The sequence below is a fragment of the Grampus griseus genome (assembly GCF_964374135.1).
Source record: "Grampus griseus genome assembly, chromosome: 9".
NCBI classification, from domain to species: domain Eukaryota; kingdom Metazoa; phylum Chordata; class Mammalia; order Artiodactyla; family Delphinidae; genus Grampus; species Grampus griseus.
In genome coordinates, this window is record NC_139003.1 from 88,083,143 (window position 1) to 88,227,321 (window position 144,179).

The 144,179-nt window shown below is 45.3% G+C and overlaps 2 protein-coding genes across 2 annotated transcripts in view; one reads left to right on the top strand and one right to left on the bottom strand.

Moving 5' to 3' along the window:
- Window positions 1-21,429: 21,429 nt before the first annotated feature.
- On the top strand, window positions 21,430-90,088 carry CDHR3 (cadherin related family member 3; the record flags this gene model as incomplete). The annotated part of the gene is made up of 19 exons (XM_082661878.1): window positions 21,430-21,475; window positions 35,613-35,812; window positions 41,925-42,090; window positions 45,511-45,608; window positions 55,066-55,160; window positions 55,936-56,040; window positions 60,733-60,881; window positions 62,799-62,988; window positions 72,496-72,667; window positions 73,921-74,038; window positions 75,239-75,337; window positions 76,792-77,018; window positions 79,324-79,495; window positions 81,045-81,295; window positions 83,012-83,193; window positions 85,253-85,266; window positions 86,454-86,485; window positions 88,213-88,261; window positions 89,784-90,088. The coding sequence occupies 19 exons, from the start codon at window positions 21,430-21,432 to the stop codon at window positions 90,086-90,088; spliced, it is 2,670 nt and encodes an 889-aa protein (XP_082518004.1).
- A 48,882-nt stretch (window positions 90,089-138,970) lies between these two features.
- Window positions 138,971-144,179, bottom strand: part of SYPL1 (synaptophysin like 1) — a 25,715-nt gene continuing 20,506 nt past the window's right edge. The window contains exons 4-5 of the mRNA XM_082661811.1: window positions 142,136-142,324; window positions 138,971-140,559 (exon numbers count right to left, since the gene is read on the bottom strand). Of these exons, the coding sequence (XP_082517937.1) occupies window positions 140,425-140,559; window positions 142,136-142,324 (324 nt within the window). The 3' untranslated portion in view covers window positions 138,971-140,424. The remainder of the gene's footprint in view (window positions 140,560-142,135; window positions 142,325-144,179) is intronic.

Genomic DNA, 144,179 nt, shown 5'->3' on the forward strand with positions numbered 1-144,179 from the left:
TTTAGCGACTGTTACTGCAGAAAGAAAGAGGACATCCTTGAGAAAACAGACTAGTGGCTTTATGTGGGTGAGGGTGGGAAGGTTTATAGCTTGGTGCACCTGGAAGGGTCTGAGAGATTCAGAAGGGAGGGGACTCAAAGTGCAAGGGAAGGCCAGACCAATGACTCTCTTCACGTATTTCACTGTTCTATCTTGAACTCTCCTAATTTCTTTGCCCCATTCCTCACTGAGTTTAATATGCTATACATGGTAAATATTAACTCAATATTAATTTTAATTCTGTTGCTGTTCCTTTGCCTTTGCCTAGCTCTTACTCTGTACATTTTGTAAAGGGAAAAGGGATTTTTTAAAATTCTGGAGACATTTCCATGGTTCCTACTGTAGGTAAGGGAGCGATGCTCACCAGTACTAGGTTGTGGTCTACCTGACATTTTATCTGGGAGGGTGGGTGGAACTAAGCAGAGGGAGACTGGTTTATCGGCTTAAAGAGTTAAGACTCCCATGGGGCACTAGATGGCAACATTTCTCCAAATCTAAACTCAGCAAAGATGAGGACCTGAAGGTCAACCCTCACAGCTGCCAGTCCCAACACACTCTGTGAAACCTGAACTTGTGGAAGAGAAGACTAAAGCCATATGCAGTGGGAGTTCATGTCTTAGGGCCTGTGGTCCACAGGACCACAGGAGGTGTTAGCTATTACTGGTACTACCATGACCACCACCGTCACCACGATCACCACCACCACCACCACCGTCACCTCCATCACCACCACCACCACCACCTCCATCACGACCACCACCACCACCACCATCACCACCATGACCACCACCACTTCCATCACCGCCATCACCACAACCAGCACCTCCATCACCTCCATCACCACCACCTCCACCACCATCACCGCCACCACCACCACGACTATCATGACCACCACCACCATCACCTCCATCACCACCACCACCACCACCTCCATCACCGCCATCACCACCACCATCACCACCACCTCCATCACCACCACCTCCACCACCATCACTGCCACCACCACCACCACCATGACTATCACGACCACCACCACCATCACTTCCATCACCACCACCACCTCCATCACCACCAACACCACCACGACCACCACCACCACCACCTCCACCACCATCACCACCACCACCACCACGACTATCACGACCACAACCACCACCACCTCCATCACCACCACCACCACCACCTCCATCACCGCCATCACCACCACGACCACCACCACCACCATCACCACCATGACCACCACCACCTCCATCACCGCCATCACCACAACCAGCACCTCCATCACCTCCATCACCACCACCTCCACCACCATCACCGCCACCACCATCACCGCCACCACCACCACCACCACGACTATCATGACCACCACCACCTCCATCACCACCACCACCACCACCACCTCCATCACCGCCATCACCACCACGACCACCACCATCACCACGACCACCACCTCCACCACCATCACCACCACTATCACCACCACCTCCATCACCACCACCAGCACCTCCATCACCTCCATCACCACCACCTCCACCACCATCACTGCCATCACCACCACCATCACCACTATCATGACCACCACCACCATCACTACCATCACCACCACCACTACTAATTGAGTCACACATGTTATTTTTGTTGGTGCTGGAGATTCAAACTTTATTCAGACCAATTCTGGGAGGAGTGATCTAGTTAGAGATACCTATCTTTCCTTCTTCTTCTACTTTTTTCTTTTGCAAATATATGCTACAACCTGATTAGCAAACTGCTGCCTGCTGCCTGGTAAAGAAACTTAGGAGAATTGCTTTAATGAAGAATGATTTGTATTTGGCATATCAATTTTTGGCTAGGCAAATAGTTGCTTCTTATCTACTTAAGCAATATTTGAAAACAGAGTGTCCTTCCATGTGGACTGAAAGTGTCCTCCCAAGTTTTGTTTGCATTATCAATTTATTTAGCACATTCTTTCTGCCTAGCAACCACCTCCACCTCCAGGCCCTGTCCTTTTAATTAGCAACCGGTCACTGTATTTCAGTATTTCTGTTGAGGCATACGAGCTGACCCATGAAGAGTCAAAACATATCACCTGGCATAGAAACTTCATTTGCTGAGCTTCTTATACAGTTGGACTGGTCAGATGAACTATTTCTTAGGAACCAGAAGTTGAACCTAGGTGAGCTTATGTAAAAGACTGGGAATCCAGGTGTTCAAGAGGATGAGAATGGCAAGGGGAGTGGGTGGCAAGGCAGAGTTACATGACCAAAAGTTGACAGCCAGTCACTTGTTTTAAACTATCCCTTTTGTGCCTTAAAGCCCCAGTGCCCCATAGCTGCCACCTGACAACTGTAGACTTTTTTGCAAAGGTCCTTTAATGTGTTTAATCAACACTTAATGATTAACTTCTAACATATGCCCATGTGGTTCCAAGCTCCAGGGTTTCAGCAGTGAGCAAGTTATGGTGCTTACATACTGGAGGAGGAGAAAAACAAAAACAAATAAACACGTTGCTAAATATATTATAATTCAGGTTTGATAAGTGCCAATGAGAAGAATGAGACAGGATTTGTAGTGACAGATAGCATGTGTGAGAGAGTGTGTGTGTTTCCACTGGCTGATTGGGTTAGATTCATCAAGGAAGGCTGCTGGAAAGGGCTGACATTTAAACAGACAGACTTGAATGAAACAAGGGGTGAATCATGTGAGAGGCCCTGAGCTAAAAGGAAATCACATGTCTCCATTATTATCAACCGGCCTGAGTCAATTGGGTCAGGATGCACAGCTCTTAGGCCTTACTAGTTGATAATAGCTGTTAAAAGAAGACTGAGGTATATAAGGGTAAACTATTTACCCTACAACTTAGCTCCCAGTTTGGAATGGAAGCAAATCTTCTACCAAATTTGGTCATACATACAGAAATATATTAAGCATTTTTAAAAATCTTTATTGGAGTATAACTGCTTTACAATGTTGTGTTAGTTTCTGCTTTATAACAAAGTGAATCAGCTACACACATACATATATCCCCCATCTCCTCCCTCTTGTGTCTCCCTCCCACCCTCCCTATCCCACCCCTCTAGGTGGTCACAAAGCACCGAGCTGATCACCCTGTGCTGTGCAGCTGCTTCCCACTAGCTATCTATTTTACGTTTGGTAGTGTATATATGTCAATACTACTACTATTAACAGGTTCAAGTAGTTTATACAAACCATTTTGTAAGCTTGGGGGAGACCCAGCACTCTGTCCTTCTAGGATCTCTTACTGTGGCCTTGTGTGAGAGGGTCACTTGAGGCAGAGGCAAAAACTCACCAGAGGCAGGATTCTATTACACTGAGACTCAGCAGCAGGCGAGCAGAGCTCCTCCTCACCAAGGCTCAGAAGCTGGACCAACCAGGATCAAGCCTCAGGGGCTGTCCCTAAGGGTACACATTTGTAGTGGTTAATTTTATTTGTCATCTTGGCTGGGCTACGGTGCTCAGCTTCTTGGTCAAACACCAATATGGATGTCCCTGTGAAGGTTTTTTCTATCTTTTTTTTTTTTTTTTTTGCAGTACACAGGCCTCTCACTGTTGTGGCCTCTCCCGTTGCGGAGCACAGGCTCTGGACACGCAGGCTCAGCGGCCATGGCTCACGGGCCCAGCCGCTCTGCGACATGTGGGATCCTCCCGGACTGGGGCGCGAACCCGTGTCCCCTGCATCGGCAGGCGGACTCTCAACCACTGCACCACCAGGGAAGCCCTGAAGGTATTTTTTTGACGTGATTAACACTTAAATTAGTAAACTTTGAGTAAAGCAGATTACCCTCTCTGGTGGGGTGGGCCTCATCCAATCAGTTGAAGGCTGTAAGAGCAAAGACTGAGATCTGCATTGAGGGAGGAATTCTGACTCCAGACAACAACACAGATTCTGCCTCAGTTTCCAGCCCTTGGACTCATCAGTTATGAGTTGCAACAATAACTCTTACCTGAATTACCAGTCTGCCGGCATGTCCTCTGGACTTTGGACTTGCTACCCGCAGAATTATGAGTCAACTCCTTATAATAAATCTCAATCTCTTTCTTTCTCTGTCTATATGATCTATCTATCTAGATAGATAGATTAGATAGACAGATAGATAGATAGATCTCCTATTAATTCTGTTTCTCTGGAGAGCCCTGACTAATACGGATTTTGGTATTGGGAAGTGGGGTAACAAAGACCTAAAAATGTGGAAGCGACTTTGCAATTGGGTAAAGGTGGAGGCTGGACAAATTTGAAGTGCATGATACAAAAAGCCGAGATTGCCTTGAAGAGCTTGTTGGTAGAAATAAGGACGTTAAAGGAGATTCTGGTGAGAGCTCAGAAAGGAAAGAGAAGAGCTGTAGAGAAAGTTTCTATTGTCTTAGAAAATACATATGTTATCATGAATAGAATATTGCTAGAAATACGAATGCTAATGATGTTTCTGGTAAGGTCTTAGAATTTTGGACATGGACACAGATAAGCATTGAGGGAAGGCAGTGTGAAGAGACACAGGGAGAAGACAGCCTTCTAGAAGCCAAGGAGAGGTCTGGAACAGATCCTTCCTCACAGTCCTCAGAAGGAACCAACCCTGCCAACTTCTTGATTTTGGACTCCTAGCTTCCAGAACTGTGTGACAGTAAATATCTATCGTTGAAGCTGCCCAGACTGTGGTGCTTTGTTCTGGCAGCCGCTGCACGCTAATGCAGTGCTATCAGCCTCAGTGGTTTCCTCTTCCCTATTTGTCACCAGTCAGCTTCTCTGGAGTAGGTGCTGAGACAGCGTATAGGGTGCAAAATATTTATTAGGCATCAAACCCTATAAAAAGAAGGGGAAGAATCCATCATCAAAAATGAATGCAGGGACTTCCCTGGTGGTCCAGTGGTTAGGACTCTGCAGTTCCACTGCAGGGGCCGTGGGTTTGATCCTTGGTCAGGGAACTAAGATCTTACATGCTGCGTGGCACGGCCAAAAAAAGAAATGAATGCAAATGACATGAAACCAGTTAACATATATGGCCAGCTAGTTCTAGTTCTGCTTTAAAAAAAAGTTCAAAATAATTGAATATCACAGTATAGATGACCTTTAAGCTTCACTGATACTTGTTACACTTGTTTTCTCTTACTAGTTTATCAAAAGCATGATGTAATTAGGTGTTTATTTCCAAACTGATGGAGCTTTATAAGCTATAAATCAAAAGGAATTATTAATGCTAATAACTTAATATACTATGGATCTAATAAAATAATTATTATTATTTATTAATAATAACTGCTCTATTTGAATCTGCTTCAGTTAGAAGAATTTAAGCTGAGTAAAACTTAAGATAAAATTTTTAAGAAGGTGGGGAAGGAATCGAGATTGGGCAGAGTGAAAAGTTGAACAATAATGCACATCCCAGGAGGCCTCAACCAACCCAATGTTGAGCTCTGGACTGAATATTGCCCATCAGGGCCATCTTGCACTGGGTTAAAACAACTGGGGCTTTATCCCCACCTGGCACAGTCACTGGATCAGGGCTGCCCCAGGAAGGGTGGCCTTGGGGGAGGAGGCTCTCTACAAGTGAAGGTGTGGGTCTGCTGACCACATCGCTTGCAGCATGGCACCAAGCCCTCCCTGGGCCGCACATCTCTGTAGCTATGAGCCACACTGCTCAGGGAACAGGGAAGAATGGCACGTGGCTAAGTATTTCAGTCAATCCACACATCTGGAATACCTTTAATTTCACCAACGGGAGTCCATTTCTAACGTTCGTCTTACTTATTAACAACAAACTAATTTCAGCAATAAAAATCCATTTCTGACATTCACTATGCTAATGAACAAAGCCTGTGGTATTCAGTGAGATATGGATCATGGAAGCACTCGAGGTGGTGGCTTCTGGAATGTAGCTTTTCTGATAAATTCCTAGATGACTATCCTGGAGTGGGATTTTCCATTAGAGCAACTGATGGTCCTCGGAGTAAAAGCTTAAAGCTTAAACAGACCAGCACACACATAACATGAGCAACCCTACCTTGCTGAAGTATTTCAAAGTAAATCACACACATCCCGACAACTGTCTTTTCAATACGCTTGTCTTTGGGGTCTTAGACATCTACTCCCTCTTCTTGTCCAATCACACTGTCTTAGGGACTATTTAGTTGCAAGGAACAGAAACTACTCAAACTAGTTGAATTTAACGAGGGTTACTGTCAGGACACAAGGATTCAACACACAACCTCCAGACACTGAGGCTGGCAATGAAGACTCTCTGGGTCCCTCGGAGTGGAGCTGGGTGCTGGGATCTCAAGCTCTTCCTGCCTCTCTCCTGGGGCCTCAGGCTCTCCTCTGCTTTTCTCTGTGTGTCAGCTCCTATCTCCAGCTTCTCTCTGCCTTTCCACTTACTCACTGGCACACTTCCTCTGTCTTGATTCGACATAACCACCATCGTTGGACCATCTCCATGTCTCTTAGGTCAATGTCTTGAGAGAGAAAAAAAGAAAGAGAAAATATGACAGGCACAGCCCTGCCGATAGCCTAGCATCCCTTGAGTTGGTTGAACACCGTGGTCCAGTCCCCTGTGGCCAGGAGTGAGGTATGAGCAAGACCCAAGGCCAACGGGTTCCTCCTTCTAGGGGCCGTGGGAGGACAGATTCCCCAAGAAGAGGATGAGATGGGGGGGCTCTGACCAGCATCTCTGGCATGTCCACCCCAGTCCTACTTACACCTCTGTGTGTGTGTGTGTACATGCACAAACACACACAGGTACACACAGGCACACCACGTGTAATTGATTAAGCTAATCCAAGAGTTACTGCCAAAGGCCATGTGTTCAAATTACAGTATTCAGCTACACACATATATGTGTCTTCCTCGATCTGGTTCATAAAGGAATGTCTTCTGATTATCTTTCTCTGAAACCTCCTCTGCTACAAATGCCACCTTCCCAGCTGTAACCCAAGGAAGTCTGAATTGACTTTTCCTCAGTGACAGCCACTTCTACCTACTCTGGGTGATGCCATGGCTAGAATGGTGTAGTGTGTCCCTCACAGACACACGTCGTCAAAGGCTGTGAGCCCAGTAGCTCATGACCAACCCTATTCTATAGTAGACTCTCCAAGGAAACTCTGGCTTTGGCCCCAGCTCTAACTGGACCTCAGGACAAGCTACCAACCCTGGGAACTGATTCATGAAAGCAGAGCTGTCCTCTAGTCTGGGTACATAGAAGCCTCAACTTGTTCTCTGTTTCCTTTCATGCTTGTTTGCATCATTCGGAATTTCCCAGGGACACCCGTGTGTCATCTAATCATATCAACCAGGCATCCTTAAGCAGGCAAAGCAATGATGCAAAGAGAGCCCTGGGTCCAGCTTGGTGGAACCACTCACTTCTGCCAAAGGCAGAGACAGGGCAGACATCTCAGGCAGAAAGGACCCTGCCAAAGTGAAGACCTCGGAAACACTTAAAGAGGAAAGGCTGCTGTTCCTTTCCAGACCCCCTTGCTAGGGAATGAATAGGGAAGACCTGAGTAAAAACCTATATTTGCCTGGTCCCCCTTCCCTCTCCCCTCTCAAGTTCATATGGCTGGAGAACTCACTGGCTTCCAGGAATAATTAGGTAAGTGTTTGCTGGAATATTCTCTCCTGGAAGCCTGTTGGAGAAACTTCCAAAACTGAGGGCAACTGAATGAAAGCTTTCTTCTTTTCAGTTTTACCTGAGTCTAGCTGCCCTGGCAAGTGCCAAGGGGTCCAGACCTGTGTGATGGGGCCCCTTGCCATGAAGCCCGGGAGGGGGCAGGGCCTCTGGGCCCTCAGGCAGCTGCCCCAGGTGTCTGTCTAGGTTTGTGGGTGGTTCCATGTGCCAGCTTTGCCATAGAGCCTCTCACTGGGAAAGGGGCCCTACTGGTCTTTGATCAGCCATTGCCTTTTGGGGGCCTCTCGCTGCAGAGACACTAGTCCTGGCTGACTCAGTCATCTGCCTTCACAACCCCCCTTCCCAGGCCTTTGCCGAGGGATCCACGAGGGGTTAGGGCTCTTCTTCTCTCCCCAGACAAAGCCCCCAAGTGTTCATTCATCCTGTCCTTTTTTCCCACGGGCAGGCTGGCTGGTTCACTGGCAGGTGCTGATGCCCATTAGGGAGATCCCTGAGCTGAAAACACTGAAGAGCCTGTCCCCACCGAGAGCCAGCACCCAGATCCCAGAAACACTTTCCTTCCTGACAACAAAGCCTGCCCGCCCCGGTTCAGTTACTGACAGTGGGACTTCTTGCTACAGTAGCAAGAGCAAACAGCAAACAAACAAAAGAAAGAACCAAACCAAACCAGATTTGTAGGTTCTTCCTGTATATCCCTTCCACACAGTTCCTTTTCTTTCCCATGACTACAGGGGTAGGAATAAGACAGATGAGGTGATGGAGGTGGGGCACCATTCTATTTGAGGACACGTGCGCTGTTTGTGTATGTGGGTGTTCTCTATAGTCCAATAATAGGGGACAAACAGGCTACCAGGGCCATGATCTGGAACCCAGACTCTGAGCCCAGTTGCCTGGGTTTGAATCCTGGCTCCATCACTTCCTGGATTTGTAACATTGGGTTAGTTACTGAACTTCTCTGTGCCTTGGATTCCCCGTGGAGTAAAACGGGGGATAATATTAGTACAGCTGTCCCACGGTGGTGTTGTGGGTACTAAACAAGTTAATACATAGTAAGCATGTCCAGCAGTGTCTGGCAAAGAACACACTACATGAATGCTCGCTCTTGTCATAGAGATGACATGAGATTTGTCTTTCTATCACTATAAACTTGGTTATCACAGCTTATACCATAATTGGGGAGCAAGTCTCATTTATAATTTATTTATAATGAATACCTGGCTACTTCCAGAAAAGAGTTAAAGCGGCTGAACAATGACAGTAACTGGAAAATCTGTCAGTGAAGGTCTTGTTTGTAGTAACTTTGTAAAGGATAGGAATTTTTAACCTGAAGGAAAAACTTCTTCCTTCCTTCCTTCCTTCCTTCCTTTCTTTCCTTCATTTATGATAGTGTTGTAGTGGAAAGCATCCTAACCTGTAAATGGGGAGACCTTTGTAAAAATCATGGGAATGATGTAGTACTCAGTGACTCTCTGTGGGATGCAATAATACCATGTCTGAGCAGCTGCAATGTGCCAGGACTGGATGCTTCACAGATGCTCCCTTTGATTCTCATAATCAGCTCTTTGATGGAGAAGATACTATTATTTCTACCTTGCAGATGAGGAAGCAGAGTCAGGGGGTTTAAGTGACCTGCCCAGTCACAAAGCAGGTAAGTGGAGAAGCAGTGTTCCACCCCCGCTTCCAATCCTCACATACATCATTCACTTGTATCCTGAATAGTTTCTGTTATGGGTTGAGTTGTGTTCCTCCAAAAGATGTGCTGAAGTTCTAATCCCCAGTACCTCAGAAAGTGACTGTATTAATAATATTAGTCAAGGTTCCTTAGAGAAAGAAGACTATCTATCTATCTATCTATCTAGAGATTTATTGTAAGGAATTGGCTCATGTGACTGTGGAAGCTTGGCAATTCCAAAATCTGCAAAATACGCTGGTAAGATGGGTACCCAGAGAGAAGTTTCAGTCTGAGTCCAAAGGCAGTCTGTCTGCTACCAGAATCACTTCTTGTTAGCAGGAGGTCAGCCTTTATTCTACGTAGGCCTTCAACTGACTGGATGAGGCCCTCATGTTATGAAGGGTAATGTGCTTTACTAGAAGCTTATGGATTTAAATGTTAATCTCATTTAAAAAATACCTTCACAGAAACATCTGACTAATGTTTGACCAAATATCTGAGTGCCATAGCCTAGTCAAACTGACACATAAATTAACTATCAACAGTGACCTTATTTGCAGATGTAATTAGTTAAAATGCAGTCCTAGGATAGACTTCAATCCAATATGACTGGTGTTCTTATAAAAAGGAAAACTTGGACACAGAGACAGACAGGCACACAGAGAAAATGCCACGGGAAGATGAAAGCAGAGATTAGGGTGCCAACAAACCACCAGGAGCTAGGAAGAGGCATGGAACAGATTCTTCTTCAGAGCCTTCAAAAGGAACCAATTTGCTGACATCTTGATCTCAGACTTCTAGCCTCCAGGACTGGGAGACAAATTTCTGTTGTTTAAGCCACCCATCTTGTGATACTTCTTCATGGCAGCCCTAGCTTCCCATAATCCAAACAGTGCAGAAATAGAGAACAAAGATACCAACTCCTCAGCTTCAGAATCCATTATCCAACTATGGACAGAAGAAAAATCTGAAATAAGATATAAGCAGGCAGCACCCATTTCTCCTTGCTTTCTCTCCATCCACATCCTCTCCCACTTCCAAGCCAACAGATAAAGCCCTCAACCCGAATAGAGAGAGGACAGTTGAAGAGGAAATAAGAGAGTTAGACGCAGTGTGGAAGTTGTGCATCCTTTCAGTCCTCCCTACACGAGCCAGCTCACAGATGTGGGTGTGTCTGTTGAAGATACACAAGGGATTCCTTCTAAGTTCGGAGATCTGAGAATGGAAAGGACCTGTGCTCTGTATGATGGATGACGTGCAGGGCAACTGTAAGCTTGCTCCATTGTTGTGTATCAACCATGGGGTAGAAATGGCAGCATGTCATACAGGGCCAGAGGCTATCCTGAGTTCCCTGTATTCCTAAAGGGGTGTGGGTGGCCATCAGAAAATACCCAAGACTCCTGAGTGAGACACAAGAGAGAGCAGGCCCATGGGGCCTTGAGACCAGAACGAGGGGACACTACATCAGAAGGGTGCAGCCCATGGTCAGGACTGCGGGAGATCTGGGAGGAATGTTTAGGCAGGATGGGGTGCATCTGAAGCAGCAGGCCATCAGAGCACCAAAAAGTAGGTGTCTAGCCACCACCCCCTTCCCAAGCCCTCAACACCATGTTGGCAAATGTGAAAGCAGCCAGACATTAGTGTCAGCTTCAGGGATAAGGAGAAAGAGGGAGAAGAAAATCTTGATTGTGAATCAACCAGACTGGGGGCTTCCCTGGTGGCGCAGTGGTTAAGAATCCGCCTGCCGATGCAGGGGGCACGGGTTGGAGCCCTGGTCCGGGAAGATCCCACATGCCTCAGAGCAACTAAACCCGTGCGCCACAACTACTGAGCCTGTGCTCTAGAGCCCAAGAGCCACAACTACTGAAGTCCACCCACCTAGAGTCCGAGCTCCGCAACAAGAGAAGCCACCGCAATGAGAAGCCCGCGCACCGCAACCAAGAGTAGCCCCTGCTCGCCTCAACTAGATAAAGCCGCGTGCAGCAACAAAGACCCAATGCAGCCAAAAAATAAATAATAAATAAATTTTTATATATATATATATATATAACAGACTGGCTAGGAAGGCACTGAATTTGACTGTGTGTATCTGAAAATAGCTAGATTAAAATTTCTGTATCAGTTTAAATGAGAATCAGATGGAAAATCTCCTTTCCTGGTCATACCTTCATACACGTGCAGATTTGTGCATACACATACACATTTGGCATCTGTTGGCAGAATCTGCTGTTTCTCCCTGACCACCATCTTCTGAATCAGAGCTCCCCAAGGCTGGGGACCTTAGGTAAGTCACCCCTTATGTTGTGCCCTGGGGAGGTCTATGACGGCAGTGATGGTCATGTCCAGATGGCTACTGACCATCCATTCCCATGCCTCAGGCCCTTCCTCAGGACTGTTTATCCACGAATTTTTTTTTTTTTTTTATCTATTAAGCAGCCACTTTGCCTATGAATCCTCCACAGCCAGATGTCTGTGACATGATATCTATATTCTCACATTATCTGTTGAGAGACAAAGGCAGCAGCTTGAAAGGCTTAACTGGTAAGTTCTAAGTGGTGGTCCATAAAGTCATCAGAACAGAAGGCGTTATCTGCATGTGAACGTGCTTTCCAAGAAGTAACACACACATATTAGTAACATTCGCATATTTCCTGCTGCTGCTGTGCTCCTCCTACTATTATTATCACATTTGTAGAGTAGGAGAAAGATAGCAGGGCTGAGAATCCAGAGGCCTGGCATCCATTCCTGTACCTCTACTAACTGGCTTTGGGAACCAGGGCAAGTCATCTAAGGTTTCTTCTTATCTAGGAAATGCAAAGCTTGTATAACTCACACAGGACTCAACTAGAAGATCCTTATGGCCCTCTCAAGCTCTAAAATTCTATAGTTTTACACAGTTCTTACATTTTCTAGTTGTTTGAGGGAACCTCATGAATATAATCAAATGGATGTCCAGAAAACTTAATGATCTCTTAGGAGGTCAGAGGAGAAAGAGTTTTCTTGTTTTTAATACAGTAAAATCTTGAAATGCAGGTTAGAGAGGGCCCACAAAAGTAGAGAGGGTTGTTTAAAGCCCAAATGCTTGAATTGGAATTTATTTTTAATGTGAGTTTACCCACCACAGAAACGCATGCACACACACACACATAAAAGAATCTCATATTAAGAGGTAATATGTTTCTGAAAATATGCATATCAAGTTAAATTTTTGTTAATTGAAATATTTTGATTACACAGAGAGTATACTAAATTTTTTTTTCAAAAAGAAAGAAAACCCTAGTAAGTCATCAAAGCTAAGCAAAACCAAACCAAACCACACCAAACCAACACAATTCTCACTTTTTGTCTTACAAGGATTCATACTATCATTTATTTGCTTACAATTAAGAGTTTTTTCCCTTGGAGGTCAGTTTTTAAATGAGGCATACCTGTAAATGATTATGATGCAATAATAACAATGATTTTCATATGCTATTTGTGAATTCTGTTCACCGTTCTGAAGTTTTATTTCACATACAGTAAGTCTGGTTATCTGACGCGCCTCAGCAGGAGTCATGGTTTATGGGCACTTCTTTCAAATCTATTTATGCCTGGTTTTGAAAATGTAACACAACAAAAATTAATAATAATATCATCATCTACTCAGTGAATATGTGTCTCACCTGGCAATAGACCATTTGAGCTTTAGAAACAGGTATCAACTTGTACGTTTTCAAAACGAGGAAGTTACAACAGACCTTGAAGAACAGCTCATTTTGTAGTCTCACAGCAAAAGTCGAATGTTGGAATCGTAGGACATGAAGGATAAAATGAAAACCTTAAAAGGCACCAGAAAGAAAGACATATTTCTCAAAACAAAAACGAAAAACCACATCAGACTGACAACAAACTACTCGCGAGTAGGAACAGATGGCAAGAATACAGGGAGAAAATATCTTCAAGGAGTGGACAGAAAGGAGCTGTCAACGTAGACTTATATACTCAGCTAAGCTATTAATTACAAGTGCAGGTAAAGTAAAAGGTATTATTACAAAGTACTTATTGCCCACTGACTGTAACTGAAAGAACTACTAAAGGATATAAATAAGAAGGAAAATGCATCTAGAAAAAAAGGACTGAGATGCCAGAAGCAAAGATAGGCAAAGCAATCTGCAAAAGATCTTGGTAAATATAAATATTGACGATGTTTATGGTTAAAAATCCAACCCTTTTTGATGTTTCAAACAAGAAGGACCTTAATTGTAAATAACGTGGAAAACACAGAAAATGGGAGGAGGAGTTTCAGATGGAAGTTAAAAACTAACCAAGGTCTCTGTTTTGGGAGGAGGAAAATAAAAATAATAATGATCTTAACATCTTTTTGAAAAATATAAAGTTATGTTTTATGTTAAAAAATGTATATTACAAAAACAGTAGAAATGGAATGTGTATCTTCCAAGCTGATAGAGAGAAGATAAAGGAAAATAAAGAGAAGAGTGTTAGAAAAAGAGAAAGAAGTACAGGTTTGGTTAATAGTAAAAAAAGAAATAAGAGTAGAAATGAGACTAAATATCTCGTCAACCAAAATAAATGTAACTGTAATTATTTGTTAAAAAGAAAGGGACTTTTAGGTTGAATTTTAAAAATCAAGGTATAACCTATCAATCAAGAATCATACCTAAAAATTTACATAGAAAGTTTGAAATAGATAAAGACACACGAGGATAATACTTATCAAAGCATATTTTGTTTTCCTCCTCCATAGCAGGACAGATTTGCATTGGGAGCTTATATCAGAGACTCTAAGCTAGTTTGTTAGCATCTCGAGAGCTTTTTCATTCAAGCACCTCCACGACCAGCACAGTGCCTTACACATAGTAGGTATCCAATAAATGCTCACAGAAAGGGCAGATAGGAAATTTTGGAAAAGCATTTGAAATGATCTATCCCACCACTTAATTTTACATGTATTATGGGACATGTGTTAGTTTACATGTATTAGTTGACTTTCCCAAAGGTACACAGGTATTCCTACTACCTCTAGTAAATAAACATCCTATGCCCTACAGTTTACAATGGGCTTTTAACATTTTTTATTTAGGTATATTCATGTAAAAATGGACTGTGTACAACTTGACGAATTTTGACAACTGTATATGCCCCTGAAACCACCACAATCAGGATGCAGAACATTTCTATTACCCCAGGCCCTCTGAAGTTTACCCCTCCCTCCACCCCCATCCCTAGGTAACCACGGATCTGCCTTTTGACATTATAGATTGGCTTGCATTTTCTAGAATTTTATGTAAATGGAGTCAAACAATACGTGCTCTTTTGTGTCTGGCTTCTTTTGCTGAGCGTGATTTTGAGATTCATCCATGTTGTTGAATGTATCCGTAGTTCTTTTCTCCTTCTTCCTTCTTCTCCTCCTCCTTTTTTTTTGGCTGAGCAGTATTCCATTTTATGGAGGCACCACAATGTCTTTATCCATTTGCCAATTGATGAACATCTGGGTGGTTTCTAGCTTGGGGTTGCTGTGAATTAAGCTCTAGGAACATTTATGTGGACAAGTTTTTATGTGGACATGGGTTCTCATTTCTTTTGGGTAAATACTTAGAAGTAGAATGGCTTTATAGTAGGTTTACTTTTTTTTTTTTTTTTACCATTTTTATGGAGATATAATTCACATACCACACAACTCACCCATTTAAAGTGTACAATTCAATGGTTTTTAGTACATTTAGAGAGCTGTGCAGCCATCATCACACTGGATTCTAGAACATTTTCATCACCTGAAAAAAAGCCCTCTTAGCTATTATCCTTCCACCACGTCAGTTCCCACACCCCCAACCACTAGTCTACTTTCCATCACTAAAGATTCCCCTGTTTTGGACTTTCATATGAACGGAATTGTATGACTTGTGGGTTTTGTGTGATGGCTTATTTCACTTACCATAATGTTTTCGTTGGTTCATATATCCTGTAGCAGATATCTTAATTCTTTTCTTTTTGACATCTTTTTTTAGAGCAGTTTTAGGTTCAGAGCAAAATTGAGAGGAAGCTGTAGAGATCTCCCATATACCACCCCAACACACACCACACATGCATAGCCTCCCCCATTACTGACATCCCCCACCAGATGGTACGTTTGTTATAGCTGATGAACGTACATTGATACATCATTATCACCGAAGTCCACAGTTTACCTTAGGGTTCACACTTGGTGTTTTTATGTCTGCATAGTATTTCATCATATGTGTACATCACATTTATTGATCAGTTCATCAGTTGAACATTTGGGTAGTAGGTTTATTTTTAAGAAACTGCTGAACTGTTCCCCGAAGTGGTCGTACCATGTTATATTCCCACCAGCAGTATATGAGCGCTCCGGCTGCTCCATATCCATGCTAACACTTGTTATTTTCAGCCATTCCTGCTGTTGAGAAGCAGTTCATAGCCAGAATCGCTAACTAGAGGGCTGTGGGTATAAATTAGGTCATCAGGCTCTCTGGTCTCTGGGCAGGTAAGGGTAATAAGGACATAGCTTCATGCTTAGGCAAAGGCAGGGACAGTAGAACTGTGTACTTGAGCCTGAAGAATGAGACTCACTTTTGGTGCCCACAGGGAGTTAGTGACACTGACGACATAGTCTCCACCTATTCAGCCCAGTGCTTTGTGTGGGACGGGATTACTATATACACAGCTGACAGGCACGGGACATTCAGTCGCCTGCCTCCATGCAAATGTGGGGAACGAGGCCAGGAAAAGCAAGTCATGGCCTGATTCTTTCATGCAGGGGGAAGTCCCAGTTCTTTCTTGAATGGCCTATTCTGGGCTGGGGGAAAATCCCTCCCTCTTTTCTACCAGGTACAGTGGGGAACAGGCTAGAGGTACATTTTCTTGGCTTAATTGTTCTATCCTAAGCTTAACCACCTATTTGGAGATGAAGAAAAAACATTATTCCACTGTCCCCAATCTTGGAGCTGATCAGGAGGGTTCTGGCTAAGCTGGTTAAAGAGAACTCTGAGACAGCTGCTGGAAAGCGGAGTTCCCACTGGATCCTACCTCATACCTGAAGGAATGTCTCCAAAGAAATCAGAGGCCCCCATTGGAAATTAAAATCATAAAAGTATGTTTTAGTCTAACCAGGCTGCTATAACAAAATGCCACAAACTGGGTGCCTTATGAAAAACAGAAATTTATTTCTCACAGTTCTGAAGGCTGGAAGTCTGAGATCAGGATGTCAGCAATGGTCAGGTGAGAACCCTTTTCCCATTGCATCTTCACATGGTGGACGGGGAGCTAGCTCTCTCGGGCCTCTGTGGTGTCTCATTTACAAGGGCACTAATGCTTTCCTTGGGAGCTCCATCTTCATGACCTAATCAACTCCCAAAGGTGCCATCTCCTAATACCATCACCTTGGGATGTCAACATATGAATTTTAGGGAGCTACAAACATCCAGACCATAGCAAAGTACTAGAAGAAAATATGAAATCTTAAAAATTATCTCAGAGAGAAGGTTTTGTGTGCTACTTAGCCATGGAATACAAGATGATAAATTTGACTATATAAGAATTAAAAATTTTTTACATGGCCAAAATTCCTATAAACAAAGTCAAAAATAAAATGATAAGCTGGGAAAATATTTACAATGCTTATTACAGACAAAGTGTTAATTTCCTTAACATATCAAGACTTCCCAAAAGCCAGCAAGAAATGTACCAAAAATTCAGTAGAAAAATGGTAGAAATGAACAGAAAAGCCACAGAAAAGGAACCAGTATTGATTCCTTAATATTGGGGAAAGATGCTCAACTCTACTCATGAGAAGGGAAATGCAAATAGAAAAGAGATACTGTTTTTTGCCTGGAGGTGGACACCACATCCAGACAAACTCTGTCACGAACAATCACACCTCCTCTCTATTCTTCTAAGGGCCCTTTCATCTTTCCTAAAAATCACTTTCTCTCCCCTAAGATCATGTACATCCCCCTTCCCCTTCCCCTATTAAGATGGTGTTTAAACCTGAATTCTAAGCCACTGTGGGATTCACTCACTTTCCCCTGGCTATCTCCCCTGTATCCATGAGGTATACATGTTAAAACTTCTCTTGTTAATCTGTCTTTTATTACAGGGGTCTCAGCTAAGGACTTCGAAGGGCAGAGGGAAATTATTTTTCCTCTCCTACAGGGCCTTGGCTTCAGAGGACCCCATCCGGGGATGTTCAGGACCAGTCAGGGAGTGAGTGTTCCTGAGGTTCCGGAAGGGAGGAAGGCTGTGGAACTTTATTTCCTTCTCTGAAAGAGCGGAGGGTCTCTCACTGGTTGGGTGTTCTGGGTCGGGGAGAGAGTGGCACAGGGCAAGGGAGTGGAAAGTAAATTTAGTAAGTTCGCAGTATTTTGCTCAGTGTTACACGTGAAGCAACCAGGATTCAATGAATATGAGCTTCTCTGGCCTGGAAAGGCTTGCCAAGACTGGCTGGAGACAAATACGTGGGAGAACCATGGGAGTGGGGTGCTAAAGCCATGTGCGTGCTGGTCCAGTGGCCCACAGGGGAGCCATTGTAGAGAGCTGCAAGAAGCTTCATGCCATCGGCATGGCTGCTGCCGCTGGGAGCGTGAGCCGGGCCCTGAGTGCTTTCTGCCCAAGGCGGGCCTGCAATGTACAGGTGCTTGAGTGGTGTGACCTGGGTGTCCCATCCTAGGGTTTGGATCCTAGAAGCCCATGGTTCCAGTACTGGATGAACAGGGACCATGGACAGAGCTTCCCCACAGATATAAAGATGGCTGGGTTTGTTGGCTCTCCCCTCACGCCCGCGGACCTGCTGAAGGAGCTGGACTCTGGAACATTCACAGCAATGCTTCTTCTTCTCATCTTAAGTCTGTCGTGTTTCAAGTACATTATCGATAACGTAAGCGTTTGTAGGCTGCAAGCAGTCCATCCGTAGCTAAGCGTGTTCCAAGGTCCAACTTAACACAGCTTCAGAACATGATTCCTTTGCTAGCAAATTAGACACTTGCAGTAGCTGGATGCCAGGAAAGTCCCTTTAAATACTTTAAGGGCCTGAACCATTGCTGATGTGGGAGAAGACTCCCCGGGTCTTTCACGTGAAGCTGGAGGGGTGCCTGCCGCAAAGATTCTGGCCCTGCCCTCCAGCTACCTGATCCATTTCACCTGGCTGAGACCTAGGTGGAACCAGGATTCAGCATCTCAGAGGTCAGGAACAAGACAGCAAGGGGCATCCTGGTCCCTTTCAGGCTCTGTGTGATTCTGGCCCAGTTGGGTCCTTGGTGCCAGGACCACAGGCTTTCAGAAGGAGATTTGAGCTGACAAACGGACAACAGAACATCATAATGGCAGAAACAACCTCAGGGCTGGAAACAGACGCTGTAATCACAGGAGAAAAAACCCACAACAAATTCCAAAATCTAACCCTTAAGATCCCTGGATCAGGGAGGGGAAGGACGGGGAGATTCCCCTTATGGTAGAAACAGGGCAACATGAAGAACGTTGTGCAGTCAAGCTGAAAATTAAGCAGACGTGAGTTTCTTTAATTCAAAGACTTAATTATTCTGACGTCTTCCATAACTTAATCTAAGCCATCACTTCAGCTTTAATTATGCATAATGAAATGGATTACTTACAGTAACTAATATGATAGGAAAAACTGAGAGGTGAGAATTGGTAACTTAGCAACTGTTTATTCATCTTTTTCTTCAGCCCATGTTTATTGACTACCTACTATGTTGCAGCCTTTACTACAGTCCTATTAGGAAAAATATAGCATATACTATGGGCCAGTTTCTTTTACTTCATTAGCTCATGGACTGCTTGCAATAATACTGCATCACAGGTATTATTCTCCCTGATTTATAGAAGTGGAACTGAGATTCTGAAAGGGTAAGTAATTTGCCTAAGGTCACACAGAAAAAACTTTTTTTTTTTTTTTTTGCCATTTACCTATTTTAGAGAGAAACATACAGACTGACATTTTGAATCTTAACTCCTGTTTTTGTTTTTGTTTTGGTCGCACCGCACAGCTTGTGGGATCTCAGTTCCCCAACCCAGGATTGAACCTGGGCTGTGGAGGTGAAAGCCTGGAATCCTAACCACTAGGCCACCAGGGAACTCCCTTAACTTCTGTTTTACACAGGAAAAGTCAACTTTTCCTAAGGGAAAAATGAGTGACCAAAATTGTCCTTTTGGGAAATTAATCTGACAGTTGCCTGTAGGATGCATCGGATGCTACAGAGACAGTCCAGGTCAGAGGCCAGGACCTAAGTCAGAGAGGTGGCAGCCAAACTAGAAAAAGAAGCTACATGGGGCACTGTGGAGGCTAGAAGGGGCTTGATGAAGATTTGGACATGATGGGCAAGTTACTCATCCTCTCCAAGCCTTAGTTTCCTTGTGCCCAGAAGGGGCTGTAACCGGTTTATTTAGCAGTTTCAATCCAGGGGCATATAAACAGAAATGGTTTTATTTTTCCTCCAGTCATCGTTTTTAATCTGCCTCTATTACATCTCCCTTTCTTGTTTCTTAATAGCTTGCTTCCTGGTCACTTGCAGTTAGTCATCGTCCTTGATAGTCACAGCTTCCATCTCAAACTCAGTTCTCATTTCCAGCCTCTCCCCTGCTGCACCCTTGGCGCCTGGGCGTGGGGTGTGGTCCGGCTCCCTTGCCCTGGGGGGGAAGGTGGGAAGGAGGGAGAGGAAAGGGGATGAGCGTGGATCCCTAGCTGGCCCTCCTTGCTGTCTCCCTCCATTGGTTGTGGTAGCTCTCTGGGTTCATACAGACTAACTAGCCAGGGGTGACCTCTGTGTATCCAAATGCTGGTTCACTAGTGGGGCACACGTGCTCTTCAGAGCACCTGGGGGTCTCCCCGTGGCTCATGTCCCTGGTGGGGAGGAACAATGCCCCCATCCATCCCCTGCCACCAGCCTTGGGCTGCTGGGCACCCCTCTCCCAGCAGGCAGTTCTCGAGTGAAAGGAGCAGGAGAGAGGGTCCAAGTCCTGCTTCCTTCCGCTCTGTCCACTGTCTTCCTCCTGCACCATGTTGAGGGCAGGGGCTGCTCCACCACCACCTTCCCTCTGCACGGCCACCGCTCCTTGTCTGGGTGGAGGCTGGACTCGAGCTGTGGTTCACTCACCGGGTCTTGTAGCCTGGCACAGGGCTGCATGAGGCATGAAAGCACTGCACAGGGCAACACCTGGCCCCAAGGGAATAGGCCACATCACCCTGCAGTGGGCAGAAGCTTCCACCAAAATCTTCCTCCACTGACATCTTTGAGGGCTGGAGGGGCGGTGGATGGAGTCAAAGGGCAGTGTCTACAGTTGCAGATCTGCCTTGAGGAGGGGTCTGGCCCTTGGTTCCTCTCTTTATTTTATTTTTTGGCTCCTCTCTTTGGAATGAGTGCTTTAGTCTCCAACTCTGAGTCTGACTCATCAATTCAGGAGAGCAGAAAAATTCCTACTTGCCTACCCCTGTTTCCGAGAATGACAACGTGCCTGGTAACAGGGAGCCCATCATGGATGACTCTGTTTATGTCCAGCTTTTACCATCCACTCTTTCTTTACTCTTTTGACTTTTATTCTGGGGCTCTCTGTACAGATGCATGGTGGGTGTGGACTTTTTTTTTTTTTTTTTTGCGGTACATGGGCCTCTCACTGTTGTGGCCTCTCCCGTTGCGGAGCACAGGCTCTGGACGCGCAGGCTCAGCGGCCATGGCTCACAGGCCCAGCCGCTCTGCGGCACGTGGGATCTTCCCGGACCGGGGCACGAACCCGTGTCCCCTGCATCGGCAGGTGGACTCTCAACCACTGCGCCACCAGGGAAGCCCGGGTGTGGACTTTTAAGATGGACTCCTAGCTGACCAGGGCTGGTTGGCTGGCCTCTTGGTACCATGCAGTCACAGAAGGGGGGAATCAAAGAACAAACAGTCCTGTGGTGTTTGGAGTCTCCCTTAGTGACACTAAGGCCTCTGTTTGATTTCTCGCATGGTAACAAAACCAGGAGGGGAAGGTGAGTGGCACCTGGAATAGACTCTGGGTGTAAGGCGCATTTCAGGTCCTGGATAACACGCTGGAAGGGTGCACAGAAGTGAACTAAAGATGCAGGAGGCCATCCTCTTCCTGCTTCTCCTGGGCGCCCTGTCAGGTAGGAACTCTGTTTTGCCACCTGTCTTGGCCCATTCAGTTTGCTTGATATCATTGTGTAATAAAGTCCCCAAAGAGGAAATTGCCTCTGGGAGGCTTTGTTCAAGTGTGGGCTTCTCAGCGTCAGGGAGCCCTGAGAGGCTGGGATGGTGTATCTGGAGAAGAGGGTACCCAAAAAGCCACCATCTAATCAATGTTCATACAGACTTCACTTCCCCTCTTGTGCTAACTGGCCTGTGTGGTCCTTTCAACACCTAAAATTGGGAAAAGAATTTTCCTAGTAGGGCTTTTTATGTATGTCAGCCAGTCTTTGTGGAGATTCTGGCCTTACTCTGGAGCCTTCTGGGGGCCAACTGAGGTTGCAAATCACCCTATGGGAAAACCGAGGTACTGAGGGGCTAGTGTCTCAAGTCTTGAGCAAAGAAAATTTCTGATAGAAGCCAAAGATTCACCTCATGCTTCTGGCACTCCCTCTCCCTAACTCAAGAGCTTCAAGCATCTTGGATGATTTTTCAGTGTTGTCAGCTTGGATTACTTAAATTGAGCCCTTTAAATTAAATCTTATTTTTGAATAGGTAGTATATGCATTATGTATGGAATTCAATCATGTTAAATTTGCAGATTAATTTAGGGATAATTTACATCTTTGATGAGTTATATAGTAAAAAGTGCTTAGAGGAGTGTCTGGTACCTAGTAAATGCTTAGTAAATGTTAGTGATTATTATGTACGACATTGAGTCTTCCTATCCAAGAACAGGGCTCTAGAAACTTATTCAAGTCTTCATTTGTTTTCTCAGGAGTATTTTGAGATTTTTTCTTTCATGTAGATCTTGCACATTCTGATTGTTTATTTCTAGTTCTTTTTCTTTTTAGCAGGTGTAAATGGAATTTTCTCTTCCCTCTTATCTTTCAGTTGATTGTTATATAATGTATGGAAGTTTTTTGATGAATTATCTTATTATTTGTAATGATGTTTCAGTTGATTCTCATGCATTTTCCAGGTTTGAAGATGATAAATATTTGTTCTTTTCCTCGTTTTTTTTTTTTTTTTAATCTCTTATTTCTTTCTCTTATCCAACTACTGGGCCTGTATCTTCAGATTGCTGTTCAATAATGATGGGTGTATACTCTTGTCTTGTTCTCCATGAAGCATGATGTTAGCTTTTGGTATGAAATAGCTTTGGGTATGTTTTATATGTTAAGGAGATAGCTTTTATTCTTATTTAGGCTATTTGCTTGTAAGTCAAAATGGATTTTTAAATCAGATGTTTTTTCAAGATCTATAGAAAGGACCACTTGATTTTCCTCTTTGATCTGTTGATAACATAAATAAATCACGGTTTCCTAATAATATTGAAATGTCTTTAACCTTGGGCTTTTAGAGGGCAGGAGGAACTGTGAGTGTGAAGCTGGGCCTTGAGCTTCTCAGACTCTCACTTAAAGTAAACATTGGAGATTTTCCCAGAAATATAGGCTTTTAGGGTCATAATCATTTGAGTTAAGAGGTGACATTTATTGTCATTGGGGGAAGAGTGAGGTTAGGAAGAATCCAGCATCTTATACTGAAACATTATCATTTGGAACCTTCTCATCAGATATGTGAAAGGAACAGATCACAAAAGTTTGCAAGAAATACTTGAGATTCTTTATAAACACCACATTCCAATCCCTCCCTCTCCAAAAGACCATGCACTGTACTGCACTTTTGCTTCCATAGGTCAAATCCTACTTTTTGGAAGGTCTACTGTGATGCAGACTGTTTCTCTCTCACCTTCTTAGGTGAGTCTGAGAACCTGATCCTTACCCTTGATCTCAGAAACATCAGGGTCACAGAGGATTGGGGGAGGGGAACAGCCACACCAGTCCCTGCCTTTGGGGAATTGGAAACACGCATCACCAAAAGAATCTCAAACAAAGTAACATTCTCCAGTATCCTTTTTCCTCTCATTTGGTCTAACTCCTATGCATCCTCCAAGGCCCAATCAGGCCCAAGCTCCTCCATGGAGCCTTCCCAGGTTGCCCTAGCTCTTGGTGCACACTCTCCCTGCTGCACCCTGGAGCTCCTTTCATCTGCACATGGAATGCATTTTAAGGGTTTAGTACAGAGCCTAACACAGAGTAAGTGCTCAGTGAAAGGTAGCAGGAATTATACTATAATTCATCCGTTATGTGTCTGCCCTGTCTCCTCAAGTGGAACGTCAGCCCTACAATAAGAGGTTTCACGTTTCTTCTTGCTCTGTGGTTCCTGAGTGCCAACACATATAGCGTAGCTAATAAATGTTGTTTTTGTTGATCATTATCCCTTTGGGGACCTGTTTTTTCCCCCAAATTTACTGATATCCCCTAAATGCAGAAATTTAGATCATCTGCCTACTTAATATTGGCATTGAGATTGGCTTCTGTCTTTTTCACCTCCTATTAAGATGAGGGAAAGAAAACATTTTCTCTTTGGGATGCTAAAGTGTCCCATTCCAGTGACAACTTAGAAAGGAAGGCCCTAAAAGAACATAAACTACACAAGACTCCCAACTGTAGCAGGGGAAAGAGTTGAGATGCAACAATCTCTGGTTCCATCCGTACCAAAGGACCATGTGTCATTCGTGGGAGATAGAGAACTTAGCAAAGGCCCCTTGGTGTATTTAAATCCACTGCACACTGAAGTTGTCTCCACTTTGAGAAAGTCTCCAGGGAACTAGCTTTTGTCTGAGTCTCAGGGAAATGAAAAGTACCAGTGTGTTTAATGGAAGAAGGGCTCCTTGGTAGCTGGAAGACCCGCAGGAACATGAAAAAGTTACCAGGCCCACTGACCTGAGTTTTGTCCACGGAGCACCAGGTGTGAGGCCATCTTGGTCTCTCTAGGACAATCCCCAAGTCTGCCATCTGGACCTAGACCCTTGCTAGGTGGTGTCAGGAATCAAAAGAGGCCCCAGGCTCAGTGTATTTTGCTGCTGAGGAAGCAGGTGCAACTCCTCCTGAATGCTCTTATTAATTTGAAAAGGCAGGAAGGTATAGTCCATTTCCAGAAAGTCTTTCTGTGGGTGATTAATCCTTTGTATGGGATCCAAAGAACATTATAAAAAGTTTCTACTTTTTCTCTCATGTCACTTTCCTATTCAGACAACCTCAGAGAAGCAAAAGGCCATCCCTCCTCTCAGTCCTCCCTCCCTCTTCCTTTTCCATGGCAACCCAGTTGTCTCCCCCTCACCTCCAGCTGAAACACTCACTTCCTGGAGTCTGCCTGCTTTTCCACCTCCAAGGAGCTGCAGGAGGTTTGCGAGAAGCCAGCCCCCCTCAGGCCAGCACCAGAGTGACGTGGCAAGACAAACAACCCCCTCTCTCGCTAATGATGACCTAGTGCCATTTACACTGTAGGTGTAAGTGCAGATTTCACAGAATCATTACAAGACTCACCATCCTTTCTTCTGTGTCCTACTAAGGGCTCTCTTCTATTAGCCTTTGCGGGGTAAAGAATCAGCCCCCCAAAGTGGGTGGGTGAGCATCCCATCCAGGAAGGCATACACTGTGGAAATGAAAGACATAGGATAGGAAGACATTGCATATAGTGAAACAACACTGTATAATGTTTTCTAGTATGTTGAGTGTATGCATTTTCTTATACAGTACCTGTGACAGTGAATTCCAGTAGGGCTGCAGTTAGTCTGAGTGGCTTTGGTAAAGTTCCTGCACAGAGCTGACTCCCGTTCGAGGCAGGAAGTCTGCTGATTAATAGCACTGCTTTGTAACCACGGCTTCCGGGAGTTTGGGGACAGTTTGCAGCGGCCTGGAAGCATTGTTATTGATGACGGTGAGACTGATGATTGGCACCTGGCCTCGGTGAGCTCCTCAGAGGGCTCTGCTCTTGGCGCTGGTTATGTAACAGGATGGTACCTACATAAGCATCAAAATAGAAACAGTTCCAGCAGAGACTCTAACTTGGGCTCACTGTTTCCAGGGTATCAGTGACTATGTTGGTGGTTCCTGATCTGAGCAAGTGCACTTTGCTCTGGCTCTTAGGGACAAGAGGACAGCAGGAGCTGGCACCGGGCCTCTCCCGTCCTCTTGCTACGAGGCAGTGTTCGGCTGGGATGCACATCCTTACTTTAATGTTGTTGGTATACTGTATCCTTTTTCTGTAATCAACTATAGATGTGGAAGCATTCTCATTTGGGTCCTGTGTGTCTTCTTGAACAATTGAACAATTAGAAGTGTTTAATGGCTACTGTCAGAGTAGCAACACAGCCCTGAGAGATAGAGTTGACAGAGGGCCCAACAGAAGTCAAGGGATCAGCCTAAGGTCACATAGTCAAGTAGCAGCAAGGCACAAAGCAGCTCTGATTCCAAATCCCTTTCTCTTTTCACAACACTCCTCTGACTTCTTTCACTACCATTTGGATTGGTTAATAGAGAGAATGAAGAGGTATTTATCACCTCAGGTGAGACCTGCCCTGTGTACCAAAAGCAGAGCTGTAAGTAAGAGCTGCTGCATCCCCGGAGGGAGAAGATGGCATTGCCCCACACTTCCTGGACCACGTCATCAACTTTGGTGTCCGAGATCCACATGGTCAGCTTCCTCCCCTGGAACTGAGGCTGCGGAGGCCTTCATTATCCCCACACGTGCTCCAGGGAGGGGGCCTCCTTGGTTCCTTTCTGGCAAGGCAGTGGTTTTGCTCATTTGGAAACAAGCGAGCCCATCATCCAGCCAGCTCTCAACCACAAGCTAGATGTTTCAGGGGGCTCAGTGACTGATAATAAACCTTTTTTTGTGCTTTTTCTTTTTCAAAGTGTACCCGTCAAGCAAGTATAATTTGCTTCTTAATTAAGATGCATGTGTAAGTCAAATTCCATTAAAGCCTCTTTCTTGCTCTCAAGCACTCAGACCACCAGAGAAAATTTGGAACACCAGTCTCAAAAGGAAAGTGCATGATGTCTTAGGGAGAGTGGGCCCCTGGCTCCCAACCTTCCCTCTGCCACCGATTAGGTGGGTGCCTTAGGACACATACCTTAAAAAAAAAAAGAAAAGAAAAGAAAAAAAAGTTTAAAGTCTTTACTGGAGTATAACTGCTTTACAATGGTGTTAGTTTCTGCTGTATAACAAAGTGAATCAGCTATACGTACACATATATCCCCCTCTTGCATCTCCCTCTAACCCTCCCTATCCCACCCCTCTAGGTGGTCACAAAGCACCAAGCTGATCTCCCTGTGCTTTGCGGCTGCTTCCCACTAGCTATCTATTTTACATTTGGTAGTGTATATATGTCCATGCCACTCTCTCACTTCGTCCCAGCTTACACTTCCCCCTCCCCATGTCAAGTCCATTCTCTACATCTGCATCTTTATTCCTGTCTTGCCCCTAGGTTCTTCAGAACCTTTTTTTTCTTTTAGATTCCATATATATGTGATAGCATACAGTATTTGTTTTTCTCTTTCTGACTTCCTTCACGCTGTATGACAGAATCTAGGTCCATCCATCTCACTACAAATAACTCAATTTTGTTTCTTTTTATGGCTGAGTAATAGTCCATTATATATATGTGCCACATCTTCTTTATCCATTCATCTGTGAATGGACACTTAGGCTGCTTCTATGTCCTGGCTATTGTAAATAGAGCTGCAATGAACATCGTGGTACATGACTCTTCTTGAATTACGGTTTTCTCAGGGTATATGCCCAGTAGTGGGAATGCTGGGTCACATGGTAGTTCTATTTTTAGTTTTCTAAGGAACCTCCATACTGTTCTCTATAGTGGCTGTATCAATTTACATTCCCACCAACAGGGCAAGAGGGCTCCCTTTTCACCACACCCTCTCCAGCATTTATTGTTTGTAGATTTTTTGATGATGGCCATTCTGACAGGTGTGAGGTGATACCTCACTGTAGTTTTGATTTGCATTTCTCTAATGATTAGTGATGTTGAGCATTCTTTCATGTGTTTGTTGGCAATCTGTATATCTTCTTTGGAGAAATATCTATTTAGGTCTTCTGCCCATTTCTGGATTGGGTTGTTTGTTTTTTTGATATTGAGTTGCCTGAGCTGCTTGTGTATTTTGGAGATTAATCCTTTGTCAGTTTCTTCGTTTACAAATATTTCATCCCATTCTGAGGGTTGTCTTTTCATCTTGTTTATGATTTCCTTTGCTGTGCAAAAGATTTTATGCTTCATTAGGTCCCATTTGTTTATTTCTGTTTTTATTTCCATTTCTCTAGGAGATGGGTCGAAAAGGATCTTGCTGTGATTTATGTCATAGAGTGTTCTGCCTATGTTTTCCTCTAAGAGTTTGATAGTGTCTGGCCTTACATTTAGGTTTTTAATCCATTTTGAGTTTATTTTTGTGTATGGTGTTACGGAGTGTTCTAATTTCATTCTTTTACATGTAGCTGTCCAGTTTTCCCAGCACCACTTATTGAAGAGGCTGTCTTTTCTCCATTGTATATTCTTGCCTCCTTTATCAAAGATAAGGTGACCATATGTGCATGGGCTTATCTCTGGGCTTTCTAATCTGTTCCATGGATCTATATTTCTGTTTCTGTGCCAGTATCATACTGTCTTTATTACTGTAGCTTTGTAGTATAGTCTGAAGTCCGGGAGCCTGATTCTTACAGCTCCATTTTTCGATCTCAAGATTGCTTTGGCTATTCGGGGTCTTTTGTGTTTCCATACAAATTGTGACATTTTTTGCTCTAGCTCTGTGAAAAATGCCATTGGTAGTTTGACAGGGATTGTATTGAATCTGTAGATTGCTTTGGGTAGTATAGTCATTTTCACAATGTTGATTCTTCCGATCCAAGAACATGATATATCTCTCTGTCTGTTTGTATCATCTTTAATTTCTTTCATCAGTGTCTTATAGTTTTCTGCATACAGGTCTTTTGTCTCCTTAGGTAGGTTTAACCCTAGGTATTTTATTCTTTTTGTTGCCGTGGTAAATGGGAGTGTTTCCTTAATTTCTCTTTCAGATTTTTTCATCATTAGTGTACAGGAATGCAAGAGATTTCTGTGCATTAGTTTTGTATCCTGCAACTTTACCAAATTCATTGATCAGCTCTAGTAGTTTCCTGGTAGCATCTTTAGGATTCTCTATGTATAGTATCATGTCATCTGCAAACAGTGACACTTTCATTTCTTCTTTCCAATTTGGATTCCTTTTAGTTCTTTTTCTTCTCTGATTGCTGTGGCTAAAACTTCCAAAACTATGTTGAATAATAGTGATGAGAGTGGGCAACCTTGTCTTGTTCCTGATTTTAGTGGAAATGGTTTCATATTTTCACCATTGAGAATGATGTTGGCTGTGGGTTTGTCATATATGGCCTTTATTATGTTGAGGTAGGTTCCCTCTATGCCCACTTTCTGGAGAGTTTTTATCATAAATGGGTGTTGAATTTGGTCAGAAGCTTTTTCTGCATTTATTGAGACAATCATATGGTTTTTCTCCTTCAATTTGTTAATATGGTGTATCGCATTGATTGATTTGCAGATATTGAAAAACCCTTGCATTCCTGGGATAAACCCCACTTGATCATGGTGTATGATCCTTTTAATGTGTTGTTGGATTCTGTTTGCTAGTATTTTGTTGAGGATGTTTGCATCTATGTTTATCAGTGATATTGGCCTGTAGTTTTCTTTTTTTGTGACATCTTTGTCTGGTTTTGGTATCAGGGTGATGGTGGCCTCGTAGAATAAGCTTGGGAGTGTTCCTCCCTCTGCTATAATTTGTAAGAGTTTGAGAAGGATAGGTGTTAGCTCTTCTCTAAATGTTTTATAGATTTCGTCTGTGAAGCCATCTGGTCGTGGGCTTTTGTTTGTTGGAAGATTTTTAATCACAGTTTCAATTTCAGTGCTTGTGATTGGTCTGTTTACATTTTCTGTTTCTTCCTGTTTCAGTCTTGGAAGGTTGTACCTTTCTAAGAATTTGTCCATTTCTTCCAGGTTGTCCATTTTATTGGCATAGAGTTGCTTGTAGTAATCTCTCATGACCCTTTGTATTTCTGCAGTGTCAGTTGTTACCTCTCCTTTTTCATTTCTAATTCTATTGATTTGAGTCTTCTCCCTCTTTTTCTTGATGAGTCTGGCTAATGGTTTATCATTTTGCTTATCTTCTGAAAGAACCAGCTTTGAGTTTTATTGATCTTTGTTATTGTTTCCTTCATTTCTTTTTCATTTATATCTGATCTGATCTTTATGACGTCTTTCCTTCTGCTAACTTTGGGGTTTTTATTGTTCTTCTTTCGCTAATTGCTTTAGGTGTAAGGTTAGGTTGTTTATTTGAGATGTCTCTTTTTTCTTGAGGTATGATTGCATTGCTATAAACTTTCCTCTTAGAACTGCTTTTGCTGCATCCCATAGGTTTTGGGTTGCCGTGTTTTCATTGTCATTTGTTTCTAGGTATATTTTGATTTCCTCTCTGATTTCTTCAGTGATCTCTTGGTTATTTAGTAGTGTATTATTTAGCCTCCATGTGTTTGTATTTTTTACAGATTTTTTTCCTGTAACTGATATCTAGTCTCATAGCATTGTGGTTGGAAAAGATACTTGATATGATTTCAATTTTCTTAAATTTACCAAGGCTTGATTTGTGACCTAAGATATGATCTATCCTGGAGAATGTTCCATGAACACTGGAGAAGAAAGTGTATTCTGTTGTTTGTGGATGGAATGTCCTATAAATGTCAATTAAGTCCATCTTCTTTAATGTATCATTTAAAGCTTGTGTTTCCTTATTTATTTTCATTTTGGATGATCTGTCCATTGGTGAAAGTGGGGTGTTAAAGTCCCCTACTATGCTTGTGTTACTGTCGACTTCCCCTTTTATGGTTGTTAGCATTTGCCTTATGTATTGAGGTGCTCCTATGTTGGGTGCATGAATACTTACAATTGTTATATCTTCTTCTTGGATTGATCCCTTGATCATTATGTAATGTCTTTCTTTGTCTCTTGTAATTGTCTTTATTTTAAAGTCTATTTTGTCTGATATGAGAATTGCTACTCCAGCTTTCTTTTGATTTCCATTTGCATGGAATATCTTATTCCATCCCCTCACTTTCAGTCTGTAGGTGTCCCTAGGTCTGCAGTGGGTCTCTTGTAGACAGCATATATACGGGTCTTGTTTTTGTAACCATTCAGCCCGTCTATGTCTTTTGGTTGGAGCATTTAATCCATTTACATTTAAGGTAGTTATCAATATGTATGTTCCTATTCCCATTTTCTTAATTGTTTTGGGTTTGTTATTTTAGGTCTTTTCCTTCTCTTGTGTTTCTTGCCTAGAGAAGTTCCTTTAGCACTTGTTGTAAAGCTGGTTTGGTGGTGCTGAATTCTCTTAGCTTTTGTTTGTCTGTGAAGGTTTTATTTCTCCATCAAATCTGAATGAGATCCTTGCTGGGTAGAGTAATCTTGGTTGTAGTTTTTTGTACCCTTTTTTTTTTTTTTTTTTTGTGGTACGCTGGCCTCTCACTGTTGTGGCCTCTCCCATTGTGGAGCACAGGCTCCGGATGCACAGGCTCAGCAGCCATGGTTCACGGGCCCAGCCGCTCCGTGGCATGTGGGATCTTCCTGGACCAGGGCAAGAACCCATGTCCCCTGCATCGGCAGGCAGACTCTCAACCACTGTGCCACCAGGGAAGCCCCTTGGTTGTAGTTTTTTCCCTTTCATCACTTTAAATATGTCCTGCCACTACCTTCTGGTTTGCAGAGTTTCTGCTGAAAGATCAGCTGTTATCTTTATGGGGATTGCCTTGTATGTTATTTGTTTCTTTTCCTTTGCTGCTTTTAATATTTTTTCTTTGTATTTAATTTTTGATAGTTTAATTAATATGTGTCTTGGCACGTTTCTCCTTGGATTTATTGTGTATGAGAGTCCCTCCACTTCCTGGACTTGGGTGGCTACTTCCTTTCCCAAATTAGGGAAATTTTCAAATATAATCTCTTCAAATATTTTCTCAGTCCCTTTTTTTTTTCTCTTCTTTCTTCTGGGACCCCTATAATTCAAATGTTGGTGTGTTTAATGTTGTCCCAGAAGTCTCTGAGACTGTCCTCAATTCTTTTCATTCTTTTTACTTTATTCTGCTCTGCGGTAGTTATTGTCACTATTTTATCTTCCAGGTCACTTATCCGTTTTTCTGCCTCAGTTATTCTGCTATTGATTCCTTCTAGAGAATTTTTAATTTCATTTATTGTGTTGTTCATCTTTGTTTGTTTGCTCTTTAGTTCTTCTAGGTCCTTGTTAAACGTTTCTTGTATTTTCTCCATTCTATTTCCAAGATTTGGGATCATCTTTACTATCATTATTCTGAATTCTTTTTCAGGTAGACTGCCTATTTCCTCTTCATTTGTTTGGTCTGGTGGGTTTTTACCTTGCTCCTTCATCTGCTGTGTATTTCTCTGTCTTCTCATTTTAGTTAACTTACTGTGTTTGGGGTCTCCTTTTCGCAGGCTGTAAGTTCATAGTTCCCATTGTTTTTGGTGAATGCCCCCAGTGGGTAAGGTTGGTTCAGTGGGTTGTGTAGGCTTCCTGGTGGAGGGGACTGGTGCCTGTGTTCTGGTGGATGGGGCTGGATCTTGTCTTTCTGGTGACATACCTTATACTTATCTGTAGAATGAATGAACTGAATATTTGGTGAATTTTATATCTTATTAACTGCTCTATTTTTAGGGTGTGGACCCTAGCCACTAATTATTATTATTACTATTGCTTTAATACTGCTACTACTGCTTTTAACAGCAAGGAAGCTGGAGAAAGTGGGTGTTGGACTAAGAGTTGGGAGATCCAAGCTTGGCCACCTTTCTTATCAGTGTCCCTGGAGTGTCTGCCTCAAAGTTTTTAGGGTTTAGTTACATGACCCTGGCATACATAACTTTTTCCTGGGAAGAGAGGCCTCCAGATGAAGAGCAGAACAGCTCTGGCAAGAATGTCAGCAGAAAGGGCATATTCAAAGACACAGCCTGGTTTTATCCATACATGGAATAGGTAGTTCTCAACACAAAGTGCTTAAGGGCCACTGGATAGATCCACTTTTCCCTCTGAAATATTTCCCTCACTGCTATGTGAAATAGGACCACTGAGGGAAGAGCACAACAAGCTCTATAAGTGTAAGGAGGCAGCATGGAGCCATGCAAAGGAGTCCTGTCCTTGGAGTCAAAGACTTGGATTGGAAGGTTGGTTCTTCCATAGAATTAGCCTCTCAAACCTAGGGCTTAACCAAGTTATAATTAACGCAACAAGATCAATGGATACACTCCCCATGAAGCAAACTAGGAGCTTCGGCTGGACATATTTGGGGAGCATGGCCTCTCCAGTTTGCCACAGGACCCGCAGCAAGGTTGGTGGCTGTGGTAATCTATCTGTTCAAGGTGAGGCTGTGGGGAGCCCTGAGTAGGGCTTAGCAAGCCTCTCATAGCCGAGCCCATATCAAGCTAATACCCAGCACCATGCCTTATGCTGTTCCCCCAAATGGCCTCTTATAGATCACATCACTCAAATCTAACATCTTGGTCATGTGTCCAATCTCTTACCAGCTCCCAGCACCATCTTGTTATGCTGCTACCAGGTCATAGAATAACCACAATGCATCCCACATGCAGGGTCACCTGATGAGCATGGAGCAACAGACTGTCCGTAGTGGGGGATATGCAGTCTGTTATATACAGACCCAGATGCATGAGCCAGAGCCCCCCATGGCCACTTACCGGGTGTGTAGTCTCAGGTGTGTGAAATTGTGGCAGCAATACCTACATCCAGGGACCACGGTTAGAATGGATGAAATCAGGCACACCTAGCATGATGCCCAGTGAGTAGGTGCCCAGTGAAGGTGAGTGGTTACTAGTTTCAGTCTGTTCCTTTGGGTCGGGCACTACCTTACCCCAGGCTATTCTTGAGAAAAATGTAGTGAGTTACATCTTTGTTTAAACATGCTCAGAGGCCTCCTTCCTCGTTGGCTAGAGGGGTACGAATCACTGGAGTGAGTGGGAGGGGGCAAGATCAGGTCGGGGGTGGGGCCCTTGGAGACAAATTGCCAACCTTTCATTTTGCTCATGACCATCTTGCCCTGCTGAGCTGGGAGGGAACACACTTGTGAACAGCTTGGGGGAGTGGGGTGGAGATTCCAGTGGTGGGAAAAGAGGGCTTGAGGGAATTATACCCACAAAACCCAACCCACCACAGCAGTTGATTATTCTTCTCATTTTGAAAAACTATTTTGGGGAACTTTTTGCCTCTAAATTCTCCAGGCATACTATTTTGCTGCTGGTTTTTTAATCACAAGGATGCTCTAATATTAAAGTCAATTTTAATAGATTAAAAAAATCCATTTGTATTCACATCACCCTAAACCTCAGCTGTTTTGACATTTCTGAGTCCTTGCACAGTCCTTGCCCATAAAATCGGGTAATGCCGCCAGCAAAAAATAACTTATGCATAATGCATTTTAGTCTCTAAACGAAATCAGATGATTTTAGATTTAGGAAAGTTTGTATCGGTGAATGTGTTTATATTTCACTTTCTCCTGCATTTCTACCTACCTCTCTGCATCCCCTCCCCCAAATTTGAAATAAAAACATTCTCTTATACAAGCCAACATTTTCCCATGGCTTGTTTGTTTCTAGAAATTTTGCACCTTTCAGATCTTTCTACTGTTCCCCCCCTACCTCCTCCCATTCCAGGAATTTTTGTCCCCAGTGGCTAACGGTGGCCAAGGTTGGAAGCTGGCTGAGAAGCAAGACCTCAGTGTAAATTTTGGCTTCATTACTTATTATTCACCATGTGTCCTTCAGCTTGGTTTCCTCATCTGTAAAATGATGACACTAATATTTATCTGAGAGGATTATTCTGAGGAGTAAATGAGAGAAAGTATTTTACATGATGCATTTATTTGGACCATTGGTTAAGTGGTAATTGTATTAATTTCCTAGGGATGCCGTAACAAATTACCATAAACTGAACAGCTTAAAGCAGCAGAAATTTATTCTCTCACAGTTAAGGAACCCAGAAGTCTGAAATCAAGGTGTCAACAGGATTGGTTCCTTCCAGAGACTCTGAGGGAGAAGCTGCTCCAGGCCTACCTCCTGGTTTCTGGGGGTTGCTTGCCATGCCTTGGCTTGTAGCTACATCACTTCAGTTTGTTCCTCTTTCCTAACATGGGCTTCTTCCTTGTGTGTGTGTCTCTGTGTCCTATCCTGTTCTCATAAGGACACCACTCACTACATTTGGGGCCCACTCTAATCCAGCACGACCTCCTCTTAACTAATTACATTTACAAAGACTCTACTTGCAGATAAGCTACATTCTGAGGTTCTGGGTGGCCATGAATTGGGTTGGGGGGCACTATTCAACCCCTACAGGAACCATCATTATGGAAGCATAAAGAATATGACCCACTGCTCTCCTCTGTGCTGGCAAAATCCTGCAGAGTGTCAAGGAGACCTTAGAGTGTCCTAAGGCTTTCCTGGAAGAAACACATTTTCTCTGACATCATAACATTCCCTGTTTGTAATGCAGCCCAAGGTAATTCACGGGCCTGCCCTGAGTCTCTCACTACCTTCTCTGTGAAATGGGAGTCACTCTATCGAGCATGATGTACTGATTGACCCTCTCCATGATGCCCACAGCATCCAGTAATAATAAATCATTGTCCGTGAGATTCCTTAGGGATGTGGGGAGAGCTGGCATGATTTTGGAGTTCTCATGCACACTCCATTCTCAATGGCCTCTGAATCAAACACTGACACGGAGAAGGAAAATAAATTCTTAGAGACTCCCTGGCCCTTGTAAGACAGAGGATGCCATGGCCAGACTGGGTCCTCCAAGGGGTGTCTGTCTTCTAAGGCATCACATTTCCCTCTCCCTGGCTCTTCACAAAGGCTGGGAGAAACCAGAAAGGAAGCAGAGAGACAAAAGAAAGACAGCAGCGTTATTTCCAGAATGACAGAAGCAGATTTCATGATTGTTTGCTGGTGGTTGTTTTCTTGGCTTTGAGATGATCTCGCATTCCTGTTTCCAGCTCTTGGCAAGAGTCTTCATTCTTGGGGAGTGACTGGGTTCCAGTGTTGCCCTGAGCTACGAGTTGAAGCCACAGACCAAGCTGCTAAGTGCTTGTTTCCAGCACAAGGCTTTGTGCTCATGTCATTTTGCATCCTTTTTAAATCCGCAGTGGGACATGCACTACACCTAATCCACTTACCTGCTACAAGCAACGTGGCAGAGAATTCTCCACCTGAGACTTCAGTGCACAAGTTTTCTGTGACATTATCAGCATCATTGTCACCTGTGATCCCAGGGTTTCCCCTAATCAACTCAAGTCCCCTCACTGAGGCCTTCAGGGTGAACTGGCTGTCAGACACTGACTTTGAGGTAAGCACCACCTTACTCCCAATAGGAGCTGCTCACAAAGAGGGGTCCTGAAGATGGGGTGGATGGGATTCTCGATCAGTGATCATTTCCTCCTCTTTCCCTGGTTTAATCTCCCCTCTTGTAAGATCCGGGCATTCTGTTTGGGGCATTCTACAGCCCTCTGTGCTAGATGCCCCTATAGCTTTGGACTTTTTCTCCATTTAATTCAGTCCAAATGAACAATGTGTTCAATTTGCTACAAATAAAAGGTTTGTTTCTTATTGCCAACCACCCTCACACGATAACAGGTGTTAGAGGTGCTGACAGTAACTGAATTCTTTGGGTGGCACGGTTTGTGTGATGATCTCCTTAAAAACGAGGCCCTGATGAATTTGTACCTGGTGATTCTTCTTTTCTATGATTCTGTAATTTTTCAGAAGGAAATTTATGAGGAGACATTTCATATGGAAGAATGCACCCTTAACAAAAATATAAGTCTGGATGTCCAGCCATACTATGTGAATGTTTCCTCTTGGGCAATTCAGACCCCAATCATTCACATTCAAGAGCCACGCCACTGCTGCTGTTTTCTCGTTTGTCATTTGGGTCTTTTCCAAAGTTTTCACTTCTCCTTAGGCAGGACAAACCTGCTGATTGCATGTCTACTGGTAACCTCAAAGGCCTTCTAAGGATGTCTTTAGGGTCTAGGTGTCTGGACCCGCTTGTACTGCATTATCCCTCAGGCCTACCTCATTCCTCAATGGGCGTAGGGACCTCCCACAGTCATCATCAGCTTTGCCCCTGCTCCCACCTGCCATTGCTCTGGGTTTCTGGTGGGACCCAGTGGGCCTGCTTGGTCTAGGCTCGGTTGCCTCTCTGAGATACATAAGGTGTTCTTAAACCCAGCTGATGATTAGAGCCACTAGGGGAGCTTTCAGAAAGTGTGCATATCTGGGCCCCAGAGCAGACCTGTGGAGCCCAGGACTTGAAGGCAAGAACCCAGCATCTGGTATTCTCTGCACCCCAGGGGTGGGCCCTCTGGTATGCAAGGAGCACACATTCAGGAAGACTTCAACTCACCATCCAGGGTACATTCCCAGGGCCCACATACTGTTTCTGTGACTTCCCTGCCTATCTACCTGCTCCCTTGACTTCCGGTTCATCTTTAACAGCTGTTGCTTATCTGTGCCTCTAAGCCTTGCCAGTTGCTTACACTCAGAGCACGTAGTATACACCGGACACTGCGGAAAGTGCTTGACATGTGTTTACTCTTGTAATATTCACAACAAGCCAATGATGTTATTTGTATGATTATCTCCTTTGTACAGGTGGGGGAAATGATGCAAAATTTAACAGAGAGGTGAGACAACGTGCCCTGGGTTGTACAGCTACTGCTGTGCTGAAACTGGAAGGCAGGTAGTCTGGTTTTAGAGCTCTCATTATTTTTTTAAACAGCTCTATTGAGACATAATACACATAGCATATAATTCACCCGTCTAAAGTACACAAGTCAGTGGTTTTTACTCTATTCACATACCATCACCACGATCTAATTGTAGAATGTTTTCATCACCCCAAAACAAAACCCCAAGTCCATTAGCAGTCGCTCCCCTGTCTCCTATCCTCCCAGGCCCTGGGAACCACTGAACTACTTTCTGTCTTAATGGATTTACCTATTCTGAACCCCTTCATATGAATGGAATCATATTGTATTTGGTTTTTAATGACTGGCTTCTTTTCACTTAAGCATAAAATTTCAAAGGTCACACATGTTGTAGCACGGATCAGTACTTCAGTCCTTTTAATGGCTGAATAATATTCCACTGAATGGATATACTACATTTTGTCTATTTGTTCATCAGTTGACAGATATTTGGGTTATTTCCACTTGAGAGCCCTCATTCTCAGCCTCTCATAGTCTATAGCCTTTAATGATGAGGATGACCAAGCTATTTCAGATTTTCAGATGTTCTAAAGCACGTTCAGTGGCTTCCCTTGTGGTCCAGTGGTTAAGAAGCCACCTTCCAATGCAGGGGACTTGGGTTTGATCCCTGGTCGGGGAACTAATATCCCACATGTCACAGGGCAACTAAGCCCACACGTCACAACTACTGAGCCTGTGCGCTCTAGAGCCTGTGCCACAACTAGAGAGCCCACGTGCTGCAGCTACTGAGCCTGCATGCTCTGGAGCCCACACACCACAACTAGAGAGAAGACCATGCGCTGCAATGAAGAGCCCGTGTGCTACAGTGAAAGATCTCGCATGCCACAACTAAAACCTGACACAGCCAAATACATACACACATACATACATACATAAACATTAATTTAAAAAATGAGGGCTGTTTAAAAAAAAAAAAAGCACGTCCACATCCTGGTCTCTTAATTGTTACTACTAAAACTGATATTATCACTATTAAAATTGCAAATCCCTATTCTAGAAATAACATCACAAAGAGACAGCAAGGTTAACTGCTGATTTGTCTGAGATCACAGAGCCAGAAAGGATGAAATAAGAACTTGACTCAGGTCTTCCCATTCCCAGTGTCAGGCTCTGTCCCCTACACTGCCCTGCACATCTACTCCTGCTTGCATGAGCCCCCAAATCCTCCGCTATCATACCTGCCCTTCCCATATTCCATGTGTGATTCAAGCAGGGCTGTCAGTCAAGGAGGAGTTCCATCCTGTTCCTGACCTCTAGAAATGGAGGATTTCTGAGCCTCTCCACTGATCTAGGTCACGTGTTCAGTGTACAGTCCCAGTCCTGGTGCCCTCCTGGCACCACAGCCAACAGCTGCCCAGGACCCCATGTCGGTACTAGGATGGGCCACAGGTTCACACATCCTGAAGCTGTTCTCAAGAATTTGTTGCTGCTCTCCAGAAACTACCCAGTATTATCAACCATCCCCTGCAAGAAGTCGCTATTCTCCAACCCAAACTGCTCACAAGGGCTGTTCCCACAGAACACGGCAATGCCATCTCTGTGGCAGAACCTGGCTCCTCCTTGACCCTCTCTGCAGGGTGACCTAGCCATAAGGTTCTGGGGTCTCTGGCCCAGAGGTCTGGTCACCGTTGGCCTTGGGACTCAGTCATGCAGGGCTTTCTGAGGGTGACGTCCAGTCATGCCAGAGGCAGGCTGCCCTACTTTTAGACAGAGCTGCTGAGACTTCAGGGGTGGAGGGTTAGGTGGATTAATAACGCTGATGGTGATGATGATGACGACAAGTCACATCTATGGCGCATTTACCATATGCCAGGAATTCCCCTAAACATTTTGTGAACGCGTTCATTTAATCCTCATAACAATGCTATGAAGTGGTACGCTATTATTACTTACATGTTAAAGGTGGGGAAACTGAGGCATAGAGAGGTTGAGCAACTCGCCCAAGTTCACACAGCTAACTGGTGGCAGACTTGAGATTTGAGGTCAGGCAGGCTGGCCCCAAGAACACTTGCTCATCGCCCCCAAGCCGCGCTGCCTCACTGTTGCCTCCCAAGAGGGATATCCAAGCCTCATCCAGCAGCGCATGTGGCTCACCTCTGGAGCAGCACCAAGAAGGAGAGCTCTGAGGAGTCAGGGAGGCGGGACTAACGGACATCCACGAGAGCTGTAAGGGCAGGCGCTCTCTGAGGCTGCATGGCGGCCGCGCTTGCCCCCCTGCCATTGGCCCATCTCTGAGCTTAACACCGCTCTGTCCTCATCTGCTGTCGTGAGCTCTGTGGACCTTGTAAATTTGGTCAGCCTTGTCCAGAACAACCTCAAACTTAACACACCTAAAACTAAACTTATCGTCTTTTAGCAAAACTCTGCAGCCAGATTGCCCACCATCAGAGAGACTCCACCACTCCCAGCTGTGATCTTCGGAGTTCCTTCTCCTCCCTGCTCTGGTCTCCTGATGTGTGAAAGGGGGAAGTTTTTCCAACCTATGGTTATTGCGATGATTAAATAAAATACTCCACAAAATGTCTTGGCCAGAGCCTTGCACATGAACATTTAATTAATGCTGGTAAAGACAACAGCAAAAGCAACTTTTCCATGTGTTGGCAGCAACCTAATTCCTTTGGTTCCAAGATATAACATTTTAGACCTTTTTTTTTTGATGGTACGCAGGCCTCTCACTGTTGTGGCTTCTCCCCTTGCGGAGCACAGGCTCCCAATGCGCAGGCTCAGCGGCCATGGCTCACGGGCCCAGCCGCTCTGTGGCATGTGGGATCTTCCTGGACCGGGGCACTAATCCATATCCCCTGCATCGGCAGGCGGCCTCTCAACCACTGTGCCACCAGGGAAGCCCTAGACCTTTTTTTGACTGTTCTATTTTCTTCCTCTAGGGTGTTAGAGCCAGGCCCCAAGGAGAAAGGCTGTCAATAGGTAACATTGGGGTGAAGGATCTGCAAGCATGGAGTTCAGGAGAGGACTCCAGGCTTAGGTAGCTGGAAGCTAGGGTGTAAATCAGGAAGCACAGAGGACCGTTGTGACGGGGGCAGCTCTGGTGGATACACATTCACTGAACAGTTTTTGACATCTAATGATAATAAAACTCAGCATTTGCTGGGTGCTCGCTCAGCACCAGACAGGGATCAAAGTATTCCATGGATTAGCTCATGGAGTCCTCCCAGCAACTGCAGAAAGCAGATGCCATTAGTATCCCCACTTTACAGATGGTAAAATTGAGGCACGGAAAGGTTAAGTAATGGGAAGGCTGAGCTTTGAAGCCAGTCAGTCTGGCTCCAGAGTCTACACTCTTGACTCCTATGTTATGCTGCCTCTCACCTCCCATGTGCCAAGCAGAGAGACAGGTCATCTCCACTTGTGTGGAGCCCAGGCTGACCCTGTTCATTGGTGGTGACAAGATTACTGTGTTTTCCCCTCTCAACCCTCCTCCATACGTGCCCCCTCCACTGCATGTGCTCATTCACATCTGTGGCCATCCTCTCCTCTCATAATCAATCCAGATCGTACAAAGTCACACACAGTGCCCACCACCTCCTCCATGAAGTCCTCCTTGACTAAACACATCTCACAACGAACTTTTTTCCCCATGATTTTCCATAGTACCGTGGTCTAGCTCTTTGTTATAATACCTTGTATTATACTTCAGTTGTTTAACTAGGGCGAGAATTATTTACCTAATGATAGTCGTGTGGAAACAAAATCAGGGAAAGGTCAGGTAACTTTCCCAAGGTCACAAAGAAGTCCAGTGGTGGAAACTGGATAGGAGCTAAGTGCTTTTCTCAGTAGAGGATACTGAATGCCTCCCTGCCTGGCCCCAGTTGTATTAATAACCAAAAGGTTCTTCTATGAGCATAAATTAAGATATTTATGAAATTTAGTCCTTGATATCTCAAAGGGCTCTGGGCCTTCTGGGAGCTCCACAGGCTAAGCTGGTGGCAGGGATGTGCATATAGATGTGCGAGGTCACAGACTGGCCTCCAGTTAACCTCAGCAGGGCCCTTCTACCATGGACCACAGGGGTTCCTGCTGGCAACAGTCTAGATTCTGGTGATATGTCTCTGGCCCTGGTGCTTGGTGCCCCTTCCACATCTCCACTCCAAAACACTTGTCTTGCACAGGACACATTTCTGACAGTGGAAGAATGTGTGGAAATGTACCAAAAACCCAAAGAGCCTGTTGGTGTAAGTAAATATCATTTCTTATTTCTGCAGATGTATCCTTCTCTTGTTTATTCTTAGATGTGGCCTTGGGAAACTTAGAGGGGAATGATGAGTCAAGACGTAACTTAACAGCAATCCCAGGGAAGTGCAGCATCTTAAAGACAAGAAAATCAAACTGTATTCAGGGTAGCTAAGGGACTTGCCTAGGAGCCTACCCCAAGTAGTGACAGGTTTTAAATTTTTCGGGCTTTCCATCTCCAGTAGATGGAACTAGGATGTCTCCTGAATATTTGTCTTTCCTAGGAAGAGCAGTAGCCCACAGAGGAGTCCATTTAGTGAAGTGTCACGGGGTTTATGTCGGAAAGACACAGGCAAAACAACCAGTTCCCCTGACAGTGAGTGAAAGATGGTTTCCAGGGTGCTGGTTGCCTCCTTCCTAGTAATATCCCTTTGCAAAATGTGTGCATACAAAACAGATCTTCTTTCACATGGTTACTAAGAATTGTGCATTTGCTTTTAGGTTGTCACCACCGGGAAGGAACAACTAGATTTTGAAACAGGACCACACATATTTGATTTGCAGATTTGTGTGAAGGATGACATGGGTGTCACTGACCTGCAGGTCCTGACGGTCCAGGTAACAGATGTGAATGAGCCGCCTGAGTTTCAAGGCAACTTGGCAACAGGTAAGACACACTGGGGTGTGCGATGCAGCCCAGACGGTGGCATCAGGCAGGACGCTGGGTGACAGAGTGAAATAGAAAAGTAAATAAACAAGCAGCTGTTTCCCTGGAAAAGGCAACTGCTTAATGAGTGGGGAATAAGTGAAACGTCCGCCAGCCCAGGACTCCCAATAGTAACACCCAATAATTTACAAAGCCCTTTCCATCCATGGCTTCTCTTGGGCCTCTCCTGGGGAGGAACCTGGGGCTCAAGGACCTTAAGTGGATCATGCTGGAGGAAACTGGGCTGAGCCCGTTTACAGGCTTAGCACTGGATACCGGCCATTGACTGACTGGTTCATTCTCCGCATGGATGCTGACCCCTCGAGGGGACTGTGTATTTGGGGTCTGCTACAGGGTAGGGACAATACAGGGGACCGGAGCATAGGGTAACATCCTGCGTGATCTCTCCCTGGCTCATGGCTTTGAAGGCCATCCATACGCTGACAACTCCCAAGTCCACTGTTATTTTTGTTTGTTTCCTATTTTTTGGACTCAATCATCTTTATTAACCTATCAATGTCACATTTTATATCAGTACATACTACCTTGTTATTTTTTCAAAGAAATCTACTTTAGTACATCATATTAATAGTAAAAAGTCAAATAAGATGGCTAAACATCAACCTAGCGTATTAATGTCCTCTGGACAAGGCAAGCTAGAAACGCATTCACTTTACACACATGTAAGGGTAGTGTTCCAAATTAACTAAGAAGCTGCTACACCAGCTTCACCCTTGAACTCCTGACTCAGATAAAAACTGTCCTACCCAACATCTCCATTTGGATGTCTAATGGACATCCATGATATTGTGATTTATAATAAGAAACATATCTTTTGTCTTTGTCCCCTCCTGGCACAGATCCTAAAATCGTTGGAATGTCCTAAGTGATGAGTGATAAAGGTGTTTTTTCTTACATTAATGAGGTGACTTTTGGACCCCACCTAAGGATGGGTGTTGCCCACTAGAGAAACCAACCATACGATTAGAAGGTTGGACAGTGGAGAGGGGGGAGGGGCTGGAGATTGAGTTAAATTGGGTTCAGTCACTAATGTCCAATGATTTAATCAGTCGTGCCTACGCAATGAAGCTTCCATAAAAGCCCAAAAGAACAGGGCTCAGAGAGCTTCCGGGTTAGTGAACACGTGGAACCTGGGGAGAGTGGGTGCCTGGGGAGGGCATGGGAACTCTCTGCCCCTTTCCCATACTGTGCCCTACGCATCTCTTCCATCTGGCTGATCCTGACTTATACCCTTTTATAATAACCCAATAATCTAGTAAGTAAAATGTTTCCCTGTGTTCACTAGACAGCAAACCCCTATAGCAAATTATTGGAACCCGAGGAGGGGGTTGTGGGAACCTCCCATCTAGAGTCGGTTGGTCAGAAGCACAGGTGACCACCTGGACGTGTGATTGGCATCTGAAGGGGCAGGGGCTGTCTTGTATGATGGAGCCCTGCAGCTGTGGAATCTGACGCTATCTCTGGGTAGACAGTGTCAGAATCGAGTTGAGTTGTGGGACACGCAGCTGGTGTTGGAGAATTGCTTGGTCGTGTGGGAACCCCCCTAGACACACACTGGAACTGGTGTTAGAATCTGACATCTCAGACTTAATGTGCCCCCAAACCACTCTTGACTCCCGTCTCCCTCCCCACCATCCCAGCCCAAATCTGCCTCTCTCATCTTTCCCATTTTAGTTACTGGCAACTCCATCTTTCCAGTTTCATGGGCCAAAACCTCGCAGTTACCCTTGATTCCCCTCTGTCTTTCACACCCAACATCAAACCCATTAGGAAATCCTGCCACCTTCTAAGTTTATGCAGAATCCAACCTCTGCCCAGCAACCCCAGCATGGCTCGCCGGGATCACGGCAGTGGCCACCTAATCGGTCTCCTGCTCTGCCCTTGCCCCCTCTAGTTGATTCTTCTTACGACAGCCAGAGGGATATTCTTAAACATCGGTTAAATCAAGGCACTCCTCTGCTTAAAACCCTGCAAGAACTTCCCATCTCCCTCACAAGGAGAACCAGAGTCTCCCTAAGGTCCTATCAGATCCGATGAGCCCCTTCCAAACCCCATCTCCTCTCCAACACATCTCCCCTTCACTCCTCTGCTGCCGCAGTCCCGGCCTTCTCACCCGTCTGTGAATATCCCAGGCACGCCCTACCCCGGTATCTTTGCATCCACCGTTTCCTCTGCCCCTTCCCCTGCATCTCTGTCTCCTCCTTTAAGAATCTTGACTCCAATGTCAGTGAACCTTCCAGAAGCACTCTATTTAACATGGTAACCCAACTCACCACATGCCTTATCCCTGATTCGTCTCCGTAACATTGCTCAGTAACATTCATGTATTTCATTCATTTATTTTATTTTCTATATCTCCCCACTAAAATGCAGGCTTCATGACAGCAGGGTTTTGTGTTTTGTGAATGGCTGTACTCCCAACATGTAGATCCGCATTTGGTACATAGTGAGAACTCAGTCAATATTTTTTTGAATGAAAGCCTGAGCAGTGATCAAAGCAAATGTACGCTGGAGCTTGGATGTAAGATGGCCTGGGTTTGAATTGTGATTCTATTACTTAGAAGCTGAGACAACCTCACAAATTCTCTGAGCCTGTGTCCTTGTTTGTAAAGTGGAGATAACTACAATACCTACTTTACAGGGCTGTTGTGAAGACGAAAGGAGGAAACATAAGTCCTCAGCATAGTGTCTCCAAAAGAGTGAGTTAATGTTAACGTTCTCAGTCATCTCTCAGAAAGCTTCTCAGAAAGAGATGCCAGGACAGAGCATGGCGGTCCCTCGGGCAAGGCTGGTGGTGCCAGTGACCCTGTCTGCTCCCTCTTCACCCTGCCGGCTGAGAACTCTGAAGTAGACGGAATCTATGTGTGGTCCCTTTCCTGAACCTTGGTAGCCCTCCCTCTCCTTTTTTCCATATTCTCTCTGTTCCACTATAAGGCCTCTCATTTCAGGGACTCATTTCTGCTGAGATGCTAAGTGCACTTGAGGGGTGACCTAGGCTCGGTTTAGGAGGAATTTGCACGTGAAAGTGGATCTGGAACTCACACTGGAGGTTCCCACTGGGTTACTTTCCACCTCTCTGTCCTTATCACTCCCCTCCCCCGCAAACAATAGTACCCTAGTTACCTCTCAACCCGGGAGATACATAAAGACTTGACACCAGCTTGGTCAATCCTAGCTCTTTCTTAATTCCCATAAATGGATCCACCCATGCAAGCTGGTCAGTGGTCTTACTCATGGCCTTAATCACTGCTTTCTTCTTTCCCCCAGTGCTTGGCTCGATATGGCTGTCCTGGTTTGGGAATTCCTCGTTTGTTTTATTTAATAAAATGTTTCTTTTTTCCCCTTTGCATGCCGGTATAGGTCTAGACCTCTACATAGTGGAAGGAGCAAAGCCTGGATTCATTTACCAGGTGGAGGCCTTCGATCCAGAAGACACAAGGCAAAACACACCCCTCGGTGTAAGTCTCCTTGCTAAACTGCAGAGGGGCTTTTCTGTGTGGTCTTTGACACAGGAGCCTGGAGTCTCAGCGGGGTGGGCTGGGTGGGGGCAGTGGGAGGAATCTGCTGTCCACTGCCAGGCACAGAGCCCTGGGGAGGCTGGAATGGGTGAGGGGCTTCTGGGGACAGACACCCCACATTGGATCCATGGCTCTGTGTGATCCTGGACAAGTTCTTAATCTCTCTGAGCTTCAATTTCTCCATCTATAAAATGGAAGAATAATAGTATAGCACCTACCATAGTAGGGGGATGGTTAGTATTAGATAACACACATAAAGCCACTTAGTCCAGTGCTGGTGTATCAAAATTGTTCAATATTTTTTAAATTCTAAGGTGATAAAAAACCAGCTATATTATTCTAAAAATAAGCATAAAATGTATACCTCAAAGGCAGGCATTAATACTTCCTTTTCAAGAGATGAAGACAAGCTGCTTGGAGCCTAGTTTTAAAAGAAAATTAGAAGACAGTCCCAGGAGTTCCGAAGAAAAGGAGGATTTCCACAGAGAAAAGCAGGAGACTGAGTCCTGCAGCATTGCCTCGTGGTTCAGTCTGAGACTGCTGATCCCCACCTTTTTAATCAGTTTCCTTAAGGGGGCTGCCAGTGGAGCTCTTGTAACCACTAACACTCAGGCCAAGAAGCCTCTTAGCTTATCTCTGGGCAAGGATGCCTCAGCTCCCAGCTCTGCCCACCGATGGGTGGGTGCACAGCTCCCAGCTTGTGTACCCAACGCAGCGGGGCAGCCCAGGCTGGAGAGGAAAAAACCAAAGCTAATGCCACCTGTCTAATCTTGGAGCAGACAAAACTCCAGCAAACCCACCGTACAGAGAAGAGAATTCTTGAACTATGACACCTGGGGAATCGGCAACGCCAGGAGGCTGTCTCTGCCTTTGCTGCATGATTTGCAGCTTCAACTGGACTACTTTCTCTAACAGGAGGGAGCTTTGGGAATGAACTCCAGAACCAATAGAATATGGTTCTACAGGGTTCGCAACAAAGCTGTTTTAAGATTATTGAACATATCTTAAGTTAGGGAATAATTTGTTATCATTGGAAGGCAATCCTTCTGTCAAAAAAACAACCAATCAACCCGTTCGTTCATCCAAGATTCTATCTGCATGAATAAGTGATTAACATGCAAACACTTAGTGGGTCCCTACTACCTGCTAAGAGCAATACTAGGTGCTTTAAATGCGTACTTATTAATAACACACTTGTTCTATAACTTACAAATGTGTTTGTCTGAAAGTAACAGAAAACTTAACCACAGTGGTGGATATGAGATTTGTTTTCCTTCCATAACAAGAAGACCAGAGGCAGGCACGCAAGCAGTCCAGGGCTGGCACAGCTGCTACTCTCAGCAACCTTGGCTCTTCCTATCTTTCTGCTATTTCATCCAGTGTATGTTGGCTTTGTTCTCTCTTTGTTAACCTCATGATTACAAGATGGCTGCTGTACCTCCAGGCTTTACCTCTAAGTTCCAGGCAGGAAGAAGCAGAGAAAAAGAAAGCAGGATGGGGTACAGGATAAAGGAGGCAGGCCAACCCAGTTTGTCCCCCCCCCCCAGTTTGGTGGGGAAACCAAGACCCTCCTGGAAACCCTACCCAGGGGTCTTCTGCTTACTTCTCAATGGCCAGAACTGTGTCTTATGGCCACTGTTGCTTGGTGGTGACCAGGGGAAAAGGGATTCTGGATGGACATTAAGTCAGCAACCCAAAGCACAGTACCACACTTATACATTTAATTCATTTCAACATTTGCCAAGAATCCACTATGTGCCAGGCTTTCTATTAGATGCTTTGGATACAAAGGCGAATAAGACACATCTTTGTACCTCAAGAAGTTTACAGTCTGGATGGGAGACATTCATGCATACACCAAATAATGATAATTCAATAAGATCATTACTATAAAGTTTGTACAAGATGCAGTGGGGGCAGAGTGGAAGGAATCTCGGCTGTGAAGAAAAATATTTATTTTTAAATCTCCATTTCAATATATATTTCGAAAATTAGGCAGAAGGAACAAGGTCATGGCCCTTTCAAAAATACCTCCTAAGTCAGGTTGTTACCCTTTCAGATGAAGGGAAGCAGCCCAGGTGGGGAGCAAATACAGTAGGTGTTGCTCCCTTAAAAGAAAATGTAATGCCATCCAAAGATATCGGAGAGCAGCTGCAGGCCTTTGGAACCTGGAGCCGGGTGGCTGCAACTGTGGCTTCTGCAGTGAGTTTAGGATTGTTTGGGGAGGGGGCACTGCAGCAGAAATCGTTAATGAAGTATTTAACACCTGTGCTGGAACTGACAGCTGCACAGAAAGTCAACAGCCAGTCCTCAGGAGCAGTGAACATAACCTAGAAGGAACCTTTCTCAGACTAGCAAAAGGTAATAACAGTTCAGGAAGTAACATGCCACGGCCTTTGTACATAGACATTTTATTCTGCCCGCTTGGTGGTACTAAATGATATATTTTGCTCCCTACAAGGAGAAAGGAGATGGGTTAATTTGCTATTGACCAAACCTGTGCTTCTCAACCTTAGCTGTAAATTGAAACCACCGGAGGAACTTGCAAAAGCACAGAGATCTGGGTCCCACACCCTAAGAGTCTGATGTGATTGACCTGGGGTGTGGCCCAGACATCAGGTTTTTAAAGCACCCCACCCAGTGATCTCTTGTGCTGCCAGGGCTGAGAACCGCTGCTTTTTTTTTTTTTAATCGAAGTATAGTTGATGTACAATATTACAGGTTACAGGTGTCCAATATAGTGAATCACCATTTTTAAAGGTTATACTCTATTTAGAGTTATTATAAAATATCAGCTACATTCCCCGTGTTGTACAATATCTCCTTGTAGCTTATTTAATACCTAATAGTTTGTACCTCTTAACTCCCTCCCCCTAAATCGCCCCCTCTTCCCTCTGCCCACTGGTAACCACTAGTTTCTTCTCTATATCTGTGAGTCTGCTTCTTTTTTGTTATATTCACTAGTTTGTTGTATTTTTTAGATTCCACACTAAGTGATGTCATCCATTACGTGTCTTTCTCTGACTTATTTTACGGCTTTAAGACACTGTTTCCCACACTCCCCAGGTCTCTCCCTTGGAGTTTTGGATTCTGTGGGTCTGAGATGGGGCCAGGAATCTACAGATTTGCCAGATACCTTGGGTGACTGTTCTGGTCAGAAAGGCTGGGAACACTGGTTTATGAGTGCTTCTCACTGGGTGTTCAAGCCCCTGCATGAGAACATACCTAGGATGCTTCAAAAACGCAGATTCCTAGACTCTGCATCGGAATGCTGAATTGGACCACAAACTTCCCAGGTGATTCTGACGCATTCTGCCATTGGAGAACCACTGACCTGAGTAAACAAGCACAGACTTTAATAAAATACCAAAGCATGTGCAGGAACCCACCTGGGCTTGGTTTGTGCCTGTCATCTTACCTGGTGGGTTCCAGGAGTCACCTTGCTCATGGCAGCGACTAGAGGAGGAAGGATAAATTAAATATTAGCTCTAGGACACCTCCGGAACCTGCAACTCTTTTACAACAAATCCTCCACCCTCATCCAGCTTAATAAAGTGAAACTGTGTTTGTCACAGATGGTGCAAAATTGGGGCTAATACAGAAACCACTGGTATTTGCTCCCTCCCTTTTAAAGAAAGTTCTAAAGCATGTGGTTGTACATTGTTTGGACCCGCACTGACCAATAGAGCTAGACTGTGAGCCAGAAATTAGTGCTGTGCCTTTAAATGTTCTAGTAGCCCCATCAAGAAGGTAAAACGAAACAGGTGAAATTCATTTTAATACAGTTGAACTCCATATATCCAAACTATTATCATTTCAACATATAATCAACATAAAAATGACTCGTGAGATACTATACATCCTTTTTTTCATAGTATCTCTTCGGACTCGTGTATTTTACACTTAAAGCTCATCTCCTTTTGGACCAGCCACAGTGCAGATGCTCTGCGGTCACAGGTGCCCGTCGCTGGTGGCCTCTGTGCTGGACGGTGTGGCTGGGGCCCAGCATTCGCTCCCCTGCCGGTGCACCTTCTGTGCTGTGATGGGTGCAGATGGAGAAGGCTCAGAGGCAAAGCATCAGGACACAGAGACGCGCAGGACGGTCCCTGTGTGAATAATTAGATTTACTGGCATTTCTGCCTGCCCTTTCTCCACCTCCTGAAGGAGGCTCTCTGGGGCCCACTCCCTCCCACCCAACTCCCACACTCCCCGCCCCTCATGCTTGGAAATGGCCACCGTGACTGCAGCAGAGCTTCCTTGGAGACTCGAAGGACGTTAATCAGTTTCGCAGCTGGAGGCAAAGTGATCTAGTGCAGCAATTCTTCCATTAAGGGGCTTTCTCTTGGCCTTTCCATTAGGGAAAGACTTTTGCATAAAGTGAAATGTGCTTTGTCTCCACCAGGGCAGACAAAGGATGAAATTAAAAGAGCAATAACCTTGCTACCAGCTGGGCTACCAGGAGGGCAGCAGGGGAAGCAATTCTCTCTCCACCTCCATCTTGCTCATGGCTCTGAGAAGTGGCATCACCTTGCAGTCTTCCTGAGAGTAGAGTGATCAGCAGATGACTGTCAGTCCCACTGGATGGAAGTTTTCAGGTCCCCTGAGCAGCCCCCTATTTCCTGGCGAGGGAAGGATCTGAGGCCCTCTCCTGGGCCAGGTAATGCCAGTGAAAATCAAGGGATTCTGCTCATCGCCTTCCACCCACCCACCCACACCCCTACTATTCACTGCCCCCAGGCATCTGCCTAACTCAGGAGTCTCCGCTGGAAGTCTTTACAAAACGCTTTATACTCCAGGTCCTCGTGAGAATGCTTGAGAAGGGAACAAGCAGTGCTATTTGAAAATTCCCACTCCAAATACACCACCACTGATGATGGTTCATACGTCGGGGAGAGATACTTCCTCAAATAGAAGGGCATCATTGTTCTTAAGATTAGTGACGCCTGAATCAAAGAACAGGACCCAGGCTGATCACGGAAGAAGACTGACAGAATACAGGAAGATCTGCAGCTTCCTCAGTAAAGGATTGCATCCTTTACATATCTATAGCATGTTGCATTTATACATGTGGCTCTTCTTAAAAACAAATATTTGTCTATAACCCACCTAGCTCACCCTCATGATAATAATACACACAAGTAGAGCACAGTTGAGTTAAGGGCTTGCAGTAGGTTTTTTTATGGTAGCTGTTTTTTTCCTCCTAGGCGCCCTTCCCTCCCACTCCCGTCCCCCACCTCCCACCTCTGAGCTGCTTTGGGGTGGAATAGGGGGAAAAGAGAGGAATTGAGGCTTTTATAAAACATTCAGCTTACACTGAAAAATAATAGGACCGTGGCGTCATCTTTATAACTTGCCCTGGCCCAGTAGAGAGATGCTGCCTGTCTGGGCCCTCTGGGTGGGCTTGGGGGCATGTTCTCAGTGGCTGGTAGGGTCATTGGCACTCCCCGGACTTGGGAGGAATAAAGGTCCTGCTTCCCCCTGGAAACTTGGCCCCTGGAAATTGACTGCTCTCTTCCTACGAGCTGGGAGGCTGAATTCTTGTCGCTTGATTCCACTGCAGGCCCGAAAGCAACCGAGGGCTGCAAATCAGCACAGGTTGGATCATTATTCGCCCGTGACTCCAGCTGTAGCGGCGGGGGCGGGGGCGGGGGGGGGCGGGTGCCGGCCCGGAGGTGGCGTGCCCTCCCCAGGGAGCCTGACATTTCAGGAAACTGGGCCAGCTCCCTCGCAGCCTTTTTTCTCTCCGCACCGGTGGCACAATAAAGGATGAATGGGGCAGGAAGCCTGCTCATCGTTCTCCACCCCGAAGCTCTGTGTCCGTGAGCAAAACATTGCCGCCAAGGGGCTGCAAGGAGAGAAACCTGGGGTGACGGTAAAGGAATATTCCCTGCGGGGACGCTCGAGAGCTTGTCTGACAAGCATTTGTTCACAGAATTGATCTGATTACTCAGGACTTTTCTTAGCCAGTATTGGAGCAGAGAGGGGCTGCCGTTGCTTTTCATCCTATTTAATTTCTGTTTTCCAAGAACGAATATCAAGGGAGCAGCTTTGATTAAACAAGCCTTTAAAAAGGGAAGAGAATGCCAGGTTTTACAGAAAGCTTTGCTGAGTCGCTGGCAAATGGCCACATGACATAATATTTTTAGTCTATGGATATTATCTCCTTTCTAAGTACCAAACTGCTATTCCCATTAACAGAAGCTCGTAGGTTCAGGGATAAAGGAAATTAGCCTGGCTCTAAAAGAAAAAAAAAATCGGGATTCCAGGAAATCAGCCTCTTAATAAAAATTTAAAAGAAATTCCCCGTGTTCTAATCCTACAGCTCTCTCCCCTTTCTGTCTGCTGCTGTTGCTTTTTTCTTGCTTGCTGAGCCTGGAGGACGATTTCATACCCAAGTCCAGCATTACCAAATTGAAACAGACTTTTTATAAAGGTTGGCAACGTTTTTGTTGTTGTTGCCTTTTTAAGATCCTTTAAGGTGGGAATGGGGGTCTCAGATGGGAAACACGCGAGAAGAAAGCCCCAATATTGAACATTTAACAAATATTTATTGAGCACCTAGTATGTGTTAGGCATAGGGATAGAGCAGTGAATAAAATGAAGCCCCTTCCCTCATGGATCTCACATTCTAACTGGACAGTAGTAGTTAACATACATGGACAGCTTCCCTCTGCTAGGCACTGTTCTAGAACTTTACGTGATCTCCCCATGGGGCATGCCTTATTATTATTCCTCTTTGTTGCACAAGCTCTCATAAAAGGGTAGAACCAGGATTTAGATTCAGCAGTCTGGCTCCAGCCTGGATCCAGAGCCACTTCACGACTCAACTGCCCCAATGTGTGACTCATGTTCCGGATGGGTCTAAGAGGCTGCCTTCTCTGTTGCCCTAATATCCTATATTTATCCCTTGTGGAGCACCTGTCCCACATCTTCTCTGTATCTTCCTTCGATTGACCATCATCTTTGGCAGAGCAGGGCTGTCTGTCATCTCCATATCCCAAGACCTTGCACTGTTTGGGAAACAACCAGCTCCTATCTCCTATCTCCTAGAGCATTTTAAAACACATGTGGAAAGGCATCCCGATTCAGGTGCATATAGTAAATGCCTTGCCGGGGTCTCTGAACTCTGCCATTCCAGCACATCCAGCTTGAGCCTCTGACATGTGGATACGTGAGGATTCTCTGCAGGAAAGGCTCTGCTCACAGAGCCAGGACAGCTCCACGCGCTGCCAGCTGCAGGCCCGGGCAGTGAGCTGGAGAGTTGGTGGGGGGCTTGGGATTTAAACATCACACCTCTGAGTGCTGTCAAGGTGCTTATACAATTTGGAGGGCGGGGTAGCTGGGAGAAGGGCACTTCTTGGCATTGGCCAAATATTTCCTCTTAAAAATGGGTTGGAAGCACCTAAGTAACCAGCAAGAAAGACTTAGTAAAATAAGCCCTTACAGTAGAAGGCCATATCATCATTAACCAACCAGTCTATAAAATGAGACAAGAATATGGGCCAATGCTCAAGCTATAAATAAAAAGAACAAAATATTATAATTGTGGTTAGAACATCATCTCAATTTTTTGGAGGGCATATGTTTGCATAGAAAAGAACAGAAGACTTCATGAAAACGATGAGATTTTACAGGTGATTAATATTTTCTTTTTTAGACTTTTTGGTCCCAGTTTTTTGGTTAAAAATATGTTCATTACAATTAGAAAAATGTTATTAAATAACAAACGGACAGTAAACACTTTAAAAAATCGTTTAAAAATCTTTCATTGGCCCCAAAGGAGAGCTTTCATCTATTTTCTGTGCGTTCTCTCTCCTCTACGGGGAGCTCAGCTGCGATCACAACACAGCAAATCACTGGGTTGGAAAGCTCGGCTGACGTTTCCTTTGATTCTAGACTTCAGGGGCTGTGGCTCTGGTTGCATAACCTCCACTTATGATCTGATCCAGAGATCATCCCTCACCCTAGTGGGAAATAATGAAACCTTCTGCCCTTAAAGCCCTTTGGAACAGATGGCTATAAATACGTAAGCCTCACGTGTTGCCGCGCAGCCCTTCACGTTTTCCAGTGTGCCTTCCGATTTAATCCTTACCATAATGCGGACGAGCTGTTGGTGGACTCAGCCCTAAGTTACAGGCAAGGAAGGGACTTGTCCCAGGTTCTGAGGTGAGAACCAGAGCTTGGACTCAGCTCTTCTGATCCAGGGTCTTCCCCTGCTTCTTGACTCCACGATGGGAGCAAGGAAGCTATTCTGACAAGCGCCCGTGGACGGACAGGGGTGGGCCTCCTATGGGCTGGCCCTCAGTGGGATGTGCAAAGAAGCCTGTGTCCTTATCTGAGCAACTGGTGCTGGGCAAGGGGTCCTCAAGACAGCTGGGCTGAGCACTGGGAACCAAGGAGGACAGACCCTCAACTCCCCAGGATGTGCAAAGGCTTGACCAGAGGCCATAGCCCTGAGATGGGATGTTAAAAAACGCGTCTACATCCCAAACCAGCTTCCAACTTGGACTCTAGTACCTGCTAAGGTTCATTCTCTCTAACACTTGTCTCTTTCCTTTTCCCTGCCATCATTGTAATGAATGATGCTTTGTGAACATTTTCACACCGCACCGTATCCTGGGTTCTTTTAAGGAAAGAGACCAGATCGTATTTGCTTTAGTACTGTCCTATTTCCTAATGCATGGGAGCTGTGTTGAAAGAGTGTTGGTTAAAGCCAAGACACCAAATCAAAGCCAGAAGTTGTCCTGGGAAGCAGAAGTGAGAATACAGTGATGGGGATAAGTATGCTGGACTCAGAAGCAGGGAGCTGTTTATGTGTATTTTCTGTAATTGAAGCAGGATCTAGTGACCAGCTTCTCAGGGTGTAGCCGATCAGGGTCAGAGGCTCAGACCAACTGATCCAGAGCCTTCTTGAATCAAGAACCATTAAGCCTGAGAACTGCCCATTTGGGCCTCATCCTGATACATCAAAAATGTTGCGCGAGGGTTTCCCTGGTAGCGCAGTGGTTGAGAATCTGCCTGCCAATGCAGGGGACACGGGTTCGAGCCCTGGTCTGGGAAGATCCCACATGCCGCGGAGCAACTAGGCCCGTGAGCCACAACTACTGAGCCTGTGTGTCTGGAGCTTGTGCTCCACAACAAGAGAGGCTGCGACAGTGAGAGGCCCGCGCACCGCGATGAAGAGTGGCCCCCGCTCGCCGCAACTAGAGAAAGCCCACACACAGAAACGAAGACCCGACACAGCCAAAAATAAATAAATAAATAAATAGCGTGCCCTTTAAAAAAAAAAAAGAAAAAGTTGCACGGGCCAAGAATATAAAATGGGAAGTGAACAAACTCATCTCTTGGGGAAAGCTACGTAGGTGTGCTCAGTAATATTTTTTTCCTTGTTTTTTAGTATTTTCTGATTTCCCCTTCAAAGAGTTTCAGAATGTCTGCTAATGGGACCCTCTTCTCCACAACAGAATTTGACTTTGAAGCAGGACACAGCAGGTAGCCTTTGCCAATGACTTTGCTTGAAGTACCTTTTATCTGAGTGTCTAAGGAACAGGCCTAGTGCAGACTGAGGGCAGCTGCGGAGGCCCGAGTGGTCTGTTGCCTTGCTGCTAGGTTCAGAGGGTAGTGAGCTCCAAAGAGGGATCAGGAGTAAGGCCATTATCTGAAGGCCTCCTTCCCACCCAAAATCTACATCTCTGGATCACAAGATCGAAGGTGTGGGAGGGGGCCCCTGAAGCATCCGGAGGACTGCCTCAGATGCCCTTCTGGCTCTGGAGAGGCAGCTGTCAGAGCTGTTCGCCGACATCAGAGCAGAATGGTGGAGGTGAGCAGGCCTCTGGGGAAAGAGATGAGGAGTAGCCAGGGCTTGAGGGTGAAAACACACAGGCCTTGGGGTCCACACAGGTTTGGCTCTGGGATCTGCAGCAGGTGTGAGAAGCAGGGCTAGTTATCTAATCCATGGCAGCCTCAGTTTCCTTACGTGGGTGGATGAGGCACTTTGCCAAGATAACGGGAGCGAGGATGGAGAAAGGGTGTGCAACGTGGCGGGCGGGAGATGGCAGCCGTCAGTAATAACTATAGGATGAGAAATGGAGGGGTGGGGTTTTAGAGATGAGGAAAGAAGGGTAGACCTAGCAGATCTGACTCTGCAGGGGGATATGGAGGGGGGTGGCCAGAAAGGGGACGGACACTTTCCTCCCTCCCTCCCCCTACCCCATTTGCAGTCATGTCAGCAAAGCTTGACTCCCTGACTTGGGCTGTTTTCTGACAGGTACCATCTCATCGTGGAAGTGAGAGATAGCCAAGGGCTCAGAGCCTCCATGGAGCTGCAGGTGAACATTGTGAATATCAATGATGAGATCCCTCGCTTTACCAGGTAGGCCTGAGGGCTTGGGAGGGGGTCTCCGTGGGCCGGGGGGTACCATGTCTCTTAAGTGGCTGAGCTGCCTCAGACACACTTCATGCAAGGCAGAGGGCTGCCCTTTGCTCTGGCCTGGAGGAGAGGTAAGAGGCTCATTTACCTGGACCTCCAGACTTAACATCTTCCACCTCTGTTCCCCCCGTCTCCACACCCCACAGACGTGTGCACCATGGGATTCTGGGTATGGTGGGGAAGGGGTGGAGGCCAGACACCACGCCCCTGGTGCAAGGCATGCCACTGGGCACATGCAGAAGGCAGAAGGCGGGTACTCGTAGGATAGGAGGCTCACCACTAATAACGGCAGAATCCTAGAGCACGTCATCAGTCCAGGCTCCATAAAGCCCACTGTCAGGAGGTCATCCTCTCCGACTGAGGAAAGGGCTGTCTCGATGGTGCCTAAGGGGCCTGCCCACTGCTGGGTGCTCTAAGTTTCCTCCTGTTGTGGTGGATTCAGAAAGGAGATCTGCCTTGTCTGGCAGCTCCTCCATCCAACAGATGTGAGGAAGGTAAGTGAATCTGGTAGAGGCAGCCTGTGGGAATGTGCCCAGCACCAGCCCAGGCACAAAGGCGAGACCAGAGCCTGTCACAGACAAGGATTTAGGAGGGGGAGATGGGATTCTGAGCTGGCATGTGACCCTGCAAACAGCCTGGTTACTGGTTACAAGACTCCACCCCCCACCGTACCCCACAGTTGCTGAGCCAGGCTCAGGAACCAGCCACAAGAAAACTGGCAAACTCCCCTGCCTGGGTTCACTGTATTCATGGAATACATTCAGCTCGGGAGACTCCACCAACGAAAAGCCACTGGGCCCCAGACCTATGTAGAATGCTTGCAAAAGTATTCCGAGATTGAGGTATTAAAGCAACTCCACTCACAGGCTAACCAAGTGCCTTTTGGCAAAACGCACCACAATTGTGAAACTTCTGGACGTTATCACAGTCTACAGCCCAGTTGCTGAGTGTCAACATGGAGGGAGCAGCAGCAGAGGCACTCCCACAAAATGCTTGTTGCCAGGTTAAGCTCAGCAGGACGGTGCAGTGCATTTCTGCTGACGGGCTCTTCCAGGAACACAGTACAGGCAGTTTATAAATAATTGTGACATCCCAGCCTGGATTCGGACTCAAGTATTGGCCAACACAGCAATGCGGATTCATCAGTGATCCCCCAGAGGAAGGCGATGGCGGTGGGGCTAGAGCTGACACGTTCTGCGATGCCCTCTCCACACCCCCAGTCTGTGAGGTGGGAAAGCAGACTAATGGGCCTGCAAAGGGGAAAATAATCAGTTCGCCCAAGGGGCAGAACGTGTAGGCCATCTGGTTTGGACTACATCTTCCAAAATAAAGCAGTTGGCCTCAGCAGAAAGGGAACATGACCCTGGCTGTTTATTGGGGTCCCCCAGAGATTGCTCTGGAACTCTGGTTCTCATTTTTGGTTTGAGAGATGAACCTCCATCCCAGACAAGGAAGCATGACCTCTGTGACTGTCTAACCATTTTTTAAAAAAACAGTCGACTTAATTTCAAACAGTGTTCCCTGGATGTTGGTAAGGATGGGTCTGGGAGAGCCTGTGATCTAGAAGGATGTGAGGCAGGATTTGGGGCAGGATGGCTGCCCTACTTTGCCAGGGCTGCTCAATTAGAGCCAAGCTAGTCCCTCAGCCATCCTCACTTTCAACAAGTTTGCTCAGTTTCAAACTAGGTACTAACTTTGAGGGTTTCCTGGTTCCCTTGAACCATCATCCTTCTTTTCTCCCAAATCAGTGCTAGGACTAACCATAAGTTATTTAATTCAGGATGAACAAAATTAAATCCTCAAATGGACTCAAGTAGACTGAGTTTGAGTGTGAAGTTAGAAATGCAAAATGTGGAAACAACTCTTCTATCTCTACTATTTGTTAAGGTCCTGCAATGAAATACAACCAAAGCAAGTACTATTTCTGCTGTTGAAAATGCCTCACCATTTTTCTCCTGGGTGGTGACAAATGCTGAACGTTTCATGTTCTCGTGATGTGCACTCCAGGATGCTGCCATTATGAAAGTCGGGCAGTTTATTATAAGAGTACCCGACTTACATTCACCCTCTACCTCGCAAACAGTGCTCACTATTCTTGCAAAGAACTTTGTTTTAGAGTCAGGCAGGTGGGTCTTTCTCCCCTTCTGCCCATTTCTTTTGCATTCATTCACAGTCCTTTTCAACCTGGCGCGAGGCAGTGTAGACACACTTTATGGACTTACAGAAGCCATCCCAGGTCATCCTGGATTCACACCCTTTCCCCTGAGTGTGGCCCTGGGTCCAGGCTCTGGTGAGCCAGTGTCAAGGGGAGAAGAGTGTGGGAATTAGTGATATCAGAGCTTTCCCCTGTCGGGGGGGCTGCAGGGGTCCTGGCTTCACCGCATTTGAACAGATTTCTACTGTGGTTTGAGGATAACACTTCTAAGTTAAGTGATATTTTATACATACTTGGGTCTTGGATCCCCAAACCAAATAAACCACAGATTTTATCTTCTGCCAGGCTCAATATCAAGTCAGCCAAGGACAGGATGTTGTACCCGGGGAGTTGTGTCTTCACCAACAGCCTGATCAGTCCTCTTCACGAGGACCTGATTTCCCGGAGCGCCCAGTGTGGACTGGAGGAGCCCGCAGATGAGGGTCCTAAACAGCTGCACTCCTGACGTTTGCAGCGGGATACTTCCTGCGGTGGGGCTGTCCTGGGCATCGTAGCTGTTTAGCAGCATCCCTGGCCTCGACTCACTACACGCCGATAGCAGCCTGCTCCTCTAGTTGTGACAAACAACCTAATCATCTGCAGCTGAGAACCACTGTCTTAGAGGGAAGAAGGAGGGTGGGAGGGAGGGAATTTCTCTCCCAAGGTGTCCTCTGTCTGTCCTATGAGAGGCTGGGAGCCTCTGGCTGTCACCTCTGGTGACTCCTCATAATAGTCCTTCTCAAACTTTAAAGTGCTACCCCGCCCCCGACCCCGCACATCTGGTGAAACTCTGGCTCCTGATTCAGTGGTCTGGAGTGGCCGGAGGACCCAGCATGCTCAGGAAGGCAGTTAGGAAGGCGGGGACAACCCCTGGGGTAGCAAAGGCGAGGCTGTGAAGGTCGCACAGTGTCTTAGTGATCTCTGTTGGAAATTAACGGAAGCCCCTCAATGCAGCCAAAGGAAAAAATCCAATACGTGAGAAAAAGGGTCTCTCACACAGTGGAATAAGGGCTTAGTCCAGCCTGGGGAGCCAGGGCTGTCCCCCTCTCTCCTCTGGCTCTGCTTTTGGTTCCTGCCACCCCGCCTCCTCGGCTGCCTCCCACTTTGTCCATCCCTGGACCCACTGGTGGGCGGCACGGATTCCCTGACAACGGTGTGTGCCAGGTAAGTAAATGGACAAACGGCAGCTTCTGTGGGACCCCTGGTAGTGAGAGGTCCAGAGCACTGAAGTGGCTTCTTGGCCTGAACAAGATTACTGTCCCCCATCAATGGAGCGAGCCTACAGGAGGTCGCCCCAGGGGTGGGGGCCGGCCCAGGATCCCGAGAGCAGCCTGGCTGGGCAGGCCCTGGTTCCAGCTGTTCTCAGCCTGCCTCTGACTCCCCTGGAGGTCCCCGCCCCTTTCTCCTCCCTCTGGCCCTACAGAGGATGGGACAGAACCGCAGAGACCTTCTGAGCTCATGAAATGAACGCAATCCTTTAGATCTGAGGTAGAGTATTCATTCCCCTCTTAAAGACAATCCCACAAGGGAAAACCCAAATTTAGGAAACTGGTAAATTAAAGATGACTATTTGTCCCACTGAAGTGATTTTCCCTCCACAAAAGGACTTCCTGCAGTGTTATTTTAAACAATAAGCTTCCTTTGGTACATTCAAAATTATTCAATTTACGCAGGTTGTGCAGTTAAAACCTCAAACGTATCTGTCTGGTTTCGGGCCTTTTCCAAGGCAGCAGAGGTCTGAGGAAGGTGCGTAAGTTAGCAGTTTGGGCTTACTTTGTAAGAAGTCATCCTTGGAGGGCAGCACGCTGACCTTAGCTTCTGCCAGTGGGGCTCATTTCTCCCTTCAGAGAGCTGACCTCACGGTTAACGCAACTTGGAAAGGCATACACGTTCTGTGTGTAAATTCTGCCTCCTCAGAACAAAAAAAAAAGGGGGGGCAGAAATAAAAAGTGAGCAGAGGCCCTGGGATAGAGAAGGTTCACAATGTAATCAGCTTCTGGGGGCAGCCATGGTGTGGGCATCAGGAAGTTATAGTTTTGGATATTGTGTCCAGAGGGATTTTTAAAAGAATTCAGGAAAATTCTGCACACGAACTGGGAGAAGAGAAGACAGCTGGACAGGCCGACTATCCTTATTTTAAAAGATGTTAATGCCAAGGCTGACCTGAAAGGGCATCAGGCCTGCGTGGAGTCAGGGACCGTGGCTGGTATAAATCGTTGCCATCACAGCATGGCAACTTCTTTGCATCCACAGGGATGTGATCTGTGGCAACACAAAAGCCAGTCACCCCTCCTTTCAGCTGCTGAGCTCTCCCTCCCCAACACATTGATGCAACTCCAACAGCTCCGCGCTATATTTAGCACGAACTAAAATACCCACCTCCCAGACTCCACCCTCCTGTGCCCCTGAAATGAGCTGTGTCTGCTGTATTTCTGTTCCAGCCCAACGCACGTGTACATGATTCCCGAGGAGCTGGGTCCAGGAGCAATTGTGGCCAATATCACAGCTGAGGACCCTGATGATAAAGGTTTTACCAGCTTCCTCTTCTACAGCATCACTACTGTCAACAGCTATTTCATGATCAATCAGTGTAAGTCACACACACACACACACACACATCCTTATGTGCATCCTTTAATTCAGCCATTTGGATTGTTTTACAAATATTTTCTCTGTCTTCTGGTCTGGGGCATGCCTTTCCGTCTAGACTATCGTAAGTTATCGGGGTAACAGGTGTATTTTTTCTTTTGGCTGCACCTTATGGCTTTGGAGATCTTAGTTCCCTGACCAGGGATTGAACCCAGGCCCCGGCAGTGAAAGCATGGACTCCTAACCACTGGACCACCAGGGAATTTCCTGTAATAGGTGCATTAAAAGCAGCTGGCATAAGGTTTGGGGACATTGAACAGGGCCCTGTGTCGACAGCTGTATCATCAGCTGTATCACCACTCCACCTTTGAGGCAGGTGGCCATCTAAGGATGGATGAGTTCACTATCCTGAGGGTACCTTGAAGTCTCCTGAACAGAGGATTCAGACCAGCACTGTCCAGAAGAAATACAGTGGAAGCCACACATGTAATTTTAAAGTGGCCACAAAAAGTAGAAACAGGTGAAATTAATCTTAACAAGGCATTTTATTTAGCCCAATATATCCAAAATATTATCACTTTAACTTGTAATCAAGATTTTAAAGTTACTCATGAGATATTAATTCTTTGAAATCCGTTGTGTGTTATACTTACTGCATCTCAATTTGGCCTAGCCACATTTCAAGAGCTAAAGAGCCACGTGTGGCTAGTGGTTACCATATTGGATTGCGTCAATCTATTGATACATCCATCTGCTGGATTCCTGGGAGATTTTCCCATCTAAGTATCTTGGTGCAGAGAAGGAGAGTTTCTCCCTCTTAATGACCATCTTTTAGTCCATACCAGGCAGGATGCTGAGTGATCCACATGCATTCTATCTTAAGTACCCAGCAGAACAACCCAATGAACTACCATAATCCACATTTTACAGATGAGGAAACTGAGGCTTGGAGAGAAACTCGGACAGGTTAAGTGACTCATCCAAGGTCTCACAGCTTGTAGGTTGTGAAGCAGCGATACAAATCAAAGCTGCCCGACTCCAAAGGCTGCGCTCTTCCCTACTCCTAGACTATACACCTCATAAATCCCTGTCACATCACCCAAAAGGACTTAACTTTACATAATGATTTTGTGGAGGCCAGCACTGGACAATCCCAAAAAGACAATGTGTTACTCGTCCCATAGGCTTTAGGGCAAAGTTTACCTGTGCCCAGGAGAGGCGGGCAAAGGCGGTGCTGTCTGTCATTGAGGACCTCACTCCAGTGATCATGGCAGGATGGACAACTGTGGTTTAGAATTCTGTTCATTCGAGTATTGCAAATTGAGCTTTTAACAAATACAGTGGGTTTTTTTGTAGTATATTCATTAAGACTCTTTGGTTGCAAGTAACAGAAACTAAGGCCAGCCAAACCAAGCAAGAGAAAAAAAAAGTAGGGGACACCTATCACCAGGATACTGCATATCTCATGAGAAAGAGTAAACAGTCAGGGCACAGGAAGGATGGGAAGCAGTGCTGCTCCAGTGACCTCAGCAGCTAGAGTTCTGGCATCTTATCTGTAGCTCCACTAGGAACCTGACTTGTGTCTCCCAGTTACAAATTCTCCAGAAAGAGAACTCAGGGGTTGGAGTCAGCTGTCTATCAGTCCAATGAATGACAGGCAAGGACAGCTGCCAGGGGGCCTAACCCTGAGGCATGAGGTGCAAAATTCTAGAAGGATCAGGCCAGACACCCCAGTCAATGTCCAAGACAGGAACTTACATGAGGTTTTTTTTTTTAATGTACTTGTATAAAGAATATTCTCTTTGTAAGCCAGTCCTCACATCAGAATGTTCTTTTCAAATGTACTCCAAGTCTCCACCTACCTTTGACTCTTCATTTCTCTCCAAAGAGCCATATTCTGACCTTTGCTTTCTAACAGTGACTGGGACCATCCAAGTGGCGCGCAGGATAGACCGAGATGCAGGTGAATTAAGACAAAATCCCGCCATATCTCTGGAGGTTCTGGTGAAGGATAGACCCTCTGGGGGTCAGGAGAATCGCAAGCAGATAACCTTCATTGTGGAAGACATTAATGACAACCCCTCGACATGTACCAAGTTCACCTTCAGGTATTTGCCTTCTGAGACACATGTGGGCATGTCACCTCTTTGGGGGTGCTTGGTTTTTCTGGTATAGTCTGGCAGGGACTGAAGGATTGTGGGCACCTGCGACACAGCTCAATAATATAAGTAGATTTGAACTGTCCCTTTAGGTGAGAGATTTTCCTTCCTCATCCTTTTTCTTCCCTCTCTTCCATTTTCTTTCCTCTTTGTAATCTCCCTTCTCCACTTTCTTACTCTGTTAAAAAATATTTTTATTTTGCTCTCTTCCAAGAAGAAGATATAACAATTATAAATATATATGCACCCAACACAGGAGCACCTCAATACATAAGGCAACTGCTAACAGCTATAAAAGAGGAAATCAACAGTAATACAATAATAGTGGGGGACTTTAACACCTCACTTACACCAATGAACAGATCATCCAAAATGAAAATAAATAAGGAACAGAAGCTTTAAATTACAAAATAGACCAGATAGATTTAATTGATACTTATAGGACATTCCATCCCAAAACAGAAGATTACACATTCTTCTCAAGTACGCACTGAACATTCTCCAGGATAGATCACATCTTGGGTCACAAAGCAAGCCACAGTAAATTTAAGAAAACTGAAATCATATCAAGTATCTTTTCTGACCACAAAGCTATGAGATTAGAAATGAATTACAGGGAAAAACATGTAAAAAACACAAACACACGGAGGCTAAACAATATGTTACTAAATAACCAAGAGATCACTGAAGAAATCAAAGAGGAAATCAAAAAATACCTAGAGACAAATGACAATGAAAACACGACGATCCAAAACCTATGGGATGCAGCAAAAGCAGTTCTAAGGGGGAAGTTTATAGTTTTACAAGCCTTCCTCAAGAAACAAGAAAAATCTCAAGTAAACAATCTAACCTTACACCTAAAGGAACTAGAGAAAGAAGAACAAACAAAACCCAAAGTTAGCAGAAGGAAAGAAATCATAAAGAGCAGAGCAGAAATAAATGAAATAAAAACAAAGATCAATAAAACTAAAAGCTGGTTCTTTGAGAAGATAAACAAAATTAATAAACTATTAGCCAGACTCATCAAGAAAAAGAGGGAGAGGACTCAAATCAATAAAATTAGATATGAAAAAGGAGAAGTTACAACAGACACCACAGAAATATAAAGCATCCTGAGAGACTACTACAAGCAACTCTATGCCAAAAAATTGGACAACCTGGAGGAAATGGACAAATTCCTAGAAAGGTATAACCTTCCAAGACTGAACAAGGAAGAAATAGAAAATATGAACAAACCAATCACAAGTAATGAAATTGAAACTGTGATTAAAAATCTTCCAGCAAACAAAAGTCCAGGACCAGATGGCTTCACAGGTGAATTCTATCAAACATTTAGAGAAGCACTAACACCCATCCTTCTCAAAATCTTCCAAAAAATTGCAGAGGAAGGAACACTCCCAAACTCATTCTATGAGGCCACCATCACCGTGATACCAAAAACAGACAAAGATACTACAAAAAAAGAAAGTTACAGACCAGTATCACTGATGAATATAGATGCAAAAATCCTCAACAAAATACTAGCAAACAGAATCCAACAGCACATTAAAAGGATCATACACCATGATCAAGTGGGATTTATCCCAGGGATGCAAGGATTCTTCAATATACGTAAATCAATCAATGTGATAAACCATATTAACAAATTGAAGAATAAAAACCATATGATCATCTCAATAGATGCAGAAGAAGCTTCTGACAAAATTCAACACCCATTTATGATAAAAGCTCTCCAGAAAGTGGGCATAGAGGGAACCTACCTCAACATAATAAAGGCCATATATGACAAACCCACAGCCAACATCATTCTCAATGGTGAAAAACTGAAAGCATTTGCTCTAAGATCAGGAAAAAGACAAGGATGTCCACTCTCACCACTGTTATTCAGCCTAGTTTTAGAAGTCCTAGCCATGGCAATCAGAGAAGAAAAAGAAATAAAAGGAATATAAATTGGAAAAGAAGAAGTAAAACAGTCACTGTTTGCAGATGACATGATACTATACATAGAGAATCCTAAACATGCCACCAGAAAACTGCTAGAGCTAATCAATGAATTCGGTAAAGTTGCAGAATACAAAATTAATGCACAGAAATCTCTTGCATTCCTATACACTAATAATGAAAAATCTGAAAGAGAAATTAAGGAAACACTCCAATTTACCACTGCAACAAAAAGAATAAAATACCTAGGAATAAACCTACCTAGGGAGACAAAAGACCTGTATGCAGAAAACTATAAGACACTGATGAAAGAAATTAAAGATGATACCAACAGATGGAGAGATATACCATGTTCTTGGATTGGAAGAATCAATATTGTGAAAATGACTATACTACCCAAAGCAATCTACAGATTCAATTCAATCCCTATCAAATTACCAATGGCATTTTTTATGGAACTAGAACAAAAAATCTTAAAATTTGTATGCAGTCTTGAGAGAAAAAAATGGAGCTGGAGGAATCAGACTCCCTGACTTCAGACTATACTACAAAGCTACAGTAATCAAGACAATATGGTACTAGCACAAAAACAGAAACACAGATCAATGGAACAAGATAGAAAGCCCAGAGATAAACCCATGCACCTATGGTCAACTAATCTATGACAAAGGAGGCAAGGGTATACAATGGAGAAAAGATAGTCTCTTCAATAAGTGGTGCTGGGAAAACTGGACAGCTACATGTAAAAGAATGAAATTAGAACACTCCCTAACACCACACACAAAAATATAAACTCAAAATGGATTAGAGATCTAAATGTAAGACCGGACACTATAAAACTCTTAGAGGAAAACATAGGAAGAACACTCTTTGACATAAATCACAGCAAGATCTTTTTGGATCCACCTCCTAGAGTAATGGAAATAAAAACAAAAATAAAAAATGGGACCTAATGAAACTTAAAAGCTTTTGCACAGCATGGAAACTATAAACAAGACATAAAGACAACCCTCAGAATGGGAGAAAATATTTGCAAATGAATCAACGGACAAAGGATTAATCTCCAAAACATATAAATAGCTCATGCAGCTCAATATTAAAGAAACAAACAACCCAATCCAAAAATGGGAAGAAGACCTAAATAGACATTTCTCCAAAGAAGACATACAGATGGCCAAGAAGCACATGAAAAGCTGCTCAACATCACTAATCATTAGAGAAATGCAAATCAAAACTACAATGAGGTATCACCTCGCACCAGTTAGAATGGGCATCATCAGAAAATCTACAAACAACAAATGCTGGAGAGGGTGTGGAGAAAAGGGAACCCTCTTGCACTGTTGGTGGGAATGTAAATTGATACAGCCACTATGGAGAACAGTATGGAGGTGCCTTAGAAAACTAAAAATAGAATTACCATATGATCCAGCAATCCCACTACTGGGTATATACCCAGAGAAAACCATAATTCAAAGAGACACATGCACCCCAAAGTTCATTGCAGCACTATTTACAATAACCAGGTTATGGTAGCAACCTAAATGCCCATCGACAGACGAATGGATAAAGAAGATGTGGTACATATATACAATGGAATATTCCTCAGCCATAAAAAGGAATGAAATTGGGTCATTTGTTGAGACGTGGATGGATTTCGAGTCTGTTATACAGAGTGAAGTAGTCAGAAAGAGAAAAACAAATATCATATATTAATGCATATATGTGGAACCTAGAAAAATGGTACAGATGAACCAGTTTGCAGGGCAGAAATTGAGTCACACATGTAGAGAACAATGGAATGGACACCAAGGGGGGAAAGTGGCTGGGTGGTGGTGGTGGTGGTGTGATGAGTTGGGCGATTGGGATTGACATGTATACACTGATGTGTATAAAATTGATGACTAATAAGAACCTGCTGTATAAAAAAATAAATTTAATTTAATTTAAAAATTAAAAACAATAAATCAATGAAGTCCCTTGTGATTCTGGGTTAATATGACTTTTGGTAAACAGTACTGTCTTTCCACTAACTATTTTGTCTCAATGCCACAAGATGAATAATTCCCCAAGTTAGCTTCATCTCTGTGGTTTCTTAATAACTAGTCTCCAGTATCTTGGGAGTGTGAAGGTGGTTCCTCCTGGGGGTGGGGAGGGCATCTCTACAGTGACCCTTGCTGAGAGAATGTCCTGTGTCTGGAGCAAAGCTGAACACCAGAGCTGGTCTCACTTTAAGATCTCCCTAGGGAAAGAGTCTCCCTCTGAGATGATCTTTGGTTTTGCAAGTTCATTTTTTAAGCTCTAGGTAACTCTGGACATAGACCCGATACATAGTGTGGCCATGCAAAGGACAAAGGACCCTAGACAAAGATTATCTAGGATAAGCAGTACAAATACAAACTCCTGGGGCTTCCCTGGTGGCGCAGTCATTGAGAGTCTGCCTGCCGATGCAGGGGACACGGGTTCATGCCCCGGTCCGGGAAGATCCCACATGCCGCGGAGCGGCTGGGCCCGTGAGCCATGGCCGCTGAGCCTGCGCGTCCGGAGCCTGTGCTCCGCGACGGGAGAGGCCACGAGAGTGAGAGGCCCGCGTACCGCAAAAAAAAAAAAAAAAGAGAGATACAAACTCCTTTATTATGCTCTTCAATGTCCCCCCGTTTTCCCCAGTGGCATGCCCAGTATAGTGCTAAGAATCAAGTGGTCCTGAGCCTGGCATCAAAACAGCTAAACCCTGTTCTGGACATACCCTACTTGCCTCTTCAGATCTAGCTCCCAGCCTCCCCCACCCTGCTCTGCGCCCCAGGAGGCTGACCTCTATGGATATCAACTGCTCCCTTGCCCTGCACCTTCCCATTGGCCCACGGGAAGCCCTGGAATGAGGGGGAGAGAGAAGTCAGGGTATTTATCCCCTGGCTCCCTCCCTGTCAGCGGCATGAGCCCCTCCACCTCCTGAAGGTCTCAGCTCCTATTAGGCCGCCCTCTGCGCACAGCACCCTCTGTCCCTGGTTCCGGTTTCAGAAACTGCTCCCTCCTCTGGCTCCTTGAGGCCTAGCAGTGGAAAGGGAGGCCCACTCTTCCTAGACCTAGACCATCCTTTGAAGTTCCCATGTACTGTGTGTACACGTTGTAACAGTCCCTTTACTAAACCCTCCCGGAATTATCTTAATTTGCCATCTGCTTCTTACTGAGGCCCCTATCAAAGCAATAATGGCCTTGACCATGTGATAGGTTCCTATCCCAACCCCAAGAACAGAGTCTGTTTGATGGGTGAGAACAGTTGTCATGGACAGTTAGGACCGTGACTTCCACACCATTTTCTGCATAAATCAAACCCACCACTGTTAAGAGAAGTCTGGTCCCTGTGATGGAGCAGAGGTGATCCACAGAGTCACTCTTCCACTTTCTTTGAAAATCTAAAGCTATGCTAGTGCCTTTGGGTGGCTCCAGTGCATCTTGGGAAATTCTTCTCCTCATGTCCTGCTCTTCTAGACCCTCCTGCTTTCCGCTTTGTTCTCCTGCCCTAAGAGGTGGGGGAAGATAGTTGAAGCGTAAGAACTCTGGGTATCAATGATTGGAGAGGACTGTGCTATCTCCAATCTTCCTGGTCAATTTTCTCCCCTCAGTGCATTTCTGCTAAGTGTGTACTGTGGCTTCCTGTGGTCCAGAGTCCCCTGATGTGTGAGATGACAGTTTACAAACTGCATTCCGTATTAGCTAGTAAAATCACATTTTGATAATCTTCTCTCCAAATTAGCCTTGAAGGTCAATGCCAGCCAGTAACTGAACTAATTGTATTTATTACTAAAGGTAACTCTAAACAATGTTCCAGGAGAGCTCTGGGCTTTTCCAGTGGGAGGAACTTGCAGTTGTCCTGTAAAAGCCAAGATATGAGGAGGGGCAACAAAAGGGCTCCTCCCTCAGCAGTCCAGGAAGTGAAAGGTTTTATTCCCAAACCCCAGCTTCGTTTGCATACTCCAGGGAGGGGCTGGGAAACCCTGACCCTGCATCACCCACCACTCTCCCCCGCCTAGCATCTCGTCCATTCCCACCACACCACAGTGGAAGCACCCGGGCAGGTCAAAAGCAAGCCAAACGACAGCACTGGCGCTGCCATGGGCTCTGGCAGCCCTGTCCCTGAATATTTACTCTTTCTTCAGGGCTCTTGGCACAGTGCCTGCGGCAGAGTCTGGGGGAGCAGGTAGAATAGGCTGGGAGGGCGTCAAGCACCCAGTGGATCCCACGAGGCAGGTGGCTTTGTGCCAGGTCCCCTGCCATCCCCATGGGTCCATGCAGGCTCTCAGGAGGCCGAGAGACAGAAACAGCCCCTGCGGCTTTCCCAGGCTGGTGATGAATGAGCCCAAGGCCCTGATGGAGGCATCAAAGGCCCCGTGACAGAGCCGCTATGGTTGTAAATCGTCAGGCGCTTGGCTGAAAGCGCTTCGCAAGCTGTTTGTGAGCCAAAGGCAGAGGATGTCGGCTGTGCCTGTCACCTCCAAGTGGGGGGGGAACCGTGGTCAGATGGCTGGGAGTGAAAGCAGCCCGCCTTTGAGGCAGGGAGTGATGAATGAGGGGGGAGTCGTTTTCCAAGTCATGCGTTTAGGGGAAAAATACCAAGTGGCAGGGGAAAATGAAAAGAACATGCCAGGTGGCCCTAAAGGGCCAAGTGTGAAGGCTCTTTTGGAGGGCGTGAAATGTCTGGCTTCAGGACCCTAGAGTCTTTGGGTGATGCAACCTTCCGGCTTCTGCAGACTTGTAATCAAGGCTCAGATCACTGAACCCTCTGTTGGCCTGGAGAGTCATTGATAGAACCGAAAGTAAAATTTACTGTGACTCTTAACACTGACAAGGGGATGGTGCCTGGATACATCAGCTTTCTGCGACAGGTCTTGAAACCACCCTGAATCTTTCTTCATCTGTAAAATGGGGACAAGAACACAAACCTCTAGGTGATGAGGGGATTAGAGATAGAGTTTTTAAAGTGTTTGGTAGGATACCACATATAGTTGGTATTTAACAAATAGTATCTATTCTAAGTATTTATGAGTAAAACCATGACATCGTGTCATCAAGACAAGAATGGAAATGCTCGGACTCCAGTCTTCCTGAGACACAGAGACATCATGGAGATTCAGTTACACCTGTGAGAAGGACCGCTTTCCCAGAACAAACCCAGTTATCCTCAGCAGCACAAAAACAACCTTGCCGTCAGACTTGGCTCCATGTTTGCTAAGCCCATTTTAGCTGCCATGAAGAGCTGATGTGGAATGTAGAAAGCAGCATAATTCTGTTTCAGAGAGAGGTGATAGTACAGAGGATTAGAGACACGTGTTGATGCTCTGAGAACAAGATGCCAAGACAGGATTAAATGTGCGAGGCTTTTATTAGTGGAAATGCCTGTGGGAGAAGATGGGGAGAGAGCTAGACTAGGCTGCGAGGGTCATCAGACCGTGATGCAAGTCTGACCTGAGTAAAGGAAGGAGGGAGGGTGCATGGGTGGGAATGTTCTAGTCTGTTCTGCAGTCCATGAACTTGGCTAGGGCATTGGGGAATCCTGGAGCCAAAGTCAGCTGTCACAGGACATGAATGAGTCTGCCTTAGTATCTCTGCCCTCCTCTGTCGTTGGTACACGACCTCACTGCAAATACAGTGATGGATTTCATAGCCCAGCAGCTGGGGTCTGTGGTCATTCTATTCCTGCAGCTGTAGGTCTTCCAGGCACATTCTCCTGGCATCCCCAATATATTTTTGTAAGAAATCCTGCCCAAGGCAAAACATGATTGTGGTGGGCAAAGAAAGAAAGAAAGAGAGAAAGGGAGAAAGGGAGGAAGGGAGGAAGGAGAGAGAGAAAAAAAGAGAAAGAAAATACTAGCCACACAAATTCCTCTTTGCCTGTACATGAGCCCCTTTGCAGTGTGATTTTGCCATTCCTCCCATCAAGAGATGGGTATCTCTTTCTACTCCTTGAATCTGGACTTGACCAGGTGAATTGCTTTGGCCATCGGAACATTCACAAACATGGTGCAGCAAAGGATTGAAAGGTGTGTATGCAGTGGGACTTGCCCTCTCTTGCTACTTTTGGAAGCCTAAGATCTCCATGCAAAGAGCACAGACTAGCCTCCTGGAGGATGAGAGGCAATATGAAGCAGAAACCACCCACCTTCCCACCATACCTGTGAGTGAGGCCATCCTGGAGCATCCAGCCCCCACCGAGCTGCCAGTGACTGGAGAGACCAGCCAAGCTGGACTAGAACCAAAAGAGTGAATGGATAACCCTTAGTGTTGTAAGAAAGAATAAATGCCTGTTGTTTTAAGCCACTAGGTTTTGGGCTGGTTTGTTATGTAGCAAAAGCTAATCAACATGCCCATCTTACAGATGGAGAACCTGAAACCTGGAGACCTGTGAAGTCCCTTAATGGGTCTGGAGATGTTACCATGCTTCCTCAGAGTCTCCCACTCCAAGCTGGGCTTGACCAGATGGCTCTGAGTTTGGGGGCAGCTTTACTCATTTGCATACTATTTGCCTCCCTGCTGGAGTGAACTGAGATTGGGACCCAGAATTCAACCTTTAATAAGCCTCTATTGAATGAATGATGCTAAGGTGTCAGGAGGCCCTTCTATGACTTTGAAGCCATGAGAACACAAGTGGAGGAATTTCCAGTCCTCTAAGCAGGGGAGGGAGGGTGCAGGGGTACAGCAATACCCCCCAACCAGATTATCAATTCCTGCAGGCAGGGGCAGAATTTCTATTTCTCTTATATTCTTCTTCACTCCTGTGCTAGTCCCATAAGCTACCATTCATTCAACAAATATTTGTTGAGTGTGCCAAGAACAAAGCAGATAGAGATCCCCAGTCTTGTGGAGCTTACATTCTTGGGGGCAAACAGGCGATAAACAGGATATGTAAGTAAACTGTATCGTATATTGGAAAATGGTAAGCACCAAGCATTAAACCTACAGGGGGGAAGGGGAGCGGGAGCAATGGGCTGGGGGCGTTGACATTTTAGTTGCGGTAGCCAGGGAGCCTCCTGAGAAGGTGCCATTTGATTCGAGACTAAAGATAGGGAAAGAGCAAGCCATGCGGTGCGCAGTTAAGTGCAATGGCCCTGAGGCCAGAGCCTGGGGAGTGTCCAGGAGCACAGGGAGGCCAGAGTGGAAGGACAGTGAACAAGAAGAATTAGTAGGAGATGAGTTCAGACAAGTAAGGGGTGGGCGCACGTCATGAAAGATGCTGTAGATCAGAGTCACGACTTTGAATGAAATCAGGAGCCCTTTGCGATTTAGGAGCAGCAGAGCGACGTGATCTGACATTTTCACAGGATCCCTCTGGCTGCTGTGTTAAGAATCCTCTGAAAGGAGTCAAGGGCAGAGTGGGGACACCAGTTAGGCAGGTACTGCCTTAACCACGGACTTGCTTTCAATTGAAATGAAAGCCGGGGTGTCTAGCCTGGGGCCTGTGTTAGAAGGAATGTTCAGTCACTATTTGTTGGGGGAAAATATTGAATCGTGTCTTTTCGCCAGCATTATGGTGCCTGAGAGAGCAGCCAAGGGGACGTTGCTTCTGGACCTGAGCAAGTTCTGCTTTGATGATGACAGTAAAGCACCAAACAACCAATTCAACTTCACCACGCCATCCGGAGTGGGGAGCGGCAGCAGATTTTTACAGGATCCAGCTGGCTCTGGGACAATCGTGGTCAGTTAACCGTCATTGCATCATCGAAAGGGCATTGGGGAAGTTGGTCTAACAGGCATAGTGCTTTTGCTGCCCCATAGAGAGAAATTTCCAAAGTAACTCCCTCTCCAAGCGACTGTAACTGACAAACTTAATAGTGACTCTGTTTTCCCCATTTGCTCTTTATTTTACCCAAGTTCCAGGAATTGTTTGTTATGCATGGTTATGCCTGGGGTGCTAAGGATTGGATTCTTTCTTGCATAGTTCACAGTTTGCAGGCTGCCTGCCTGGTTAGCGTGCTTCCACAGTCACATATCAGTGCCCTCTGGGCTCAAGCACTTTTGTTTATTTCAGTGCTCATTCCTCGCCATAGAGGTGTGAGGTGAGAGAGAGCAGGGCCAGGGCCATGCGTGTGTCCTGCTGAATTCCGCAATGTAGAACCACTGGAGACCCAAAAAAGAGGGGCATCTCCACTGGGGCAAATATGTAATTGGAGAAAGAATGGGAGCAAAAGGCAGGTCTCAATGAGCTGTGTGAGACATTTAACAACAAGGTTCCCACTGGAGGGTTGGGGGGAAAGGAGGAGAGATATAGAAGGGCAGGGTAAGGTGGAGGTCTTACAGGGGGGTGGTCTTGATGGGGGAGATCTTTGCATCAGAGATAAAGCCTCAGGAAGAAGAGCAAGCAGCCCACTAACCATCCTCTCAAACACCCCCTTCTCCACCTCCCATCCCCCAAAAAGTCGTACCAATTTTATTCACTGTGTCAACCAAAAATAACTTTTTTTTTTTCTGTTTGAGAAATTAATACATGTTCACTGTAGAAAATGTAGGAAACACAGAAAGGCATTACTATTCAGTAATAACCACTATTAACATGTTGATATATTTCTTTCTTGTCTTCTTCCCTATGCATAGATTTTATGTATCGTCTATATATATATGCATAAGTATTCTAAATGATGGAAATAACCTTGCATGTAGGATTCTGTATCATGCTTCTCTTTGACTTAACCTGAAATCTTGAGCCTATGCTGGGCAATAGTGCTTGATGAACATCTTTAAACAGATTCTCTCTCCTGATAAATTCTTTCAAATAAGTTCTCTAGCAGTGAGCAAAGGTATGGACATAACTTTTTAAAGCTCCTCCTATGGGAAAAAGTGCTTTCCAGAAAGGTTTTGCAATTTACATGTCCACTAACAGTACATGAAAATGTCAGTTCAATTAAAAGTATTGTTTATTCTGTGTAATCTGATGTCTCTGTTTTAATCTAGTTGATAGGTGATCTAGATTATGAAAATTCAAGTAATCTAGCAGCCGGCAATAAATACACTGTGATAATCCAGGTGCAGGATGTTGCCCCTCCTTACTATAAAAGCAAGTATCATTTTGGTTTATTTCATGAAGCATCTTCCTTGAGTAGCAGTGACTAAACTGTGCTGGGCAATGCTTGGGCTTGGGCTGGGGATGTATTTATGTTCAAAAGGAGAATTCCAAAAGCCCCAATACTTCGGAATCAGCCCAGCCTCCTCCTGTCCTTCACCAAGAACAGTTAATCAGTCTCCAAGTCCTTTCTTCTGTGTCACCTACAACTAAAATCTAAGGATTTTAGTAAGGATCTGCTGCCTTCCCCCCAACTCCACTGCACCTCCATCCCACTAGTATTGCTCTAATGCAGAACCTCCTCTATCAGAGCTGAATTACAACACCAAGAGTGTTTCAAGAGTCTTTCTGCCCACCTTTAGTCTTGTCCCTTTCCAACGCATCCACCACATTTCTGACAGTGATTTTCAGGAAACGCAAATGCCACCGTATTACTTCTTGCTGAAAGCCCTTGAGTGTCTCCCCATAGCTGTCAAGTTCACATTCAAACTCTTTGGCTTGGCACAAAGCAATAAAGAGAGTCACGTGAATTTTTTTGGTTTCCAAATGCATATAAAAGTTATATTTACACTATATACTGTAATCTGTTAAGTGTGCAATAGCATTGTCTTAAAAACATAATGAACATACTTTAATTAAAAATACTTTATTGCTGGGCTTCCCTGGTGGCACAGTGGTTGAGAGTTCGCCTGTCGATGCAGGGGACACGGGTTTGTGCCCGGGTCCGGGAAGATCCCACAAGCCGCGGAGCGGCTAGGCCCGTGAGCTATGGCCGCTGAGCCTGCGCGTCTGGAGCCTGTGCTCCGCAACGGGAGAGCCCACAACAGTGAGAGGCCCGCGTACCGCAAAAAAAAACAAAAAACAAAAAACACTTTATTGCTAAAAAATGCCAACCATCATCCGAACCTTCGGCGAGTCATAACCTTTTTGCAATGGTAACATCAAAGATCACTGATCACAGATCACCATAACAATATAATAATGAGGAAAACGTTTGAAATATTGCGAGAATTACCAAAACATGACCCTGAGACACAAAGTGAGCAAACGCTGTTGGAAACATGGTGCCGATAGATTTGCTCGACACAGGGTTGCCACAATGTTCAATCTGTAAAAAACACAATATCTGCAAACTGCAATACGTAAAACGCAACAGAATGAGGGATGCCTGTATTGTGATTTAATTATTTTTCCTATTTCCGTTTATAGATAATATCTACATTTATATTCTAACAAGCCCAGAAAATGAGTTTCCTCTTGTCTTTGATAGCCCATCCTACATATTTGCCGTGTCGGAATTAAGCCCATGTAAGTAACCGACGAGACACAGACTCCAGTGCTCTTGATAGACCCCTTCATCCGGAGGCACTTGGGTGGAGGAGGCTCCCCGTCAGAGGCCCTGGTGGTGGTGTGCACAGCGACTCACAGCTGATTCCTGGTTATTGCATGTCTTACTTCGTTTTAAATTCTCCTCACTGTGGAGGAGCCCTTCAGGTGAAATCCAGATTTTGAAAACTGTTGATTAAACTGCATTTCTCTGAACCCCCTGATTGCCTCTTTGTCTGGGTGCCTGATTCCAACTAATCCTCTCTTTTTGCAGCCTAAGTTTTCCCTTGGTCTCCACTGTGATTTTTATCCAGCTCACTCAGAGAATTGAAATTTAAAAATAGAGAGAAGGCTTCCCATTTCTAGATTTCTTTCATTTAAAAACAAAATAAAGATGTTTTCTCTCTCCCTTTGAAGGATTCCCTGGAGGCCTCTTTTTCCACCCTTTAGGATGCCTTGATTTCTGCGGGCTCCTCCCCACTCCAGCTGGGTTTCTCCCCGTCTCTCCCAGTGAAGGGGAGACTGTTAACTCTAGAATAATCAGACCTCACCACAGTCTTTGAGACTTGGATTGTGTATACTTCTACACTAAAAACTAAACAAAACAAACCCCAAAATCTCCCTCTAAAATGATCTCCTCTTCATTTCGTTTTCTCTCTTGATGATGAGCTCCATTTCCTGACATTACATTTTAAACAAAATACAAAAAGAGGGTCTGAAGAAAACGCTGTCGATTCCTTATGCCGTATCCAGTGAATAATAAGTGCAACAGGAATAGGTTTTTTATGAATTCACAGATCTTGCTACAATTATTAATCACCTACTCTGGGTCAAGCACGTAGTGCTGTTCTATATAGTTGAATAAGAGAAGATGCTGCCCTTGAGGAGTATAATTTATGAGGAAGAACTTCTATAAAACAAGCAAGCCCGAAGTCCAGCAGCCCACCAACAAGACTTGCAAAATAAGCAAAATGGAACAGGATTTAAAAATCAAAAATATTCCAATCATCCTGTTGCTAAACCTTTAAAAATCATGTTTTTCATCTGGTTTTGTAACAGCAACCCATGCTCAGTATAGAAAATTTGAAAAATAAAAAAGACAACACTGCTGCAAAAAGATGTATATGTGAAGGTTCTTTGCAGCGTTAGGATCATGTAATAATTGGTGTGCTTGGAGTCTATATGAGGATATGAATTGTCTTTTAGACTTCGCAGTACTGCTTGCATCATACGGCCAGTTTCCTAGTGGGTGTCATTAGTGTAATTTGAATTTAAAAGATGTAAAACATACAGAGTTTGAACAGCAAAGAGGCCCCCAAAAGTCTTTCGCCCATGGCACTGAGAGTGTCTGCTCCTGATTCCTCCTCTCACCCCCAAAGCAGGACTAATCTCAGATATTATTCTCAGCGGTAATCGCAGGTACTTTATTCTTCCAGCTAGAACCCGGGTTGGACGGATACAAGCGACAGATAAAGACTTCCCCCAGAGAGGCATCGTATACTCCATCTCCACCGGAGGGGCCAGCCAGCACTACCCAAACATATTTTGGATTAATCCCCAAACGGGAGAACTCCAGCTGGTGACTAAAGCAGACTACGAGACAACTCCCATCTATATTCTCAGAATCCAGGCCACCAACGGCGAGGACAGCAGCTCAGTCACTGTGAGTGGGGCTGTTTGGTGCATTCACACCAGCCCAACTGGTTGACTTCGGGTCTCCCTGGCACCCTCCAGGTGTGGCCGCAGCAATAAGGAATCTTAATAGGGCACCTCCTGCAGACATGACAAGAAATGGCTAGGGGTGTCCCAGACAGCACAATCGGACACACATAGCAGTGCCAGGAGATAAAGATTGACATCTGTAAGCCCACGTTTATGGGTGACTGGGAGAAGTGCTGAGATGGATGGCCACCCTGGGGGACAAGCTTCCTCCTGTTGCCCTTAAATCCCCCCTTGCTGTTGAGGTGGGCTGTAGCTGTGCATCGCCCCCAAGTAGTTTTACCCTGTTGCTACCCTGAGACCCATCATACCAGATGGGATAGGTCTTAAAATGATCTGGCTTGACACAGCGCTATGCTGCTTTGTAACCTCTGATGTTGAGAATCTGGTTAAGTGCATTTCTGAGTCAGTAGGTCTGAGTAGGGCCTGAGAACCTGCATTTATAACATGCTTCCAAGTGGTGCCGAGGCAGCTGGTCCATGGCCGTGCTTTGAGGAGCCAGGCTTTGACAGGTCTGTGCTGCCAGTGGTCAGGAATATTTGAGCGTAATATGATGGTCACAAAGAGGAAACTATTTCTTGGTCTTTCCCGTTAGTAAAGTGAAAAAGCCTAAGGCAAAATGAACTCAGCTAGCGGCAGGCAGCCCTGTGTGATAGAATGACTGGTCCAGGGTCAGGAGGCAGAGTTCATTTCTCAACTTTGATCCCAATTTGCCAAGGGGGTCCGAGCAATGCTTATCTTTGTACCCTGATTTCTCTCTCACACATGGAGAGTCACCTCATAACCCAATGCCTGAATAGTCCAGTTCCTCTGATGACTTGCTTTGAATTAGTGGGACGATGTTTTCAATGATGTGTAAGGCTTGGCATTGCTAGCTGAGAAAAAGATGTGCTAAGTTGAAGGTAATTGTCGTGTTTGTTAGCTTGGGTTTTTGAGAGGAATGAATGGAGTCCACTTTGGGAGCTAACTAGAGAGAACATTTCAATTTACTCCTGGGCTCAGAAATAGCTGAAATCCCCAAATTTCAGAGGTAGAATGAATACGACTCTTAAATTCATAAGCTTTTAAAAAGGGTGATGATCACATAAGTCCCTTTCAGGGCTGACATTCTGTGATTCCGTGCTGGCAGGCATCCCAGTCCATATTCCAATTCACCAGGCATAAAAGACAGTGATGAAAGAGAACAGACTGGCCCCTGCTTGTGGCAGGCCAGCGCCACCGGCTCAGTGCAGTGCTGAGATCCCGGGTTACACACAAGACCCCGGCTAAGCCAGGTCGCCTCCTTCTATCCCACTGGTTCTCAACCCTGGCTGAGTATTAGAATCGGCTGGGGAACATAAAAATCGTGCCTGGGGACTTCCCTGGTGGCGCAGTGGTTAAGAATCCGCCTGACAATGCAGAGGACACGGGTTCGAGCCCTGGTCCGGGAAGATCCCACATGCCGCGGAGCAACTAAGCCCGTGCGCCACAGCTACTGAGCCTGAGCTTAGAGCCCACGAGCCACAACTACTGAAGCCCGCGTGCCTAGTGCTTGTGCTCCACAAGAGAAGCCACCGCAATGAGAAGCCCGTGCACCGCAACAAAGAGTAAACCCCGCTCACCGCAACTAGAGGAAGCCAGTGCACAGCAACGAAGACCCAAGTCAGCCAATCAATCAATCAAGGAAGAAAAAAAAAAAATCAGGCCTGCGCCCCACCCTCCAGGGAGTCCAATTCATTTGGTCTGGAGAGGGCCAGACAAAGTGGAGCCATGGTTGAGAGCCATTGTTCGATCTTCCAAAGTTAAAGACAGAACTTCCAACTCACAGGGGCAGCAAGCAAGGAAGCACAGGAGGGTCACCGTAAATCCATCATCGTTACCGGAAAAACAACTCAGCATCATCTGGGGGTGAGCGCATGTGTCTAGCTGCATATGTGTGTGGGGGTGTGGAAATGTATTATTACGTATATTATGCACACGTGCATGTACACACACAACACACAGTAGAGAAGTTAATAGCATAGGACTTGGAGTAAGACAGACCTAAGTTCAAATCCCAGCTCTGCCACTCACCAACTGAATGGCCTTAGGTCAATTACCTAATCTCCCTAAGCCTCAGCTTCCCCATCTGTAAAATGGGAATAAACATATTATCGATCTTGGATGAGGTTAAACCTCACTAATTCACAAAAAGCACACAGCCCAGTGCATGGCACACAGTAAGGGCTCAGTGATAACTACTCAGTGAGACCACTTTCCTGCTGCTCTAGGTGACTGTGAACATCATTGAAGAAAATGATGAAAAACCAATCTGTACCCCAAACTCGTACTTCCTGGCCATCCCAGTGGATCTGAAAGTTGGCACAAATATTTACAATTTCAAGCTCACGTGTACTGACCTTGATTCCAGCCCCAGGTCTTTTCGTTACTCCATTGGCTCAGGTATGGTATTGATGTCAGTGGTCCTGGACCCTTGCTGAGGGCTCCTGGTGTTGGGGGCTGTAGCAGCTGTTTAGGAAGAAGGGGTGGGGGTCTGAGCTCACACACTGATCTGGCACAGCGTGTAGGGGGTGGGGTGTTTTGAATGAGGAAACCAAGGGTGAGGAGTCAAATGGTTCTGGAATTCCCAGTCCCCGCCCCCCGCTTGGCTTCCCCTTCTCACCTAACTCTTCCCAGACTCCCATACCTGGCTGCCCAAAGGCCCAAGGAACAGTGAATCCCATTGATGGTGACCCGCCCCCCCCACCCCCAATTCCCAGCCTGTCGTAGGATTCATGAATCAGATTAGTGTAGTTTAAAAACATTTTTTTAGTCCAACTCCTCCCCCACCTCTTTTCCTGCAAGCTTGTTGGTGGGGGGGGGGGCAGGGGAATCCCAGTCCTCTCTCTGAATAATAATAGATGAAATAGATTAAATGCATTTTGAAACGCGTCCTCAGGAATTCTCTTCTGCTCCATTCATTTTCTCTCTTTAAAAATATACCATTGTGGGAGGGAAAGAAAAGAGCACCCCTCAATGGAAATGAGACCAAAATAGTTCATCTAATGAAGTGCCGGGGCCAGGGATTTAAACCCAAACAAGCAGAGCAGTTTCACGTGAAAGACTGAAAAGCCAGCTCCGCCGCCTGCTGAGCCCTGGCAGAGCCGGAACTGGAGCAGCAGGAAGCCTCTCGAGCAGGCTGTGTCACAAAACCCAGGGGCAGAGCCCACCTCAAGACTGCAGTGGCCGGAGATGGGAACAATCCATACTGAGAACCCTCAGGCCTTTATGGGGCACTTCGTTGCTCGGGAGTAAAACTGCATCATCCCCTGGTCCATTTACTGGTTTTTAGTTGGTAGTGAGTCTGCAGCCACCGGGGGAATGAACAAGAGCTGCTTGGGCGGGCAGCTTCTCTGCTCTGGGCTCCCTAAGCTGTGAGCCTGCAGCCCCAGACGAGCCGCTGGGGAGGTGGGGGTGGGGACTACTGTCCCTGCCAGCCCAGGACACACCTTCCTTTGGGGGACTCCAGGGACATCCATCACGGGTGTGACCAGCCCGGTTTCATGAAAGGCGTGCAATGAACTTGGCCCATGGCTAGGGACGTGGCCCCCTCTTCCCTCTTGCCGCCCACTGATTGGTCTGAGCGTGACTTACACATTGTTACCAAGTTAATGCTGACGATGAGCATTGGCCGCAGCAGGATTGCTAGCTCCCTGCCTGATGCTCAGCGCGGTGGCGGCCATTCTCCCTGGACACCTGTGCTGGTGCCCTTTTCTACTCTCATTTTCATTGCAGCCACACTGGTTGTAAGCCAGAGTCTCTCTGTACTCATGAAATCTCTGGTGCTGTTAAGGCCCATATCCTGTCACTGCCCCCACCCTGGTACATCAGAAGTAGTCTACACCTGAGGTGGGATGTTTAAGAAAAAGACTGAATGTAGTTTTCTTCTAACCCTTATTTCTCACGCTCTTTTCTTCCTATTCCCAAAATCCTTGCATCGAATCTCATTTAGGGAACATCAACAGTCATTTCACCTTCTCTCCTAACGCCGGGTCCAACGTTACAAGCCTGATCCTCGCAACTCACTTTGACTATGCTAGTGGGCTTGATAAGATCTGGAACTACAAACTACTTGTCTACATAACTGATGACAACTTGCTGTCCGACAGGAAGAGAGCTGCAGCTCTTGTTGAAACAGGCACAGTGACCCTGAGCATTAGTGTCATTCCTCACCCAACCACGACTGTCACCACAACCCCCAGGGTAAGGGTTTTGGGAGATGGACTTCCCAGTTATATCCCTTGTAACTGATGTTGATGGAGCCCCTTGACCTAGGAGAAATGTGGGGTGGACTGAAAAGAGTTGAGGTGTTAGGATGTTGCCAGAAACGCCAACCGTGGGCTGGATCGGAATAGTCACTGGGTGGTAGAAAAAATCTGGGTGAGACCTTGGGCTTATAGAACCACTGACATTTCCTAGTCTGGTAAAGAAGGAGGTACACATATGCACAGACTTGTGATAGATCAGGCATTGCCCATCCAGGGTATGGACATGTTGCTGCCTTCACAAGCCCTTCTCTGCTTGCTCTTAAGAGCCAATACAAGTCCGTGTCCATGAGAGCAGCTAGCTGCCAGATGCTCTTCTCTACTTCTTTTGAAGAGTCACCATTTGTCAGTCTATACCCTACTCCCCACCCACTCCAAAAAGAAATCCATTTATTCAATCTGCAGATATTGATTTAATACCTATAATATGCCAAGCACTTTGGTGAATAAGCCAGAAATTATCTCTGCTCTCTCATGGAGCTTATAGTATAGGTTAGTGGTTCTCAAGAGTGGTCCCCAGACCAACAGCAGCAGCAGCATCACCTGGAAACTAGTTAGAAAAGCAAATTCTTGAGCCCACCCCGGAACACTAAAGTTATACCTCATCCAACCATGATCATCACTACGACTTCCAGGGAAGGATGTTGAAACCTGGAGTCCTCACCAAATCCCCAGACCTACTGGATTAGAAACTGTGGTGTGGGACCCAACCATCTGTGTTTTTAACAAGCCTTCCAGGCCATTCTGATTGCACTAAAGTTTTAGAGTCTCTGATCTAGAGGGGGAGACGGATTACAAACAGGTGTGCAAATTAGTAAACTACCTACAGACTGTCATAAACAGTAGGAAGAAAAGCAGCCCCATACTTGGAGTATGCCAGAGGAAAAGGAACCAGAACCTCAGAAAGCCACCTGTGACAGGTGGTCAAATCCTGCTTCTCAGAGTCTTACCAAGAGCTGCTTAATATTCCTTTCCTGTGGGCTGGAGTCAATATTACCCCCAATGAATGGAGGCATTAGGTGACTTGAAGGGCTTTCAGTTGTGGTAGGAGCCAGTAGGTGCCCCAAGTAAGGAATTGCCACCTTTCTGCAACTTACAACACAACCCAGCTCTGACATCTCCAACCTGGAAATCTCCATAACTTTTTGTTATCAGTCTCCCTCTCTGGGAAGCAAATGCTGAACTTGAGGTCTCACTGTGATAACAGCCTGCTCAGCTGGCAGCACAGCTGGCAGTGACTGAACACTGAGAAGCTTACAAAGTGTTTAAAAAAAAAGAAACAAAAAACCCCAACTTTCACGGCTCATGCCTTCCCAGTGAGAGACAATAGCTATATTAGTCCCTAGCTTATGCCATGATTTGGCAGGGAAAAAAAGCCAATGGAATTTTTAGCTTTGAGGAAGGAGAAGAAAGAGAATGAAATTAGGCCTAGAGTTGCTCTCCAGTTCCCTACATTTTCTGGGTTTTGGTCTAAGGACATCTGACAAGACTATAAATAAGGTGATGGGTTGAAGAGTGAGAACGATGAGCACACAGATGTCCGACCTTTAGAGCAAGAACAAAAAGCAGGATGAACATTCAACCACCCAACGTGAGAGGGTTCTGATGTCAAAGACTACCAGCCTCCACTCATCTCCCTCTTCTGTCATTCAAGCCCAGGATCACCTACCGGATCCTGAGGAAGAACGTGTATTCTCCATCGGCCTGGTATGTGCCTTTTGTCATCACTTTGGGCTCCATGCTGCTCCTGGGTCTCCTGGTGTCCCTGATCATCCTATTGGCCAAAGCCATCCACAGACACTGTCCCTGCAAGGCTGGGAAGCACAAGAAACCTCTGTAAGTTGCCAGTGGGCTGGGCCCTTCCCCCATTTCCTTACGGAGGATACTGCCTCTGGTGATGCCAGGAGAAGGAAAGGGAGACAGTTGGGATTTCTCCACAGGGTAGAGAGGGTGCCTGGAATGAAGAAAGGAAACGGAGCTACCGGGGAGACGTCCCAGCTCCCCTTGTCCTGGTGGACCCCCTTCATCACCTGCCGGGCCAGGAAACTGTTCCTTTGCTTTTCCCTGGCACCTGCCCCATACTTGATGAGTTCTCAATGAAATCAGGGCTTCAGCCTCTTGGTGATCTTGTCCTGGATAAAAGCTCCAGAAACAAGGCCGGTTGTGAGTAGTAGTAGAATATGCCGTGCTGTTATTTGTGGAATATTTAAAGGATGGGATGGAATTAGAAGAAGCATAAAAAGGAATAAGGGAATTAAGCTTTTGGCTCCAGTGACTGAACTGGGCTCTGGTGTGACTAAATAATCATTGTTCTTTTGCGTGTGGCCCTCTCAAGGGCTGTAAACGCAGGCCTGCTTCCTCTCCCTGGGATGCTCACCTGCTCACTTATATGCCTCTTTCGGTGACGCTCTGCAGAGTGTCTTTTACTGGCTAAAGGGAGGTACTAGAGTAAAGTGGAGAAAGCATCAAATTGTTACAAGCTTCCCCAGAGCCAGTTTCTTGAGTCTTAGTAGCTCTTACAGTGAGAACGTGATGGTTCTGAGCCTGGGCTTTGGAGTCAGATAAGGTTGAGGTTCAAATCTTGGGTCTGCCATTTTCTGGGTATATGGCTTTGGGCAAGTGACAACCTCTGTGAATCTCAATTTCTTTATTTGAAAACCAAACAATTAAATGAGCAAATGCAAAGGAACAACTTAGCACTGTTCCTGATGTGGAGTAAATGCTTAATACACTATTTTTTTTTTTAATCTTGTTGCATGATTTTTCATGGCTGAGTCCCAGTGAGCTTAGGATTCTAGATTCTAAGTTTAGCTCTGTACACCCAAGTATCTTGAGGTATTGGAACTTGAATTTTGGAATTTCTCACCGGCAAAAAGAAGGGGTGATAAGACTCATGTGCCATTTAAAGGTATTTTGAAGATTAACTACTACTGTCAAATAATTTAAAATCTATGGATGAAAGGCTGTATAAAAGTATAAGTATTAGCATAAAGATGTGCATTGCATTTTGCCATATTTATTGGGGGCATTCGTTGCTATTGGCAACCTTGACTTCAAGGTAAGACATCCTTGAGCATCTGCTGAAATTTAAAAAGGTCTTTTTATTTGGACTATACTCACAAATTGATTTGAGAAAAAAAAACCAGCTCCAAAAGAGTGATGCTTAAGCTTGTAAGGATGGCAGTGCTCTGTAATGGGATTTGGGCAGAAGTTCTTAAAGGAAGTAATCCAATACTGAACACTGCAACTCACATGCAATTTATAGTCAAATGTGCGCCTTGAACCTGGTGGCTTCAGTTACCTTCTACATATTGTTTTCAACGTGGTTGACTTTTAAAAAACTAGCTAGTGATTCAGACTCAGACCTGGCCTCTCTGGCAATTTGTTGTACCATATGGCAACCAATATTTGTCCCATAGCAGAGAATAAAATTAGAGTCACAGAATGAAGGGTCTTAAGAGTCCAGGTGTCCAGCTCTTCATGTTACAGGAAGCCAGGGTTTAACTGCTAGTCATCGAACCTTCCCACTGTGGGTCAAATCTTCTGCTCAGATGGTTACTGGGGAGGAAAACCAGGCAGGAAGAATCGCTGGGCCGTCTGATGGGGTCGTCATGCCCTCACTCAGTGTTGTCAGAGAAAATAGGTTCCCTGAAGTTCTCTAAAGCAATAGTTTTCAAACTTATCAAACTCCTAAGCCTCCTTAGTCCCAACCCAGCAGTGATGGAGCAGGGCTGGGAGCTCATTCTGCATTTTAGTCCCCTGCCCTGGTCCCTCTTTCAATCGACCCCTGAATCCCGGGGAACACAGTTGCCCAAAGGCCCCCATGTTGTCACGTGTGTACCAGGGCAGAGTGCTCTCAGGTTAATTCTTGTCCATCCCTTCTCCCCCGATACAGGGTGAAGAAAGTAGGTATGTACGGTGCCGATTACCTTTGTTTGTTGCTGTTATTGTTTTTTGCTTGCTCTGTTGTACTACATAAAAGGGTTCCAACTCGGTGGAGAATCAGGGCACAGTCCTGTGTTGGTGGGTTTTCCGCCACATCATCTGTGGATGGAACGAAACAGAGGTCGGACGTAGCTGGAGGAAGGGGAGGGCAGGGCAGGGTGCATGGGACCGTTGGCCCGCTTGGGTCTCATTCGGTCCTGCCTGTTCCTTACTGAGTCACCTCCAATCAGCTTCACATCAGCACCTAAAGGTCTGCTCCCCACCAAGCGGGTCAGGAATGGAGAATTCTCCGTGAGTTAAACACAGAATCTACTTGCTGCTACACACAGAGGGGGTGACCCCTCCTGAGGACAGCTAGTGCCCTGTATTAGACAGATGCCTCTTTTTAAAGAACAAATGATACTTTATTCTCAGATTGTGATGGATTTGAACATTCTCACATGTTACTTAGGTTAGGGTAGTTAGAAATCGGGGCTGGGTGCAGTCAGATGGGCTGGGAGAGCTGAGTGATTTCAGGGCGTTGGTGAAATGAGCAAGGCCTATCTGAGGAGACATCACCACTGTCTCCAAAGCTGTGGTCTCAGGGAGACTCCAAGCTATGGGGAGAGACAGGACAAAGAACCGGAAAGAGTGTTTTTGAAAAATGATTGTTCTAATCACTCCAGCCATAGGTGTGTGCATCTGACATGCACAAGGGATATCTCAGCAGGGTTAGAAATTTAACTACAGTGGTTATTGATCATATCGAATGAGATAATTCTAAAAAATGAGATTTTTCACAAACTATCTCCCATCCTAGTTACTTTGTAAAAAGGGCATAAGGAATGGACGCAAAGAATCCTCAGATGAGAAACAAAGGTAGCAACCCCCTCTTTCTTTTTTACCTATAAAGCCATTTAAAACCTAGTTTCCAGTAATGACAATAAGCTGGAAAAAGAATTAAAAATTTTTAGTGGTGTATTATGAGAGTGTGTGTGTTTCTGAGAAGGTGGAAGGAGGTCAACAAACATGTCTAGAGACAGAAAATTCTTTGCTATGCCTGCAATACTAAGCTCAAATCCTGCTTAAGAGAGATCTCTTTGTAGGGGTAAAATTTTAAGGTCAATTTAGTGTCCAAGAAGCTTAACTCTTGTCTGTCCTCTTGCCTGCAGAAATGAAGAACACAAAGAGAGAGGCGGCGGTGGTGAGGCTGGCTGGCCCCGGGGGCGCCGGGTTGGGGAGGGCCTCTGGTCTCCCCCCGGCCGTCTTGCCACAGTCCCACGGGGGTGTTTATCATTCAGGGAGATGCTTGTATCTGGCCACTGGAGCAGACTGCTGTGTGACGAGCTCCTGATAGAATTTGTTCCCTCCACTGAACCTGTCTGCTGCTATATTTGCAGAAGAACTGGATTTCATAAATATTGAATAGTGGTGTTTATTATCTACACTAGTTCTCCGGGAGAGTGAGTTAGGGGGAGAGGAGCTTAAAGACCAGAACTGGTGCTTCAGCCTTCAGTGGGATTTACTTTTGCTTTGCTTTTCCACACCTTGAGGGAAAAGTGATAGAAAAAGAGCACAGTGGGAGGCTGGCTCTGCCCTCTCGGCCATATGACCTTGACCTCAGGGACTCCCTCGGCCTCTTTAAGCTTTAGATTCCTCACCTGTGGAACGGGAGTGAGAACAGCTGCCCTGAGATAACAGGTGGGGAAATACTGGGAAAATTATGAAGAGTCATGTAAATGCAAAGTGTCACAGGACAGCTGGGGAGTTACCTCCTCACGTGACCTCCTGAGTTTTCTTTCACTGAACCTGATCCACCCACTGGAAGTGACGGAACTTGAAGGTGACCCCCTCCCAGGTCTCCCCTAACCCCTAATAATAGGACTTTGTTATGATCTAAGATCCATGAATTTGGGAAATGACAGGCAGGACGCGGACGAAGTATCGCTTCAGGCCAGTCTCCTAAGTGCTTATAAGCACTGGTCTGCAAACAGGAGGAAGGGGTGATCTCCTGTCTCCTGGGTCTTATTATTGCCTAAGGCAAGTACCCTTGACGATGCCACTCAGAGACTGAGACATATGTAGAGTTAAATTCGTCGATTAAATAAATCAATCCCCCTGGCCGTAAAAAGTGCAGCTTCTGAGTTGATCAAGTGGAGGAAAGCTGTACATCTCGATTCCTTCTGTTTTCACAGAGGGGAGCTGTGGGCAAGTGAGTAGGTAACGGCTTATGTGATGCAAACGGGGGTCAAAGGCCCATTAAACTCCCAACACCGTCCTCGTGAGTGTGCTGAAGAACGGCGTCGTTGGAGGGCACCGTGTGAGGGAAGGGGGTGTTTCCAGGGGGCAGAGGTCAGGTCCTGGAGGGCGGCACAGAGTACAGGTCAGGAGAAAGAATAAGGTGGGGAACACCAGGCTTAGGTGAGGCAGGCCAGGCCCGGAGGCAGCGCTGCATTGGCCTAGGCTGACTCATCTGTGCCTGCTCTGCACGTAACATCTGCCTGGCAGATCCCGCGTAGGTGATGTCGATCTTGGCCAGTGCTGCATGGCATTTCTGCTCTTCCTTCTGTGCAGCTTAGATGGCGTTTACTCAGGATGCTTTCCTACCCCCCAAGTCTGCATTAAATGTCCTTTTCCCACCCCTGTTCCCCCACGCCCCCGTAGCATCCTATATTCCCCCATCACAGGCTTTATCACAGTAAACTGCAGTGCCTCTTTGTCAATGGCCCCTGCTTGATGGCAAGCTTTGGGCGGGCGGTAACCAGCCCTGCCTTGTTCACCGATGTGTCCCGAGCATCTAGCACAGTGCCTACTGAATAAATAAATGTCAGGAATGTCCTGGGTAAGGAACGTGGGCTGTAAGGAAGAGCAGCCTCTCCTGGGGGGAGGAGTGTAGGGCTGTGCTTGAAGCCGTCTCTTTCTTTTCCTTAGGAAACAATCCAGATGAACACTGTCTTTGATGGAGAAGCCGCAGACCCAGGTAATTAAGTGGCAGTGTCGTCCGTAAGGGCACTGATCATATTCCAGGCTGGTGGAGTCATGAAGGACCATATCCCACGTCCTGCTCTTCACTCAGTCTGCCAGTGCGTTTGGTTGTCGGGCCTACACAGTGCTGATACTTCCAGGCGGCACCGCAACGTGAGATCGGCTCAAAACAGAGCTGGCTTGTAGACACTCAAGCACATGATCACGTGTGAGGCCTCAGCAGGTTTCCACCTAAAGGGTCCCACTCAAGGGCCACGCCTCTGTCCAGCCTCCCTCCCTGAATCACAGGCCAGTTCAGGGAATTGGTGAATTCAGTAACCCACTGTGTCTTCTGCTCACTGGGACTCAACCTCCCCCCACCTGCCTCATCCTTTCTGAATGCTTCTAAACACCATCCTATTGGTAATGAGAGATATGGAGAAATGGCAAGCTTGGCTTCTTTTTTTCCTCGATCAGGGCCAAGAATTCCTTCTTGGACAGCAAGATGAACATAAGGTAAAGCTGGCCTCCAGAGCTCTCATCACCCCCATGAAATCAGCTCCAAATTTAGCTCCTTTACACACATCCCTTCACTTACAAAGGCTCAATTATAGACGTGAATAAAGGGAAGGAAACCAAATTCGGGAGGCAAGTGCGTTGGCTCCCTGCCACCCTCACATGCGAACGGCTCCGCTTGGTCCTCCTCAGAGGGAGGATGGCTCCTCTCCAGGACAGGCTGCCGCTGCTGCTGGAATTAAATTTCCCTCTATTATTAGGTACTTGTTACCATAATGTGCCCACATTAGCATAAGTGCTGGTGGGATCCTCTGCCTGAGAGGCCACTCATGCTGTAGGGAAACAGCAGGAGCAGGGGCACGCCGGAAACTAGATCTTCTGGGGCAAAAGCCAGGGAGGACCGAGGCTGTTCTGCGTCTGTGTGTTTGCGAGAAGGAAAAAGGAAGCGATGAGCCAACTGGACTAATGTGAACAAACATCAATTAGCGTCTGCAGGCTCCGACACAATAAAAATGGCTCCCTTGCATCATCTCAACTGGGGCCAGATTTTTGTGTCTGTGTCTGCAAATCTCTGCTAACATAACATAGATAAAAATCAAAGTCTTTCCCTCCTTCCTTGGTGAACTCCTGTTTATATCAGGGATTCAGGGGATCTTTTTAAACAAACAAATCAGAATGTAATGGGTCACCCCATGAGAAACTGAGCCTAACTTATCTGAAGCTCATGTTGAGTTCAAGACTTCTGTGGCCTCTCATCTTGCCATTGAGGTGACCTTGAGACTCTCCTAAACCTTTCTTTCCAGGGAAGCGTGAGATTTGCTACCTGTGTGGTCACAGCCACACAGCTCAGCTCGTGGAAAGGGCAGGCAGGTGAAGATTGTGTTCTTCACAAGCCTGCTTTCAATCTTTCTAGCTGCTTCATCTTTCCCTGGGGGCGAGAAGAGAGCAGGGTGGAGATGGGGGAGCAGAGAAGCATTTGGATTCCTTTGTTTATACATTGGTGGTGTAATTTTTTTCCCTAGTTACTGGGGCAATATATGAATTCAACACAAAAACTGGAGCCAGAAAGTGGAAAGATCCCTTAACCCAAATGCCAAAATGGAAGGAGTCCAGCCCTCAGGGAGCTGCTCCAAGAAGACCTGTCACTGGGGAAGGGACCGGGCCACTAAGGAGCACCCACAAGGAAGGAGATGGGCTGAGAAACAAAGCACAGGCCAAGAATACAGTCCCACGGTCCAGGAACCAGGACAGCAAGCCAAGCACCCCAAAGAACAGAAACTCAGCCCTTATGGGTGGGGGGTCCCCCAAACCGCACCCAGAAAAGTGAACAGTGTCTGGCTGCCTGGCCCACAGCACAGCACAGGGCGGGAGCTTGACTGTCTGGGACGCTGCCTCACCCTACATTCTTCGAGGGCAGGGTCGGGGTGGAGGGCTGAAAATGTGGAGGATCCAGGGTCCCAGGTGGAATGTTTGACAGACTTTAAAATGAAGGCCTTTCATCTCAGAGTTGCCTTTTTCTGAGACAGCCCAGGAGAGATTTTGCCCTGGCCTCAGTACCTCTGATCAGCTGGACTGTAACTGGTGGGTGTGGACTTGTGTTTCTTCTTCACATTGACCTCTAGGAAGCTCTGTTCCGTTCGCCCCTAGGAAGTGCACGAGACCTCCTGCCTAAATTCTGAGGACTACCCTCCCACCTGGTTTCACCTTATTTTCCTGCCTTTATTTCAGCGTCACCCAGATTTCTTCACTTATAAATACAGTTCAACACTGTATACCATTGTAAGTCACATCTAATCTTTTTCAAAAGAGGCAGAGCATGGGAAAAAAAAGGATGAATAATGAGTTGTTCACCTGGGAAGAAGAAAACACACTAAATACCTTTAATTCTTTTTCATTAAGGTAAAACTGATGATGCAATAAAGCGCACAGATCGAAGGCATTCAGCTCAGTACCATGTAGACTCTTCCCTGACGCAAACAATATTTGGGTCTTTATTGTCACAGATTACTTTTGCCTTTTTGAAATTTCCTATAAATGGAAAAAGAGCTCCCCATTTCTTTTGTATCTGGCTCCTTTGGCTGCACACCATATCTGTGAGATTCACCCAGCTGTACTGTGAACCAGTCATGCAGGGCTCTTCACTGTGTCTCTTATCCCACTGAGGGAATCTACCACATGTCATTTATCCATTCCACACTTGGGTAGCTGCTCCAAGTTTTTTACTATTATAAGGTATAGCACTGTGTACTTCCTTGTACATGTCTTTCCATAGCATAAACACGTGTTTCTTCTGAGCCTCCTCCTAGGAGTGGGATTGCAAGAGCCATTGCTGGAATCTGCTGAGAATTCTGAAGTTGATGGCTCCAACTTATACTTTCAACGATGGAGAGTTCTGACTGCTTTACTCCCTTGTCAACACTTGGTGTTGTCGGTCCTTTTCATTTTAGCCATCCTGGTGAAAATTCCTCTTGAACTAAAATCACTGTTTTTCTCAAAGCTAAAACAACACCAGCCCTACAACCTACCTGCCCGGCTCCTTCTCTACCTTCTGTGATTGGTGGAGGGGGAAACCACAGGACTCAGAGCAGAGACACAGTGGGAAGCTCTAGCCATTCATACAGCTGGGACTTTCACCTGTGGCCACAAGCAGTGACCTGAAAATAAATCTCTCTGCAATGCAACAGGAAATGGAAATTTTCAGTGCGTGCCTGGTGAAGGCCGAGCAACCCTCACCTTTGCTCCATGTCCTGCTTCCCAGCTGCTGGGCCCCTAGTCCAGTAACCAGAAGAAAGGACTAGATGAGAGTCTACTGGAGCAGCACCCCGTTTCCCAGTTGGAGAGCCAGATGAGAACTCTCCAGGCCCAGGATGGCCTGTAGAGGGCAGGCAGGATCCATCCTGCAAATGCAGAACTTCGGAAGGAGGAGCTGCCCGTTTATTGTGTGCCCCTGCGTCCGTGTGACTTCTCAAGAAAAAGAAACATTTTTAAAATGCCCTGTCCTGGCCTAGAGCAAGCACAATTTATTAATAAGGCTTGGTTGCCAGAGAACTCCCTTGAATAGGTTTAAATTTTGCAAAGAAGGCAGAGCTGCTCATTTGTGGAGGTTAAAGTGGGTGAAGTGGCTGACTACCCATTTAGGACTCTGCAAGTCTGTGGAGCCCCGGGTAAAAGACCTTCCTCAGAAGCCCTCAGCCTCAATGCAAGTAAAATGAGGCTCCGAGAAGGCTGAAGAGGGTGCCTGATAACTGTTTATGAGCCCATTAAGGATGATTAAAAGAAGGGCGGTGAGCAGCTGTTATCCCTTCTCTGGTGATGACAGGGCAGGAGGGGATCATGCTTCTCGGCCAGAAGAAGAGATTTAAGTTAGGCACAGGGAGGGACTTCCCAAAGGCTGGGGTCTGTTTGAAGAGTCAGTTCTTTCCCTGGTGATGGGCAGGAAGAGCTGATTATCTTCCAAGCCCCAAGATGTGAACCTCGAGGAACCCAAGACATGGGTCAGGAGTGGTACCAGGAAGCTTCGAAACCACCTTTTCTTTTTGCATATTTGACTATTTGATCAGGGGAAATCAGAAATCTCAGGTCCAGGGCTGAGGCCATTTGGTTTCTAACATTTACCAGGTTTCAAAAATAAATTATCTGAATAAAATCAAGTCAGGGACCATTGGGGACCTTGTAAAAGTTTTCTCACATTTCTCTCCCAAGGCCTTAATCATATGAATTTACTGTAGCTAATGCTGAGTCATTAAAAAGTAAAGCAAAGATGTTCAGGGATCAGGACACGGAGGGGTCCACTGTTGAGGGATGTGGAACCCCGTGGTGAATTCTTTTTTTTTTGTTCACTTTTTTTTTTTTTTTTTTTTTGCGGTACGCGGGCCTCTTACTGCTGTGGCCTCTCCCGTTGCGGAGCACACGCTCCGGACGCGCAGGCTCAGCGGCCATGGCTCACGCACCCAGCCGCTCCGCGGCATGTGGGATCTTCCCAGACTGGGGCACGAACCCGTGTCCCCTGCATCGGCAGGTGGACTCTCAACCACTGCGCCACCAGGGAAGCCCCCGTTGTGAATTCTTAAGGTTGAGCTTTCCCTGTGCTCAGCAGGAAGCCAGGTCCGCATCGCTGTCCGCCTGTGTTAAAAGCATGTGTGGCTCATGAGCAGAAACCGGGCAATGATGCTTTTGCTCCATAGAGCCCTTGCTCACGTCTGTAGATCTACCGTTTGCCTTTTTATGTAATGTGTTTTGTAATGGCTGAGAAAATTAAAGCAACCAAGTGAGTGAATCTAGAAAATGATGGCTATTGAAACGTGGCATTTCTCATTTCAAACTTAGTGTGTTATACCTCCCATTCATTCAGTAAGTACTTATGGAGTGACTACTGTGTGCCAGGTGCTGACTCATTAGTAAACACAGCAGCCCCAGGACCCTGCCCTTGAGGAGCTTACATTCTGTCTGCCGCAGCTGAAGGCGGCCTGCTGATACACATCCCCAAAGATTCTATTTCCACTTCCATCCTGGCCTCTGTTTCTTGGTTCCCTGAGTGTTCTATCTGAAAGATAAATTAACCCAAGTCTGGAATTTCCTTTCTGGAAGAAGATATTTCAGAAACACTTAAATATTGTTTAAAACTTAATGGGGAGGCTTTATCAGAAAATAGTTGAGGGGTCTTCCCTGGCGGACCAGTGGTTAAGGCTCTGCATTTCCACTGTAGGGGGCACAAGCTCAATCCCTGGTCAGGGAACTAAGATCCCACATGTGCACAGCATGGCCAAAAAAAAAAAAAAAAAGGAAAGAAAATAGTTGAGATGCCCAAGGAGGGGCCCCAGCCTTGGGTTATCTGACCAGCGTATGGCTTATAACCTCCGGATGGCAGCTCTGAGCAGGTGTGACTTCCTTGTGTGGAGGATGGGAGTATCCTGAGGCCAGTGAGACCTTTGATCTGGAGCCCAGGGAAAAGGTCAGACATAGGATGGGATGGAGAATCGGGGGGAGACCCAGATCACTGAGACCCTACTATGTGTCACCTGTATTGGGGGTGAGATGGGGCTCCTGCTCTAAGGAATAATCCCACTGAGAAGGTAACCAGCTCTTTGAAAAGACCACAGCCACCCCCCAGGCACTGCATGAGAAGTAAATGAGTTTCATAGGTAGTGGGTGCGGGAAGAAGCAGATGGAGCCCCAGCGGTCTCTAAAAGTGTGAGGGAAGACCTGGACGCTGAAGGGTTCTTAAAGCTAGCTACGTGTCCAAAGTGGAGGAGGAGAGAAATGTTGAGCAAAGGCTAAAGCATTCAGAATCCTGGTTGTCAATCAATTTTCAGCCAGTGCTTGTCCTATGTCATCTGGGGTGAATAACCACAGCTCATACAGAGCCTCCTGGGGGTGCAGCAAGCACTCAAAAAACACTTGTAGAACTGGATTGAATTAAGCAAGCTGACAGTTGGTTTCCGACCCAAGTCATGTAGCAGAGTCACAACTTTTCTAACTAGATCTACACGAACATTATGATGATCAACGATAAAAAATTAGAGTGCCGACTAGGTCCCAGGCACTGTTCTAGGCTCTGGGGAGATAGCAGTAAATAAAACAATGTTCTTAGTGTTTACATCCTAGTGAAGGACCAGAGACTGAACGTACAAACGGACAATGGCTGGACCATATATAAAAATAGAACTTGGACCTACAACCTACAGCAACCTGCCCAGGAAACCAACCCCCTTATCTACAATAAACAGCCCAGGAAGCCAGCCTGCCTAAGTCGGACTTGCAGGAAGCAGAATGGCTGTTTCTAGTAACAATCCAGGAAGCTCAACAATAACTTCTGTAACAATCAGCCCCAAATGGCCAGGACTTGATTAGTGACAGACAGCTTCCCTAATTTTTATCCCCGCTTCTAACTTAGGACCAGCCAGAGAAAACTAAATATACACCATAGGATGGACCGCCTCCAGTGAGCCCACCTACAGCTTCCCCAGGCCAACAGCCTCCAATCAGAGCACCCCGGAGCCTTCCCTTTGTTCCCCGACAAAGCTCTCCCACTCCTCTGCCCGCCTTCGAGTCTCTGACAAAATGGGAGTGATGGTGGCTGACTCACTTGCTATAGTAAGAGAAAAATAAATACCCTTTGCTTTTCCCATATGGTTGGTCTTTGTTTATTTCCACAGGAATGATAGATAAGCAGATTATACATATACGTGTATACATAGCATATGTATGTGTATCTCATATGTATGCATATATCATAGGTATGTACATATATATATCTTATATGCACACATACGATATTTCAATGGTGGTAAATGCTATTGACGACAACGAACAGGGTCAGCGTTATGGAGGGTGGAAACGGCCTCTTCAAACAGGTGGTCAAAGAAGGCCGATGGTAAGATGAGAGTCAAGCAGCAGAAGTGGGGAAAGAGCCATGCAGGTCATGGGGAAGAGCCCCCAGGCAGAGAGTGCAAAGGCAAGGCCAGGTTGAGGATTAGCTGGAGGCGCGGAGCGATGAACATGAGGACCTGAGGAGACTCCTTCGCACAGGTGCATGTGGGGAAGTAGGTGTGTATTTGGGGGTGGCGGTGGGGACACGTGGCCTGCAGGGCGTGAACGGTGAGGCAGAGGAGGAGGGTATGCTCATCGTGTAGGGCTTTGTGAACCGCTGTAAAGACTTTGGCTTTTACTCTGAGTGTGATGAGGAGACGTTGCAGGGTTTGGGGAGCAACGTATTTTCTGTTTTGAAAGCATGTCTCTCTGAGTACTGATTTGAGAACAGATTTCAAGAAGGCAGGGAGCAGGGGTGGAAGCAGCGAGACCAGTGAGGTGCTATTGGACTAATCCAGGTATGAGATGGCGGTGGCTTTTGGTGCAGGGTGGTGGGCACATGGAAACCTTGCAGGACCTTTTGGAAGGAGTGTCCCAGCTGCAAAAGAAGCCCTGAGTTCTCCTGGGTCTACTCCCATATTAGATAAAGGTGCCCCAGCAGGGTCTAGCCACTCCCTCAGAGGAAGCTTCCAGATACAGCTATTTCACATAACACCAAACAGTGCTTCCTGAATGCAACTGCCCCCTGCCTAGTCTGTGAAATCTGTTGCTACTGCTATCCAGCATGGTGGTGAGAGTGCGTGTGCGTGTGTGTGGTGTGCGCGTGCGTGTGTGTGCGTGTGTGTGTGGTGTGTTGGGGGAGAGAAGCCCTTAGTGTTTCTGCCACATTGAACTGAATCCTGTCAAGATTCCAAACAGGCTTCACGGAAGCAGAGCAAACAGGCCTGGACGGTGTTTTCTCTGTCTGGACTCTGTGCCTTGCTGTGCAAAAGGTCGCAGGTACCTCATTCATCCGTGACATGCATTAGATTAGCTCTCACTCTGAAAAAGTACAGTTCTGATTACAAGCCGTTCACCAGGAGACCTGAGTTGTATGAAAAAACTGTGGCCTGTGACTTCCAAGAGAGTCTAAGTTCTTAGGAAACCACTCTGTTTAGAGGGAAACCGGGAGGCAAGTGTGTCCTAGAAAACTGGAGCCTTACGATCAGATTTTTGGAGACAGTCGCTACTTAAAATGATATCACCTACTGTTCCCATGAGTACGAACCATAATTATTAGTCCTGATTCTGGGTTTGGAGAACATGATCCTTGCAAGTCTTAAGACCAAAGTAAAGCATGCTTGCGAGAGCTTTGCACTCTTCTGGGTGGTGCCTGCTAGGTTAGGCAGGCCCAGTGCTTGGACGAGAGCATCCCACTGCCCATTTGGGGCCCCAGCATACTCAGAAGCCCTGGGAATCTTGTGGTGTTCAGAAACAATCTGCGGCTGCTGTAGCCCCTGCAGACCCAGGCACAGCTGAGGGAGGGAAGCTGGTTAATCTGATTTATAGGTGAGGCTCACAAGAGCTCCACTCCCTGCACTGCCCATCTCATTTGCTCGCCCACAGTCAGAACACCCTCCAGCTGGTCTTTTTTTTTTTGGTAACATTTTTATTGGTATTGTGATTTAATTCACATACCACTAAATTCAGTGGTTTTCAAGTATATTCACAGAGCTGTGCAACCATCACCACTATCTAACTCTAACACACTTTTATTACCACCCCAATAAGCCCCATACCCATTAGTAGTCATTCCCCATCCCCAAGCCCTAGCACCCACTAATCTACTGTCTGTCTCTATGGATATTTCATATAAATAGAATCGTATCGTATTTTTCCTTTTGTATCTGGCTTATTTCACTTAGCATGTTTTCAAGAATTATCTATGTTGTAGCAGATATCAGTACTTTATTCCTTTTTATGGCTGAATAATGTTCTACTGCATGAGTATACCACATTTTATTTATCTACTCACTGGTTGATGGATATTTGGGTTATTTCTACCTTTTGGCTATTATGAATACTGTGCAGTGAACGTTAGTGTACAAGTTCTTGTGTAGACACATGTAATTTCTCATGGGTATATACCTAGGAGTGGAACTGCTGGGTCATATGATATTTCTATATTTATCTTTTTAAGAAACTGCAAACTGTTTTTCAAAGTGGCTGCACCCTTTGACATTCCACCAGTCTTTCACAAAGTTTGGTTTTTTTGTTTGTTTGTTTGTTTGTTTTGCGGTACTCGGGCCTCTCACTGTCACGGCCTCTCCCGTTGCGGAGCACAGGCTCCGGACACGCAGGCTCAGCGGCCATGGCTCACAGGCCCAGCCGCTCCGTGGCATGTGGGATCCTCCCGAACCGGGGCACGAACCCGCGTCCCCTGCATCGGCAGGCGGACTCTCAACCACTGCGCCACCAGGGAAGCCCCACAAACTTTTTAAACAGAAAAGAGGTGCCCTCAGCCCAGGTTGTGGTGGTGTCAGCCCTTCCCAGACTGTGTCAGGCTCTGGCATATGGAGTCTGCCTGTGGTCTGGAGTGCTGGTCGACCTTACTGAGCTTCCTTTGCACCTGAGTGGTCTGCAGATAGGTCTCTACAAACCTCAGGATTGCAACTGTGTGTCTAACATATGCTGGGCACACTAGCTACACAGTCTCCAAATCCTCACAGTACTCTTTTGAGGATGGTCCAGTTAGCTGTATTTTACAGATGAGAAAGCTGAGGGGTGGAGAGATAAGGGAACTTGCCCAGAGGTCACAGAGCCAGGACACCAAACTGGGTCTGTCTCCTTGGAGCTTATGCCAAAGGGCTCAGTTATGGCCTTTGATTTGTGTTCTGGGGGAGCTTTCAGGGAAAAGATACTCAGTCAGAGGATGACTGAACCCTCCTCAGACGGATCCTCTGACCGAGTATCTCTTCCCTGAAAGCCCAAGGCTACTCATGCCTGCAAAAATCAAACCCTCACACGTGCAGCATCAATACCAGCTTCTGGACCAGCAGACAGGCTCTGAGAGCATCCTCTCCTGCCTGGCTTGAGCTGGGATCTGAAATAGCCGCCGGCCTCCTGCAGTCCTGCAAGCTCAGAGCGTGCGGCTTTGGGCTGTGTGAAAGGCACAGTCTATTCTTTTCTCGTTTCTGCACACATTCCCCACCTGTCTGCTGCTCAACAGAAGCAGTCTCATCTTGGCTATGAGTATTCAAGTGCCTTCCAAAGACGTTAAATCAAGGTCTGGGTCACTCAGAAACAGCCCCCTCCTCCCCAAGGGGAAGGGGCTGCAGTTACACATGTTGGCCAGCAGGGGCTCTTTTTGCCATTTGGCTTCCTCTGAGTGGTCCAGAAACGCCTCCAATAAACTGGTCCTCTTCCTTTCCACCTTTCCCCAAGCTTTTCAGGGTATGTGGCCGCGGGCCCTGCAGAGAGCAGCCGCAGGGCACTCATAGTCAGGATTCCGCCTTGTGGCCGCCCACAAAAACCCACAACAGCAATGTGGTTGCTAGAAACCTGGAGGGCCCTACCAAACTTTCTGGAGGAGGGAGTGAGTGGCCGACTCCACCCATGAGTAGCCTTTTCCTGGAAGACCCCTGGACAGTGATTAGGGCATTTTGCCAAGCAAGCTATGGCTAGTGATGAAGACAGCTCCCAGCTGGGCTCAGAACAACTTTATCACTGTTGACTTAGGAACAAAGGATTAGAATCAGCTGTGGGGCTTGGCATCTCCAAATAAATACCCCCAGATTTTGTTCCCTTAACACACCATCTTGCCACATGTTCCAGAGAATGAGGGTCCCAAATTCTATGCCTTTGTTTGGTTGAGTGTGTGATGTGTCCATGTAATAATAATTAAAATCAAATTTCGCATTTATAGAATGCTTGCAATGTGCAAGATCTCGTGGGGTCCTTTGTATTTATAGTTGTATTTAATATAATGCATCTGGAGGTCCTCTAATTTACCTATGAAGAACTGAGGCTCAGAAAGGGTGATTTACCTCTCAAAGGTCTCGCGGCTAGTAAGTGGCAGAGGGAGGTGGAGTCTGAAAGCAGGTGTGGCTTCTAAGCCCCTTCATGCTCCCACCCCAACACTGCCTTCAACTTGGGGCTGCTTTAGAAGAAGGCGCAAGGCTGGGCATAGAATCAGAAGGGAAAGGTGTGGACAGAATTTACAAGCTAGTTTATGCTGGAGCTGGTCCGGGTGCCTTGAAATTCATCAGTGCTTGGACGAGTCTTCCAGGATGCGGACCCTTCCCATGGAGCAGCCACGGGCTCATTAGTGTCACTGAGCACCGGGTGAGAAAGATAAAAAGGGAAGTGAAAGGCAAAAAGGGAGGAGGACAACAGGGCTGAAGCAAGCAATGAAGAGCAGAGAGAGAGGTGGCTGGTGGCCTGAAGACCCTTGCCTGGGAGCCCCCTGCCTGGGGAGCTGGTAGAGCAAGAACAGCCTTCATTCTCTGCTGCAGGACCAACAAAGGGCAGCTGAATCACGGGATTTCTCAAGAAATAAAAATTCCTAGCACACCCCTGGGGCCTCGGGGAGAAAAACTGACAACGTGTTGATTGAAAACAGATCCAGCTGAAGTGTGCCCGCAGCATGAGGCCAGGCTCTTGCAGGTTCACAGCGACACCTAGTGGTCTCTGTGGGCACCTGCCGCCATCGTGGAAACGATGAGGCCCGTGGTCTGGTGAAGAGTGTTATCTGGGATCTAGAGCAGAAGTGTCTTCTTTTCCCTAGCTGCCAAAGGCCATATTTTGCTCTGTGTAATAGGTCAGTATTCTAATGGGAATTCCCAGGGATGGCGGGGGCACTGGTCAAAGACTGGACTTCCTACTATAGCCAGTTATGTATATCCAACAGACTGTGGCTAGATTTTCTGAAGTGGTCGTTATTTCTTCTAGTTTTATTCTTTTCATGTGTTAAATCTAACTGAATGTATTTAGTGGTGATACCTTTAGAAGACTTTTACACAAATGAATTGACCAATCCCAGACATTTCTTTGTTAGATTACGTGTTGAGAAAATATAACGACTATGCTTCTACATTAGGTCAAAGACCTTAGCTTCCATCATCACCCTGATCAATAAGTCTGCTTAAAAATGAAAACTATGCTTCTCTTTCTTGGGTAATGGCGCTTTAACATTTCGTCCCCTTCCTTGCCTCCCCTCGCTCCATTTAAGCTTTGGCTAATTTACTTGTCTGAGGGCTCCCTGGGGGCAGAGTATGTCCAGTGTTAGTACAAGGCCTGGGACATAGTTAATACTCAAAAACTCTCTCCTAATTGAATGACTTCAGCTGCTGATCAGGCAGTGGCAGGGCAGGGGAGGGAGGCCAGATAATCCAATATCCTGGGAAGCGCTGCTACAGGATTCCAGACTCCGAGGGGAATTTATCAGACCTTGGCAACTCAGCTTCCTGTCAATGGCTGGGGACAGTCTGTGGTTAAACAGTAGCCCAGGGTGGCACTTGTAGAGCTCTGTAAAAAGACCTATTAAATGTTTGTGGGTTGGCACTCCTGGGAGGGCTCCTCGAGGCCATATTTAAAGGGACTGTCAAGAGACCCACTGAAGGCTTTCCTGTTGAAGAAGAAACCATGAGCTTCTGCAATCCAATTTTACTGGGAAGGAAACACTCCCCCCAAGCTAAATTTTATCTAAATTACATTGGCCAAATTACCTGCATTAACTGGGTTCCATTGGTTGCAAAGATCAAAGAGACTCAGATTTACTGGGAAGCCGCTTGTGGAAATAAAGAGCATTGGCCCCATTGCTTGATCTCTCCAGAACCCAGAAGATGCAGAAGACCTGACTATTTGAAGTGTGGTGGCATGGATGGGGGTCATATTGGTGCCAGCCCAGCATCATTTGAATAGCCTTCCTAAATTAGGAAAACAGGCCATGTTAGGGTCATTACCTCACCAGGGTGGAGATCAGAACTCAGTTTCCCCGACCAACTCTGCAGCTAGGACACAGACATGTGACCTAGGCTCTGCCAGTTGGATGCAGCAACGTGAAATTTGCACAGAAGCGTGAAAAGCAACGAAGCAGCTGCTGCATGGGATTGCATCTTGGTGATGGGGGCCAGGCATGTGGAGCCCCCAGAGGAAGCAGCGGCAGAGACACTCCCACTAACATAAGCCAAAGGCAGTGGGATCAAGCCTGTGACTCGACCAGTGGGGATATGAGATGAGTATTGTTTATGGCTACAGAGCCTCAAGCCCCCTTCTCTAACTCTGCCAGAGATTCTGTGAGCCACTAATATCCTCTTACACATTCCTGTTTAAACAAAGTAGTGTTTTGTTGTTTGTAAGTAAGAACCCAGATTGATAAACCCACCATGAAACTATAGTTAGCTTTCATGGACACTGGAATCAGAAAGTCATTCCACATTCAAGGCAGCCATAGGAGGTTCATGTCAGCAGTTCAAGGATCATTACCTCAGAGAGCTTGTACTCAACTATTTTGTTTGGGGCTGAGGTGGATATCTTTTGTGACTGCCTATTCAATATGCCTCCAGTTACAACCATTTTTCTATTGTTAATTTAAGCCTTGTCTTCTGGTGGTACTGACATCATGCCCTAGATCCAAAGCCGAGCACATGACCCAGGCCAGGCCAATCAGATTGCTGCTTTTCCCTAGCCTCAGTGATTGGTTCAGGGGTGGATACATGTCCCAACGTGGACCAATGAGAGCTATCCGTGGGACTTGCGCTGTACCCCTAGGGAATTTACTCTTTTTCTGCTGAGGCTGCTCGGCTGGGAGGAGGTAAGCATGAAACATACAGCCAGTGTCTGCCACCATGTCAAGTGTGGGAGTTGCTGCCGACCAAAGAATAAAGCCAACTGGAGGAAAGCAAAAGTAAGAGAGAGGTGATAATTCCCAATGATACTGCACATTTGGATCCAGCCAGGACTGAAGTCAATTCCATCCTTAGATTTTTCAATTACGTGAGCCATCCAATTCCTTTGTAAGTTAATTTGAGTTCAGTCTCTGTCACTTAAAACCAAAAGGGCCCTGACTAATACCATAGTGCACGTTCAAATACTAGAGTTTTTGGCAAGGCTTCAAATGGATTAAATTACATCCCCACTTATCAGATCATTCACTTGATTACTCTTCAAGCCTGTGTTTTCGTTTGAGGATAACTGTTATGGCCCCAATTGTGCTCTCTTCTGTACTCACGAGACCAAGTTTGCACACATCCTAGGAAACACGTGGTTCCTTTGTACATGCTTGTCATTATACTCTACCTCTGCCATCCAATGTGCCCGTTTAGGATTCTCCCATTCTACATGAAGCACTCCTCTCAACATTCTGTCTGAGGAACACTGTTGTAACAACATATATCCTCAGTTACAACAAAAGGTACATCCTCCAGCTTGAACACAATATGGTACCCACCTGTGAGGGTAGCTTCCAGCCCGTGTGCACAGGTATTTGGGTTCAGAACCACTGGTCCTGGAGCTCCAGCATCAGTGTGATTCAGTGACTGCAATCTTCACGCCCCTCTTCTAAGTGTATCTTCATGATTCTTGTCCTGCTACCAGCTGGCTCATTTTCTCTTTATTTCTAAAATCAATTCCCAAAGAGAGAAAGATATAATTTGATTGATCTCATCTGGGCAGGGTTGATTGAGCTGGACCACATCAGACAATACCAGTCAGCCCATACGTGGAGGTCCTGCGCAAGGCATCCGCCTCTGTCCAAACACTGGCCAAAGGAGGGTGCAGGTCATGTGGTCAAAACGCAGCAAAGTTTGGATGAGCAACAGCTTGGGGACGCTTCTCTCCTTGGGAGCTATGACTAGGGCAGTTTTCTTAGTCAGAAATGGTGTGTTTGATAGCTTCCATGTTCAATGTGTCTGGTACCTTCTCCTGTCCTATAAATAATAGAATAAAATCATGATGAAGTTAGGGATGGGGATGCTAATAATAATTGTGAAGAGCTGGCTTCAGGTTCAATACCTCCATTCTTCCTGCGTCACACTTACTGGATGTCTCTGAAAGTTGTCAGTTTTTATTTTCCTATAAGCCAAAGGATTAACTGGGTTTATGTTCTTTGAGGGTCTCTGACGAGACAGCATGGCTTTAAATACCACTTTGTGAGCTTCCCTGGTGGCACAGTGGTTAAGAATCCACCTGCCGATGCAGGGGACAGGGGTTTGAGCCCTGGTCCAGGAAGATCCCACATGCCACGGAGCAACTAAGCCCGTGCGCCACAACTACTGAGTCCACGTGCCTAGAGCCCATGCTCTGCAACTAGAGAAGCCACTGCAATGAGAAGCCCGCGCACCACAGCGAAGAGTAGTCCCCGCCCGCCGCAACTAGAGAAAGCTCGCGTGCAGCAACAAAGACCCAGCGCAGCCAAAAATTAAAAAATAAAAACCAAACAAACAAAAAACACCACTTTTCCCTGACACAGAGTACCCAGCTGCCACCCTCACTGTGGGTCAACTGCCTTTAGAGGCGGGAACATTCTCAACTGCTTTCCCTAAGCCTGATGAGAGCCTATTTCCCCTGTCACTGGGAGAGCGCTGTGAATATCCACATGCTGGCATCCAGCTTATTCCTAGTTTATTCTGTGGTATTGCATCAACCCTCTAAGGTCAACTCCAGAACCTCCAGCTTTAAGCCAAAGTACTTTCAACATAACAAGAAGTTCATACCTGGGAGGCCTGTCTCGGGCCAGCCACACACAAGGGGTGTTGGAAGCTCTACCATTAACTCATTGTGCAAGTTTTCAGTGAATTGAAAGATACTAGGATGCCTCCCCTGTTAGTAAAATAACCATAACCAACAGGGTTGGCAGTGGGAAGGAATCTGGTGAGGAGGGTGGGCTGTACCAGAAGCCCACACTTCAACTTGGAGTTTCCCCCGGTCAGGCACTGACCCTGGTTGGGCCAGGATGTTAAACTGGGGATGCACCCTCTCCCCCTGGGCTGACTCCTTCAAGGTCTAGAATGCCATCAGTAAAGTCTAATTCTCTTTTGTATTTGAAGGCGCCTAGAATCCTAAAGATAAAACTTCTCAAAACTCAGTAGCTAATTTCTCCAAAGTTGTGGGACCTTTGTTCAGGTTTATATATTTAATTCACCTCCTGAGGACTCTTTGGACTTTTGCTGCCAGACAGTGTCTCAAGACAAAAAATCGTCTCTAGTCTACGTGGACAAACCAAGGTGACCTGTTCCTGTTCTCGAGGTGACGTGGCTCAGTGGTTAAGGGTGTGGACTCTGATATTAAATACACTTGGGGTCAAATATTTGTGACCTTGAGTAAGTTATTTAACATCTTTGTGCTTTGTTTCCTACCGTGTAAAATGGGGATGATGATGACATAAGTCTGCCCCATGGTGAAGTGTGTATGTTAAATGAGATCATGTACATGTAAGTGGTAAACACCCACTGTTTTTTTTCCAGCTAAGTGGGATTTCCCAGGGACCCATCAGAACTTTCCCTTAGAAACCTGCTGGGGCTGCCTGCACTTTGGAGCCCTTCCAGGTGAGGGCGACAGAAACATCATAGCGGGCATATGGGGTCCTCCTCCCAGCTCTGTTCCTCCTGCCTCTCTGGGGGCAATGTCACTGGTTCCAGAGAAGACGGCCAAGGCTACAGCTGACATGGAACCTGCAAGTCTGGACTGGGGCCTCTCACTGCATGGAAAGTGTGTTGAGCACTGATGGGCGTGAGTGACCCACCACTCTTCGGTGCTAGATGTCCTTTTAGGCATATTGCTGCTAGATGTCACTGGGCCTATACTTCAGGTCAGAGGATGGGCGTGGGTGAGAAGCCCCAGCCCCTGCCAGCCTCCTGGTCTGTGAAGGTCACATGGCTCTTTGAAAGTGGCTCCACCGGACAGGCCCTCAAGTCCTGGCTCCAAGAAACCTAACCTGGGCTCAGCCAGGCTTTTGTTAAATCGCTGATCTAAGAGGCTGGCAAATCCATTAAGAACAGTATCTGAGGGACTTCCCTGGTGGCGCAGTGGCTAAGACTCTGCGCTCCCAATTCAAGGGGCCCAGGTTTGATTCCGGGGCAGACTTATGTGATCAGGGAACTAGATCCCACGTGCATGCCTCAACTAAGGAGCCCAGGTGCTGCAACTAAGGAGCCCAGGAGCCGCAACTAAGGAGCCCGCCTGCCACAGCTAAGACCTGGCACAACCAAATAAATAAATAAATATTTTTAAAAAAAAAAAGAACAGTATCTAGGAGGATTCCTGGACCAAGCAGGGCTCACAGACTCATCTTCACTAGAAGGGCTGGTGTGCCCAGTGCTTTTCAGTTTCCAGGAGCTTTCATGCACCTCGTGCCAGTCGCAGAACAATCCTGTGGGTTAGGCAGAGTTTAGAGGAGAGAAAACTCCCCATGGAGTCTTAAACCTGCAAATAGCTTTGAGGTCAGCTTCTTCAACCCCTTTGCCATGCAGATAAGGAGAGGAAAGTCCAGAGAGGGCTGGGTGACCGAGCTAATAGGAGCAGGGCCAGACCCACTGCCTGGGACCTCTGTCCCTCTCCCACACCAAGCTGCACCTGAGGCCAGGGAGCCCTTGCTTGGCTGGGAAGACAGCCTCCCTGAAAGCCCAGGCTGAGATTTAGGCTGCTTTGTGCCTGAGCCCAGGTCCCTGTCATTAGCACAGCTTCAGCAACAGTCCTTGGTCGGGGAGAGGGGACAAAGCCAGCCTGGGTGACTGCTCCAGCTTTCGGCTGCCCTAAGGAGCTTCTGTGAGTCTTTACAAGTCCCAGATTGGGAATGTCAGACCTCAGGCAAGAATTCTTCAACATGAGGATGAGTCAACCCGGGCTCAGGGAGCATTCCTTGGCCTGTCCTGCTGTTCCCAGAATCCCCTAAAGTGCTGGAACTTAGGATGGAACTTGAATGATTGACCCCTGGTTTTAGTCCATCAGAGTTGCTGAGCACAGACTATTTTCCCAGCACTGGACTGGTAGGTGCCACTCGAGGTCAGGGGCTGTCCCTCCCTCATTGAAGGACCCCGGAGTCCTCAGCACAGAGAGGAGTGAAGGGGGGAGGACAGGAGGGAGGAGGAGACTTCACAGAGGCGGCTGGGTGCCATTTACACTTTCAATTCCCCCAGAGAGGCAGCTGTGGGCACTCTCCTCCAGGGCCCCAGAGGCTGGCCGAGTCTGTGGTCTGTCTAGGCGAAGGGGGTGAGGTTACCCATACAAGCACATTTCCTCAGAAACATCTGCTCCACCGCAGGAAAAACAGCAACTCTGCTGACTTATTTAGCATCCATTAAGTTCATATTCAAATGAACATGCAGGGAAGGAGAGGGGCGGGGTCACAGCAGCACAGAGGCTGGGAGAGGCATTTAAAACGTATGGAGATCTGTGTACCAGATGTTCGTTTCACCTCAAGAAAATAAAATGACGGAACAACACAGAACAAAACATCTCAACCAAACGTCTGACTCTGAGAGCAGCAAGGGAAAGTCTGCTCTGTCTCCTGTCCTGCCTTCTCCGGGTCTACTCCACGTTCACATGGAGAGGCTTCCAGTCACAGGGTTTCAGCTCTTGGTGTGAACGACACAGTTACGGCTGAGACCACTAGTGCACACGCAAAATCTTGAACAACACAGACCCTCTTTGCACATGGAGGGTCTCAGACAGTGGGCTGGTGTCCAGTGGGCTGTGCCAGAGGCCCATCTGAATGCTAATGAGCATGCAGCTGCCCCCGGGGTCGCAGGGCAAAGGGCAGGAGCATCGGAATGGGTCCCTGGAAGCTCTCTCTGCATCACTGGGATGGTCAGCTAGCTGGGACCAGGTCCCCTCTCCCTGCAGGAGGGGCTGCACCCAAGCTCATGTTCCTGCAGACCAAGGCTTTCTCCCCTGCCCCCATCGGTGCCCAGGGAACATTGCAACACCCCAGGTAATGCCTGCACATCTCCTTTGCCTGGAGCCCAGTAGCCTGTGTGTTCCTCCAGCAACCTGGGGGAGGGTCCTCCAGAGACATGAAAACCTACCCTGTGGGCCCACTCACCCTGACCCCAGGAATGATGACAGGATGGGGGATGCATGTCCGTCTGTGTCTTGGGGCTCTCCTTTGGCCTTGTGTGTTCCCCCCCACCCCGCCCCGGTTTCCTTAACCCATGCTGTGTGATGTTATGGAATTGCCTCATATCTCATATCTGGTTCCTGAGGGGAGGAATTCAGATACGACCACATGGCAGGACACCTGGATAAGGTATCTAGTCACTCTGCAGAGCTGCTTCCATCGCACTTAGAAACACAAAGGCCCAACACAAACGAACAGCACTTAAATGCCACCACCAAGCCTAGAGGCACAAAGCAAGGGAAGGGCAGGGTCCTCCAAGGAGCTCTGGGAAGGAACTTCTGTAAGCGTGACTGCACAAGGGAAAGGGCTGCGGCAGCTTCTGCCGATGCTCCTGGGACGGTCCTCCTCATCTGTCCCTTCTAAGAGCCCAGCCCTGCTTGATCTCAACACCCAGCCCATCACTGCCTGCTTTATGACTCTCAAAGTCTCCTGGAAATGGACGGCTCTGCAGGGTTGCTGGGATCTTTCTGAAGCCTTTGTAATAACCGGCATTTCTCACTGAATAAGGTGGATGGCGCTGTCTTCAGGCCAACCTGAGCTTGTGGCCCTGGGGAAATAAGCCTCTTTGCTCCCTGACAAACGGGGAGAAGAATGCTCTGCCCAAAACCGACCAAGCCCTGATGCGCAGTCTGTGTAAGCTCGGGCGGGAGGGGTAGCTGCGAGAAGAGCCACTGAGGTCACTTTCACTGAGTTTCTTTCGGTTCCACAATGCCCTGTGCTTCCTCACATCTCAGAGCGCTCGGCCCTGCAACCCTGCTGTCTGGATTCAGTCACTCATTCATTCAACACACATCTGCGGAGATTCTCGTACACACCAGCCACTGTCTCCAAGGTGTGGGGTGAACAAGCAGCTGGTGTGGTGGGCTGTGGAAATGACAGCGAGGTGTGGCCTGTGCCTTTGTCATCTCTAGTACCCCGTGTGTCAAAGCATCACGGTGAGGTTATCTGACCTGTGGTTCTCAGGGTTGATCAACAAAGAAACCCACAGGGACACATGGGTTGAAAGAGAAATGCCAGCCTCTGAGGGTGATCCAGGAGGGCTGGAAATTCAACCCCTCTTTTTCCCCAATATTCATCAAGGCAAGTTCTCAACTTTTTGACCATGATCCACTAGGAGAACCATCTCTAACATTACAACCCAGTACACACATACGTATATGTGTATGCATATGAATATATACACAGCTGCAAAATGTTATATTATCAAACTTGACTATGTATGATGAATTCTGATATATTTTTTATTCATTCTTATCTTATCCTATCCTATCCTACTCTACTCAACTCTATTCTATCCAAAATGCTGGTCATGAATTTTGCAGCCCACTAAAGGATGACAAATGTCAGTTTAAAAAACACCAAAGTAGGGAAAGGAAGGAAGGCAACACTTCGTGTCAGGAAGAAGTTACAATCAAATCTTATTTTAAATGCCTTCAAGGAAGCTTCGCCTTAGATTCTTCTATAAATCAAATCAATCTACTCTTAATTTGCATTGATGAGGACCCAACCTTCTGCTTTGGGGTTTGCTTAAAGCAAAGTATGGCCTACCAGCCAGATCCAGCCCTCTGCCTGTTTTTGTAGACCCATGAGCTAAGAATCATTTTAAATGGAAAAAAAAAAAAGAAGAAAATCAAAAGAAGAAAAATTTCCTGACACATGAAAATTACATGAAATTCAAATTTCAGTGTCTGTATTTGTTGGATCTCAGCCATACTCATTCGTTTGCATATCGTCTGTGGTGGCTTTTGCACTACAATGGCAGACTTGAGCCGTGGCCTGCAAAGCCTAAAATATTTACTATGTGGCCCTGACCCCTGGCTTAAAGCATGGTATTTCTCATGCTAGGGATGGGATTACCCCTAAAGAAATGGTATTGCTGGCGTGGGGCCTTTAAAGGAGCAGCTGAATGAGACAAATTTGGCTTTGTTGAGGCTGCCTTCTCTGATCCTCTCCTTGGCCAGCAGGAGCATCGTCTTAACCCCAGGACTGACTGATGGGTGAACAGCCATCCAGCAGCTGCCCAGAGGCCCCAGCTGCCCTCAGGCACTGCGTGGCCTGGCCCAGGGGGATGGGGCCAGGCTCAGGAAGGACAGACAGCCTTTGAAAAAATCAGCCAGCATTAGATTCAGACCTCTCTCTCCACTTGACCTTTCTTTTCCCTCTTGTCTAGCTAGCAACACTTTTCTCTGGTCCTTTTCTATTTTTCTTTGGGCTTACATGGACTCTGGGTCACACCTGCCCAGCAAAGTATATGGCAAAGTCGATTTTTTGAAATATTAATAAACACCTTCTTCCCCCCCGGTCTTTTCTTTTTTAAATATCTCCTCTCCTCAAACTCCCTGCCACTCCCAAGAGCCAGGCTGTTCTGCGCTCCTGTCTTGAGGCAGCTGGGGTAAGGGGGACAGGAAGCATCTTTGGCTTTAACTTCAGGGCAGGGAGGCCTTAAGAGCTCTCAGCCACAACTGTTTCAGGGGAACATTAAGGTAGAGATCGGGGCTTCCCCCACCATGTTCTCTGGGGTGAAGGGGATGGAAATAGAGGGGGAGGCTCTGTGCAGAAAAATCAGTGGGGTGAGGAAGGGAGACATAGCCCCTGAAAATGCAGAGTCCAGCACTCAGGAATTGTCAGCAGACACCTTGAACATCAGCCTTCACTCAGGGCCACTGGCTGGCCTTCCCTCGTCTTGGTGGGAGTTTCTTCTACGGCAACCAGCATGTCCCCACAGGGCATGATACCATCCTAGCCTCCAGCTGTGGCTCTGTCCCCATCTGCCATCTGATCTGCCCTAGGAATTCATGCCCTGCAAGTTCCCGGGATCTGATTTAATCCCAGAGAGAGAGAGGGAGAGAGACTTGACATTTAGTGGATGGACCCACCTGAGATTCCTCTCTGACCTGGGACAAGCTTGGTGTGTCAAAGTGACTGATATAACAGTATTCACCACGGGGTGTGTGTGTGTGTGTGGCTGTGTGTGTGTGTGTGGCTGGGTGTGTGTCTTCCTGAACACTCATGAAAGTTAGTGTGTCTATGAGGGTGTGTAATGGGATTTGGGACTTAGTGGAGGTTGAGAATGAATGGATGGAGAGCAAAGTAGCCAGACACATGTTGGGATGTTCAGAAGCAATTCCTGCTCTCCACAAGAGGCTGGGCCCCATGCTGCCACCCTGACTTTGGACTTTGGGACAGAGTCTCTTTTTTTTCTGCTCCATTCCTAATTTTTTTTCTTCCCGGGATGATCCCACAGTGGAGGGAGGAGTAGAGTAAGAAGAGGTTGAATTTTCTCATCTCCCCACATCTCTGACCCAACCCGGGACCAGTGGTAGCTTTGCCTAATTTCAGAGATGGAGACGCTTTCTCCAGCCCCTCGCTTGCTAATGGACAGCAGCAAACTTCCTTCCTCTCATCTGCCAGGGTTTGAAAGCTTGACCTTTCACAGAAGTCAGCTTGAGTTCATTTACAGTAGATTGCCTGATCTCATTTATTTTCTCCTGTATACTTGAAGTTAGGACAGCTATAATTTGAAATGGAAATTTATGCAAATACTATGTAAATCAGGTCATTCCCAGATTAACTGGGGGAAAAAAATCTGGTCGCCTTAGCAGGTACCATCTGTTCCCTCCTCATTCTTTCCATATCTGAACCCCAGCCCCCTCTTCCCAATCTACTTTGAAACTTGTTTTCCTGTGGCTGAGAAAAGAGATCTTTCAAGGGAAGGACACAAATCACCCATCAGTGTCCCAGGTAGGCCGTTCTAATGTCCATTCAGTTGTGGGAAGAAGTTCAGGTGAGGGGTCAGGATGAGGTTTAGGGTTAGCCGCAGGCTAATGGTGCTTCCTTGAAGGAGAGAGTCTCTAGGGCTGGCTGTGCTGGACTGCTCTGAGCTGTCTTGGAGAGACCTGCCACACACCACAGGTCCGTCATGTTCCCCCTCGTTCCTCTCTTTCCTCCTGGCTTCTGTTTTCCTTATGATTCTTCTTTCATCCTTCTCATTGCCTTTGCCCGAAGCCCTCTTATAGCACCCAGAAGCTCTCTTACTCAGTACTGTGGTAGTTGGAGAAGAAATGTTTAGGAGTTGTGCAATCTTGGGCACTTGTGGGTCCAGGTGTATGTTGGTTGGCAGTGCCAGGGGGGTGCTTCAGTGCCCAGGCCTCTGGTCCCTCCCCGTGGCTGCAGCCCATTCCTGCTTTGTGGCAGTGACAGCTTCAGTCCTGCTCTGGGAAGGCAGAGCCTAGTATCCCTATAGCCAGAGGAAGAAGTTTCTATTCCACAACTCTTAGCCCTCCTTTTCTCATAAAGGCTGTTAATGTGGGGGAAAAGGAGGGCTCCTGGCTCCTTTGTTCAGTGTCACTTTCGCCTTGAAGGGGGTAAAAGTGAGAGACTGCCTGGCAGGTCATTAGCTCCTCCAATCTGCAATGAAGAAGCCTTGTGGAGCAAAGCCACAGCTGACACCCAGCAAATAGGTAACTTCAATGTAAAGACTTTTGTGGCTATTAGCCACCGAGATTTTGAGGTTGTTATTGCAGCAAAACTTAATGAGAGCTGACCAATATACCCTCCATAATCTTCACTGACCTTTCCCCAAAACCTCCTCAAATTTCAAAAAAAAAAGTGCTCGTGATATTTTCTCCGTCTGAGGTCAAATGAGAATAAAAGCGTCTTCATAGTGATTTGCTTTTTCTTGATTCGTTATATGACAGTACAAACCACATTTGCATAATTAGTTTCAAAAGCACACCTCCAGGCAGCGGGAACAGTCAGTGCAAAGGCCCTGAGGCCAGAATATAAAGAGCCCAGTGTGGTAGGATCAGAATAGTAGGAAATGTGGTCAGAGAGTTGGGGGTGGACAGTGGGAGGCTTGAGCTTGGCCCCAGAGGAGGTGCAATTTTAGAACAGAAGCACAAGGTGGCACCATGACATTCCTCACAGTCACGGTTGACCACACATGCTGGTAGCAGAGGAGGCGGACGCCCCCCAGAAAGGTTCCGCCAGGGAATCAAAGTCCAGTGGGCACTAAGTAATCATAAAAGAATCTTAGAAATGGAAAAGCTTTTGAGATCTCCCCATCCAATCGATTGCCGTGTGGGGTCCATGATGCCTATGGAGGGGCTCCAGGATTCTGGGAATCCCTTGAATTGCAAAATTCACTATACAGGGGAAACTTCCAAAGCTTTCATGCCAAGGGGTCTATAACCCAAAGAAGGTAAAGGACCTCTGGCTCCAACCAATGTTCCTTCCAGGGTCGGACTTGATGAGAACTTACTCAGCTGCACTCAGCCTGGGCCAAATCCACATGTTACCAGGTGCCCTGGACCCAGACCTGGGCTGTAAGCCCTGTTCTTTCTTAGTGGAGGAACCCAGAGAACGCCCTGAAGCTCCAGGCCTGAGGATACCAGGGCCCCTTCAAGAAACTAGGGCTTTTGTGAGGCGGCTGCAGACTCTCCACTGACTTTCCACTGAACAAACAACAAACCCTGTACACCTAGGCACTGGTGGTTTTCAGAGGTGCCTAGATGTTCTTTGGATAAATGTCACTAAATGTGGTTACTGAATTCATAGTCGCTGTGATCATCAGAGAGTTTCTCACCTACTGGATGTTCTCTCTCTACATATCTTACAAGTCTAATATAAGTCTAATATATATTGTATTCCACATGAGTCTATTATAATGGGGGGGTTGTCTGCCAAATATTTTGAGCTAAATGGGAATCTTTACACTCAAAATGGCCCGTGGAAAGAGAGTGGAGACCCTGTGTGGGAAAGTCTGATGACTGGGGGGTGGCTAGGGCATGGACGCCCCAGTGGGAAGTCGTTGTGGGCGGCAGGCAGAGCGTGGAGGCAGAAGTGAGTCCTGAGCCATGGGACTGCTCAAATGGAACCACAGATGGAGACCAAGGCTCGCCCCTCTGACAGGGAAGATGCAAATTTTTAATTCAGCAGCTTGTTTAAAAAAAAAAAATCCCCTGATACTACTGTATTTGCTATCGGTGTCTTAAAACACCAATTTAAATACCACATTTACTGGTGCCCCTTCTCAAAGCCCGACTTCCCCCTCCTTGCCTGAGAGCGGGGCTCAGAAAACCCAAACATCTACCTCGGGTGGTTAGACCTGCAGGTGGGCAGTTCCCCGGGGACCCTTCCAAACCAAACCCAGAACAGAAAGAAGAGCTGAGGATTGGGGTTCCTTTCAAGGGCTCCAATCATCTTTTCTCCCCTTCACTGCCTAAGCATGTCCTCCAGATGTGGGCCCAGGGGCCAGAGCGACTGAATATTTATCAAGGGCCTTCTGGCGGACGTGAAGACTGAGAACAGGAAAATCAGGCCCTGGTGGGTGTCTACGGAGCCTGCCTGGGTGCTGGTCAGACTTGGCCAGGTTCAAGTTGCCCAGGTGACTGCTGAGTCACGCCCTGCCCCACTGCCCACCTTGAGAGGCACGCTGTGGACTTGGCCGCTGCCAGAGTTTGCCTCTTGTTGCCATTCCCTACACTGACCACACTGCTCGCCCAGACCCCACTGTGGCTCCATTGTCCACGGTGGCCTGGGCTGACCAGCTCAGCCTGGAGCCCTGCCCTGGGAAGATGCAGGCTACCACGGCGTCACAAAGCACTGCTTTGTGGCCCTGACAGGAGGAATTTGTCTTTAGCTGTGAGATGGCCCCTGGCAGATCCTGGCATGTGGTGAGCAGACAGCCCTGTGTTGGTCACAGTATTTTGAGAAGCCCCAGTCGGATGTGATGCCTCCACCTCCACGTGGACTCCTACAGCCTCGGGTCCACTGGCACCTTTTGTGCTGACCCAGAGTAGGGGTAGGGCTGGCACAAGAGCACGCAGTTTGTGCCCAGTGCCTCTCGCTGTGCAGGTTTGACAGCAACGGCGCCATGAAGATTGTGCCCTGAAATGCTGGTCCTCCTGGCATCAAGGCATGCTCGGAGCCCGTCCATCCCCCATGGGGCCTGGGCCCGGCTTCCTCAACAGTGGCAGCGTCCCGCGGGTGCCATATGCGACCAGAAGAGAATGGAAGCAGGTATTGTGGCGTAGGGAAGAATTTCTTAACCGAGACACACACACACACAAAATCACAAACGACAAAATTAAAGATGAATAATTTCAACTACTGTAAATTTGAGAACCTCAGTTCATCACAGGTGCTTTAAAGAAACTCAAAAGATAAGCCACAAACCAGGAAAACATATGCACACGTAAGTGACAAAGGATTCGAATATAGAATATATCAAGAGTCTGGTCCTCCTCGCGGGGTGGAGGCCGTAGGGAAGGGTCTAACAGTTCAGTAGAAAAATAGGCAAAAATGATGGGCATTCTACAGAAGAGGAAACACATAGGGCTAAGTAAACATGGAGATGCCAACCTTGTCAGGATCCAGGAAAACGCAAACCAAGACCGTGATGAGGTCTGGCTCCTCGGCTGAGGCACGAAGGGCTCCCGGCCTGGAAAGCTCTCTTCAGAGGGGTCTCAGCGACCCTGGGGCTTTCCCTCGGAGGGAGGCCTGGCCTGCGGGGCCCTGCAGAGTGTCTGCTTTGACCTTCCCCCAAGTACCTTCCCACCCAGAGCGTGAGTGGGACCCCTGTCCTTTCCCTTCCTGTCCCCACCAGTGGGGGTATGGGGGTGAAGATCCCCCAGTCTCAGGCAGATCCCTCCAGCCCCCATTCTCGGCATCTTCCCTTGGCTCTCCTCCCAGGTCTCAGCCTGGCCACCTGGGCTGCAAAAACATCTTTTCAGTCTGAAATTCAGACAGACAATCTGTGCACGTCACCTCACAAGCCCATGGGGAACTCAGGGCAGACTATTTATGACAATGTAAACATGCTGACGATGAGCACCTTCTAGGCTAAGTCCAGGTAAAAGAGGGCCTCCCTTGTAACCAAGCAAAGCCCTATGGGGCCTTCCTGGGGCACCCCCAGCCCACCCCATGTCCTCCGCCTGCCTCCTCTCTGTAGAAACACATGAGCCTCCTAGGCCTTCCCCAAGTTCCAAAGATTAAATTTAATCAGAGAAGTGAGAAAACGCAGAAAGAAGACCGTCAAGCAAGACAAAATGTAGCCATTAAACAAAGTCAAGGACCTTTAGTTCCTCCTCAAGGACTATAGATAATATTCTGAGCCATGTCCTTTGAGCTGCTCTGCAGATACTGAAACCCGCACCAGGTGGGAGAAGTTAACTGCAGGCTGCCCACAAGCACGTAGACCCCAGACTGACTGGAACCGGGCTGATGGTGTTGACTCCTGATTCCCTCAGCACTGAGCAATCAGAAGAACGTCCACGAGCTGGTCACGCACCCGGCAACCCTCTCCCTCATTCTGTCTTTTGAAAACCTTTCCCTGAAAGACCACTGGGGAGTTCAGGTCTTTTAAGTTCTAGCTGCCTGGACTCCTTGCTTGGTGCCCTGTAATTAACACTGCATTTTTCATCACCGCAACTCCGTGTCAGCAGATGGGCTTTACTGCGCGCAGGTGGGCAGACTGAGATTTGGCTGGGTGACACCCTCCGCTGTCGGTAACCCGCTCTCCTCCCTCGTGGGCAGCACTGCCCTGCTATTGGCTGAAGCAGAAGCCATGTGTGACAAGGAGCATGTGTGGACTTGGGCTGAATTTGAGGAGGTCCCACTCCTAACCACCGCTCCCTTGGTCTGCCCACTCCAGAATCTCACTTGCCCTTTTCATTTGGGGCTTGCCTGGCCAGCCTTTCCTGATCAGCCTTTAAGAACTAAACAGGCAGCTAAAAGAATATCCTGAAATCACAGGACCCGCGCCTGTATTGAGAACCAGATGCAGCTTAGCCTATAGAGGACTTTTGCATAATTATGTGTCCAACAAATAACCACTGAGCAGTGGCGGTTGAGTGCCACTTCCAAACTCAGTGCTCTTAGGAATGGTGAGACGTTTAGTCAGGTGTGACTGAGGGACTGTAATGGGTCGTGGGACTGCTCTTGGACATCTGGACCCCGGTTCCCCTCTCTCCCTCAGGGCCCGTGCCATGTGTATTCTGAGCCAGCCCAGGCCACCGTGGTTGCCATCCTTCGGCGTGGTCTTTACAAACACAGCAGGCAGGGTAGATCTTTGATCTGCAAAAGCTCCCCCTGAACAGAGCTTGTTAATTGTATTCCTAAGGAGATTTACTTCCTTCTTTTCCAGTCCCTCTTTTTCTTTTTTTTCTGTCTTTCACTCAACAAGCCAAGCTTTTATTAGGCACCAGATAGTCTTCTAGGCACTGAGGATACATGAGTGAACAACGTAATCACACAAATCCCTGCCCTCAAGAAAATGGTATCCCAATTCGGGAGACAGGACATAAAATGAAAAGCGAAACCCATGACATGTGAAGCGTGGTAAACAGCCCTGAGAAGGATTTCTACGTGCCCCGCACCACAGCCATGAGAAGAGTTCACTTCACTGGCCGTTGAGTGACAGTGAACATGGTTTGAGCGACCACTGTATACAGGTATAGTGCCCAGTGATTTCCATGCATTACCTCATTTAAATCCCGTAACAACCCACATGGTAGGTGCTATTACCGTCCCCACATGGGGAATCTGGCACACAGAGAGGTTCAGGGGCTACCTAAGACCACCCAGCTGCTAAGAAAGGGAGTCAGGATTTGAATCTAAACTCCGGGACTCTGCTTTCTTTGTTCTTATGCCTCCCAGCTCTGCCCTCACCCTATTCAGTGCTCACGCTGCAGCCTCTGGACGGCACCACAGTGAGGAGGACACCCCTGGACCACATCGCAGCTGGGAGGGGGTACATAGCCTCGGAACATGTAGGTGGGTCTCAAATGACCACTGTTTTCCTTCTGGGCCGAAGGCACTCATCCTGGCAGTGGCTGCCTGGCGGTGCCTTTAGAACCTGTGGGGTGTGTGGTCAGGCCCCCACCCACACCTGTCTGAGAGACAGCACAGGTCGGAGGTGCCTTCCGTGGCTTCTTAGCCCAGGACCTCAACAAAGCAGGCCCTGAGCGAGCCCCCGGGTCTGGGGACAGGCTGAATGTGCCCGGGGCAAGACTAAAGGTGTTCTCAGACTCCAGAGGTGCCACGAGGCCTGCAGCCCCTACATACTGGTTTCTTAAAGTGGGGTCTGTAGTATGGGGTCGGGAGTAACTTTCCATGTCCCTTCCCTGCCCATAGTGACAGGACGGTGAACCCAGGAAAGAAACAGAACGTGAGTGTACGCGTGTATGCAAAATGTCTTCCCAAACTCAACACACGAGGCTGAACAATGGCTCCCTCCTGCCTGGCCTGTAATAGGTGGAGCACTGAGTCTAGGGGGCATGAGTTCCAGTCCTTCCAGTAATAAGCTGTGTGACCTTGGCCAAGTTGCTCAACCTCTCTGGGACTCAGTGCTTTTGTCTGTAAAATGGGGCAAAGGACTCCTTTCCTGCCTGCCTCGGGATTTGTGGTGACGATCACAGGAAACAGCGTACCCGAGTGTGCTGTGTAAAGTGACACGCACAACCATCTTCCTTGCAGCTGAAAGGACTGAAACACCGAATTCCGCCAGAAGGAATCGCGGTGAGGCTTGTATAGGTTTAGGCCAATCAGGGTTAAAATTCCTGCTCCCGGGAACAGGCCACACGTATTGAAAACCCTCCACTCTGTTCCAGAACCATTACTGGCAAGACTCATCCCTCCCCTTCCTCCTCAGGGCCAACAGGTGAGAAACTGGGGAGGCGGGAGGAGTGGGGGGCATGGAGGGGGGAGCTGCGAGAGAGCAGAAGATGCCTAAGGACGGGGTTGCAGGGAGGCCCTTGTGCAGGGCGCCGGGCAACAGCCGCGGCATAAGGCCTCTCCGCAAGCTAAGTGCCAGCCCAGCAGATGTACCACGTGCTCTCCACGGTGTGACCCTAAAACCAAGAAGGTTCCTGCCCCGACAGGCTCAGCGGGCTTCACACCCTCCCTCTGGAGGTAAGGGAGCAAGGATTCCAGTCACTCAGAAAAAGAGAACTCTCATTTATCGGGCCCCCTCCTGCTTGCCACATGTTCCTTGGTTTAACGCACCCATCCGCTCTGGGAAGTATTAGCCACGCTTTACATCCGAGAAAGCTGAGCCCTGGAGAGGCGGAGACACCTCGGGCCTCACAGCTCCAAGTGCAACGAGGATTCGTGGCGCCCCGAGGCCCCCTCTGACAGGGCTCATTATTAATCAGGCAACGAATACTGCTTAAGTACCTGTTCGTCCGGGAACTGCTGAGGACGTGAACCTTGCAGGAGGCAAGATGCGGCCTCCTGGCGTGGGGCAAACCTAGGTAGGGGCAGCAGGGGTCCCGCAGGCGTGTTTCCCTGCGCCCAGGGCCGTGAGGGCCGTGAGGGCCGTGAGGGCCGCGAGGGCCGCGAGGGCCGCGAGGGCCGCGAGGACCAGGGCGCTCAGGAGGCTCCGCTAGCAGGGCGGTGTGAGTCCTCCGAGCCAAACTCCTCCGCGGCTGGAAGCTCCTCTTGGGCCCTGGGGACCCTGAGACACTAACTCGTGCTCCGGTGATGAAGCTCCTTAGCTGAGCCAGCACTTAAACTTCCAGCTCAGGGTTCTTTCTACACCCACCACTTGTGAGGTGAGGCTTCAGGCGCCGCTGTTTGAGGCGGCGCGGTGGGCGTGGCTGCGACCACTAAGCGACCAGAGCCTGGGGCTCCGCCTCCTGCCCTGGAGTCTGCGCAGATCTGCGCTGGCCAAGCCGGCTGTACGGCTGAGCAGCTGTTTCCACTTAACGTGCGGCCAGGGTTCTGGGAGCCCCGCCAGCATTCAGAGCCGTTTCCCTCCCTTTCCTTTGTGTAAAATAGAAAACTGCTCAAGGCTGCCAGAGTAGGCAGCTTGCTCCCGGGGGGCCTTGCCCACCATTTGCCTGGACTGGAGAGGAGGCCTCTTGGGAGCCCCCTTTTTCTCTGGGGCTGGCCATCTGGGACCTTCCCATCCAGCAGCTGCTGGAATCCACTCTCCTGTAGCGCCTTCCCTCATGGGGCTCCCTTTTCCCAGTCTCAACCCCCTGCCCTTCGTTCTGAAATCAAGCAGTGTTACTGAACCAAACGTGAGTCCCATCACCTGCACACAGTAAAGCCAATCTCCTGATACCGGGTTGTGGTGAAGGAAAGGGCAGTGGCTTACTTTAAGGTGCCAGACAGGGAGTCCCAGGCATCTAGTGCTCAAAAAACCCCCAACTCCCAGATGGATGTCAGGGAAGCAGTTTTAAAGGCAAGGTGAGGGAGTGGGGGGTCGCAGGGCATGTGATCAGCTTATGCACAATTCTCTGGTTGATGGTGAGGTGACAGGGTGGTGTCACAGGGGTTAACATTACTCATCTTCAGGCTCCAGCCGGTCTGGGGGCTACATGCTCATGGTCATCGTGTAGTTAACTTCTTCCACTTGGTGGGGGTTTTAGCATCTGTAAAACAACTCAGGAAATGTGCATCAGATACTGTTATCTAAGTACTTCAGGGAGGAACTAAAGATTCTGTGACTGCAGTATGGCTGATACACTGTTTAAATTGTTACCAGTTCTCCTGGTTCAGTTGCTACTTTTGTCACTACATGTTCACATCCTTTCAATCATTAATTCTTGAGCCAGGTTTCTGTGACTCAGGGGAGGCCTGGGAGACTACAGCTTTTATACAAAGAAGAGGCAGGCAGAGGGCATGGGGGAAGGGGTCTGTCCCAGGAAGGGCCCATAGGGTTCTGCTCGGTTACAGCAGCTTGTTGTCAGTCTGACACCTCCAGTGGATGGGGATCCCCTTGGTGGAGTGTCCTGGAACAAGGTCTTGCTGGCCACGGTGACATGGGTGACTTAGAGGCAGCTTGACCTGGAACTCTGTGAGGTGTGTCTGAGAGCTGAGTCTGAAGCAAGGGGAGGGAAGCCTCATTCACCCTTGTCCCCCAGCCCCTTCCCCTTCCTCCAGGGCTGGCTGTTCCTATATGAAACCCAGTGTCCTGGGATGAGCAGGGCTCCTTTCCAGAATGATCTGTAGCTTGTTTTCTCACCCCACTGGAAGGCTTCTCCCAAACTCAAAGTTCCCCATGCCAACAGCAAATTATTCCACAAACACATGGAAGTTTCATTTACAAATCTCTTGTTTTCTTATGTGACTTTCTATGACTTTCCCTGGAGGCTTTTATCTACATAAGCTCTTTTTCTAGGTAAACAGGAAGGGAGATTGATTCACTATCCTCAGAAATTAGGAAGAATGCAATTATACAGGCTCTGACACTCCCGCTGACACTCCCATCAGTGCTCAGCCGCAACTGCCCTGCCCCAAGCTGGACTGTGCTCCCCAGCATCTTCCTGGCAGCCAGGCAGCTCCCTTGAGCCTCTCCCAGGCCCCAAGGACCCCAGCTTCCTTCATTCGTGACCTGGGACTAACCCCTGTCCCAGGGCCCCTCTGAGAGTTAAGTAGTGTGAGAGGAATTTCCATGCCTTTGAGTTGTTCCCCTTTGGTCTTGCAGATTTCTGGAAGTCACCACAAGACGCTGGTGTCACCTTAAGCTTTTTAACACTGGGCTACATGTGATTCTGGGTTGGTGTTAATTTAGCCTCAAGACCTATGATTATTTTCCATACAAGAAAGTTATTAAAGGCAGTGGAATTCCACAGAGTCATTTGAAAGATAACACTTTTTTTTAGACCCTAGAGACAGTGTGAGCCAGGCTAGGATGTCTACTTGTGCTTACCCAGTCTCTAAAGCGCAGTATGCTGGAGGAGAAAAAGTCAAACTATCTGAGATCAAATTCTGACCCTGCAGTGTGACTTAGGGCGAGGTGATTAACCTCTCTGCACTTCTGTTTCCTCATCTGTCAAAGGGGAATGACAATACCTATCTCACTGTGTTGCTGTGAAGATTAAATAAGGAAACAGATGTAAACTCCCTCACACAATACCTGGCACAAAGCAAGGGCTTAGTCAATGAGAATTCTCTTTCTCTTCTGAAATCTGGGGTTGCCTGAGAAGGAGTCTAGCATTAGAGATCTCGCAACATTTCAGCAGAGTTGCTTGAGAGATCAGAAATGTCTGGGAAGGGGCTTAGAAGGGAAAAAGGGTCTATAAGAATGTCACGTGGTCACAAGGAATCAAGGATGTGAGAAGTTCTTTAGCAGAAATTAGGAGATGACCTCTTTCATTTGAATCCTAGTGATGGATGCTTTATGGATGTAAGTATGAGTATAATTACACAGAAATGAAAACCTTTTCCGTTGTGATATAGGAAAACCATCTCCCTGACTTAGGGCCACAGGCTGTAGGCAGCTCAATGCCACTCTCCGGGTACATGGGACCAATCATACATCGTGGTTCAATCTCCTTCATCTGCCCTGGTCTTTGGGAAGTATGTAAATGTCTTCATAAGTGCATGAGAATAACTGCTCAAGACCACTGGTGTGTTTCCCCCAAATCCTCTTGCTCATTAATAAAACAGAAACAACTGAGGTAAAGGGATATTACCCAGGGTCACTGGGAATTGAGTTCCCGTCCAGTGCTCCTTGGACCTGCCAATTGCCAAGGCTAATTTAGGCAGAGACCACCAGCAGCAAGTTCAAGGCCCTGTCAAGAAGGTTTTCTTTTAATAACACCCATCCATACACATGAAACACAGGCTTCCCTGGAATTGTTGAAAGAAAGTAGAGATAAAAATACTTGAACAAGAAAGTTCATTGCAGGGGACTTCCCTTGTGGTCCAGTGGTTAAGAATCCACCTTCCAATGCAGGGGACAAGGGTTCGATCCCTGGTTGGGGAACTAAGATCCCACATGTTGTGGGGCACCTAAGCCCGCATGCTCTAGAGACCGTGCGCCACAACAACTGAGCCCATGTGCTATGGAACCTGCATGCCACAACTAGAGAGAAGCCTGCGTGCTGCAAGGAAGAGCCTGCATGCTGCAACTAAGACCGGATGCAGGGACTTCCCTGGTGGCGCAGCAGTTAAGAATCCACCTGCCAGTGCAGGGGACATGGGTTCGAGCCCTGGTCTGGGAAGATCCCACATGCTGCAGAGCAGCTAAGCCCGTGTGCCACAACTGCTGAGCCTGCACGCCTAGAGCCTGCAAGCCACAACTACTGAACCCGTGAGCCTAGAGCCCGTGCTCCGCAACAAGAGAAGCCACCACAATGACAAGCCCGTGCACCACAATGAAGAGTAGCCCCTGCTCACCGCAACTAGAGAAAGCCCACGTGCAGTAACAGAGACCCAACGCAGCCAAAAATAAATTAAAAAAACAAAAATCTGATGCAGCCAAATAAATAAATAAATTTTTTTTAAAAAAAGGAAGTTCATTCCAGCTTTATTCCAAACAACCCAAATGCCCATCAGCAGGAGAATGGTAAAAAATTGTGGTGTATTTATACAGTGGACTATTACACAGCTATAAAAAAGAGCAGATTTCTGAAGCACACCAAAGTGAACCATTATGCTGAAATAAGCTACATACAAAAAACATATACACTGTCTGATTTTATTTAAATGAAGTTCAAAAAAATCAGCAAAAATAATCTAAGATGACAAAATTGCAAAACAACTATACCACCCCCGCCCCCCCTCCCCCCCAAAAATCTAAGATGATAGAAGTCAGAACACTGGTTACCTTGGGGTGGGGATGGTTACCTTGGACTTGGAAGGGGCACAGAGAACTTCCTGGGGGACATGGGGATGCTCTGTATCTTGATTTGGGTGGTGGTTACATGGTTTATGCATAGGTACAAATTCATAGAGATGTCCACTCAAGATCTGTGCGTTTTACTGCATGTAAATAAAAAACTGAAAATTTTAATTATATCAATAAAAATATTGAAAAAGAAAAGAGGGATTGGAGAAGAGTGAATACGTCAAGTTAAATGGGGGCTATCCATGCTGGAGCTGGCCTCAGTCATCAGAAAGCCCAGTAACCTGCTTCTCCGTGCGTTTGTGAGCCTTAGGACTGAGGCTGAACCACATTCCGACCCTGGCACCAGCAACAGACTACTTGCTATTGAATTTATGTCAAACAATGCTTCCAGGCCTTTACTTCAGTTTTGCAGATAATATTAAGCCAAAAATTTTCCCTTTGAAATTCTCCCCATTTCTCCTGAACTCCCTGAACCATTTACCTAGTCACCCCAATAGCCATCTGTGACCCCTACTTGTTTGCACCCCATCAATCACCAAGTCCCATCAATTCTACATCCTTAATAGCTTTAACACTCATCCATTTTTTTCTCTACCTATAATGGCCTAAATCCAGACAGCGTCGTCATCCTAGATTACGCACCAACCTCTACCTGGTCTTCCAGCCTCCCATGGTCTTGTTCTCCTTCAGTGAGCTCCCCACACTGCTAAAGGGATCATTGCCCTAAAATGAGAATCACAAAATACTTGAAAGGATCTCTAAAGCTGCCAGATAGATAGGATGGTCATAAACAGGATGGTCAGGGAAGGTAATATATGAGCAGAAGCCTGAAGAAAGTCATTGCTTGCCACCTCACACTGCACCTGTATCCCATAGTCATTCTGATCTCCTGGCAATTCTGATCTCCTAGAATAGGCTGTGATCCCTCCAGCCTCAGGGCCTTTGCATATTCTGCTTCCTCTACCTGCAGTGCTCCAAGCTGTCAAGAACTGTGAAGGGCCTGCAATTTTACCCTACTCGTGGGCTCATAAGTTAACCTGCCACAATTCATGGATGTTGGTGGAAGACATGAGACTCCTGGGTCAGAGAAGGACACTTTATTATCCCTAGAAATAGTAGTAGCCAGAGTGTCAGCGTTTTTTCACTGTTTTTCTGACCCCCAGATGACCCATCAGTCATTGGGTCTGACCCCCAGATGACCCACCACCATTCAGTAAGACAGATGAGGTCTAAATAAATAAGTAAACTGTTATGCAAGGAACTGAGACCATAGCAATTAAGATGATAATAGTTGAGACAAGAATCTTTGGAACTGACTGCACTTTTCACAGATCTTTGGCATTGGCAGAGGCCTCCTTAGTAGGTGATGGAAGCCCCACCCTGAACAGTTGCTGCCCTTGAGAATCTGCTCAGGGCCTGGTGGGGAGACTGACACATCTACAGATGAATTGCAAGGCTGTGCTCTTAAGCTCTGGTAGAGATGTGCACAAAGGAAGTGCACAGGATGGACAGGAGGAGGCCACTGGGGCTAAATCTTGACTGAGGGACAGGAATTCCTCCGAAGGACTTAAAAGACTGGTCTTGAAAACAGCACTGCTTATAGGAGGAGGGCAAGTGCGTTTCTCAGGCAGGAGCTCCTTAAGTCTCACATTTATGCAATAACTTTGAGTGTTTTTTGGTGGGGCAGGGGGATATGAAATTCTCTACAGATGTGCCCTTGGCTACCTGCCCAGATGAGGTGAAATTCCTCTCAGGTACTGCCTAGCAACCAATGAACGGGAAGAGGAAGCTGCAGGGCTGGGGGTGCAGGGGGGTGCTCTCTGGGGTGGGGTCGCTGTGGTGCTCACAATTCCAGAACAAATCCTCGGCGCCTCTGCAACAGCCAGAATCGAGTCTGGCTCCTCCGGTGAGAGGTGAACATGCCCTGGATTCTGCCAGGCCTGTTCCTCACGCCCAGCTGGCAAGATTTCAGGACCAACGCTGCCACACACTACTCCCCGCTTGCCAGGCAACGTAGGACATCCTGGGGCCGGCCATGACCATCTTTTGTTTCTGGAGTCAGGATGAGCCTGACACATCCCAACCCCACCTGCACTGCCCTCGGGCTGGGCTCTGTCCCTCGACAGCAGAAGGCTCTGCAGAGGTGTGTGTGAAGGGAGCCGCAGACACATCAAGCCAGCAAGGCCTCAGCGTCGGTCCCCGTCCCCTGCAACTCCTTTATCTGGCAGGTGAAGAAATGGGCACCTGGGAGGGCAGGGGACCTGACCAGGGCGATGTGACTGCTTGGTAGGGAGCTCGCTCATCACCCCAATCCCGTGCTTTACTACCTCTCTTTCTAGCTTTCTCCCAGGTCCCCTGTCAGGGCCCAGCCTTTCACACTGAAGACACCCATGAACTTGTCTCCTTCTCCCTGGACTTCGAGCTCCCTGAGGGAAGAAACAGCACCTTTCCCATCGGGGCACACAGTGGGAGCCCAAGGAAAGCCTGGTGAGGGAGGGGTTAAGTGGACAGAGGCTACAGGCTGGGGGCTATTTTGGGTCATTGCTTTTTAGTCACAAACAAGGGTGTAGCTGGACCCAACTTCAGAAAAAGAAAAAGGGTTGTCTTTGTTTAAAAAGTAATGTTATCTGATTCACTTTGTTATAAAGCAGAAACCAACACACCATTGTAAAGCAACTATACTCTGGTAAAGATGTTAAAAAAAAAAAGTAACGTTATAAGTTTAACAAACTCCAATGTTTCCTTTCCAAATCTTTGAGTAGGATTGAGATGATGCCACTTTGATTCCGTGGCTCCTCTTATCCTTCCGTGGCAGCCCACTCCCCAGCTCCATCGTGGTCCTGTCCTCTGCATACTCCTACCCGTTTCAGAAGCAGGATTTGGGGAAGCTGGGCTGAGCGAGTGACTTAGTCACTGGCTGTTCCTCCTCTGTCTCTCTTTCCCTGCCTCTTGGTCAGAGTCAGTCTCTTTCTCTCTCAGCTCTTGGCTGGGCCTGTCCACTTGCTCTTGACGGAGGAGGTGCAAGTCAGACGCTGGGAGAAGGGCAGGGCACAGGACGCAGGGAAATCTCGTGCGTGTCCAGGCTCCCGGGAAGCCCTGCCCCGTGTGGTTCCTGAACGAGCTAGAACCCCCTGCTCTTTTCCACCCCTGAGGAAACAGCTCTCCCGGTGAGGGGGGTGTGAATGAAAAATGTGGCTGCCTTATCAGTAGACAAAGGACGTTACAGCCATCAAGCGGCTACAGCCACCTCTACAGTGCATCAGGACATCAGGATGGGAAACCACAGGATACTGGCCTTAGGTAGCAAAGGTGCACATCAAAGGAATGACTTCAGTGAACCCAGGCTCTTGCATCTTCCCATATGCAGAAAAGCACTAAATTCATTAACTTGAGATACTGGTTTTCTTTAATTAACAGTAATCTTCTGATGTTCCAGTTACCTGGTCTTTGTTGCAAAACTCCTATATATCCCGGCCCCTCCCTTACCTCATGGGAGCAGTCCCTTAGAACTATCTGAGAGGCTGCCTCCTGGGCTTGGAGTTCTCAGAAAGACCGCCAGGTAACACATAATTCTCAAATTTTAGGTTGTGCTTTTTTTTTTTTTTTCTCAGCTGATCGGGGAAGGCAGGAGAGGGCCAGATGGAAGGGGTCAAGGCCTTGCCACGTTGCCAGTCCCATCCCTTTTTCATGCCTGAACCCTCTGCTCTGAGCTCTGCCCTCAGCACTGCTGTGTTAACTTTACAGGAAACACGGTTGAGCAGACATCCCCTTAAGACTCTACAGAGTAGCGGGCTGTGCTGCTCCAGCTCCGTGCGTGAAGCCCAGACTCCGCCAGGGTTCTTGCCCCAGAGACTCTCGGTGGTTGGTGGTTGATGGCCATTCGTCTCTTGTAGGAACCTTGTGTGTATTCTTCCCACCTCTTGGGAAATGACCTTTGTGGGCATTAAAAAGTAAAAGTACTTCCAGTTCCCTTCCTGAGCCTCTTAGGCAACATGTAGAAGCTAAATACCAGTTCTAGGGAGGGGTGCTGGTTTGGAGTTTGACCCACAAAAGGCAGGCCCTGTCATGCCCACCCAACTGGCGACATGAAGGTCCTGCCTGGAAAAAGGGAAGGATCAACCCTGGGCAGCTCTGGTCCTGCAGCAGGCATGGTGTTCAGGATCAAGTACAAAGGTAAACAAGAGCATAGCAGTGGGTTAAAGAGATCGTTCATCTTCCTGTCGATGACAGACGTGAGCTTTGGCCCAGGGCCCAAACTCCTTATCCTTGAAAAACACATTTTACATATTGCTGGCAAAAGCAGCCAACCCAGATTAAGCCGCCAGACCTAACTATTTTCGATCTTCCTCCTATTCCTCTTGAAAAATATGAGATAAAGATTTTCTAGGCTGCTTCTTTCCTCTCTCCCCCCAAAGACAATGAGAACCACTAAAAGGCAGGCAGGGGCTCTGTTGGGGGTTTGCTCCCCACCAGAAAGCCCACTTCAGGCCAGTTCAATAAGGACGAGAGTATTTGCATTTCAGAAGGATTCTTCAGTTTCTAATAGGATTCCTTCAAAAGGCAGATTCCTAAGGACATTTAGGATTTATTTACAGATCGTTAACTTACTCATCAGAGAGGCTGAAGGGCAGAGAGACTCTGAGCTGACATTTTGGAGGTGCCACCTCAAAGTGTGATCAAGCAGAAAGAAAGATAAAGTGCTTTTGAAATGATAATGTGAAGTAATGGAGACAAGGATTTGTTTCATAGGCACCATTTTAGGAAAACATGTACGGTATAAAGTGAAGTCCAGATGGATTGCTTTACACCGACTATGTAATTAATATTTTAGTGAGGGGGCAACCCTCAGCTGTTGTTTTCTCGAAACCATCACATAAGTTGGAGCATCATAAAACAGGTTTCTGCCAAGTGGATTGTATTTTTTATCACGAGAACAAGGTTATAAACATGGAGTTACATTCCTGATTAGGGATTTGACATCAAACATATCAGATATGATTTGATGATTTCTGTCAGAAATGCAAACTGAGGGCTATAAGTTCTCAAGAAAATTTTAACCATGAATCACACAGAAGAAAAGTACAAAGCAGGTTACAATATAAACGTGACCTAAAACGCTGACACTTGCAATACACATTGACTTTGCAATACCCTGATTTGTTTTCTCTAGAATTTAAACGAGGCTCTTGGAACCAGATTTTTAAAACAAACTAAGCACGGTCCCTGAAGAGCCTCAGGTGACACCTTTTTTGTTTCTTTCCTAAAGTTCCCTGTCAAAGTTTTCCAAATCATTCCCCTGACCTTAGAGCTGCTGGAAGTGGCACAAGTGGCTTGACAGTTTGTTGACAAGAACAGCAGCACTTCACACTTCATTGGAAACCCACAGAGGCACGTTCCAGGTCATTAACTGACACTTTGAGGAGGAGTTGCTTGCTGCACTGGGGTAGTGGGATTACGGAAAATTTCTTTTACCGTTTTCACAGCCTTTTTTTAAAAATTTTTTTTAATGATTTAAAAAATAGATTACAAGTGCACAGAATGCAAATAATAGAAATTCTTGATTCATGGCACACTCTCAGCATTGTTCCTTGCACGGCTTTATTTTACTTTGTTATTTTTATTCGCTAATGAACACCTGCTGAAACCAATGCCCAACCAAGAACTAGACCATCACCACCATTTTCCCTTGACTTCAGGGCACCCTCTCTATCCCTGTCCTCTGCCTCTCACATAGGTTGCTCCTCTCCTAAATTTGGTGTTTGTCATTCTTTTGCTTTTTAAAATGAATCTTACCAAATACGCTTATACACCTAAATAATATATAATTGGGTTTGCTTGGTTAATAAAATGATTATCACATTGTATTTTGTTTTCTGTACCCTGTTCTTTTTACTCAACACTGATTCTGAGACATCCATGTGGTAACACCGTAGTTCATTACTTTCACCTCTGTGTTATAGTCCATTGTGTGAGTCTACCAAATTCTCTATATATTTTCTCCTGCCAACAGGTATTTGGGTCATTTCTATTTCTTTTTCTAAAACAAGCTTTCCTGCTATGAACATTCTCCTATCTATTTCATATTACACAGGTGCTAATGATTCTTTTGGGTATGTACCTAGATGTGGAATTACTGGGTCTTAACGCGTGAACTTTACAGGTCAATGACAAATTATTTTCCAAAGTGGTTGTATTAATTTACACTCCTACCAGCAATGTGATCACACTGATTCACATTCCCTTCAAACTTGACATGTCAGACTTCTTAACTTTTATCAATAGTTGTAAAATGGTATCTCTGTATGGTTTTCATTTACATTTCTCAAATGTTTCTTTGCTCTATTTCCTTTTCTGTGAGATGCCTGTTTGAATCTTTTGTGCAGTTTTCTATTAGGCTACTTTTCTTTTACTTCTTTGTCTGTAGAAATCTTTATATATTCTGCATGGTAATTCTTTTTGTAGTAATAACTTCTCCCAAGTTGTAGCTTTTATTTTCTTTAAAGTATCTTTTGATCACACGTTTTGATGGCTCATTTTAATGAATCTGAATTTGTTAATATCACCTTTTATGATTATTAAACTTGTCTTGTTTAGAAAATTATTCCTTAATATCAGAAAGACATTCACTTATATTTTCTTCTAAAAGTTAAAGTTTGCTTTGGACATTTAAGCTCTTAATGCTTCTAGATTGGATTTTTATATATGAAGTAAGAGCTGATTTCAATTTTTTGGCCCCATTTGTTTATTAGTGTTTCCTTTCCCACTACTTCCAGTGTGTCTATACCTCCAGTGTATAAATCTCCCGTATGCACAGGTTTGATTCTGGGCTCTCTGTTGCATCCATCTGTCAGTTTGTTGGTGCAGTCCTGTACCAGAACTACACTACCTTAATTACTATAACTTTATAATAAACCATTGTATCTTTGAGGATAAGCACCCCCCCATTATGTTCCTTCTTCAGTAATATCTTGCTTAACCTTGGTCTTTGGCTCTAAAATTTTATAATTTTCCTCTGTATAATATTTGCACAACTTTTGTTAGAGTTTTTCCCCTGGAATTTATAATTTTATGCTGATTGTAAATCAGTATTAATATTTAAAAGTAATATTTTGTTTGTGTCTGATATATAGAAATGAAATTGTATTTTTTGTATTCATCATATCGAAGTCTTCTATTAGTCTAATTTATTTTTAGATTCTTTGGGGGATTCCTATGTAGACATTTATCTGTAAATAATGAGTTTTATTTCCTTTTCAACCATTATGTGTTTAAATTTATTTTTCTTGACTTATTGTGCTGTAGAGGGTGTCTATAAAGTACTGAAGTGATGAGAGCACTTTTTTCCTGATTTTCAAAAGAAAACTTCCAATGTTTTCCTACTTAGCATGATTTTTGTTGTAGTAGTTTTATTTAAGATTGGATTCTAGTGAAATATTTGCCGTTTCACACAACATTCTGTTTTCACTCAGTTTGCGAGAACTTAGCCATCAAGCTACTCATAGCTGCAAGAGAGCTGGGAAATACAGTCTTTTAGCTGGTGGCAAAGGGCAAAAGGAGTTCTGTTCATTTGATATAGCAAGTCAGAATGGATATTTGGTTGGTAATGAGTAGGCTCTACCATATCTTGGGGATATTGCCCAGAAACCAAGATGGGCAGTTTGGCTAGTATCACTTGGATATCTTGCAAGATTTTAAAATGTCTTAGGCCTTTCTGTGAAATTATAAAAACAAATAATAACATTGCAAAAAAGCTGCAAGTTACTTTCTTAACCCACAGGTCAACCTTGTGTACTTCCTGATCTCAGAGCTCCATTCTGGACCAAATCCAAGACTCTCCTCTTATCAGGGAGGGAAGAGTAGAAATCACATCACTGATCATTTGATTTAAGAGGCTCAAAGTGGAATTACCAGGACCAGAAGTATGAAAACATTCACGGTAGAATGCAAATTCGAAGTCTTAACCGGTTGTAATCGTCGGTGTCGTTTGTTACCCCTGCACTTTTACATAACTGACTCTAGAGTGAGAAAACAGTTTACCTTTTGTAATTTCAAGACCCTAGGTATATATCATGAAATAGCCCAGCAAATACGGGCTCCTGAACTGCAGGAACAGTATATCCATCATGTTTGTATCCCTGCATCTAGCAGAGGGCCCAGCACTCAGCAGATCAATATTTGTTGGATGAAACTGTTTTCCAGAAATGTTATTAGCCATTTGTGTTTCTACTTTAAATGTTGTGCATTTACTTTTTTTTTTTTTTTTTGCGATACGCGGGCCTCTCACTGTTGTGGCCTCTCCTGTTGTGGAGCACAGGCTCCGGAAGCGCAGGCTCAGCGGCCATGGCTCACGGGCCCAGCCGCTCTGCGGCATGTGGGATCTTCCCAGACCAGGTCACGAACCCATGTCTCCTGCATCGGCAGGGGGACTCTCAACCACTGCGCCACCAGGGAAGCCCGCATTTACTTTTTTAATCAATTTGAAATTTATTTGGGGGAATAATATTGAGAATCTAACTTGCTTTTCCCCTAAATGTCCAATTTTCTCAATACCAATTAGTGAATGATGCTTCCATAATCCACTGATTTCTGACATCTCCTTTTATTCTAAGTCACTGTTTATAAGATGGTATATTTCAGGGCTAGCTATTATACTGATATGTCATTAATAAACTGCCTTAGTTATTCCTTTTAAAAGTCAAAATTACTCCTAGGCTCAAAACCTGCAAAGGGTCCTCGTTTAGTAAAACCAAAAGGAACAGTATCCAGAACATTATAAAACTAAAATAAATCAATAGGGTAAAAATAGAAACAACCAAAACCAGTAATTTCACAGAAAGAAGAATATGAACATTAAAAAGTGATGTTTAACCTCACTCATAATCAGGGATATTAAAACCAGGGCGAAATATTTCACACTCACCAAATTGGCAAAAATTAAACAGTGAAGCAACTCCAAGTGTTGGTAAGACAAACAACAGGCTCCTTCATCCACCACTGGAGGGGATGTAAACTGGTGTAACCATCTGAGAAATGGTCTAGCATTACCCAAATTGAACAGGCATATACACTACAGCTCAGCAACTCCACTGTATTATTCGTAATAGCAAAAACTCCAAACAATCAAAAAGTCCATCAATGGGATGGATACACGAACTGTGGTACATTTATACAATGAAACTACATCAGTGAGGATGAATAAACTACAGCTAAATTCATCAACATGGATACATTTCAAAAATGTCAAAGACAGTGAGCAAAAAATACCCCCATGATTTTATTTTTATAAATTTCAAAAGCAGACAATCAAAACCACAAATTATTTAAAATAGTAAAAGCTAAAGGAAGAGATTGGTGTAATATTTACAACTGCAGATCCAATCACAGAGGGGTAGACTTTGAGGAGCATTGGAATGTTCTGTTTCTAGGTTGGACAACTGTACATTTTCATATACTTTTGTATATGTGCTGTATTTCATAACGATTATTTTTGAATGGTACAGTAGGTTGAATATCAAATACTAATCCTTGGAGTTTATAAACGTTACCCTGGAAAAAGGGTCTTTGAAGTTGTGATTAAGAATCTTGAGATTACTCTGGATTTATCCAGTGGGCCCTAAATGCCATCGTTAAGTGTCCTTATGAGAGGAAGAGGGAGATTTCACACAGACACGCAAGAGAAGGCAATGTGAAGATGGAGACAGACATGGGAGTGACGTGGCCACAAGTCAAGGAAGCTGGCAACCACCAGAAGATGCAAGAGGCAAGGAGTGGATTCTTCCCCAGAGCCTCTAGAGGGCAGACACCTTTATTTCACAGATGAAAAGATTTTGGACTTCTGCCCTCCAGAACTGTGAGAGAATAAATTTTCGTGCCAAGCCATCATGTTTGTAGTAATTTGTTATAGAAGCCTCAGGAAATGCATACAAATGGTGAAGAATGGGAGAGCTGCCTAAGAAGGGTTGCTAAGGAGACCTAGTAAAATTCCAGACATTTATAGTAAGATCAATCTGCACAGCTGAATGGTTTTGTCCAGCAATATTCTGCAGTCTTAATGTAGGAACAGAGAAAGCTGAAAGAATGATCTGTGGTTGGGCTTCTGCTAGGCAAGGAAGTAGAGGATGCTGGCATGAGAGTGGAGTAGCTAGATAGGGAAGAAAGTGAAACCAGAAAAGGTGGCCAGAAAGTCAGGAGACTGACCAGCAATTCTGATAAGATCAAAGAACAGATGCAATAGGAATTAGAATGAGCGAACTAGAAAGATGGCTGGTTTGGTAAGAAAGATTTCAGAGGAAGGGCAATTAGGGTAAAGAGATCTAGTGTGTGGTTATGGAGCTACGAGAATCAAGTGTAATGGAGTCAAGGAAAAGCAGAGCACCGCCCAGGCACTTGAGAATGATACTGTGATTAAGGCCCTATTCATTCATCTGAGATCTCTACCACGGTCATATACCTCCCTTCTCAGTTCTGATGATACACCAACACATAGTGTAAAAAGACTTTAACTTAATGTAAATCAATTTCTCTAGTTCTTAAAACAATCTGGTAATGGTCAGGACAGACTTTACATTCCCCATGTGGGATAATGGCTTGAGACTCCTTTCTGTAAATTATTGCCAAATCTAGTTTTTCAGCTCTGTCCAGAAGGTACTTTTTGTCAATAGGAAGCGATACTACTCAAACTTTAATATACATACAAAATCACTGGAGGAATTTGTTAAAGTGCAGATTCTGGTTCAGTAGATCTGAAGTGTGGCCTGAAATTCTCCATTTCTTCAGGCTCCAAATTGATGCTGATGGCTGCTAAACAGTGGCCAAATCAGATTAAATATTTCCCTCTCTAAAAAGGTGATCCTTAAAAGCATGGCCCATTTGGAAGTGATCTTCCCATCAAGGAAATGAAGCTTCAGCAGAACCAATGATGAATCTGTCACTTCAATCTCCTGGGGTTATGATGATGGTTAATGGGGTACTGTGAATACCCAAAGACTATCAGTGTGTGACAGGGAATCAAAGCTATCCCTTGGAAACACACGAGATAGTTCATATCCATTAGAATAAGTGAATTTAGCAAGGCTGCAGCATATAAGATCAATATACAAAAATAAATTATATTTCTATATAAAAATATTGATTATAATGGCATCAAAAATATTAACTTCTTAGGGATAAATCTGACAAAACACGTACAGAATCTGTACACTGAAAACTACAAAACACTCCTGAGAGAAATTAAAGACCCATATAAATGGAGAGCTGTATTATGTGCATGAGTTGAAAGACTCAGTATTAAGATACCAATTCTTCCCACATTGATCTACAGAATCAACACAATTTCAATGAAATCCCCATGAGGCCTTTTTTGTAGAAACTGACAAGACGATTCTAAAATTCATATGGGAGCTTCCCTGGTGGCGCAGTGGTTAAGAATCCGCCTGCCAATTCAGGGGACACGGGTTCACATGCTGCGGAGCAACTAAGCCTGTGAGCCACAACTACTGAGCCCGTGTGCTGCAACTACTGAGGCCCATGCGCCTACAGCCCGTGTTCTGCAACCATAGAAGCCACCGCAATGAGAAGCCCGCACACTGCAACGAGGACCCAATACAGCCAAAAATAAATTTATTTATTAAAAAATAAATAAAATAAAATTCATATGGAAATGTAAAAGACCTCAAATAGCCAAACAACTGGAAAAAGAAAAACAAAGTTGCAGGGCTAGGCCTACCTGATTTCAAGACTTATAAAAGCTACAATAATCAAGACTGTGGTATTTGTATCAAGATATGGGTCAGTGGAACATAGTGCAAAATGACCCATATGTATATGAACAACTAATTATTTTACAAACATACAAAGGCAATTTGGTGGAGAAAGTATAGCTTTTCAACAAATGGTGCCAGTACCATCAGATACCCATAGGCCAAAAAAAAAAGGAACTTTGGTCAATATCTTGCATCACGTACAAAAATCAACTCAAAATGAACCATAGTCCAAAATGTAAAACCAAAAACAATAAAACTACTAGAGAAAAAAATAGAAGATATTTATGACCTTGGGTTATACAAAGATTTCATAGATACAACACCAAGAGCACAATCTACACATGATCAATTTGAATTCATCAATATTTAAAACTGCCCTTCGAATAAGAATGAAATGACAAGTCCAATAATGGATTTGTATCTAGACTGTATTCTTTTAAAGAACTCTCAAAGCTCAATGAAAAACAAATAAAAGTAGGCAAAAGTTTTGAATAGGTACTTCACCAAAGATATACAAATGGCAAATAAGCACATTAACCATTACAGAAATGCAAATTAGGATCACAAAGATATACACACCTATTAGAATGACTAAAATGAAAAAGACTGACCATACCAAGTGTTGACGAAGATGTGAAGTAACTGAACGTTCACACTGCTGGTGGGAATTTAAAATGGCACAACACTGCAGCAGTTTCTTAAAAAGTTAAACACTTCAACCATATGATTCTGCAATCCCACCCACTCCTAGCTGTTTACCAAGAGAAGCATATGTTCATACAAAGACTTTTATATAAATGTTCATAACAACTTTATTTGTATTAGCCCCAAACTGGCAACAGCCCAAATATCTACCAGCAGGTGAAGGTATAAACCATATGTGGTATATCCACACAGTGGAATAACAGCTATAAAAAGAATGAGTTGTTGATATACACAACATGGATCTAAAATAATTATGCTTAGTGACAGAAGTCCAACAAGAAGAATACATGTTGTATGAATCCATTTACATACAACTCTAGAAGATGCAAACTAACAGTTAAAGATCTTTGGTTGCTGGGAAATACGTGGGATGGATGGGTGAGAGGGATTATCAAGGAGAATGAGAAAATATTGAAGGGTGATAGATAATAGGTTCATTACCTTCATGTGGTGACAGTTTCATATATACATGTATATTTAAATAAAATAATACACATATACATATTGGGTTGGCCAAAAAGTTCATTTCGGGTTTTTCTGTAAGGTTACAGGAAAACCCGAATGAACTTTTTGGCCAATCCAATACTTATTGAATTGTGTTCTTTAGATATGCGTTTACTGTGTATCAATTATATCTGAATAAAACTGTTTTTAAAGCTCTAAAGAGCTGGGGACTTCCCTGGTGGTCCAGTGGTTAAGACTCAGTGCTTCCACTGGAGGGGGCATGGGTTTGATCCCTGGTCAGGGAATCAAGATTCTGCATGCCACATGGTGCAGCCAAAAACAAAAAAAATCTAAACAGCTGTATTTTTCAAATTTGACTAGCAAGCAAGGCTTCACTTGTAATTATTATTCTTATACACGTAAAATCCAAATTGTAACAGTTAAGAAATAGACTCTGTATGACAATATTATAAAATATATTAGTATTATCTTAATCAGTTTAACTGATAAGTATTTTCCATCTATTTGTCCATTCCACCACACAAGAATTGTTGATATTGATCAAATTTTACATATCACTAGAATGACCAATATACAATATGGTGTAAATTTGCAGTTTTGTGGTTAAGTTTACTACACTGAAACAAAATGGCAGCTATTATATTTTCAAGTGACTATATAGTTTTCTTTTTCATGCATTCCAATCACAAGTATAATGTAACTATAATTAGAGAAAGATAATAGGAGAAAAATGACTTACTCTAACTTCCAAACACAATGAAGAAACAAAACAATCATTGTTTGCAGATGATATAATTATCCACAGAAAAAGTAGGAGTATATACAAATTATTAAAATTACCAAGAGGTATAGAAAGACTGCCTTGTAGAAAATCAATAGATAATAGAAAAATCCTGTACACCAGCAGTAAAAATTACAATTTAATTTAGAATATAACTTAAGTGTTACTATGTATAATAGTAACCAAGATACAAAGTAAATCTAGGTCTTTATGCAGAAAATTATAACTTTATTGAAGGACATAAAAGACATAAATGGAGAGATATACTTTGCTCATAAGTACAAAGCCTTGGCATTATAAATATGACAATTATCCCAAATTGATCTATAAATTCAATGCAATTCTTTTCAACTGAAACCCCAAAGGTTTTTAGGAACTTGCCCAGCTGATCCTAAAATTTCTATGAAAGGGTATAGGGCTCATGACAGCCAAGACCACTGTCAATAACAATAATGATGGTGCTGTGGTGCTTATCCTCTCAGATGGTAATTCTTTCCATAAAGTAACATAATTAAAGGGTGATAGAGCTGATATGATATTGGTATAGAACATAAAGAGCTACAAATAATATGGAAACGATAAATGAAAGAGGGAACAAAAAGAACTTTAAAAAATTTTTTTTCTTTTTTAGGTAAGAAGTGGGTTTATTTAGAGAGAAACACTCCACAGACAGAGTGTGGGCCATCTCAGAAGGTGAGAAAGGCCCAAAAGATGAACTTTTACATAAAGGGTACTATGAAAGCTGGCTATGAATATTAAAAATTATAAAAATTAGATCCCTACCTCAAACTATATACAAAAATATACTCCCAATGGCTTAAAAACCTAAAAACTAACATTTTCAGAAGAAAACAGGGGTGGATATCTTTGTGATGGTGAGAAGAGGACTTCTTAAGACACAAAAAGCACAAACTATGAAGACAGTGAAATCAGTATTACGATAAACTTTTGTATGACAAAAATCACAAAGTGAAAATACAAGCTATGGACAGGAAGAAGACATCTGCAAAGGATTAGTATCCAGAATAAAGAGCAACTCACATCAATACGAAAATGACAACCACAACAGAAAAATTGGCAAAGGATATGAATAGGCAGTGCAGAGTCGGGCAAACCTAAGTGGCCAATAAATACAGAAAGGGACCACCAAACTCAAATAGCAATCTAAGAAATACAAATTTAAAAACATCAAAGACACTATCTCAAATCCATCATACTGGCAACAGTACAATAACATCAAGCATGGACAAGAATACAGGGCCACAGGGACTCTTACATATTGTTAGTGGGAGACTAAGCTGATACGATACATGCACCTTATTGATCAATTCTGTAATACCTAGGTTACAACTGAAAATGTGAATACCTCACATTCCAACAGTTCTACTTCTAGTGATATGTCCTAGAGAAGCCTTCACACGTTTTGCAAAAGTATTTATTTCAGTGCTATTTGTGCTATTTCTAATAGTGAAAGGTGAGAAAAATCTACTTCAGTAAGGAAAAGGCTGTATCTGTAATGTTTTATTTCCTTAAAAAGACAAAACCAAATCTGACATAAATAAAACAAAATGTTAACATCTGTTTTCTTTAGTGGTGGAGACTTGGTTATATACTATTTCTTATACTTACCCATCTTAAATGCTACACAATTTTAAATTTTTAAATTAAGTGTGAAACATAAAGTACATAACAAGCAACTGACCTTAACATTTACAGTAGACTAAAAATTAAGTATTTTTATCCAAGTGACTTCAATTCACAAAAACATTAGTAATAACGCTGTTTACAAAAAATTCTTTGCAACCTATCACCTAGTAAGTCAAAGCTTTTATTGCTTCTGTCCTGGAAATTATCTTATAAATCACTTAACCCTGTAATGTTGACTCAAAATCAGAGAGTAAAAGGCAACAGAATCGACTCTTTCCTAGATCTACTGTGATCTCATTAGCTATTAACATTTAATGTCATTAACTTTACGTACATCTGACATCAACAGAAAAATATACATCAAAACATCTAGGACTCTGAGGAATATAAAGGGAGACTCATGTAATCCTGAAGCTCATCCTACCTCTCTGCCCAAGACCACCACCCTCCCCCCACCTTAGCCCTGTGGACTCAAGAATCTCTATCTTACATGCTATCAGAATTTAGTAGTCATAGGCAAAATTTATAAAGTAATGCTAAACACTGTTCCAAGGACTTTATATTTATTAACTCACTTCAACCTCATAAATACTCTGTGAGGTTAGCATTCTTATTCCTGTTTTTCAGATAAGCAAACTGAGGCATACAGAGGGTAAGTAATTTGCCTGAAGTTAATGAGCTAGTAAGTGGTGAAGCCAAGATTCAAATTCAGGCAGTTTGGCTCCAGAGCATACACTCTTAATCAAGAATCTTTGCTGCCAACTGGACAGTCAATGAGAAAAGGTTTATCAGTAAAACTTAATCTGAAAGTTACAAATAAGCATTTTAAAAATGAGATTGAAAGAAAAAAGGATAGAACCAGTGTCTCCAAAGCATTTTTTCTTTTATTTGTTGCCAAATATTAAAAAAAAAACTATTGTGATATTCTATTTCTTGCTTTGTAAATCCATTCCATTTTGCATTGCTCATGCCTTTAAGAGGAAAGTTCCTTTGTAATATAACAATCAGTGCACTCTTTCCTTTAACTTCTTTATTAAGCTGGTTGCATAAAAGATATACATTCTCATATTGACAATGCTTGTCATGAACAAAAGCAACAAAAATAAGGCAATAGAAAGATATGCTTCACATATAAACAATTATGTGGTAGTAGGAAATCTGGGCCTGTACAGCAAAAATATTAGGTAGCAAAATGTGAATAAGCCCTATATTCAGAAGACACCCAAATGTGTGAGCAAAGACAGCACACCCATAATAGAGCCCCCTTAGGTTCCCTGTTTATTATGTATAATTCCTTAATTATCCATTTGTGAAATAAGAATCACATTAAGAAACATGAGATCCAAATTGCATTCATTTTCACAATACCAATACTAAACTCAAAATAGCAACTTCATTGAATATAAATGTTAAATGTTTCAAAAGTAAAAGGCAACCTTCATTTTTTGTAACCCTATGAATAGTCTGCAAAAAAAGGTAGATTATTTTACTGTACTTACAAGGAGATGAGGCCTCAGCCTGCACTGAAGGAGTATGAGCAACAAAGGACAGCAAACAAATATCACTAGGAGTAATGCCCATACATATCAAAACATCTCGGTGAACCATGTTCTACTTATATAGCCAATCTATTAAATAACCAACATAATGGAAGCTTATACCTCATGCAAGAGAATTACTAAATTAACTATACATCTAATAGAAATTTCTAAACCCCACTCCCAAAACAACTTTAGTACACCTGTCAAGTACTGTAGGTCATTTAGAAAAACAGAAATAAAACATACATGCAGCCTTTGTATTAAAATTTTTTCATAACATATAAACAATGTTCAGATATAAACTGTGAACTAAATGTTTTTTCTAAATATGATTTACGTAATCAAGACTTTCTTAAACAAAGACAGGTCTTAGGAATATGATCTGTACAAACTTACAGTAGTGTATATTCCAATAGAGATTTTCTTCCTATTATGATATAACAATATAACTCTTTTCTCAGTGAAGATGTATGTTAAGGCTTAAGGTGTAAACACTTTGGAAGGCAAACAACTTAGTGAAGAAATTATTGTTCATTTAAAAATGTGTATCATCTCATAATAGGCCCCAGAATTTTCAAATTCACGTGAGAATACATTTACATCTTAAATTTCTAGGAAAGGCACAAGCTTTATGTAAAAAAGCAGCAAAATTTTAAACCCACCAATTTATTGAAAAAGCCATTACTTTTATTAGAAACAAAAAATGCTTCTCAAGATGTTGGCAACAGGTCATAGTATAGACATCTATTTCAAACAGTGTACTGTACTTCTCCCTTCAATTATATTCCAGTTGGAGGAGGAATACCTCCTTGGCTATGGGAAGTAGAAGTATTTGAGGGACTGTGTAAGCTGGTCTCCTTGTACACAAACCATGCATTTCCGCCCCAAAGTATCATATTCAGAAAGCCAAAGATCTAAGAAAGAGAAAAATAAACATGAAAATCTAGTATATAATTAAAATTTCATAACTTTGTTTTCCTGTAAATATTAAATATCTACAGGCTGTCTACCATTATTTCATTTAAAGTTTGAACTACACATAAAGTGGAATTAAAAAAGGAAGACTTTGCATTTCAATGTCAGATTTGGATACATAATGACTTATTCCCAATGAAATCTCTAAATTTGTAACATATAAAATCATGACTAAAAGATACCTTATTTTTGCATGCTCATTATTACAAGATGGGATTAAATTTGAGAAAAGTAACTAAAACCTTCCTTTTATTACTTTATATTTAGACTTCAGTGCTTCCAGGTGAAGAGGAACACAGGAATCCATGGTTCCTTCTTTGGGAGGGCTTTTACTTTTCTCCCATCTGAATGGTTATAAACATCCTTTGTGCATCTTTTCCTATTTCCCTACTTTATCCCCCTACCACCATCTCCCTTACTTCCACAGCTGCAGCCAGAAGAGAAAAGGAGTCACAGAAGAACTTTACTTCACATCCTGCATTGGTCAACCTAAAATAAATTAGCCTTCCTAGGTATAAATCTGAGAAGATTAAAGTCTCAGAGATGAACAAACTGAAGATACCCTATTTTTGGTTTTTTATAAATACAAGAATAATAGTGACTTATGAGGTAAGAGTGAGGTAAAAAGCTTGAGCACTATCATATTACTGAAGGCCAACTGCTTTCTATCTTTTTGTATATTTGTATATAAAAACAACATTTCTGAAACTGTCCATCTCAGATCACTGTCAATATATATATATAAAGACTTTTAGATTACAAAGTTATAAAACAGAAGTTTGATCAAATTGCTTTATAAGGCAGGACTGACTTTATCCACTGGAAAAATATTTTCCTGAAAAGACATAAGACCTCCCTAAAAATAATACCCTTGTTATATTAATAATGTATCTGTATTTGGATAAAATAACAGACAAAATAATATTGAAATTTAAATAGACCAAAATTTTAGGATTTTTTAAGGAACTCTAAAAGTATTTTTTCATACACCCAAAGCAAATCAGATTAGAGAAGGGGCTTGCTTTAAAGTCAGATCTGGTTCAAACCTTGGCTTTGCCAACTTACTAGTTGCATCACCTTGGGTGAATTAACATATGAGCTACGTCTTTTCCCAGTTGTAAAATGAAGACAGTAATACCACTTTCCACATTCCTCTCAGAATTGTTGGATAACTTAAATAAGATATGAGTGTAATGACCTTAGCACACAGCCTTAGTAAATGTTAGTGACTATTATTAGTGCCTTTTGGGTCAAAGTCTTGCCTAATCAATGTTAATGAAAAGAACGACTCAACCATGATCTTGTTCAAATCTGTTTACAAGTAATAATTTTCTTTAAAAACTTTTTTTTGTTGTTATAAAGGTAAAGACTATATGATAACTCGGATTCTGATAAGGCTGGTAAAAATAAAATACATTCATCCAGAGATTTATTAAAAACTACTGTTTTCTTGAATCACTAATAAGGTTTTTCTAATAAGTGAAATAACATATTTTATAAACACTGCATACTTACCACAGATACATTTAGGGATCCCATACTAGTCACAGAGCCAAAATGACATATCACTCTCTGTTGATTACAAGGCAGAAGTTCCTGGACAATATTGCGACCGGTTGCTGTTTTAATATCTGTAAGAGCTTTAGCCCAGGCTGAAGTGCTCACCAACCACAAAAAAGTGGCAACAAGAGTAACAACAAAGTCCTAAAGCAAAAATAAGTATGAATTAATGATGAACAGTTAATTTAAAGATACTAAATTTCAAATCCATGATGAAGGAATTGAGATCACAATGAACCCTATGGTACTGAGAAATGGCCTTCATGACATACTTCATCAAAAAGGCCACAGTCAACACAGCAAACACTGCTGTTTACTATTGCCAGCCCAGTGCCTGAGATACAACAGTAAACAAGACTTAGTTATCTCCTGAGGAGTCAGATTTTCACATGGAGAAATCAAAGTTTTACACAGCCCTCACCACAACTTATCTAAGCCTCTCCCTCTCAGGATCATATATTGGATCCTGTTATCACTAATAACTGTATACCTCCATCATCTCTGTTTTAATCACCCCCTCTCCAATATCACCTCTCTCTTTCTAGCTTACTCCCTCTGACACCCCAACCTCAAAAATCCTTTGACCTCACTGAGACCTACAATCTCATCTTATTTCCCTCTTTAATTTATATCCTGAGGTCATTCATTATAATCTCTTACATATACTCTCAATTCCCTTACCCTTCACCTGCTTCCTCATACTGCTCTGGCAAACCTCTAACTTTAGTTAAATCTACCTCTAATAATGAAATCGTGAAAAGCACACATCCTGGATAACTAGTCTCTTTTTAAATTCATGACCACAAAATTTTAAGAATACGCATTATATTAAGAAAGGGACAACAAAAAAAATCTCTCTCAAGACACCTTGTCACTATGTTTTCTAAGAAAGTGTTTGCCACTTATTACATTCCAAGAATAGGACTGAAGTTTTTAATATTTTGGATAATCTTTTACTGAACTAATAAGATAAAGAAAAAAATTTATTTTCCTTAATCTATTCTGCTGGGGAACTAGAATTCTGTCAACGAGTACTGGCTACAAAGATCTAAGTAACACTTTTTTAAAGTCTGCATTTGGATAGTGTAAAGTATAAGTTCCACCTCATTTGGTCTTCCTTTAAATTAACAACCAAAGTGGGAACAATATAAAATTTGTATCTTTTAATGTTATGTATTCTAAGCATTCAGATATGCTCAAGACTATGAGTTCTTACATATCTGCAGCAAAAATCTTTCCAAGCTCAGAAATGGGTTTTGGAGCTTATCACAGAATTGTTTTGTTTTTTAAATAAATCTGGTTAGTTTTAAATTACTTTTGCCAACGAACTTTTAGTCATTTATGTCGAATAAATACCAGTGGTCATGTATGAGATATAGAAACTGTGATATATATATAGCTTGTCCACCGCCTCAAGATGGCACTGAAATAAACGTCTTGTAATTAGAGAACCAAAACAATGACTAATTTTACAAGCATGGTGGTACAATGTATTTGCATTTTGCATTTGAGCTCCCCACTGCTACTGGCCCTCTTAAAAAATGTATATCAAAGAGAAAATAGAAACATTATAGCTTAAATATTTTGCACTGGGGGAGTACTCCCTTTCTTGCTGCTGTACTCTGCTGTACTTTGTGCTGCAGGTAAACATTTTCTAAGCACTTGCTAGAAATACAATGCCTTTTGAAGAACTAATAATTAGTATGAGGTTATCACATGTTAAACAAGTTCTCTTTGGGCTAAAGTTCATAGTTTTGACCAACAGATGTCAAATCCTCTTAATTTTTAGGTTTCTTCCTTCCAAATTCCTAATTAAAAATACACTGTTTTTTTCTGATTATGCTCTTTATGTCCACGTTGTTGATGGCTTAAGGCATGACATTCTTGTATTTCAAAAGCAGGTACTTTTCTGAAAATGATGCACGAAGTAATCTTAGGGTGAGGGGAAGTGGGAGAAATGTGGGCCTCTGAAGACAGTCTGTGCGACTCAGGACTCTAG